The following is a 144,179-nucleotide window of genomic DNA, read 5'->3' as shown; positions in this document are numbered from 1 at the left end:
AGTAATTGAAACAGAGAAGTAGGGAAAGTATACTTTGTACCAGAGAGGTTGACAAAATTATTTCCAAATAAAACATCTTTCATATCTTTTTAAAGAAGGAACAGAGGATCTTAAGGCAATGATTGCATATGGAGATGGGAGCTTTTCTAGACTCTTCCTGTACAACATAATGTGTTTAGATATTTGTACAAAATTTATGTTATGCAGTGACTAATCCAAAACTCATTGAAATCATTGATTTTGGTAGTCTTGGGATCAAGCCCTTGTTTAAGTAATTTTTGAACCTGCTGTCAAGCAATCATTCAGATTTTACATCTTTTGAAAGAGAACAATTCAAATGCAAACAAAATAATTAGATTTAAATCTGCCGTTGTGATGAGGAACAGGAAATTAAAGATTAAGGATTGTGTTTGACTGTGGAATTTATTCAGAAGTCCTATAAACTCACCGAGGAACAGATTTCTTTTCCACCCTGAATAATCAGGCTTTAATAATTTAAAGAACTTATTCCTAGAGCCCACAAATCCAAAGTCTTGTATACTTTCTTTAGAGATGAGGAAGGAAGAGCTAACCAGGATTGGATTTTTACATGTAAATCTCAGGGATTACAAGAGCCCTTCCTGACTCTGTGCCATCACTCTCCCAAGTAAAGCACACAGAAGTGGGGCAGGAGGCCTAGGAAACATTTCAACATTCACCTTGATATGTTTTTTCCTAGTTAAGACTTGATTGTGGGTTTGAAGTGGGGAATGAAAGTCTTCTGGGGCCCACAGAAAACATGAAATTCTTGAGAACACAAACATGCCAGAAAGGCTAAGATAAATCTGCCCCTCAGCTTGGAGGCCTTGCCTGCTCAAGAAGGCTGCTGCTCTCGTGCAGACCTCTCTCCCTTGAGGTCCTCAGCAGTTTTTCTTGGCAGCAATAGGGCAAAACCTGTGAGACTACTGATAGTACACTAACATGTGCACATGATGTGAAAGACTTACTCTGCCTCACATTGTGGAGTCACCACTGGCAGGGCTGTGCTAGTGCTGAGATCCATAACAGTTCTGTGGTGAGTGTTATGGGTTTGGCCAGATGGGCCTAAATTTAGGTTTTAAAGTTCAGCTAGGCCTAGGATTGTCAGCTGATTTAAGCTGGGCTGAGCTAGCTCACAGCTGACTTCTTCCAGCCAATAATATTGTATTCCATACCATACTACATCATCTCAAAGGGTGTAAAATCCAGTGTGTGGGAGTGGCTTAGTTCAGTTGCTTCACAGCTGTGGTGCCAGAAAGACACTCTGCTGTCCCAGGAGGGATGGGGAGGCCCAAGCCCAGAGCACCGGCTTAACATCAGGTTATCTGAGGGAAGTAAAATGTTTGTTCTTAGCTTTTCTCTCTGCTTAAGTCTGTCTCTGAAGAACCAACTTCTCTAGAATGATTTGTAGATAAAATGGTAGAATTTGTGTTTACTGGGAAGTGGGAAGTTATTTCTTGTTATACATAACTTGTGTGTGTTATATTGTAGTATCCTCTTAATTTTCTCTTTTCTCTATAAATACACATTGTTAGTTTCAGCATAAACCTGGTTTTGAGGGTTTTTCTTTCCTCTCCCTCTTCTTTTCCCCTTAGCTGTTTGGGGGGAGGAGGAACCCTCTTCACTCTGTCCTGGACAGTTGGCGTTTTGCCAGCTCAACCCAGGACAGTGAGACAGATTAAAAAACCCCCAACAAAACAAAAAAAATCCCCAAACCCAAAACAAACAAACATCACCACCAGAAAATCTCCACAGTTGAACCTGTGATATTTGTTGTATTGTAGCAATAAATACACGCATATGTGACTCAGGCAATAGGATCTCACGCCCCATATGGAAAAGCTTCTTCTCATAGTGCACCTCAGAAAATCTTGTGGATCTCTTGATGTCATGACAAGGTCAAAGACTCAACTGAGGGACAGCATGTGGCTTCTTCTCAATGCTGCTGCTTTAACACATAGGAGAGGGAACCAGTCCAGAAACTAGGCTGCCAGCCTTGAACTTGGAAAATTAGATTGTTTTCTCTTCTGCAGTTGATTACTTGTAAGACCTCAGGGAAGTAATTTTGTGCCAGATTCTTCAAGATATAACACCTATTTGTTTTCCATGGCAATTGGTTAAGGTTAGATGCTAAGTATCTTGACATTCTCTGAGGTGCATTTGAGTTTGTACCTAAAAAATGGAGATGAGATGATTCATTCACTTGATAAATGCACTAACAATTGTGAAGCTGTTATACCTAATAGGTATGGAAGTCATAAACTTACTGCATAGTTCCACATGCTAATTTGACCTTTCCATCTTGATTGAAAGGATATTTTTGCCTATAAAGATGAACTTCTTGTAATATTGAGATCAGTGGAAAATTCTATTATTAACTTCTGTTGATCCACTAACTCTTTAAGGGATTTTATTCTTATTTATATTTCTTTTCCTGAAATAATTGAAATAATCCCTACATCACTAGGGCTGTAAATTAGCCATACAAAAGAAACATTCAGCATCAATCAAGGCAATGATAAGTTTGTCTAGATGGAAAAATACTATACCTTGCAGGTGGCACACAAGAACCTGAAGGCTACATTTTTCTCTGGAGCTTGAGAGATGTACATTCAATCATCCTCTCAGGACTAGGCACAGACTAGCCAGGATAAAGTGATGTTCCTAATACACTTCTCAGAAGGGCTTTAGTTGCTTTAGCTCTTCGAGCAAGTTCATTCAGGGTCTCTGTGCAGCCTGATATGCTGTGAAGATGTATCCTGAGACACTGGACAGAGTTCAGAGGTGCACATGGTCACAAGCTAATCACTTTCCACTTAGAGCTTTACTGATGGAGGGCTTCTGCCTCTGAAGCACCTCAGAAGTTGTTGGCTGTTTTGTATTCTTTTCTTTTGATCTCTGCTATTTACTGCCTTCTCCTTCTGTGGTTATTCTCTTCTACCTGTCAGATGTTAATTTTCTGGCACAAACATGCATTGTTTCCTTTTTATTTCATTGTGCACAAGTACTACAGGGAACATTAGTAGCAGAATTTACAACCCTGCACAAAACATTTCTTATTCTTTACTTGCTGCCAGAGAATCAGTAGAGGAAAAGTGGTTGAAGATTTTTTTCCCCCTGAACTTTTTTTGGTATTTTCCTACTGAGCATTGAAACAAACAAAAAACCCCAACAACCAAAGCCAAAAACCAAACAAAAATTTTTTGATTCATACCTCTTCCACCCAAAATGCATTGACTTAAATTAATGCACTTGTCAGGATAGAATTAAATGCCCTAGTCATGATGAACCAAGAGAATCCTCAACCTCGCCTTTGGGTGAATTTTAAGGAAAGAATATTTATTTCAATTGTGTCCCTTCAGTCTAGGAAAGGACTGGAATTGTTCCATTGTATTGTGCTGAATCAATCACAGGAAATAAATAGTGCTGTCAAACTGCCTCTTAAAGGACCTTTGGTACTTTATCTCACCTTACAGATATGAGCAGTTTTTGGGCAAGTGACAGATTGCTATGGACTGGTCAGCACAGGATCCAGATAACCTAACAGCAGTGCAATCTGTGGCAGCAAATAAACAAGTCAACTCCCAGTGTTCATTTTCCGTAAGCATTTTCAGTATCAAGAAAGTAGGCTGTTGTTGTAATGAAGGAATCCTGATTTCACCATTCTGCTCATACTAACCTTAATGCTCTTAGCGTTCAGTTGGTCAGATTCTGACTTACAAGGGCTGCTGAGGGAGGCGGATGCTTAGTTACTCCTTTGTCTACAAGACTGTGAGGAGAGAGGGAATTGAGCAGACCAGAACTAAAAGTGATAAAAATCATACAAAAAAGAAAAATGCATGAGTTCAGACTTTCCCAGACTGCCTTAACATGATACATATTCAATATTCAGAATTATTCCGTGAATAATTTATGCAAACATATTCCAGTGGTACAACTGTTTCACTGGGTATTTGCTATTTTGGGACTTGTGGTTGGTCAGCTATTTCCATGTGTCAGTTACCAGTTTCTGCATGTGTGATTCTTACATGTGGCTCTTTAGGGTGAATATATTTAACTATTTGCTGAGCTTTCCCTATGTGGAAATAAATTTTGCTTTCCACAGTGTGCACACAAAAACTAAACAGAGATAAGGGGTTGCAAATATTGTCAGGAGGAATGTCAGTACCAATGAAATGCATCTCTACAGCAATTTCTGGCGTTATGATGTTTCAGTTGTAAAAACTACGTTTCAAAGAGGATAGGAAGCTACCCCAAAAAGCTACTCCCCAAGTCAATTTGGGGATTGCCTGGAGGGGTGCCTGGAGCCCTCCTGGTGGCTCTGAATCATAGACTCATAGAACAGTTGGGGTGCAAGGGGCCTTTAAAGGTCATTTAGTACAATGCGCTGCAATAAGTAGGGACACCTTCAACTAGATCAGATGGCTCAGAGCTCTCTTCAATCTGACCGTGAATGTTTCCTGGGAAAAGGCCAAGAGCACTGGGCCAGTGCTCTAGCCCTCACCAGCCCAGGAAGAAAAAGCCATGCTGTGAAGCCCAGACTCTGGTTTTCTGCACTGCATCGCAGATCCCAACTGACTGCAGGGATGAAAATAGTCAGGGATGGTGGGTTTTCATGATCTATGAAAACATGTGAAAAATGCATTGATTTTTTTTTCCCTGCTTCCTTCCTCTCTATGTATTCTATCCTTGCTCTAGGTTAGATGCATCCGTTTTTTTGAGGGGGAAACAAAACAAAAGAGTAAAAAACCAAAGCACCAACACAACATGTGGGCATGGCTTCTTATTTCTATGCTCTGTCATGTTCACTTGCCATTCCCACAGCTTGGAGAATTCTCTGGTGCAATTCTTTGCCATGCAGGACTGGGCAATAAAGCTCCCTGTTACGGCTGTGCAGTGCTGCCCAGAGCCCAGGAAACAGCGTGCAGGGCTGCAGATGAAGGGGACATTAATAAACCCAGTGAATTTTCAGTTTTCTCTGGGTGTGAATGTAGCTGTGTTCTCTCCCGCTGTGTGAAATGATAATAAGGCAATCGATCGTAAACAGGTGCAGCGAGGAGCTGCCTGGTGCACAGCAAACCTTCGCACTCCATTGCCGTGCTTAGCATCTGAATCTTAATGTCATCCAGGAGGAGTGACAGAATAATAACTCTCCTCTCATGTTAAGGTAGAAACTTGTTAAATTCAGAACCTTCCAGAGTTAATGCCATTCTTTTCATAGGCTCTTTGCATTTGCCAAGCTTCATTTCAGGAATTCCTCGAGCAAGGAAATGCACCCTTAGGAAGTATTTCTGTAATGAATTATTTGTTCAATGTCTGAAGTTGTCCAACATTTTATAAACCTTTAAGTACTTAGAAGTTTTATAGGTTGGGTTTGGCGGTTTTTCTTGTTTGTTTTTTTTTTTTTTGTTACTATTCCTTGTTTGTTTTTAATTAATTTAAAAAACCCAACAGGCTTGTGTTCACCTTTAATCTCACTTGGTGCTGTGGTTTTAACCAACTTGCATTAGAAAGTCAGCTCTTGCAGCTGTAATCCCACACATAACAATATCCGATCAAATTGAAGGAATAGGAGCCCAGGTAAAAAGATCTATCAACCCTCTTGCGGGCTCCACAACCTTCTGTAGCATACTCAGGGTTCTTATTCCTGCTTTTGGGGTATTTGAGCTAGAGAAAGCAATCATTAACATTTCGGCCGTTGTAGAATCTATTGAAAATAGAACCATGGATGCGATTAAGGCCGTAACAAGAAGAAGTCAGCAGTTTGTGTCATGTGGTTTTACAGAACCGAATGGCCCTTGTTTTATTACTAGCCTCACAAGGAGGTGTGTGCAAAGTCATTAATATCAGCTGCTGCTCTTACATAGACCAGAGTGGAAGGATCAATACTGACCTAAAAGAGATTGCAAAACAAACTGAAATCATACATCAGGTGACTCTCGATGATAAATTCTGGGATCTTGAGAACATTTTGAATGCACTTACCTCCTGGTTGCCAAATTGGGCCTGGCTAAAATGGCTGTTTGTTCTGATTCTAATCATGACTTGTATGAGTTTGATATCCCACTGTACCACTCAAGGTTGCCGTCGCTATGCACCTCTATGGTGTTGGGCTTAAGGCATATTTCAAAGACTGGACAAGAAATGAGATTTGAGTTCCAAAAATTTTGAGATCAATATTGTTACGTAATAGTATGTATGTGTGAATGGATTAGTACATATTTTGTTAGAGATGTATAGTGAAATAGTTTAGATTGTAGAGACTGGACGAAATAGAAAATTTGTCAAGTCTCTAAAGGGGGGAAATGATGCCTAAGGATGTGATTTAATGCAGTTTTAGAAAGGTTTTAGAATCATAGAGTCTTTGCTGAGTTGCCCTGATCTTAAGTCTGAATATTAAAGTGTCTTTCCCACCAGCTAGCAGGCTTTGTCAAGGCCAAGTTGTTTTTCAGTGGACACCTGCAAGATAACAGAAGACAAACAACAGAAGAAGGCCTAACAGCCCCCCCCATCACGAAGGGGGTAGATTGGCAGGACATTTGGGTGGGCTTTAGAGAGAAACAGAAACTTCAGATTGGATGTCCGTGAGGGGTATTTGACCCTGAGACTTCCTGACCGAGAGGTCAAACCCCCTTGGGTTTGATCGCGGAAGGTCCTTCTAATAAAACCCTATATCTTTCTCCATTAACTTGTCTGCAGTGTGTCTCTGTTCACAGGGGTACGCAATCTACAGGCATCACTTGACTATTCATATTTGTGCTTTTACCTCTGGAGTCATTCTGTGCCTGTGCTTTCAAGGCCTCTGTTGTCACTCCCTGAGCATATTCTTGGGGGCTCCTGTGACAACCTGCTTAAGAACCCCTAAAAGAAAAAAAAACACGAAGCTTCACAAGTTCATTTATGTCTTAATCCAGGAAACTTCTATGCAGCTGAAGCAACTTTTCCAGTATTTTATTAATTTATTTTAAGTTGTCAGTAGAATAACATCTTTTCCTCTTGGTCTTTGAAAGGATTTTATCTGATCTTTTCTGTGTTCTTTGTGCCTAGAAGCTTCCACAGGAACCTCTTCTGCTGAGAAACACATGTACACATGACTCAAAAACCATCTGTGTCTTTGTCACCTGAAAGACTTTGCAGAGAAAGCTAATGCATAATTTATCATAGACAGTTTTTGTCGTGTTTGGAAGTTGTAGTTTTTTTACCTCAGCTCTACAGAGGAGAAGATGATTTTCCTGGACCAATATGCTTAAAATCCAGTCTTGATGCTGCAGACAGTGATTTGCATGCCTGGCTTGGGCAACATCTGCTCCATACATGGCAAGTTGACCATGCAGTGCCATGAAGGCCATGTCACTCTGTAATTCCAGTAATGCATGCTTGACTTCTTGCCTACCCACGTAAGCCCAAACCCACAAGTTTCATCTACCTTTATGGAATGCAATGAGAAGACCCTTCAGCAGTTTGCTCTGCTTGATGTAAGTAACCAGTGACATGAATGGGAAGATAAATTACTGTAATGCCTATTTTCAAGGCATCTGTAAGCAGCAGTTTAAATGCAGCCCATGACCATAACACTTGGGCTCCTAATAACAGGCAGAGTCAGATGAAGAGTCCCTGGGGTGAAGGTGCATCTTCTGTGCATAACAGTGGCACTTCCCTTGCAGTTGTGCTGGTTTAAAGGTAAACTGGTGGGAGAAATTGACCCAGCTCAAGAGAGATTACAAGTCAGAGTTACAATTTACTAAAAAGATTACAATAAATAAATGATACAGATGTGATAAGTATAGATATGATTCGTGCCAGTAAAGAAGCAAATGGGCCATTGCAGCCCCATAAAGAAAGAAAAACAAACGGATTGTTGGTAAGTCATTAGTTCAACCATACCCCCATAAAGAAATAAACAGATTGCTGTTAAATCACTAGTTTCCCTACAACCTTGTCAGGAAATACGTGAATTATAGTGAGACAGCTGTTAGGTTACAAGTGTCCCTAAACCTTTTGTCAAGAAATACATGAATTGTAGTGAAACCATTGCTAAGGGTGTAAAGATAACGAACAGAACTGAAATAATAACTTAGCTATAGCCATATAAGGAAATATATGTTAGAAACTGCTTTGCATAGTACCGTGAAATGTATATGTATATGACATAATGAATATGTATGCAGTAACTGGATAAACGCCAGGCACACACTGTACCTGGTGTGGGGGTTGGTGGAGCAGAGACTCCCTCCCGCACCCAGTGCTGCTTGCTTTTACCATATCATAAACGCTTATTCAAAAACCCATCCAGGCTTGAGACTCTGTTTCTCACACAGAGAAAAAATTGGTTTTAACCCACAAAAGAACAGATGTATAACCAAGGACCCTGGGGCACAAACAGAATTGTGTTCATTAGCCCCTGTGCTGAGTGGTCCCCCTTGAGTGCAAAGTAAAAGGAAAGGAAACCTGTTGGATGATGGTCAGAGTTCTATTGAGAATGGCAGTCGCAGTCCTGCTGAGGTTCTAGTCCTTCTCTGGATTCAAGAAGCGGTACCAAGAGTCCCAAAACAAGAACATTAGATATGCTCAGGTGGGAAAGCCCAGTACCTCCCCCAGGGTGGGAAGTTTCACAATGGGTGATTTACTCTGTGAGTCATGGGATATTTCTGGAATCTTTGATGGCCCATTAGCAGACATGACCACCCCTCAGGCTGGGTATGAAGGTACTAATGCTTCCCTGGAGGGTAGTTATCACAGCTGAGTCACTGGTGTGAAGACAGAAAGATTCCTGTGCCTCACAGGGTTCTGTAACACCCAGCTTATAGCCTGAGGTGTCAGGTGTACCCTGGGCAGCTGCTACAAATGATCCATTATTAACAGTTAATCAGAAATTACATAGATGGTGTAGAATACACAATTTTGGTTACACTCACATAGCAATAAACTAGTCCTGGCCCCTGTAACTAGGACAGAAGGAAAAAGTACACCCAGCAGACCAAAAACTTTGTTTCCAAACTGAAGGTTGCAGAGGTAATCTAGTCCTGACGAGCCCACTTTCTGAAGAGAGGGTCTCCAAACTCAGTGCTCCTGCTGTTTCACTCATGACAACACTGGGAATCCATGTCAGTTCTGGTGAGAAGGTCCTTAAGACTTCAACCTGTGCTGATTACCAAAGAATACAAGTGTCTTCAAAAGTAGATATTCAGATATTATATTCTCTGGACAAGTGCAATTGTCTTCCTCTTTCAATACCATATCAAGTATGCTATCTGTGACTCCTCAGTTTCAAAAGAGAAAAGTTCAGTAGATACAACAATAATTTTATATCCCTTATTTAGGGTTTGTTGAGTAGCAGCTGCCTAGTGTACCATACCCACAGTGAATGAGTCTCAGGTCCAGCTTGTCTATAGAGTTTTGACTTGTGCTTTCATTATAAACCTGAAATGCATGAAGTGAAATCCTCACCTGTTGTTTGTGCCATGTGTTGAATAATTACTTGACATGCATCGTGTTTCTGAATCTGAGCTTATTCTTTTGGGAACTGCTTACAACAGAGTGGAAATAAGGGTAAGGATGCCAATATGAGCACATTACTTAGCTTCATGTAAAATCATCTTTCTAGAAATTTGTTTTAGCTAATAGCTGCAGTGCCTTTGCCTTTTGACAGTAGTATCTCTGCTTTAATACTGTCTTACTATGTACCATATAGAATATTTTTATAAAATAAGACTAAACATAGAGTTACAGAATGTACCTTTATGTATTTGGAAGTTATTCTGTTACTATCCTAAGTATGAAAAAGCAGATGTTTCCCTCTTAGGTTCTGTTTCTTCCTGCTGTGTCTTTGGACCTTTCTAGTAAACTGTAGCACACTAATTTGAGCTTCACCAGACTATCAAATGTTGTTGTAAACAACTTTATCCTGTCCCAGGTGGTCTTAAGCAAGACTTTATACTGTTGTCAAAGTGCTTGTCTGTCACATGTGCTGTTGATGCAAAGGGATAGACTACACAGTACATGCTGTGTAGTGAAGCACACCTTTATTTGACACTGGGAGCACGCAGGGGCTGCACCACCATGTACATGTCCAATGAAAAATAAATTTTACAGGGTTTTTATAGGCACAAGTAAACAGCTTGCACATTCTTATCAAAATGCCCATACATCCTACTGTGGTTACACAGGTATGTTTGTGGTTAGGTTATGTAACTTTTCAGTTCTGTATTTCTTGCTACAAGCAACTCTTAATCAATCCTTAGCTGCTTCTATGTACTCAGTCCCCACCTAACAGTTACCATACTGATAAGTCAGTCTACGTGTAAGGTTCTGTGTTCTATTTGATATTTCACCCTACCAGGAGGGTAGGGGCCTATTTGCAAGTGCTTACATGTTGGCACTTTGCCTAGTTACGTTAAGTACAGAGTTCAGTTAGTAGCCCTACTCCATTTTTGTCTCTTTCACTGTCAAATGTGATAACCACTGACAATATTACACCTTATTGCATTATTCTACTTAGAGTTTTCATGACAGTACAAACATAATGTTCTTTAGTTCTTGCATGAGTATCAAAATGATGCACTGCCTGTCATTAATTTGTCACTTCTGTTGTTCTTCTATTACTCCTCCTGTTTACAGTTCTGTTAGGTAGACTCTTTCTGTTTCGGGTGTAGTACACACTGTATCTTACTTGTGTGTTCATGAAACACTTAACCAGCAGGTTTGAGGGGATACTTCCTAAAAGGATTTCTTTCATTGATGCTTATATTATTTATTCATTTATTTCTAGATAAGATAGAGACATTCTCTGTTGGAACCGTAGCAGAAAGTGTAAAGGGGGCATGAAGCAACTCTTTACCTGGCAGGAAATGCTGCTCTCAGGCCTGCAAGCCCCAGACAGGGACCATCATCAGGATAGGGACAGATCACTGCTGCTGGAAGTGAAGTGCTGTGAGGACTCCTCCTGCATTAACTCTTCTCTTAGCTGCCATTTGTTATTCTTTATCTGTGCTCTGCGTACACACATTTTCTGGTGAAGACAATATGGGTTTTCTTTTTTAACCCTGAGAAATGAGCTCTTAACCCATAGTTTTGCCAAATATACATGAAAGGGATTGAAACATGTCACTTTTCCTGAGGCTGGCAGCAGTTTGGTGATCCCAGCGGTGGCCTCGATGGTGGCAGGAATGGCCACAGAATCTGCAGGAATGCGAGCACAGGGAGGAGCAGGAGACTGTGCCTGTCTCATGAACTATCACATCTTGCCTACCAGAGAACATTTGGCATTACAAGTGAGGGCACACAAAAATTTAAAGAACTTTACTGCTAAATTGTCTTATGTCTTTTGAAATGAAGTGTGTTGCAGCACAGCACCAATAAATAACTTGTGAAGGCCAAGATAATACTTGTGTTAGCAAAAGGCAACCACTGTTGGTCAGTGAAGTCCATTTTTAAAAATTTTGGGGCGTATCTGTCTGCCTCACTGCCAGTATATCACTGGTATGTGTGGCCAGAAGCCTGAAGAGAAAAGAGAAAAAGCAAAGGACAGAGGGGGAGAAAACCTCCACCAGCTTTGAGTTCTAAACACATAAGCTCATATTCCGAAATTCATTATATGTAGCATTGCATCATCACTTTTGTATTTCCTTCAGCCATCAGCAAGCATAAAAAGCGCACAGCTGCTTTGGATTAATCTGATGCTTTAGCATCTTCATTTTTTAATGTTAAAATGATGTTACCTTGGCATAATTTCATTCAATGACTTTAATAGATCCAGGCAAATACTGCTTTGGGGTTTTTTGTTCAGAAGCCAAACCAAAAAAAGGAGGAAGAAATGTATTGGATCAGAATTTTCTAAAGTTTTCTTTGGCAAAATGAAACCAAAAAACTTATCATGCCAAAACCTTGAATGAACCAAAGTGTTTCATTCCACCAAAATCTAATTGTTTCTGTTCTGATTACTTGTCTTCTTTAAATTGAATGGCACTTCAAACAAGTTATAAAATTTTAATTGCAAATTATTGGAGTGGAAATATTTGCCATCTTTGGGAACCTATAACATTACTCTTCTTTCAGCCAAGAATTAGCTGAATTCAACCTGAGTTTACTCATTGTTTCAAATTTCTTTTTTCAAGTGCTTGTGGAAAAATATCCCCTGGAAATTTTCTTCATGTTATTGAACTGATTCTTGGATTTTCTTCCTGCCCTGTCAGGAAGATATTCTCCTACTTTTACAGCTTTTCTTTTGATTTCATTTTTTTTCTGAAGAACATTTTAGTTTTGTTCCTTGATCTAAAAGTTCCTGTCATTTGCTGGGGAGTAAGGCAAGAGCAGATGTTGCTGTCAATACACTTTCCTTCTAGGTTTGTTTTGATTTTTCTTTTCATTTTTTTCCCCCAAACCTTTTCCCTTTCTCTAAGGAACATTCAGTTTAAGCACAAGTGTGAAACTGTGCAAGGAGATTCATATTTAGATTGGCACGTTGCATGCTCTTGAAACACCTCTTGCCTTGAGGATGCTTGGCTGTGCCAAGGAAGCCCACAGCCCTTTAGGCGAGTCCATCTCTGCCCAGCAACATTTCTGTAGCTGTTTGTATGTTCCTTGGCCCAGAGGCCTATTAATGTACTTTTCCCAAAGTGGGCGTAGGTCACTATAGTGCATTCAGGGCACTTGGAAGATGTCTGCTGTCTGGTTTTGTTATGGAAATAAGACTTCTCAACAAGAATTTCCAGTGAAATTCTCTACAAAGCTGGAATTTGAGTTTATTTCCCAAGCTCTACACAACAGATACCCTTTCATGCATTCACCTTTGATCTTCTGCATGGGCATTGTAAGGGTCCAGTAAACAATGTGATTAAAATGAAAATATTTTTGGAAGGTGAATGTTGTTTCAAGGGCTCATAATTAGCCCCTTCCAACCTCGAAAAAAATCACGCTTTTGAAAAATGTTTTCTAAGTCTGCTTTGTCTGCAAAAGTGAGTCTTAAATATTCTTATAAAAACTCTTCAATTCCTGTGCAATGTGCATGAAAACATACTGTTTAGTTTGTTGGGGCAAGAAAATTGGATATTTGAAAATAATGCTGCATTTTTATAGGGTTAAATAGCCTTGAAAATAATCCTTGTAAGGATTTTATTTACATGACCAAATATAATCAAGATCTGATTGTTTGAAAACTACATTATGGAATGTTAGTAATACTTTAACAAGCAAACTAATCAACTGTTTCTCCTGCTGCATAGAACTGATGAAGTAAAGAGATTCTTATTAATTCTGCTTTTCAAATGCTTGGGAGCCATGCAAATTCTCACTGGTGAGAGCCAGATGGGTCCTTTAATAGAGAAATTCTTTTATAGGTCCATTCCTCATTTCTGTAGCTAATGCTTTCTTCCTAGGGAAGAGATTGTCCCCATTGATCCTATTTCTGGTAGCTCTGTTACTCTCAGAGGCAATAGGAATGCAAATCATGGCTGGCATGTCATTATGGTGGCCGCACTGGGCACTGAGACTTGAGCCCATCTCCAAAACCTTGTTGCTGCTGGGAATGAAACCTCATGCTGGACTGGGGATCTCCACTTGTTCCTGGTGTCTGGGCCTCTTTCTGGCAGCTCAGCTCTTAGAAGAGAAAGGGAGCTGGGTTGGGTTGTTCTATGTGGCTGGCCTGGGCCAGTCTGCTAGACCTCTCTGAAGGTGGTCACTGGGCTTTTTGGTTGGATGGAATCTTCCTCTATAGCTTAACAAACCTAAAAGTCTCTAACATGTTTTAGGTTGTTACATCTTTTATGACTTTTCATTTTGGGGGGAGGTTTATGGCAATCTCCTTTCATCTGTGTTTATGTCCAGGATAAACTTCCAGGATAAACTTGTCAGCAAAGCAAAGCTCAGCTTGGTCTCTCAGCATGGATTGGTAGATTCACTTCTTGCAGATCCTCTAAAAAAAACCTATTGCAAGTTTTTCAGACATCTTTAAGCCCCAAATTTCCAAAGAATTTTTGAACTTTTGATTCAAAGTGTTTGTAATAATGTTGCAAGGGAGCAAGAAAGAGTGAGCCAGACATGAAGTTGTCTCCTGGGACCTTAGGTCATCAAAATTCTTACTTTCTTCTTTTCTTTAGAAGAATTATCTGCCCCTGACTGCTTCTGATTTGACAGACAGGGGTTCCCACAGCCAGAGAGAGCTCAGTCTTGAACTCTTTACCAGAGATTGTAACTCAGTCTTGGCTGGGGCCTGGGAAAATGCTTCGTAGCCAGAGAAAGCCAGTGTCTCCGGAAATTGCCTTCCTTGGCTGCCTTTGCTTGCACTTCCAGCAGCACCAAATACATCCTGGACTGAACATGGGCCTGTGTCTGTGTGCCAACCTGCTACAAGGCCCAGGGATAGGGAAGCTGCAGAAATCTCTGCTTGCTTTCTACAGCTGAAATGCTTTTAGTGGCTAAGGAATTAAAATCTCCTAAAAAATGCCCCATTATTAAGCTGCAAGGAGGAGCCTGTTGGAAGGACAGAAGGCAGATTTTTACCTATTGCCGTCTCTTCAAAGGGAGGAATTTCTAGTCTGTGTGTGTCTGTGTGCTCCAATGTACTAGAGTATCCCAAAAGATGCACTGGAGCCACAGTGTGAGCTCTCCCAGCTTGGCAATTTGCCTTAGGCAGAAACCCCACTGCAGAAGCAGAGATTATGGGAATCAGGTCAGCCTGATTAGCAGCAAAAGCCTGTCCAGGGATATAAACAGCCATACGGGACAGGCTGGCTGAGCCCCCCTGGCTACAGAGACCTGATTGCGTATCAGCAGTGAAGAGTCTTGTACTGGACTTCAACCAGAACTGGATGTCAACCAGAACAAATCTGTAGCTGAAAAATGTCAGATGCTGAGCTGGGTGTGGCAGTGGAAAGAGGGAAGGATGAGTGAAATTCAAAGGCTGCAGAAGACAGGGAAAGTGCCAGATGGATGTTGGGAGGCTTTCAAGGGAAAAACAGTGGGTCCTCCTCTCTACAACCAGGGATGCTGAGATGAATTGTGTATCTTTTTCAGTCAGAAGGATCAGAGCAGTGCTGTGACTGAGGTTTGACATGAATTACTGAGGATTACACGAAATTTGAAAATGCTTTTGGCAGTGGGAAATTTTGGAAGCTGATGTTCTGATAAGGACTGCATGCAGATTAGAGCTTAAATCATGTAGAGCCACATCATGGGCTTTTGCTGGTAAGTAAATTCCAGCCCCTAAGGTGCCAGAAGTCCACTGCAGAGTAATGGGTCCCAGCTGAGTCTGTGGCAGAGGTTTTGTGTTCCCTAGAGCATGTGGAAATAGTCTTCCTACAACACATTTCAGAAACCTCCTCCTTTGAGGATTGCAAGACTGCCAGTAGTACATGCTGGATGTGGCAGACCATTGTTAGGCAAATTGCCTTGAGATTTTACGGTGATGTGAGATTTTTTTCAAAGAATATAAATTAGGACTAACTTTCTCTAGTGAGGAATGGAGTCGGCTCAACAAGTGCACAAGACCTGACACCTATTTGAGAAATGCATCACTTGATTTTTAGCTGCTGGGGGTATGTAAGGTACCTACAGTGGAGAATATAATATTAAATGCTGCAACAGGGAAAAGAATATTACAGCCTAAGTGAAAACACAGTAGCAACAGAGAGATAGAGGTGCCTAGTGAGTGACTTTATTTTATTGAGAAGGCAACATTGGCTGTTGACTTGCTGTTTTGGAAATACAGAAATAGCCATACCTTCCCAGACAGGATATTTAGTAACAGAACCTCTATAAAAGTGCTGCTAAATCAGAGGAGATCTTACGTTATTCTTCAGTGCAGGAAATACTGCATGAGGAGTGTAAGAAGATAAGTGTTGGCCAGTCTATCCCATAGTAGTGCTGAGAAACCTGTAGGTCCCATGTCTTTGTGCTGCTCTGGGCAAGTTGCATAGCACATCCTATCTAACCAGGAGCGTGCATACTTGATCAGCAGGCTGTGTTGGGGTTGTCCCTCCTACTTGTTTTAAACAGAAGTCAGCACACCAACAAAGTTGCTTTCAGAGGTGGAGCAATTTAGGAGCGTGGGCACAGCATTCAGGGGTGTGTGTGTGACTTGCACAATCTGCTTCTTGGCCATCCAGGGAAAAGGTCATTAATAGCTATAGACAAGGAACTGACTCTGTGTGGTGTGTCTGTGTTCATGTCTGCCTTACCCTGCCAGTGACTTTTTGCTTCTTTTGCCCACAAGAAGGAGACCTGGGATGAGGTTACAAAACCAGATATTTATTATTGCAAGTCATGTGACAAAGCACCTTCTTAAGTTTTCTCTTGCCACGTTTCTTCCTCTCCATTTGTGTGCAACCAGGCAGCGTGTCTGCAAACAGTGTGGTTTCTGTGTAAACGGCTGCATCTGTGCCACAGCTCCATCCCTTGGCTAGGGCAGAAGGGCAGTCCCTGTGCCATACAGTACCACATTAGCTGCCACTTCCTTAGCTGTCTTACTTCACAGTGTTGCCTGACAACACTCTTCTTCCACCCCAAGGTAGAGTGGGTGTGCAGCAGACCACCAGTGTTTATCCATGGCTTTGGCTATTCACACTCCTGTGTCTGGCCAGGGTTTCTGTCTTCCCCTGACTGCATTGATTTGCAGAAAGAAGACTCTATATGCAGTAAGGTTATAGAGAGGTACGTTTATTCCAGGCCCAGGTGCATAGGGGAATAGCTCCTCCAAAAACATGCATACCTGGCTGAGTTAACAACTGGTTTATATACAAGTAAGTTATGCATACTCATTATTTCTTTGTGCATAAACATTATGTTTTAGAAAAGGCAGGGTTATTATAATAAGTTTCAAGAACTGATTTCCATTTTCTCTGCCCCATGCCACTCTTTCTTGCGCCTGTGCTTTTCCTCCTGGTAATTCGGGGTGGGGGTCTCTGGTGGTCTTTGGGGATGAAGTTAGTAGTCTTCCTCCCATGAACTTTTTACCTTTTGCTCAAAACTGCTTCAAACCGGGTCTGCTGGCAACTGTAACTGGTCTAATTGGCGAATTTCTCCACTTATCTTGTTCTTTTGACATATCTTCTGATTTATCTTCATTTCATAGGGTATCTGAGCTGTTTTAACTATTACAAGAGGCTCTGGGGCCTCTTGGTATGGCATCTTCAAGGACAGGTCTGTACCTTGTGATTTTTGCCATATGCTATACAGTGATTTTTATAATAACTACTAAGCAAATTCTATGATAGGTATATCAATTAATAACATTATCAATTAATAAACATAAGTCCCCCCCAATCAGCATTGCCTCAGGATACACGAAACTTTGAGGGTCAGGATCTTTTTCTCCTCTGACAACACCTACTGTCTTGATCCACTGCTGAGAACTGTCACAAGGTATGTCATAAACAACTAGAGATATTGACACAGCATTAAAAACAAAAGCATTCTAACTCAGCATATGCATGCTCTCTGGTGGCTCCCAAGGACTATTTGGTGTAAAAGCCATCTATTCCATGACAGAAATAACAGTGGGGCAGGTCCCAGTTCTGTTTCCTCCCTTTTCTTTACTACATCAGAAAAGTTCACAGAACTGTCTGAAACTCAGAGTTTTTCTTCTTAAGCATTTTGCAGGGAATTAGTAATAGAGCCTGTAGGCCTAAATAAAGACCATACAGTTATCTACAAATTCTTGGCCTAAGACCATGCTTGTAAATAAATCACAGAAGAGGAAGTGAATCTCCTTAAAAAAAGCACTCCTGAGGTCTTCCAATGATAATTATTGTGAGCATAAGTGAAGCTGTTTCAGAGAAATGAAGCACTCTATAAAGGCTGGAAAAGAGGTTAATCGAGATGGTTCACCCTACCCTAATTGTATAAAGCACAAAGTGGTATAATTAGATTCAGAGTCTCTACAAGCAGCAGTTCTGTGTTGTATGAAGTTTTCACATCTCTAAAAATATGAAATAGAAATTTGCTAATGTCTTGTAGGAAACTCTATAGTGAAACTTAGACCAGAAATGATTAGATTACAAAAATCTAGGGCAGATGTATAGTAGATTGGAAGAAAACAGAATACCTAGTCCAATCTGGTTTTAAAAAAGTTTGAGGTCTCTTATTCCTTGGTTTCAAGGGTATCTTATGTAATCAAAATAATGAATATATGCATCTCTATGGTTTCATAGGCATCTTAGGTGATCAAAATAGTGAATATGATTTCATAGGCTCACTTGCCTGTCTAGCTGTGGGCAAACTTACATATGTATCAGACTTCAGCTGTTGGGATTGCTGAAATTATTTGCTTTTTCACAACGTGTTGAAGTCAATTAATTCAACTTTTCATTCACTCTCCTGTGATGAAATAGGCCAAGTCACGTTGAAACAAACAACTTTTGAGGACTGCTGTTTTGGTCTGCCTGGATCTTTCAGATTTACAGGACAATATACTCTGTAAATTAAACTGTTTTATCAGCTCATTGAAAAACAAAGGAACACAACAAACAAGGGCTCAATCCCCTTTGCACAGACTAATCTACCCTGTGAATTCACTAATTAATCACATAAGTCATGTGGTTTCTTTCTAATTGACAACTTGAACTGATAACTTGTAACTCAACTCCTGCTCTGATGTGCAAAATAGTTACCCAACTTGTGGTAAAATGCTCATCCCTCCTGTTATGGTGCTGGTATCCCTGATAACACAGCTGCCCCAGCAGCACAACTGTGGTTGGATCAGCTTCCAAAGCTTTTTGCTTAAACTGATGTTTTACACCTTCCAGCGTGGAAGTTTAGTCTCTGCCATTTCCATGAGTCAGCTGATTCAGACAAAACCACCAGACAATCAACATGCAAAGACAGTGGCCGCAGGACACAGCAATCTCCAGGTGGTAACAGCACTTTACCTCTTCCATCCTGCCTATTAGGTGTTATTCCTTTGAACTAATGACACAGATCCCAATATACACCAGACATGAGCTGTGCTAACCAAAAAAATGTGACTTTTTCTCTCTCTTCAGATACCTGAAAGGAGGTTGTAGTGCTTTGGGAGTTGGCCTTTTCTCCCATGTAGCAAGTGAAGAGAGGAAAAGGCCTTAAGCTGCACCAGGGGAGTTTGGATATTAGGAAAAAGTTCTTCACCAAAAGGGTTGTAAAGCACTGGAACAGGTTGCCCAGGGAAGTGGTGAGTCACCATTCCTGGAGGTATTTAAAAGATGTGTAGACATGGCACTTAGGGATATGGTTTAGTGGTGGACTTGGCATTTTTGTGTTAAGGTTGCCATTGGTGATCTTAGAAGTATTTTCAACCTAAACAATTCTAAGAGTGTATTAAGCTTTGCCAGGAATCATTAGGTTGGTGAGTCCCAAGGTCTGAAAAAACCATCAACTAAATTTCAATTATTTCCTCTCTGTCACCAGACACCAATTCTGTTCAAGGAAAATGATAGCCACCATTTTGCCATACCTGGTCAGACAAAAGTCCATTTTGAAATCAGTGTTACTATAACCCATCCAGGATTAGAAAAAACACCTCTGTTTTTTCACTTCAAGTCTGAATATCAGGAGCAGTGTCAAGGCTTGGTATGCGTTTATTATACATCTGCAAAAGATACTGGATGGCTGTGGCTATATATTGCTCTAAAGCTGTTCCTGTATTATTTTGTCACATTTCAGATAGATAAATTGCTGCTGGATTTGTGTAGAGTCATTATTTAATCAGCTGTCATCTAGTGTTTACATTTTGTTGACCATTTCATACGATCGAACTTTCTCCTGCACGTAATGCCACAGGCCTCTCACTGCTTAGTTCTAAAATACTGCATCCCAATGACCTTGAGGAAGGACACCACAAACTGCCATGGAAAGATCACAAAGTCACAGAATGATTTATGATGGAAAAGACTTTTAAGATTATCAAGTCCAACCATAAACCTAACACTGTCAAATCCACCATTAAACCATATTCTTTAAAGACATGATGAACTCCATGCGAGTGTTTGCATTGTGTTGCTTGGAGTATCTTCATTTGCCAGTGGTGAGGATTTAAAGTAGCATTTTGTGACACAATTTTTCACCACTCCTTTCTGCCCTCTGTGCCAGCATATTTATTTGTGCAATGAACCAGATCAGGGAGTTGATTGGGCTGGAAAATAACTATTTAAGGAGTCCTGTACCTAATGGGTGATTGTTGCCTCAGACTGTTAGAATAATTTTACAGCTGTACTGTGTAATGTCTTTAATCATGATTATCATTCTCATCGCCATCCCCTTGCACTGCTGAAGTGAAGCAGAGGAAACAGAGTAGTCTTTTGTTATTTATGGTTATTTTCTCTTTGCTTATGATAGTGTGGACCTGTTTTACAATAAAGAATTAGCTTCTAGATTTAGGAAGTAACATATATCTCTGTGACCATTGATTGTGAGCAAGTATGATGTTTGTAGGTAACCATGAACTGAAGCAGTTTATTTTGCCTGGCAATAATCAGGCTGCTGTGTCTGAATGCAGCCTGTTCTGCAGTAATTTAATGAAGCCCAAACTAGAAGTTCACCTGTAAGGAGGGAAGAGTACAGTATACAGTTAAATCCAACTACAGTATGTAAGTATGTAAGCAGTGTTCAGCCTTGATGGCATAAGGCTGTAACCCAGCTTTCTATTCCCAGTGCAGTGTGGAAATTAAATAGTTTGAAGGTTTTTTCCAGTGCCTGACTCTGTCACAATGATCCTATATAGATTTATTCTTGTTAAAAGTTTTTTGAAAATTAAAATGCTAATTATGCTGGTAACAAGTTTCTTATAACATACAAGAAATTCTCACTATTTAAATAATATTTATTAACTCTTTCTAGAATTACAATTGCATAGAAAATATTTTAGTGCTTGACCATAAATGATGAATGGGTGACTACCACAAACTCAAAGATCATTTAAAGGAGTGTACTATATTACATGCTACAGGAGTTTGTAAAGCCATTAATAGGCAAGGGAGGAGTTACTTGCTGGTAAAGATTGTACAGTCCTTGGTATTTAAGAACCCTTCCTCAGCCTGTGAAATTTAGTGGGTGCCTCAGTAGGCTGAAGGTCTAGAACTTGTAAGAGGTGGGCAGCTGGGAGTAAAGATGGATGTCATCTTTCTGCAGACAGCAGAGACAACAGGCACAATTGTTAGTGTTACATAGAACCCAATGAAAGGCCAGGGAGTGATGGTGGTTGGTGAGATCCTCTTCTGAAATCTGTGTAGCATTCCCCGTGCAACACTCAGATGATGGTTTGCAGGAAGCCAAGTATGCTGTGTCCCTGCACGAGAGCTAGAGACTTATGGCCATGGCCACTCAAAGCTCTTCACCATGTGCTGATTCTTCAGCATCTGACCTGAGGCTTAAATCAAATCTGATTTCTGCTGGGAAATCACACCTTGTGAGCATGTGCTGCTGCTTAGGCAGCACAGCCGATTTGCATATTGAGGCTGAGTCCTGCCCAGAGAGGCTTCACTTTCCTGGTGAGAGGTGAGCCATGGAGAGGCCTCCAGCACCCAGAACTGTTCTGCAAAGCTAACTAACGGAGCAACCTTCAAGAGACAGCATGACAAGAAAAATTTATTTGGCTTTGTGCAAACCACGTGTCACTTGTGCAGTCTTCTCATAGTTTTTCTTAGTCATTCTTTTATGCAAGGAAGCTTGAGGGTGTGTCTGCACGTGGTCTGTCCAAGAATATTTGTGGTGACAAAGGATTAGGGAAGCTAACTATTCAGAGCTATTTAGTTCTAGTAGTGTCTTCTGGATTGTTATTAATGGCAGCAATGTGTCTTTTACACCTCTCAAAAGTTGACAGTGACTGAATCGTTTGTCTCTCCCTCTGTCCCACCTCTGTGAGTCATTTGACAAAACTGCTGATTAACTCATTGTTCTTTTGCCTCTCTTTCTGGGTGTAGGCTGTTGTATTTAGGTTGCCCATTGTACTTTTTTTTTTCTCAATTTGGATATTTATAGACACTGCAGATAGTTGTGCTGGAGACTTTACGACCTACTAATTTAGGTGCCATTAACACGTGCTTTTCTATCATCCCTTTTTCTTTCACTCCTTCCTGTTCTCCCACATTCTCACATTTTCTACTTGTGTTCCCTCTATACCAAGGCTAACATTTCTATTACAGCTCTTCACAGAACTTCATGCAGCATTTCTGCTGGACTTGAGATCTAATGGGTCTGTGAACACAGAGGACTGAGGAATGTGCATGATGCCATTCTCTACTGAAAAATTTTCCTACTCCTTATGGCAACAACTCAGGTTACACAGTGGGCAACGCAAATATGAATCCTAAAATTAAAGGTAGCTCACATGAATGTGCAGGATCATGATAAAAGATGCTCAGCATACCCGTGTCCTTTAGGATAATTCCCTGAGGTTTGTACCAAGGAGCCCACTAAAGGAACTTTAGACATGTACATTTCTGTAAGATTCAGGGCAGCTTTATAACTTCCATGAGCTGGTGTCTCCAGGCACTGGGGTGGCCATGGGTGTCAAGCAGGGAGCCATGGATGAAGTACAGTTTTGCCTGCTGTACAGCTGAGAATCTTTCTAGAAGTATGGGAGAATCAGCTGAACCACCTGTATCTCCCCAAGACCAACAGCAGTGTCCCAGTGAGTGTATCCATGTGGGAATTCAGGAAATAAGTGATGGCCCATGAGCCCAGGCAAGCTACAGCAAACAGGCTCTTCTGCTCAAATGACACATTTTGGCTGGCATAGAGGGTCTCTTCCTACCAGAAAGGAGGCAGGGGCCAATGGAATATTATAGTTGTGGCTATGGGAGAAGCAAGAATACCAGGTTGACTGGATGCGATGGCCATATGCTCCGTGCAGGGAAGACCACAGCAAGGCAGGGTGGATGTAATGGCTGTACATTTCACAGTGCAAGGTAGGAAGTCAGGCATCTTCTGGTGGCAGCTGCCAGCTGTGGCCAGTGGCATTGCTCCCCTGTTGTGTACTGCAGCCAAGTGGAGGAGCTACTCAAACCCTCGCTGAACACCCCGTGCACTAACATGTAAGGAGCAGTGGGAGCAGCATCATCTGCAGGGCAGTCCAGTTACTTTGAAGGAACACTTCCCTGATTCTGATTATCCAGTGTTCTTCTCTCCTTCAATAAGTAGGTTTGGACAGGTGATTATTTGCTTTTTCACAGGGGAAATGCCTGGTCAGAGCTAAGGCTGTGGATGGCCCAGTGAGATGGACTTTCTCCAAAATAATGAAGATAGATTCACTGGCTTGGTCTGGCATGGTATTCCTGCAGGAGAAGGGGAAGAGGCTCCAGCTTCACACCAGGATGGAGAAAGGAAATGGTGATCTGTCACTTCTTCAAGAGAAGACACACATAGGAATTTAGCCCACAGGAATGAGGGCTTTCCTGAAAAAACAAATCAGTCCTTTGTCATCTCACACTGCTCCAAACCATAAAAATAAGAAAAATGACATGCCCTTACAAGGAGGTTGAAGGCATCAATTAATGCTTGTGAAGCACTAAGTAGTATGGCAATAAAATACATGGGTGATCCTATGAGGATATTACTAATTGTGTATTTAGGGCAGAGTTTGAATAGGATATAGTAAATGAGGCATGAGACTATTCACTTAACAATGAGGATAAAACAAGCCAATGAATAGTTGTTCATTAAATGTATGCTCTCCTTGTGCAAAGAAAGGTCAAAGGTGCCATGTAAAAAGATATATGTTATCCTGTAATTGAAGATTTTACAGTGCATATAAGAGTTGCAAATTTAATTTGTCTGGGAAACTTTTAATCAGGCATTTCCTATCCTCCAAGTATCTAACTTTGCAACCCTAACACCCCTTTGAACACAGGCTTTTAAAGGATTTCAATAGAAATTGCTTGAATATTGTGTTTCCCCTGCTTGTTTCACCACACCTAGCTGTGAGCTCCCTCTGTTATGCCACCTTTGCCAACTGGAACAGAGTAAATGGTTTTTTGAGTGGCCTTAAATCCCATCCCCAAATCTCATCTTCTGGACCTATAATTCCTGTCCATCTTTCTCATAAAAGAACTCAGTTCCATTTCTTGACTAAACTTGGCTCCATTGAACTTGTGTCTCTGTCAGGTCTTGTTTCTCCTTCTCTACTGTGTTTTTATACCATAAAGATATGAATCTATAAGATGTCGATTTATCTGTCTACACTTATTAATATAAAATGATACCATTAGTGATTTATTATTCTGAAGTTTTCCATATCAGATTAATTAGTTCAGAGAAGTGTTTAGTTCAGTCTACATTAGATTGTAATTAAATAGCAGCAAACTGACCGAGTATTTATGGAAGCTCAGACTGACTGTTCTCTTTTTAAAGAAATTTGAATTCCAGTACCCTGCTGAAAATAGTAAAAGTAAATAAAAAATAAATAATCAGATTGCTTCCAGAGCTGGATATCATCCAATATGTTTCAGTTTTCTATTGTAGATATATTGTAAATACAGTTAACAGGAAATGAATATGGAACAGTAAAATGGATATAGGGCAAATGCAGGAGTGATACAGAAAGCACACTGATTTCAGTGCCTTTACTGTTGTTTAACCTGTACCAGCTGGATTTGGCCCAATATATTCAGGTTTTGCAACAAAAAGCAGAAGGATTTGGAATACATCTGTAGCACAATGATCTCTCTGATCAGCACTTTGAATAATTGCTTTTTAATATTGGGTAGAAATAACAAGTAGTGCATGAGATGTTTTGACACAAGCATCAGCAGAAAGTGGTGATGTTACTTGGCGTCCTTTGTGTCGTGCTTTTGTTTCTAATATGTCTTTAATTGTTCTAGTGGTTTATTGCTTTACAGGTTTTCTTGACTCCCTCAAGGGCAGGGAAGCCATGCAGAGAGACCTTGACAAATTAGAGGCCTGGGCAATCACCAACCATATGAAATTCAACAACGGGAAGTGCTGGATTCTGCTCCTGGGATGGGGCAACCCCAGCTGTTAGTACAGGCTGGGGAATGAGATACTGGAAAGCAGTGCCATGGAAAGGGACCCGGGGGTCCTGGCCAATGGCAAGTTGAATATGAGTAAGCAGTGCCCTGGCAGCCAGGAGGGCCAACCATGTCCTCAGGGACATCAGGCAAAGCATCCCCAGCTGGTTGAGGAAGAGGATTATCCTGCTCTGCTCTGCACTGGGGCAGCCTCACCTTGAATATTGTGTGCAGTTTTGGGCACCATGATATAGGAAAGTTACTAAGTTATTAAAGAGAGTCCAAAGGAGGGCAATGAAGATGGTGAAGGGCCTTGAGGGGAAGCCATATGAGGAGTGGCTGAGGTCATTTGGTCTGTTCAGTCCAGAGAAGAGGAGACTGAGGGGGAGACCTCATTGCAGTCTACAACTTCCTTATGAGGGGAAGAGGAGGGGCAGGCACAAATCTCTTCTCTATGGTGACCAGTGACAGTACCCAAGGGAATGGCCTGAATGTGTCAGGGGATTTAGACTGGATATCAGGCAAAGGTTCTTCACCCAGAGGGTGGTTAGGCACTGGAACAGGCTCCCCAGGGAAGTGGTCACAGCACCAAGCCTGGCAGAGTTCAAGAAGTGTCTGGATGATACTTTCAGGCACCGAGTGTGACTCTCAGAAATGGTGCTGTGCAAGGCTAAGGGTTGGACACTTGTAGGTCACTTCCAACTCAGCATATTCTGTGATTCTGTGCCTATTTTGAGATAATATTAGGTTTTGTTTTCTACAAAATTTAAATATATCAAGCATGTTGGTTCTTCTTGTGTCTCTGATTTTTCAAATTGGCACCATGTGATTTCTCTTTGCTTTGGATAAGGCTGGTACAGTCATGCTATTATCTCTGCCCTCCTGAGCCTCCACATCTTTGCAGACATGACAGATCAAATGATCACATCCCAGCTCTTTTCCTGGGACCACAGAACCAGTGATTCTTCAGACGTTATAAACTCTCCTAATTGTGAGATTCTCAACCTAAAAAAAGACAGTCATTCATGTACCATGTTGTCCTAGTTCAGCTGGAGGGACCAGCTAACCCTGTGTGGTGGTGATCAAACCTGTGTATTCCACCCCCTCTATTCATTCCCCAAGGACAATGGGCCATTAGCAGCAGCTGCCCAGGGAGCCATTATCACTTCACACCCAGCCTGAGGGGGGCGGAGCTGCTAATGGGCCATCAACAGCTCAACAACCCCTGGCTCCCAGAGTTAATCACCCATTGTGTGAGTCCCCGCCCAGGGGGAGGGACTGAGTGCTCCCTGAGGGTACATGAGTGGTGGGTAAGAAGACCTCGGGAACCTTCTCGTCGGATCCAGAGCAGCAGCAGGACCTCGACAGCAGGAGATCACCACTCTCGCCCAGACCACAGCCCTCGCCTGCACCAACAGGTTTTTCTTTTCCTTTTGCTCTGGACTTGGGGGAGCCACAGGGGTCTCAGCACAAGGGCAAACAAACCCCCCTTGGGTTTGTGCCCCAGGACACTGGGTTATACTGCTGGGGTATTGTGAGTTGAAAGCAATTTCCCTTGTGTATCAGTGTTGTTATTGTAATATTATTATTAAATTTTAGCTCTGACTTATAATCTCTCTCGTGGTGAGTTCCTTTTCCCTTGCTGGTTCACCTTCAAACCAGCACACATGTGAATTCAAAATCCATTTGTACAGTGTTCTCTGTGTTCTTTTAAAAAGAAAATAACATTAAGGCAGCACACACAGATGAAATTTAAAGAAAGGAAACCAACCCTTCCCTGCTGACAAGCGGATTTGCTGTGCTTTAAGAATTACAGAATGAAGTATAATTATTTTATTGCTTTCTTTCATCATTATGCCACAGTACTAACTGTGCTCCTGGTATTCTAAAGTCTGTAATGCTATTTCCTGTCACTAAATTCCTATTTCTTTATTAAATTAATTTTTTAAACAATGCTTTATGGTAAGAACCTGGTAGCAGACTATCATCTTGCAATGACACCAGTGGATGAGACTGTGAAGATAGAAACGACAGAACAATGATTGTATAGAATAGAAACCATAGAAAAATGATTGATATTTTCCAGGATGATCAGCATATGCTGCCACAGAATGAATATTAAATCATCACATTTTAATATGGCAAACTGATGAAGTCTAGAGCATAAATAATACAAGTTATGCAAACATATCTCTGTATGCATGTAAGAGACTGGTGTACAGAAGGCACTGAACATTCTGAAGGATACTTGCTTTGCTGCAATCACTGCTTTGCATAGACTTCAGTAAGAGTGACCTTTTATTTCAGATACTATTCCCAGACGACTTCAGAAAGATCTGAGGAATTTCAACCAAGGAATGGCCACGTCTCTGATAAAGATGGGACCCACTCCCACAGCTCTGATAAGCTCAAGACTTAACATGGAACAAAGGGTTATTGCTGTCTGGTCTGGGAAGTCTTAGCAAACTGCATGCAAACATAGGCAAACCTAACAATAATAACCACCATCAAGGTGCTTCCCAATCACTGTTAGAAAGAGATGCATGAAATATAACTCAATTCTTGTTAAGAGTGTAATGCAGTCATTGAGAGAGAGAAAACACAGTCAAAGGATTAACCACCAAGGAGAAACTGTATCTCTTGGGAATAAAGCTTGCTCCACTAAAGGGAGTGCCTTATGGCTATTTAGTCTGGTGGCCAACTGCAATAAGACTTAAAAAATGTTTTAATGCAGTTCCTAAAGTAATATTGTACCTTTTCCTATGGCTTCTAGGTGGATTTTGGCGGCTGGGGATTTCTGCACAGAAGCCATTCCTGTGACACCCCTGGGACTAAAGCTGCAAAAGGTGATGGCAAAGGGTTTGGCACTGCACTGGCTGTAATGCTTCTGGAGATGTGCTGGAGAGAAGCCCTTGGTCAGGGAGGAATGCTGAGTTACTGCAGCTCCTTTCCTCTGTTTGAGCAAAGGAAGGCAAGCTAGGGACCAGGGTCAGAGGTTAACAAATGCTGAGCCCATAGGAAACTTCAGCATTAAGACTATTAAGACTATTTATGCCCAAATGAGGTCTCCAATTATAGGATGCCTGTCATTAGTACAGTTGTCTGGGAAAATTTAGTGGTGTGGGTTCCAACCATACTTCCAGCAATTGTCACAGGCTTGTTTAGAGACCTTGTCAGACATGACTGGAATCTTTATTTTCTTGTCCATATTTTTCTGTCCATTCACTGGTTACAAGTCCAGTTCTGATAAAACCATTGAAAATCACACCCAAATATTTGTCAATGGAAACTTGGCCTGTTCACTTGAAACCAATGAAGCATTTTCCCAATATCTTTCAATTAGCTGTAATTAGGGATTGTTTATGTTTTTAATAAGTTGATGGTAGAGAGTTGTATTTTTAAGATAAAACCTTTTTTTCCCTTAGTAAGGTACAAGATTTCTGGTATTGACTGAAGTATTGCATAAGTGAGGCAGATCATGGCAAGATTTTGTTTGAAGAGCTTTGTCACTGTCTTTTCTCTCCTAATCAGCACCCTGTTTAAACATTCAACCTTCTCTGCACAAAACCACTAAGACAAATTATTACAGTGATTTTGTCATACAACCAAGTGCTTTAGGCAAATTAGGTCATGAGAATAATTTCTCATTTTTCCTACATTTAAAGATATTTTGTGTCTTACATTCTGTCTTGTTGCTAATTATTTTAAGAAGGACTTTGTAATAGAAAAGGAGATCTGTCATCAAACCAGTCATTTTTCTGGCACACTGCACTGCGAGTAATGCAATTACTTAAATAAAAATGGTGCAGCTTTAACGTCGGAATCTAATCATTCATTTCTTTGCCTTTCATTCCAATAATGTAAGACATAATGAACTCTTGGTAGATATAGTAATATCCCACAAGTATTTCTATAGGATTTATGTTGTCATTTAATGTTATTTCAAAGGACAAAACATAATTCTTGCCATTTTGCTCTGCTACTCATTTTGTGATTTTTATGTTCTCCCACTATCTCTGAAAAGAAATGATCAAATTAACCATTTTAACAAGCATTTGCTAGTTATGCCTACGTACAATTCATTTAAATGACTTGTGAAATCAATCAAATAATGGGGCTTACTCTCTTTTCCCTGAATAATGACTTCAAGGAAGATCCACCTCCCCCTCAGGGAAAGAATGGATAGCTGGGAATGCTCAGGGGAATAAAAGGGTTTAAAGCACCACATATAAAAGGCTGAGTAGAGGAGTCTTTGAAAATAAATGCAGGCTTCAACAAAGGATGAGAAAGAAAAGGTTACAGAGGGAGCCCTTGGTGTAGATATGGATGGCGCATACAGAAGAGGTTGCTGAGGCAATACATAATACCCCAGTGGAAGGGTGGATGGGCTGTAGGTGAGGGGTTGTAGGCTGAGGAAAATGCATTTTGATGAGGGGCACAGGATGTGCAAAGGCTGGCTGTGGCTAACAGGGTGATGAAGAGACCTGAAAAAAAAGCCAGTCTGGAAAATTAAATGAATTATCTCAAAATGAAGTGTTTATATTTCTGTTAGTATACAGTGAGCAGTTCTTCACAATCAAAAAAATTATGGTGAGAAAAAGAGAGATGAGGCCCATATTAATAATTTTAAATTACAGAGATTATAACAGTTCTTTGTTTTCTCATATCTCATTTTTAGATTTAATTGAAAATAAAAGACACCTGATCTCTCATCAACCCAGAATGGTGAAAAAAACTGTAATATTGCTTCACAGTTACACATCTTCTGTCTGGATTCTTTGCATTTGTTGCAAAGTCACGCTGGAAGATTCTCTTAGAGGACTGAAGTGGGCAGTAGCACTTCTAGTGTCTGTTTGCATCCACTTCTCCAGACAACAAGCAAACAGAAATGATCCAAGAAGTTGGTAGGTAACCTGCTGGCTGCTGTCTTCTTAGGTTAGCACCCTCTGAGTTCTAAAGACTAAAAAAACCCTATAGTTATTTTAAGCCATTTTCTCAGTTTTTGTTATCAGTAAGCAGTTAATAGGTTAAACATGTAATTAAAAAGGAATTCAGCAGGATTTCAGTGAAGTGACACTTTTGAGCTCCTGCAGGTGAAAGAAGGATTTGACATAACATGGTGTCATGGTTTAACCCTGGCTAGCAAGGAAGTACCGCACAGCTGCTCTCTCACTCCCCCACCAGCGGCACTGGGGAGACAATCAAAAGGGTAAAAGCTGGAAAACTCATGGGCTGAGATAAAGACAGTCTAATAGGGAAAGCAAAAGCTGCACACATACGCAAAACCAAGAATAAATTCACTGATTCCCATGGGCAGACAGTGTTCAGCCACCCCCAGGAGAACAAGGCCTGCCTCATCACAGCTTAGTGGTTATTCGGGAAGACAATCACCACCACTCCAAACATCCCTTGCTTGCTGCTTCTTCCCCCCACTCTACATACTGTGCATGATGCCATATGATATGGAATATCTATTTGTTCAGTTTGGGTCACCTGTCCTGGCTGTGTCGCCTGCCAGCTTTTCGTGCATCCTCAACTTCCTCACCAGCATGGCAGTATGGAAAGCAGAAAAGGCCTTGGCTCTGTGTAAGCACTGCTCAGCAATAACAAAAACATCTCTGTGTTATCAAGCCTGTGTTCAGCACAAACCCAAAACACAGCCCCGTATTAGCCATTGTGAAGAAAATTAACTCTACCCCAGACAAAATGAGGACACATAGTTTGCATTTTTGATTTTGTTAGAGCTAACAACTTTGTGGAGATACACTAAAAGATCATCGCTGCCTGACAAAATTAAAAAAATGTAGGTTCAGCTACCTCCAATTACTGAAGTAGCAGTTGAGTCACAAGACTTACTCATGGATTGGCATTACTCTCCGCCTGAGCTTACCTACTGAATTAGAGCAGCCAAGGGGCTGACCCAGTATTGTAATGGTAAAATTTTAAGCTCTGATGTTCTAGGAGGGTTTGCAGTGCTCTGAGAAGATCTTGTTTGAGCAGTTTGATGCCACCAAAGAGCATAAAAATGCCACTGTCCTTCCATAATACTTGGAGCTCAAATTCTGCAGTGTTTTTTGAACATAGGATACAAATTTCAAAATAAAATAGGATACAAATTTTAAAATCAATGTTAACTGTTGGGACTATGTCAACAAATAGATAGGATAACTAGTGGTGGGTGCAAGACTTTTGGATGATGAATGGCATCATCAAGGCCCTCTTCTGTGAGTTGATGCCATACTTTCACCATCCTCATATGAGATTTCAGAACCCACAGCCATGTCCAAATAAATGACTGCCATCTTTTAGAATCTTGCCACCTCCAGCCATTACTCCTTGGTCACTAATTCCTTTGAAGTGGTTAGGTACACTATGGGCAAAGAGGTGATAGAGATTTTGTCTTCAGTAGTGCTTTGGGTGACATCTGAAAAGGTCTTCAGGACTTCCTAAATTGAGAGAGAGGCTTTGACAAGAATCATATTCTTCTGTTGCTTCCAACCTACTGCAGCTACAACTGCATACATTGTAAGGCTATGCTCAACCTCTGAGATTGCCACTGAATTATCTTGCCCCTTGAGAAACTCCTCTTTCTCTCATGGTACAAGTTTGTGGGAAATGTCATATCCTTGGGAGCTTTTTGGCAGGTGTCAGAGGGAGCTTCCAGAGCAGACAGAAGTGTGGGGAAAAGGTAATATAAAAAGGACAGGTTCCACAACAGAAGGCAGAAGAAATGAGAAGGGAAATGTTTCAGCTCTGAAATCTGGGTGGATGAGGATAAAGCAGCAGGATAGACACTGCTAAAGCAGTTTAAGATGGGCAGCTAGCAGCAAAAGCATTCAATACCTGACCGTGCAACCTCCTTCAGGCTTTGAGGCCACTCTTCAGGGTCCGAGAGCCTTATGGGAATGAACGTACCTTAGCTACGTGCTGGAGGTCCTTGTGATGCAAAGGCCACACTAGGATTTAGGACTAATTATTTCTCTGAGTGTTGAAGTGCTGTGGAGCAAAGCTTCTTGTCTGGTTTCATCCAACAGGAATCTGATTTGTTCACACCACCACCACTTTGAGAAACCAGCTAACATATGACAAATGGTGAGAATCTGGGTATTTGCTTCAAAACTACCCTATTGCTATGAACCAAAAGACTAAGGTAGACAGAATGGCTGTGACTTCAGAGTATGTGAATATGTCTGCTCATGACCATGATCAAGAATTATTGCTATTATTTTTTCCTTAAGCATTCTATTTAAAAGTATATGATTAAAAAGAAATAATATAATTACTGCTTATTGTTTCTGGCTTCCTGCAAAACAGCAAAAACTAAAAAGAATATTTTGTAAACAGTAGAGCTTTGCAATAACATAAATTCCTTCTATGCACTCATACTTTGCCTTACTGCCATGTTGTAAATATTTCAAACCCAAATATGTTTGTGTAGTAGCTGACAAATGTATTGATTTTCCAAGTATAAATCTTTGAACAATGTCATCTGCATTTTTTTAAAAAGATCAAAGAAGTTGAAAGCTCTGCAGTCTTCAGGAAGGGAGGAAATAGTAACCATCTGTGAAACTTAATTTCTCTATTTGCACCACAATAGTGAATTATTTGCATATCCATTGTTTAAAGTTAACTTTTGTTTTCCTAAACCCTGAAGAGTAGAGTCTGAGCATTCAACTTTGCTGGTGTCTGAAGCTCTGCAGAACTGACTTTGATAAGCTCTATCATCCTGAAAAGAAGCTCTTGTAGTTTTCATGTAGGTAATTTTCTTTCATGTTCTACCTTTACTAAGTTTAGCTGCGGTTGAGTATCTCAAACCATAACCACGTGGGCAGTTATGGCTTGAAACAAACCTCTGTGCCCTTGCTCTGCACCTGTGTCCTGTGCACCAGCTGTGATCAGGAAGCTGTGGAGCTGGTTTAGAAGAGGGACAGGGGTGTTCAGCAACAGTGGAGATCCACACTTGTGCCTCTCTAGCTCCCAGACTGGTCTGAATCCCATCATCCCCCAGCATACACAGTTCATTTTGTTTCTGTTGGGCCTCTATCCATGTAGCTGTGTCTTTTGTTAATGAAACTCCACCTTCATGAATCCTTCAGACATAATCTACAGTAGATCTCCTACTTATCATGTGTGCTACTGTTACTCAGGCAGTTGAAACAAGCAGGGCAGACTTGGTTTAGTTTAATGTGTGATGCAGCTTTCAGGAAACCTCAAAATGTAGCAACATCATCCTCTCCTGATAATAATCGTGAAGTCAGTCTTTAAGTGTAGGATTTGGATTGCCTGGTGATGATTGCACCTGTTTGTCATGTTGTTTGTGAAAAGTCCAGATCAGAAAGATGCATTAACATCTTTTGCTCCATCACTGCAGAACCCTTCTATTTGATTTTTCCTTTAGCATAGCTTATCAAAAAGTTCATAAAAATGGCTCCAGCCAGGAGAGTTCACTGTTAATGAACATTCTTTGGTGCAATATTGCACTACATTTTTGTGAGTGAATCTACAGCTGAACACACTTTGTTTCCTAATGAAGATAGGTTATAAAGTCGTGCCTGGCAAAAGGGGTTTTCTTGTAACTTCTTACTTTTATGTATGACGGTTCTCTTGTTTTGCAGAATAAAACCCCATAATCCAGTGAGGTTATAGAGAGGCACATTTATTCCAGGCCCAGGATGCAAGGGGGATAAATCCTCCAAAAACATGCACACCTGGTTGAGCTAACAATGGGTTTATATGCAAGTAAGTTATACATATTTATTTTTCTTTCATGCATAAACATTATTTTCTTAGAGAAGGCAGGGTTATTATAATGATCTCAGGAACTAATTTCCATTTTCTCCGCCCCGTGTTGCTCCTTCTTGTGTCGGCGTTGTTCTTCTTGGTAATTCAGGGCAGGGGTCCTAGGTGGTCTTTTGGGATGAAGTAAGTCGTCTTCCTCCTGTGAACTTTTTACCTTTTGCTCAGAACTGGTTCAAACCAGTCTTGTTGGCAACTGTGGCTGGTCTAATTGGACTTATCTTGTTCTTTTGACATGTTTTCTGATATATCATGGGGTATCCTGGCTGTTTTAATTGGACCAAGAAGCTCTGGACCACTCGGTATCACACCTTCAAGGACAGTGAGTGAGTTTTGCTACATGTACAGTGAATTTTCACACTACTAAGCAAATTCTATGATAAGTATAAAAGTATAAGTAAAATAAGAAAATAAGCATCATCATAAGTCCTAGGTAAATAAGCATAAATAAAATAGGCATAAACAAAATGAGCATAAGTAGAATAAGCATTAAACAAAATAAGCATCATAAACTCTAAGTAAAATAAACATAGGCTCCCCTTTGCACTCCCCCCCATCACTCTGCACCTTTTTCTGAGAACTCGGAGTTGAACAAGACTAGCCAGTAGACATAACCAGAGATCAGGACTGCAGAGCAACACCCCCAGAATAAGAAACTGATAGGAGCTGTCGCAGCAAGATGAGATATGTTTTGAGGAACCTTTGAACCTCAGCTGTGTTTATCACACAAGCTATCACCAAGCGGACCATGCTGTGAAGAAGAGCAATCCCTGAGCTGGGCTAGTAGAGAACTTTAGTGTAATTCCACCGAAACAAAAAATTTTCAGAATATATGTATATAGATATTCACGTGTCTGTGTCACTCTACTCTGTTATTGAACTAAAGTCTTGGTCCTTCAGCTTCTCTCAGCAATCCTTTAAGTGGAAAATGAGAGCCAAGATCAATTCTTGCACCTAAGAAAGAGCTAGAAATGAAGGCTTATTGAATTGCAGTGTGTGATGTGTGGAATGGCAGAAAAAAAAGATTCTTATTGGTACAGTTTGTCAATTCTCTTCCTCTGTGAGTCAATGCCTTTTTCTGTTCATGCTTCAATGACTTCTCTCTCCCAGTAGGCTCAATTTCTGCATCTCAGCAGCCAAGAGATATGGACAATAAATCCTGAATGCAGACAAAGGGTGCTTAAAATCAGAAATCTCAGCTCAAAGGATGCACCAAGGAGCTGAAGTTGGAGACAATGGCTGGAGTCTGCCAAGATTCAGAGGAGCACAGCAGCAGCGTGCCAGACCTTTGCTGGATTTGAGTGTATCAGGCTGGTAATTGTCCAGTAAGGGGGCCCAGACTGTGGTGCTGGTTTTGTGGTACAGTATCATGATTAAAGTGGTTTTACTACAGAACTCATCTCAAAACCTGGCCAGTTTTCCAAGCTAATGCAGAACAAGGCCCTGAAGACAAATAACAATGTACTTATATAGTCAATTTTCTTTTTTACCAGCAAACATGAAAAAAAGCACATTGATTCTAGATTACAATGTCAGAGATACATGAAGAACATCTGTCACTATGACAGCATCATAAATCATTGTGCTGAAATCTGACATGCCTTTTTTCATTGGCAAAGTAATTTTTTAAAATGGGATATAATTAAGTTGCTTAGCACCACACATCTATTTTAAACCTGTTACTTTACTCATGTGAAAAATGTCAGATGAAACACACCAGTTTTGTTTTTAAATGAAGATAGTAAAAATAATGACTGCTATATACCATTGCAATTCAGGGTGCTGATAGGAATTGTCCCATATGAAGACAGTATACGGAAAACAAACCTGTGAGTAAAGGAAATGGGGCTGTAGGTGTACCAACAAACCATCCTGATGTGGAAGACAGGTAAGTAGTAAGAGACCAGTGTATTGCTGCATCAGGAATTCTCCAGTGACTAGAATATTGAAAAGGAAATTCTACAAAGAGTGAAATCAGGAGCATATAAGTAAGATGAGTAATAAATCAGTGACATAAAGATCTAGAGATAAAACTAGGAAGAATCAGTCACAAAATTAGTTACAAATTTCCTGGAGTATAAAATGAAAGAGGTTCTATAAATACCAAGAAATTAAAGGAAGACAGGGGCACAAATAATAGATACCCAGAGTAGAGAGAAATATTTTATTATTTATTTTCCTACATTCTTCACAGGCACATAAACAGTAATGACAGGTACTCAATAACACTGTTTTTAACAAGGGAAGGACCTTAGCCAGAATATGGGAAAAAACAAGTAAATGTAAGTTGATTATAGACTCTGAGATTAGCTCAGTGGCTTAAAACTTGGTTGTAATAATGCCAAGGTCATGAGTTCAATCCCCTGTATAGGCCATTGACTTAAGGGTTGGACTCAATCATCCTTGTGTGTCCTTTCCAACTCAGAATAGTCTGTGATTCAGTGAAAAACTTATACATAGGCAAGTCTCTAGAGCTTGTTGAAATTCACATAACACCTACTGGGCTCTTGACTTATCTCTGAGAGCTCCTGGAAGACCGGGTAAGTCACCAGGGCCTACAGCAACTATGTAGCCTAAGATGGAAATATAGTCAGCAGCATACTTCTAATTTTTGGTAATGAGCAGAGACCTGATATTACAATGTACATTTTGCAAACTAGTTTAAACCAAACATCCAGCTGGTTTAAAGGCTTGCTTTTCCTTAATTTTGTCATCATGGCAACTGGTTTTAAAAAAGGAAACAAAAATTTGCTAAGTTCTTAAATGTGATGTTCACAGCAGGCTCAGGTTTCAACACAATTACGAAGTTGTTGGCTGCAGCCCTGTTTGCAGGATTATATCCATTTCTGCTTTTAAAAATGGGAAATGAAGAACCTGGAGAATTAGAGAGTACTCAGCCTAACTTCAATACTAAAAAAGATAATGGGACAAATTCTTGAGAAGTAAATTCATACACGCCTTGAGACTAAGGGGATAAGAAGTACCCAACATGAATTTGTCAAACTAATCTAATTTCATTCTTGAATAAGGCAACTGGTCCCATAGATAAGGAAAAGCAGCAGAAATTATTGTATGTTAGCCCAAGAAGTATCTTGACCTAAGGCTTTTGGCGCTGTCCTGTATGCACATAAATGAACAGGGGAAAGCTGTTCCATTTGAAATCACATCTAATTCAACCCACTGTTAAAAGTAAATCTAATACATGATTGTTGGTAGCTGCACTAGGGGGATGTTGAAGGCATATTGCACAGCCCATAAGAGATAGGCTTCTGTTCAATGTTTCAATAAAAGCTTAGATGACAGAATTAGAAGTAATTATATACTTCTAAGCTTGGTAGGTGGCACTATGTAAAGATTTGTAAAATGTGCTCAAGGACAGAATTAGAATTCAAAAATGTCTTGAGAGGTTCTGAAATCCAACACCAAATTTTGCATAAAGATAATCACACAGGACTACATTTGGGAGGATGAAATCAAAAGCATAACCACAGAATGGCACTGCAGATAAAGATCTAATGACTAATGAGGGTCATGAATGAGTCAACAGTGTGATGCGGATGAGCAAAAGAGATAAATGTAATTCTAGATTCTCTTGAATTGTCTGCTAGAAACAGTATACAAACAGTATATGTAAGATGAGATAATTAGCAGGCTCTTCTTGGCACTCTGAGGCACAATAATTTAAGAAATATGTAGATCAGCTGGAAGCAATCCAGAGATCAACAAGGATGAAATTAGGAAAATTGGGTCCATAAACAATATTACATTTTTTAGTTTTGCTTTCATCTAAAAAAAAAGGTTATATGTGGTTCAACAGTCTTTGAGTACATAAAAGGCTATTATGAAGAGAGTAGTTCTGTGCTTTTTCATGCCCACTAATGATATGGGCAGAATGTGAAGGAAACCTTTTTTAGGTATACTATAATAGGTTTTACAGTAAGATATTCTAACTAGAAGAAAAGATTATTGCTGGAATAAATTACACAAGAAGTCCCTGCCATTATTGTTTTTAGATACAGAGGGACTGCCATCTACAATTATCAAGACAACTGTGTACTGTCTTCAAGGTTAGGAGACGGACCAGATGAATGTATCATAGGAGGTGTCTGAGACTCCTGGAACTGTGATGGACTATACAAGTTATTACAGGGTAATCCCTAACAGGTTTTAACTGAGAAGGAATTTGAAAATTCCATGTGTGGTTCTGGGCACATTCATTTGCTGTTATGGAATATTGCACAGGTTGTTCTCTGGTTACTTTCTTTCCTTTGATTTTGTGTTGTGGGATTTTTGGTTTGGTTTTATTTTACCTCAGGAAGTTTAGACACAGCTTTGATTAAAAGTATTGAGGAGTAACAGACTATATAACCCCTAGAGATCCCATCCAAATCTACATTTCTATGATTTATGTGCAATCTACAGTACTTTTTCTGACCTGTTGAAGAGCTTTGCAAGCACAAGTTAATTATTAAACTAGTTCTTTTCCCAGGGCAGTAATGACCTAATCATTTATGATAGTGCTCAAATGAGGAATTAAACAAACATATCCAGAATAAACACAGATCAAATAATCTTTACCAATGGAAAAGTACAAAATCTTGTTTTCATGCCAGTAAGTCTACAAACCAACAGGACAGATACAGAATTCAGCAAAACTAACAACTCAGGATTTTTAAATCTGTGATTAATTCTGTATTTTAATAATTATTTGTATTCAAAATTTTACAATGTTTTTCTGTTTCAGAAAATCATAAAAATGGGAATGGAAATGAGAGGAAAAAGATGGAATTATTTTGGAAAGATTGAAAAGTTATATATATATATATATGTTAGGTAGGGGAGCACAGAACCTGAGGATACACAAGAAAATGCCAACCAAAATTGCTGTGCAGAGAGAGTAGCATTCTGCAAAATTATATTTTTTCTGTTACCTCAAAATAAATATCTTTAAAATCATACTCCCAAGGAAACCTGAGCAAAACTATTTGGTTTTCCATTATTTTTTTATTATTTAAAACTAAATTTTTCATAACATAATATAATATAATATAATATAATATAATATAATATAATATAATATAATATAATATAATATATAATACTTCTGACAAATTCTAGTCACTACTCAATATAAAAATATCTGGCTCAAAAATATATAGAGAAATCTGTGCTCATCACAGTGTACTGTGGTGTTGAACACTGGAAGTGTTTGCAGTCACCTTTGTTATTTTAGTCTAATAAAAGAGGATCATAAAACTCAAAGATAAGGTCAGGATTATGACTTTCTAGAAATTCAGAAATATTTAGGTTTGATGTTTATTGATAGGCTTTGTTTCAGTGAATATCCACTGGTCCTTTTGTGCTTTTAAAAATATACATGATATTTAGGCACCAGAATAATGATTTCACACTGCATGAGAACTTTCTTATAAGCAAACACTGGACCTTGTGAATTTTGCTGTGCAAATGGATAAATACTGACCTAATGAATCTGGCTAGCTTCAGATATACCACTAGACACCCCAACCCTTGGATGAACAAGGTAAAAAACCTGCAAAATTTCAAAGATTCCTGGACAAATCTATGAGGTGTCAAGGACAGCCTTAATACCAAAACCTAGAGGGACAATCAAACAATGGAAGTTGGAATAGATGGCCTTTAAAAGTCTCTTTCAACCCAAGCTCTTCAATGATTGTATGACCCACAAGAAGAAAACTCAGCTCAGCTGACCTTGCTTGGGGCAGCCCCAGTGAGGCAATTTCGTTGCTAGGACCTGTAAATCTGAAGGTGGACTGTTTGACTTGCAGGCCAGGACACTGTGTACAGCCCCATTCCACATGCCAACAACCCAAAGTGTCTTAAGCAGCTTAAATAGCTTTAAGCAGCTTTGAAGACTTAGATACTTTAAGCTTATAAAGCAGTTTAAGCTGCTTAAACTGCTCTAGGACTTTAACAAAGGCCCCAGGATGCTGCTCCTCACCAGGGAAGTGAAACGAAGCTGCTGCAGCTCCATCACCATCAGCTGGAAGGATGGAGCTTCAGGGTTGCCGCAGATCCAGCCAGGAATCTGCTGATATTGACATATTTTGTCAATGACAATATATAAAATACTGCAATATATTCTTTCTCCCCTTGGTTAACTCATTGTTTCTTTCTGTTTTGTAGCTTCCCCAGCCACCTGTCTCTTTTTTTCTATTTTTACCCATTTAGCTCAGGCTCTTTCAGTATCTCTTTCGTCTCTAATTAATTCTCAAAGAGATCAGTGGACTGCTCTTGCTGCAGTGATACACTTTTATGAAGAAAACATGTCTTAATTCAGCCTATTCAATCCACAGAACCATGCTAGGAGTAACTGTTCACTTGGATCGTTGTGGTTTAACCTAAATCTAGAACATTTTTCTCAGAAGAAGGGCATGACTAGATAAAAGCTTTGTGGAAAACCCAGCTGTGTAATCCCAGGAAGCACTGATGAAAGCCATTATGTTATCACCTACAAAAGCAGGTAACCAGATGGGATAACATTGTTCAGAAAAAGGGATACAATGCACTGAATCTGCATTGCATTTTCTGTCATTTTGAAGGTTTCAATAAGGACGTAGGAGGAGGAAAAATGGGCGAATGTGTCTTTCTACACTGACAAGATCTTAGGGCTGAAAGGACTTTGTTTTCAGTTTTTACTTCATCTGTCTGAATTTGGGGTATGCTGCACAAATCACAAGTTGTTCTGTTCTTACCAAAGGATATAATGCTCCCTCCCCTTTACATACGAGACAGCAACTGAGTGTTTGGTTTAGTGACAAATCACTTTGAACTGCTGTGTTAATAACTATGACAGTGAGGATGACGTACTGGAGCACTTGAGCTGGATGTGATATCTTTGCTGCTGAGGATCCACTCAGGCCCACTTTTCTCATATTTGAATTCCCTTTTCAGTTCCTTTAGAGGTAACCTTCTCCTCTTCTCTTTCATATCCTTTATGCATTTCCTGGGCTCATATCCTTACTTCTCAGGTGTTCTCTCTCTGTAGTCCTCAGTTTAACTGGACCCATATTTTTCACAGGCTTATGGAGTCCATCACATGCAACTGTGTATATGTCACACACTCTAATAACAATTTAGCTATGAAATGAAACTATAAAGCTTATCATACTCCCACAATGTGTTCTAAAGACTTGAGGGTATAAGCAGGAACAGGGACAATGGTCAGCATTACTCACTGATCTATTTTTTGCTGATTATCTCCTTTATACATTCCTAAATGCTGTTGCATATCACCATAGTGTGCGTTGAATGCACGCCATGGCCAATGGTATTTACACAAGCAGCGCTTGACTCTTTCATTGAGACTTGAGTTATACCAAATGCTATTTTTTTCCCAGTAGCCTGAAAGCATGTTTGTCTCAATTTTCATTGAAGAAAATGATTTCTAGTATGATATATTCTTTTTAAGTCATGAATGCATTTTAATCCCTTTTCCCATTTATTCAGCTATCAATTTTTACTTCCTTCAAAATGTGTTCTAAAACCCTATGTACAATGCCAAACAGATTCACTAGCTTGTGAGTGATTGAATTATTGGTTTCTTAAATATCTATTTGATATTCTACCATCAGGTGATGCCACTAGTAATTAACAGTTATGTTTGTAGGGGAGTACTGGAACCATTGGAGCATGGTATCCTCGGGTTCATGCCTTGTGTATACATCATCCTCCTAGTGGCCCCTACTCCTTCTCAAGTTTCAACCAGTTTTTTAGGAGAAAGGGTAGGTTGCCTGGACTGCCTGTGGGCTTTGTGATCAGTGGGACAGTGTTAGTTGCTTGGTGTCCATGTAGCTCTCAGGCTGCAGAAGATGAGCTGCCCCTGCCATTCCCTCAGGTCCAACAGTAATTTGGGTCCTGTTCTCCTCTAGGAAGCTGCTCATTTACATCAATGATTAATGATGTGGATTAATGAGGTTAATTAAAGTTAATTATAAGCTTGGAAAAGTCATCTTTTTTGAATTCCAAAAGGCTGTATGTGGTCACCTATTCATAACTTATGCATTTGCTTTGAAATACTTTTATTTCATCTAAGAAGAAAAAGATCACATTCATGTTGCAAGACAGTTTGGGTAGGTTCAGATCCAAAGGATTTTTAAAATATTTTTAAACCATAAAGCATAGAACACCAGACATCAGGTCATGTATACAGGCCACAGTTCGGCGGACATTTACACTTATGCCCAAATTTCAGTTTGAACTTGACTTTCGTTGGCCTCCTGAGAACTTCAGCGTATGTTAAAATTAACTCTGCTGATTTGAGATTATAACAGCAATGCATGTTTGTATGCCTTAGTAAACAACTGTATGTGCGCCAAAAGTATTCCATTTACTGCGTTGAGCCTGATGAGGTCACACGTCTGAGCTGATCCATTCACCAATGGAGAAAGAATTTTGCAACACTGCTTGCTGGACTAAATCACCAAATGCTGGCAGGCTGCCAGGGTCATGTTGCTAGGCAGATTGTCAGGTGTTGGCCAGTCATCAAGGACTACTCACACAACAAAAATGTACAGGAAAGCAGGCTCACCCTTCCTTCCTTCCTTCCTTCCTTCCTCCCTCCCTCCCTCCCTCCCTCCCTCCCTTCCTTCCTCCCTTCCTCCCTTCCTCCCTTCCTCCCTTCCTCCCTTCCTCCCTTCCTCCCTTCCTCCCTTCCTCCCTTCCTCCCTTCCTTCCTTCCTTCCTTCCTTCCTTCCTTCCTTCCTTCCTTCCTTCCTTCCTTCCTTCCTTCCTTCCTTCCTTCCTTCCTTCCTTCCTTCCTTCCTTCCTTCCTTCCTTCCTTCCTTCCTTCCTTCCTTCCTTCCTTCCTTCCTTCCTTCCTTCCTTCCTTCCTTCCTTCCTTCCTTCCTTCCTTCCTTCCTTCCTTCCTTCCTTCCTTCCTTCCCTCCTTCCTTCCCTCCTTCCTTCCCTCCTTCCTTCCCTCCTTCCTTCCCTCCTTCCTTCCCTCCTTCCTTCCCTCCTTCCTTCCCTCCTTCCTTCCCTCCTTCCTTCCCTCCTTCCTTCCCTCCTTCCTTCCCTCCTTCCTTCCCTCCTTCCTTCCCTCCTTCCTTCCCTCCCTCCTTCCTTCCCTCCTTCCTTCCCTCCTTCCCTCCCTCCTTCCCTCCTTCCCTCCTTCCCTCCTTCCTTCCTTTCTATTACAATTGACCTTGCCAAAGGACAGCATGGGGCTTCATAAGCCAAGTTGCCACTTTTTCTCATCCCCCTATCTTCTTCAGCCTTTTCCCACAACCCTAGACATTTCCATCACTGTTTATTTTTTAATAATCTTGTTTAGCTGAAATAAACTGATAGCTTATTTAAACTTCAAAAAAATAACTTTCCTTTACACTTCTTCCTAGCTACTTTTTTTCTCTTCTTCTTTTTTCCAGCTTTGGTGGCTAGCGGATTATACAGTGATATGCTTCAGTCTATTACATGTCTAGATTGCAACACCAGCCCAATTCTTTGCTCTGCTGGAAGTCATCCTGAGAGGTGGGTAAACTTTAGGATCTTAGGAAGAGAGCCAGAGTGTGCACTCTACCAATACTATTTTCATGTATTCCCTCTTGCATTCTTGATTCTGTAATTGGGCTGTGCTTCCATCTCCACCCATATCCTGCCTTGACATACATCCATGTGTGGATGACAGGAGCAATGACAGATGAGCCAGCCAACTTGCAGGCTGAGTCACCCCAGGAAGGCAGAGTGTCATCTGGCAATTAGGATGGAGAAGGAAGTGTGCCAGCAAAACAGGTGATCTGAGCAATGCACTGCACCCTACAAGCCAAAATGGACATTGCACAATATTGGCAAAGACAGAGAAATGTGGAGAAGAACAAAAGCATGCATTTCCAAATGGCCTTCATAGTAGGAATTTAAAAATAACAAAGCTCAGCCTATTTCTTTTTATGGACAATTTTAATACTAAAGATGAATGTAACAATCAAGAAATGGGTAGAGCAGTAGTGTAGTATACCTCTCTTAGTGTATTTGGCCACTTTTATGTGGGTGTCTTTTTCTGTGCATGGAGGCTTGAAAGCAGGATCACAAACACAATTTATGAGTATGGAACAATTATGCTATTTGTTGGATTGTACACACAATAAATGGCTGGGAATAATGTGCTATTAGCTTTGGCACTAATGCCCTCACTGGCTCTGATGCACGTAACCCCTGGGCTTCTGCTAGTCATGGAGATGTTAATCACATGGGGAAGTGCTGGACTCCATTGCTCCTTGCAATACGATGATCCTTGGTTTCCTTGAGTTGCTATTTTCTATTTTGATTTTTTTTTCAGTGATTTAGGGCTTTTTCAATTCTTAATTTTACCTTCAGTCCTCAAGTGACTGCTACAGGCTCAACAATTTCACTTGTGTCCTCATTTCAGCTTTTTAAATATATTTTGCTTGGCTTAAGTTTATATGCTGTCATTCGTAGGTTAGCAACCTTTTTTTAGTAAAGCTGAGTTGGGGTCATACAGCCTACCTAGGCCTTGTGATAAAATTGTAAGACTGTGAAAGATTTACCAAAATGGTGGGAGACAAACTGATCTGCGCTTGTTGTTTGATGTATTTTTAAGCACCTTGCTGACTTAAACATACGAATCTTGCCAGATGGCAAAAAGACTCAGAAATAGATACTGACATGAACACTACACAAGGTCAGATGTGCTTTATAACTGATGGTCTATATAATGCAAAGCAGAAAAGTTTGGGAAGGATAGACTTCTAAGTATAGAAATGAGTGTTTTGAAGCTGAAAACAAAACGGTGCTGCATGATATTCTGACTTTGACCATGTTCAGATTTATAAGAAGGAAAAAAAATCACTGTGAGACTAATTAATCATTGGCACAGTTTGCTCAGAGAGGTTTGATGCTCTGTGTCCTTGGAGGTTTTCCAGATATGACTGGATAAAACCCTGAGAACCTGGTCTAAGCTCAGCACTGCCCCTGCAAGGGGGCAGGTGAACGTACCAGGGACCTCTGGAATTCCCTTCCAGCACAGATGATTCTGTGAGTTAAGTTACTGTTGGAACCAAGGGTGGGTGAGGTGGAGAAACAGTGTTACAGAGGGAAAACACTCAGTGAGACATTCCCCAGTATGCCCAAGTCTCTGTAGAGCTCCGCTGCTGCCAGCTGTGGAAGGTGATCCCATCTCTGCCCGGGTCCTGTGCTGGTGTTCTTAGTCTCTCTGTTGAGCTAGTACTTGCCCTTGTTCAACATTTCTGTGAGCTGTTTCAGCTCAGCTACCTGACAAAAGCTGATTAGTTTTTTCAAACTGGTTGGCTTTCTGCTGGTTTAGTTAGCTGAACTACTTCACTTAGAGACAGATGAGTACCACAGCATGAGGAGGAGGTGGGAACATGTGGTTAAGATTGGAAGGAGTTAAGGGTGGTTAGGGCCCTCTCAGTGGGAGTGAGGCATTACATTTGCCTTGTTGCTTCATTAAAATAATGTGATATATCTGCAGCAACTTCAATACTGGCAGAAGAGCAAATTGGTTTAGACCAAACAGGATGCATCATAAAGAAAATAAAACCTCAGAAACAATAATTTTATAATGTTAAGACCAATGAAAAATGTGGAATTACAGAAAAGAACGTGAAAGCAAACAAATCAGTGACAAATAACGTCCAAGGAAAGATGAACAGAGATATATCAAATATGTAACACTTGAAACTAAAACTCCTGCCATAGTAGGAAACCACAGATCTTGTTTACCAAGTTACAAAAATCCTGTGTGGGTAGTTTAAACAGGAAATGGGCTGATCAAAAGCAAAGATAGGGAAATATGTACAACAGAGATAAAATGGATAAGGAAAGCATTTTAAAGAAGTCAGTAGCTAAAAGTTAGCCCTACTTTGACATGAGACTCTGTGACATGAAATGATTTGACCTTAAAAAGAGATTGCCATTGGTGCAGCAGTGATACCAGAAAAGCAAATTGCAGTCCAGTAGGTAGCAGCAACAATACAGTGAGAGACATTTTGGTTGTAGTAGAAATGCTAATGGCCCATGATGCCACTGCAGAAGCAAAATTTTAAAAGTCATTGAAGAAAAAACTGGGAAAACCCCAAAATTTTGATGAGGAGAAAATGGAGGTTTTAAAATATTAAAATGTGAGACTGGGAAAGTGCCTCTCTGCCCTACACTATAGGGGTGGTCATTTGCAGTGAAAGATGCAAATTGCATACAGGATGACACAGATGATGGATGCAGAATTTGAGCAGAACAGCCCCTGGACTTAGACCCAGAAAACAGGATATTCATACAAAAAAAGCAACTGGAAAGAACATGTGCAATGACATGCTTTGCTCATCACTGTTTCAATGATTTTTTTTAAGGTTACTTGACATTGGCCTCAGGAATATCTTGTGGAACTTCAGCATTCAGCTGTTACTCCATCATCACAGCCTTGCAGAGAGGGGTGGATGGCTGCATGTGGGAGTCCATCTAAGTAAGAGACTGGTTCACTTTGAGCACTGGTGTGGAACCAGGGTACACTTGTTTTCTGGGGCTCTTCAGCATTATCATGCATAACTGCTGTGTAGGCAGCACAAGTAGCATCATACCATGGGGTGGATTCCATGTATCTCAGAGGTGTACACTGTGCCAGTAGCACTGTGCTACTGAGCCACAGACCTGAAAAAACCTGTGAAGATACATAACCTAGCAAAAAAAGTAAGCCAAACAGGATTCAAAATCATCTATCAAAGCTAATATCTCTGAAAACTTAATACCGAGAATCAAAGTGATATTAGAAAACACAAATTTTGGGAAAGTAGAGCAGCTTGCTTGTCCTGTCCATATCCCACTTTTGTGTAATTAGGAAGGAACAAGAAGGAATTAGGATAGGTGAGTCTTCCGCTACTCATACTCATTTCAGCATGTGGGATAGTTCCAGAATGCAAACAAGATTTTTAAAAATTATTATTTACATGTATTTACAATGCTAAAATAGACCCTGGAAAATAGAGACACCAAAGATGATAGAAAACTAGATGCCTTGAGAAAAAAAGAAGTGCTTATGAAAAAGTCTGACTGTTGGTCTCTGTCTCAGCATAGAGTCGAACAGCCCACCACCTCATCTTTTCCCAGAGTCAGCAGAGAGAACAAGATGTAATTGTTGTGCCTTCTCTGAATGGCAGACTCCGAGAATTTCCCCCAAGATGATCCAGTGGAGATTAATGTGTGTGAAGAAGAGAATATTTACTGGATATCTTAAGAAGACCCAGCTGACAGGAATGACGGTGATCGGTCTCAACTGCATCCACTAGAAACAACAAACAATGAAAAAGAATGGAAGACATGAGCTTACACAGTAAGAACAATAGAAAGGCGACTAAGAGGATCCAATATGTTTTCCATAATTCCTTTGTTTTCTCTGTGAAACAAAACTCGTGTTAGCTAGCTTGTTTTATGAGCTGCCACTGGAGGAAATGGTTGTGAATCTTACTGAAGGAGAGGAAAATAACGTTCTCACTCCAGAAATGCAAAGAGTAGCTGATGTCCAGTAAAGTGCTGCACCAAGCCAGGGACCTGTTGTCAAGGCACCATCATGTAATTGCTGCAGTCATGATAGACTGGGGAGAAAGTCCGTGCCAAGAAGAGTTGGCAGGTGTGGGACTCAGGTAGTCATGCCACAGTGGAAACTATTCCTGATTCAAGGGGCTTTGCCTTTCATGTGTCTTCAATGGTATCTGCAGCCTACTGGTGTCATAAGCAACGATGGTTTATTTTCATTACCTAGACTGAATGAGAGATCTTCAATCAAACTGTGTTGCATTAGAGACAGTTCTGCTGTTTAACCATAAATATTTGGGTGTGCAATCTGGTGTTGATCTGCAAGGTTACTAATATCTATAAAATAAGTAGTTCTTTTTTATTTACTTTTTAAGTTTAAGCTTAGATCTGAGCGTACTTTTTGATGCCCTTGATATAAGAGGACACACAGGCTCCTGTTACATTGAATATATTCAGAATATATTGTTTCTGCTACAGTTCCCAGACGTTTTCTTAGCCAAGTTTTAACACAAGCCCACTAAATCTATGCTTCTTTTAAAAAAAGTAAATCTCTGCAGTCTGTTCTCAGTTTTCTTTTACTTTTCTCATAATATCAAGCCCACACATAGCCCAGATTCCTCAATGGTAGCTGGTGAAATTTTTCCACCTTCTTGTGCTATATATATTCCTATGTCCTGAGCAGCAGCCTGTGTCTGTGTTTTGAGTACAGACTGCTGTTATTTTAAATATCTGCCTCCATAAAGGAGCATCAGTGTTTCCTACATGTCTTCTTAATGAGAATTTTTTCACTATTTTCACAGAGGTTTAACCTCATTTCCAAAATGAGGTTGCTCTTTTTCTTCAAGTTAAATAACTCTATCTATCTATCTATCTATCTATCTATCTATCTATCTATCTATCTATCTATCATCTATCTATCTATCTATCTATCTATCTATCTATCTATCTATCTATCTATCTATTTATCAAAAGTTGGGGGTCTGTCCACTGGGGTCCATATGTATTTCTATGCATATAACAGTTCAAGTAAAAAGCTTTATTTAGCAGGGGCTCTTAAATGTGTGCCTTCTTTTTAAGCACCTACTGCAGATAAGTTTTGTATGCAATTGCACACTTTCCTGAATGAGTGTGCATCAAAGAAAAGGCTTATTTTCTGGAATCAAAAACCTTGACTGAAATGTCATTGCCTGGATCACTTGCTGCTTGCAAGTCTGACAGCAGCAAGGGGATATAAACCAGCCTCACCAGTAGCATAAAGACATGTATGTAATCATACAACATGTTTCCTTGGGCGAGGTCATGTGGTTAAGTATCCTGCCTTTATGCAGTGGAAGCATCATGCTGAAGGTCATGGGTCCCAGAACAGAGCTGTGATGAAGCAAATCTACATTGTGACATTCAGTTTTGTTATATAATTAGAACATTCAATTATAGACTGGAAGACATACTTAGACTGTATTAGAATATTCTCTGATGTAAATGGGGCTGAGTTAATTTGCTAACAGGCCGGGCAGTGACAAGAGGTGGAGATAAGCTCCCAGCGCTAACTGGGGACAAAATGAAGCAAGTGGCATGTTTGCCTGCCCTGCCCAGCCTCGCCTCCTCCCACACTGTGGTCCCATGGCCACAACAGTCAGCTCCAGACTGAGAGCCCCCGCCACAGAGCACAACTGTGATGCACACCTTTTGTTGTAATTCGCTAATAAATGATTTCTCCTTAAGATTCCAGCTGCAACTCTGCTCGTGTGCAGACTATCAGTTGTGTGGAGCAGCTGCAAGGCTTAGGAACTGCTAAGACTCTTCAACAATTTCAGTATTTTTCTTGGATTAATACTGGATTAATTTAACCTCTGAAAACAGTAAGTTTTGATACGAGACCTTGTCTCTCTAGTGTGATCTGTCAGGTTCAGCCATAGCTTACATAAGCTGGAACATTGAGACTTGTTTCAAAAAGAGAGGGAATGTGAGCCAAGATGCAAATATGGGCCACCATTTTCCTCTGAAAAGTATGATTAGCTTTTCATTTTCTTCTTAGGCAGCCTTAAGCTACTCCTCTGAATGAGCAAAGGGTCCTTTATATTTTCTAGATATTTGAGGAAATTACCATGGCATTATTGTTCTGTAAGTCACTTTCAAAATATTCTATATACCACACAGAGATGGAAAGAGTGTGTGACCAGAGTGCACAGCCTAAAAACTAACTGAGAATAAATGCAAGGGCAGCAGGCAGAATGTCCAAAACAGATAAATCAGGGTGACTGCATAGTTGTATTCTTGTTTTTCCACTGTACTAACTCAGAGAGCACAAAATAACCCTGTGTAGTGAAGACATGAAAAAAGACACACTGGAAGAAATATTTATGTTGTATTAGTATATCCTTTGCTCTAAATGGGTTTGGGCTAATTACTTATTAGACCACAATGGGATAAGCAGGGGAGACAAGCTCCTAATATCACATTAGGAAAAATTAATTTAACAGAATAAGCATAATCTATTTGATCTTGCTATTTCCTATTTCAATTGCTTTACTTAGCAACCTCAGTAATGTTCTTTAACAAATTCTTTATTTATTTTCTCAAACAGAAAAAAGATAGAAAAAGGAAAACAAGCTGGAAAGAGATGAATTTTATCATGGTACCTCATTTTCCTTGGCAGACTAACAACTGCAGTATCAGCACAGATTTTTGCTACTTGAGTTAATGGAGTGCCACTACTAGTCATGGGTTGTCATCCTCTGAGTAAAGCACTCCCAGAAGAGGATTGCTGATGAGTACTGGTGAGAAGCACAAACAGGATTTGTTTGATGGCTGAAGTGACAAGTAGTTGGATAAATTTCAGATATAAGGTAACCCACTGTGTCTTCTCCAGCCTCTTTGTCCTTTGCTTTCCCCACTTTATCTCAGGACTTCACCTTCTCCTACAGTAAGTCACAGTGAATCCCAGATCCTGATCTTCCAATCTGATTAGCTCTTTGCTCACTCCCCAGTAGGACATTCTTTGTTTCCAATCTACGTGACTGGACCACCTTAACTCCCCAATTCCTCCTCGTGATCATTTCTGATCTAATACAGGTTTGGGATCCAGTACATGTGTCTGAGAATTTCTTCACAGTGCATTTGAACTGTCTTCTGTATTCTTGATTTGGACATCTAGGCTGCTGGGATTAGAGGAAGGCAACCCCCTGATTCTTATAGCAGACACCCATTCATAGCAAATTAGACCTTTCAGAAAACTTTGCTGTTGAAACCAAATCCATCTTTATTAAATATGCACCATGACATTTCACATACCTATTTAATGAGGATAAAATCAACATGTCACTGACACAGAAGCTGTTTTCTAACAGATTTTAAGTCCTTGCACCAAACTTGCAAGATTTAGGCTTTGTCACAGAAGACACCAGAATTTTTAACTGCAGTGCATTTTCTCCTACAGCCTGACAGACACATCAGACATGTCTGAATTGTTTTATGCTCATTTCCCCTGAGAATGTGTGTCAAGTAAAGAGTCCTGAATTATAGAATTTCATATTGTTTAAAAAGGACAATGGCATTAATAAAATTAATCTTAGGAAAAGCATTCTAATACCTTTAGCGCCCAGTATACAGACTTTCATTCCTTAGAGAAGATAAGGAATGTCCTTGTAAGCAGAAAAAATTAGATTCTGTTGTGCCAAGGCCTATGCTCTAAGTTGTTCAAGGTGATCAGTGTACAGGCCAGATTGTTACATAAAACAATTTGGAGAGATGAGTAAAAATTAAATGCAAAATGACAGCTTTTTCAAGAACGCAAGACCCAGTGATAAGCCCCAAGGACTATGCTGAAATCATGTCCAGTAAAGAAGAAAAATGTGAGAGTAGACTCAGTGAGGCTGTGGCAGAGTAGTAGAGAGAACACTCTCAGTCAGGTGGAAGAAGTATGACACTGATTATGTGGATGATTGTGACTAGATTTATTGTTAATACAGTATGTAAATATTGCAAATGCAGTGTATAATATAATCGGGTCTAAAGGGTTATAACATGACCAGATTCAACTGGAAATGGGCAGATTTATGGCCTTTGGCCTTGCAGAAAGCATGATTGCAAAGCAGCAAAGCACCTATGGAGCTACTGTAGGATTTTATCTCCGTATGTGGCTGGATCCTATCACTTTTACTCTACCATCCAAAAGCGAGTGTTCCCATTTTAGGGCTGTATGTACCCTGTAGGCATCCCTGCTGGGGTGGGATCCACCTGGAAGATGTCTGCAACCTTGGGAGATCGGTTTGCCCAGCTGGCCCAGTCTCCAGCAGCATCTTGTACTCTTTTCAAGCCACTGTGTAACAAGAACAATCACAATCATCACAGCTACCCCATCTCTGGAACACATTAATTACATGAGCATCCAGACAGTTCCTCCTGCAATTCTCACCTGGTGTTCTTAGGACAAATCACATTACCAGTCAGGGACTTCAAGGGAAAGGGAGTATTTGAGGGGAGGACATGCTCTAAGACCCAACTATCTTTGCTGTTACAGGGAAAAAAGAGATATACTGTAGAGTAAGCCTCACTGAGGAGCTAAATCATGAGCAAATGGGCTTTTCAGCCTCTCTGATGCCCCTAATCTTGACCTGCAATTTTATCCAAACTGCAGAAAGATAGGTGGGCAGCAGAAGCACAGCAGCCTGGTTTGTGTTTTTCCTTTCCTCCCTTGTTCTTTCCTCTTTCACTTGTGTTTCCCTTTGTTTTCTGTTGTAAAAAAGCCTGCTTGAGATATTAAAGCTGTGTCTTTTGGAGAGCTGCTGTGACTCTGTTATTAAACAGCTTCCAAAAAGCTGTGTTAGAGACAGCAGGGAATTGCTGCAATTTCCATGTATCCATGTGACCAACAGACAATATGCTGTCCTGGAGTTTTTCTAGCAATGAATTTGCTATTCAGTGCCAACACCAGAGAGAGAGGCTGGGTGCCCTTCCCCTGCAGCTCTTGTGCCATCTTTGTCCCTTGCGCATACTGCCCGCCTCCCACGGAAGGACTGGACTCTAACAACAGCTCCAGTAGAAGTTTCACCCCATCACATTGAACTGAGTAACTCTCTTTTCCAAAATAAAAAAAAAAAAACACAATACTTTGCCTTTTTTTCCTATGCCTTTAAGCCTCTTAAACAAAGGTGTTTTTCTCACATGGACTAAACAGCAAATGAAAATTGGATTTTTTTTTAAATGAAAGCCTTATTGTTCTTCATTCTGAATATTCTTATTCTTCCCCCCTGCCCCCCTGCCCCCTTATTTTTTTTCTATCTTTCATAAAGGGTTTTAAAGATTAGTGTGGCTCATGTTGTCACAGGAATAAACAAGCACTTAAAAATGCAAACCTTGTGCAGCAATATAGTTTTGTTAGTGACACAGTACCTTTAATTCATTTGACCTTCCGTATCTGTTTATTTTACTGAAATTTGACTGAGCAAAGTTAAATCCCCTTTATATCATTCTGCAAGACATCTCATTTTATGTTTGGATACAAACCACCAAAGCTGCATAATCAACTCCCGTCCTAACGTGCCAGTTAGCGCTAGTGTGGCTGAATGGAAAAATAAATTGTAATAATTATAATTATTCTTACTTTAGCTTATTTTTACTTGATATTTGGGAAACTGTTCTGCAATAGCAAGCCCTGGAACAAAATCTAAAAGACAGGGCATTTTCTGTGTTTGTAATGATTTTCTATATGATTCCAAATAAGAAAATTATGGAAATACCTTGTTGTCCAGTTTCTCTATATTGTCCAATTAACATGGTTTACTCTTCCCCCTTGCTGTATGCTTTTGTGTGCAGACTTTATAATGTCTCTGTTTTATTTTTAATATTTATATACATTTATTAACAAGTAAAACAGAGCAATCAGTTGTTTAATAATGTGCTAGAGTGAACCACTGTAGGCAAGCTAAATTTGTTTCCATGTTTAGTCTATGGTAGACTACCCAGGGATACCTCTTTGCATCTAAACATTTTAAATCCACTGGGAAAGAATTACAGATTGGTCAAATAAGGTTTTTCTTATATTTTTTTTCCTCCCCTCCTTCTCATTTTGTGTTGAGTATTAGAATCTGTTGAAATCAGCCCATTTCCTTAAGCAGTCCTTTCCTTCTTGCAGAGCAATCTACTTGAAATGTGTCCAGCCTTTTTGATCCCCAGGCTCTAGTCTGGCCAAACAGAGAGAGTGTTTCTACCTCGGCTATTACTTTCTTTTCCCCTTCTCCACACTGAGCTAAACCATGCTCCCTATGCAAGCTGAGAGGAAGGACTTTTACCCTGACATACAGCAACAACCTTGGCTGAGCAGGTTACAGAGGGAGCCCAAAGTTGTCTGTATTCTTCACTTCCAATACACCACTTCTTATGGAACCCAAAGCATAGATGTACATCTGCCTCTTTCCATCCTCTGCCAAGATGGTGATGGCCACAGGACTGCAGCCTGAACCGGGAAGGATGGAAATCTTGCTTTTATCAAGATTAATATATATATATGATAGGTAATGGTTGCTTACTTGTAAGTCTGAATCACTCAAATTTCAGTGGCTTGAAATATCACTAACATAGTTTCTTTTTTCTGTCTACCTTATTGAAGTGGAAGAGACCCTTTTATTTGAAATATTGGTTTTCTTCAACTCCCCCTATTTCCTCTAAAAGTCCTTAGGCATTTTTCTTAATATAACCCTGTGCTTCAGCTACTGTGCATCATAGGCAATCAAACAGGAAGAGTGTGGTATATCTGATATGACTCCTGCATGACTCTGATGTCACACAAGTCTGTAGTGCTGTTGGGATGTGATTGCTGTAGAGAAGTCAGCACAGAGCTAGCACAACACTGGTGGGAAATCTTAAAGGCTGCAACAGGAATACAGCAATATTAGGAAGAAATGTGGCAAAATGTGAGTAAAGGAATGAAAAGACTGAAATGGAATATTAACAATAAATACATTCGCAAAAAAAGTATTGGAGAGTGAAGGCTCCTGCTGTTTGCAGGTACTGGAAACACATACTGATAATAGATGATTTTTTTTATGATAGAAAATAATGTATGTAACAGAAATTAGGTAGGAAAAGGAAATAAAAACATTAGCAAATGCACTCAAAACTGTCAACAGATGTTGGCCTTATATCATTCCAGTGGGAAGAGCAGGAATCATTAACTTGAACTATTTAGCATTCATATGTGGGCAAAACTGTAGAAAATTACGGAATGGAAAAACTCTGTACTGGCCTATTGGATAACTATAAATAATTTAAAGCAACTTCTGTCTTGTCTTCTACAAATTTTACAAATCAGTGGGCAACTGCAGAATTGCTGTTATGCAGTTTCATCATAACTATCTGATTTTACCAGAAAATGGTGGGGTTTTTTTAAGCTAACAAATATTTTTGACTGCTCCTATTTTTGTTGTTGATTTTTTTCAAGGGAAAAGGAATAGTGTTCATTGCTTGATATTGGTACTATTCAGGTATGGTTTTATATTAATTCTTCTCATTTTGTCACTCACCTGTAATTAATAAAGAAGAAAATAAGAAATAAAATGATGTATTTTGTATATGTGAACCAAGCTTTCAGTAACTGAAACTGTGAGTAGGGACACTAGGGCAGACTGTCAGGAATTCTAGTCTGGTCTAGTTTAGCTGCTATGATGGAGTTATCCTGAGCCATATTTGTCGATAATCTGACTTGTAAGTATCCTTGCTATGTTTTTCATAATAGAGTATAATATCTGTAAGAGTAACAACTTGGGGAAACTTTGTTTTGGTCAAAATCTGAAGTGAAAATGATGTAATTAGCTGTGAGTTGCCTCTCAGGATAAAAATACACTGAGTTATTACTTGAGACCAGGAAAAAAATTGCAACATTCCATGATTTTAATCTTTTACTGGATGACAATAATGGCAAATTAGAAATTACTTTTGAGTTCCAGCTTCATTTTAACATTTAGGATATCTGTCTTCTGCATATTCTATATGAGTTCCATTACAACAGTATGTGAGATGTCTCAGTCTTTGAGGTCCCTCACAACAACCCATGGGACAAGAAAATGCAATTTCTGTGAAAATGCAAACAGAGTTATATATTCACTATTTTTCCCAGGAAAATATGTGATATCTATATAGCTATATCTGTATATCTATATTGAGAGATATATGTGCGTTAAAGTTAATCCAGTTGTCTTTACTTCCAGAGTATGTCTCTGATGCATGAACCATAATCCTTGACCCTATGCTGAAATATTGAATGATACCTTCAAAAAACACATTAAAATTCATTATTCTGTAGATTACTGAAATATTACTGTGGGGTATGACTTTTTTGAATAGAAGCACAAGAAATAAATTAGGTATTAGTTAGTTACATATTGCCCACAGTTCTACAGAGTTGTGAAGAAAATAAATCTGGAGTGTTGCATTGCACAGCTTCATAACACCACAGTTAGATTTTCCCCTGTGTTTACAGACTGGTTTATTTTAAAATTTATTCAAGAACTGGAAAATCATAGATATGCAGCTCCACAGATCTGGAGGTCAGGTTTTTGTGACTGTAATACATGGCTTCTTTTGACACAGCTCTCCAATGTAGGGGCAAACTCTGCTTGCTATACGTTTGATTTAGGATGGAAATACACATGTGAGTTAAGAAGCATGTTTTGGCACAGTATTGTATGGCTGCACAGTACTCACACTGTTCCAAACATAGGGCAAAATAGGTACTAAGGTTCTAATCAGAGAGGGGCAGAATACAGCAGTGTTTGGTAGAAACGTTTCTAAGAGGTGTTACAGCACATTAATGATTTCATAGGAAATACAACTAAAATATGCCTGATATATAACTGTTTTCCTCTCCTTACCAGAATGTCCAAGGGTTCATACCAACACAGTTGAAGCCTCATTTTGACTCCTCTATTAATATACAAATTTAAAATAAAAGATGTCAACAGATACAAAAGCTGGTATCAGTCTTAACACTTGTAGTTTTTCCAGTGTGTCAGTATGCAACATTTTGGATTCTGTAAATCTCAAGCCTTACCGATTGCCACATCAGTGTAAAGGAGCAGGAAGTAAAAATTTTAGCATGTACACTTTTCTCTCAAATCTGTCAGAGGGACACAGAGAATGGACTGCCCCAGCCATGTAACATCCTAAATCAATAGACATCCATTGATACATGTGAACCACAGCCTCTGATCTTACAGCTAAACCTTCTTCAGCCCATTGTACTGAAGGAGTTGGCTATGATACTTCAGGGTCTGTCCAGCAATGGCCACTGGGTTGAGATATTTTGAGGGAGAGATGGCATGGAACCAAAAACCACAGGCATGCATCTCAGCTTCTAATAATTAGAGGAATATTCATCACCTTATGTACTTTTTTTTAGATTGTAAAATACGGTTTCTGGTCATAGATGTAATTAAGAATCATCCTTTTATTTTAAATCAAGAGGAGAGTATGATTAAAAAGCTAAGAAGTGTGCATCATGTTATCATCAATACTATATACCTCTATAGTGATTGGGCAGTAGAGTTGCCAGTGGCATAGTCATTGACTTTTGAAGATTTTCTTTCCAGCAGTCAGCAAAAGAATGATAACCCCCTGTCCCATCAAAAATCCTGGAACATGCAGCAGGGCTACACTCAGGCCATGACTGAACATTTGAGCAGCTAAAGTGGCACGACTTAATCAGGGGTGCTGTTGCCAAAAGAGGTGTAGGTCACATTGTAACCCCAGGAAGGAATTTCTGTGCAGCTGGAAACTGCATGTGGAAAAGCAAAGGCAAAGCAAACTTTGCCTGTCTCCCATCCTTCTCCCCCAGACACTAACCAAACACAAAGACTTTGAGAAGGAAATGCTCTTAGATGTTCACTATTTGCCTAAATTCGTAAATGTCTTGAGGTAACTGAGAGCAAAGTGTGTGGGGTTTAGATATTATCTATCCAAAGTTCCTATATATGTAATTTATTCCCTTTAATTTCATTACTATATAATACCCGAAGAATTAATACCATGAATAGTTTCATTATTATATAATCCTCTAAGAATTAATACCAAAAATAGTGACAGCAGAATGAAAAAATTGGAGGGAAGCTTGGAATATCTCATCCCTTAAGGCTGAGACTTAAATGAGTCATATTACTATGTCTTCTATGCCAAAAAAGGCTTTAACAGCTGAGAGGGGAGGCAAGAGCCTTGAAATTTATGTGCAACAGTCTTGATGTCTGTCCAGGCACAGATGGATGAAGGGCTCAGAAGGTGTTATTCCAAATAACACAGCCCTGTATCTATCCACTGTCACTTTTAGATGGGGTCTTCTTTATCCTCTATTTAATTGTTCTACCCTCTATACAGGGCTGTTCAGAGAAGTTACACAAGAGAACAGAAGAGTTGATTTGGCCCCAGATGGTCCTGGTGCCTGTTGTCCACTGTGGGTCTAGTTTAGTTGTGGAGACAACACTTGGTACACCATGAGAGAGAAACTCGAAATATCTCAGAGGCTGTTGAAGAGATGAACATTTAATTTACTCACTAGTTGCTACTGCAAAAAATTTTTTAGTATCCATGATAAAGTTGATTTTATTTTTTTGAGTGGAAATTTGTAGTATGCTTCTTTGGCTCAAATAGACAGACTCTGAATTTTCTAACAAGCTTTGCTTCATTGAAAATCAACTTGGTAAAAGAAGCAATATATAAAAGCAACAAACTCGTATTTTCCCTGTATGTATAGTCAGAATCCTATTTCCAAATAACCTTAAAGAAAGTTTTCGATGCTACTTTTTTATTCTTGTTAGTTCAGCACAGCCAACAGTAAAGGCCTTGTTGACATTAAGCAAATATGCAATGATGCAGCAAAATCAATTTAGTCACACTAATGCAAATCCCTCACACAGATGTAATGCCTGTGTGCAAAGTAGGGCATTTCTGAATATACACAATATTTAAAATGAAGAGAGAGAGAGATTCTATTCTTCCCAACTCATTCCTTAATGTGATTCACATAGATGCCCCTGAAAGCCTAAGCAAAAAGAAAGGGTCAAAAATAAGGGTACATTAGGAGTACAGTTGATTGGGAAGGAGTATCATGACCTTTAAACTGCAAGTTGTGTTAGCTTAACAGAATAATACTTTTTAAAACACCTTTTACATTTAAACTGAGCATATTTAACCTTAAAATCACTAGGAAAATAATGTGATTGCATAACTCCATTCTACGTTTACTTTTCAGAGCAGAAGTGAAAATGAATACACTTTTGGTCCTGACTGTTCTTTGTAATTTAATGTGATCTGCTGTCAACAAGAGGGAAAATAAACCTCTGACACTCCATAAGAATAAGGAGCAAACAAAATGTACCTTACTGTGGTCAAAAACTGGTACAGTTTGTGAAGGCATAACTGAAAAACAGGTGGGGTCAGCAAGAGAGGTAATACTACAAATACTGGTAATGAGTTAATGACCATCTTCCTTTGTAATCTGAAGAGGTTTGGGGAATTTTTTTTTAATAAAAATTCTTCAGAAAACTGTGAAGTAAAATTTCCGGTAATTTGGTAAATGTCTTTTAGACATTTTTAGGACAAAAAAAATTCTAAGTACTTCATGTTGCAGTATAATTTTTATTTACCATAGTAATAAATGAAATATCAAAATCCAAATAAAATATTTGTCTTGAAAGCATAGTTTTTAATCAAATCAGATTATGCCACAAAACTTTTCTTTACAAACTATTTTAAAATTGGGGAAACATTTTCCCTAATCTGAATGTGTCCTAGTTCAGCGGGTAGGACCAGTTTATCACTGTGTGTGGGAGAACAAAGCTATGTTTTCTACCCCCTCTATTCATTTCCCAAGAACAATGAACCATTTGCAGCAGACCAGGGCACACCCAACTCCTCAGGCTCTGAGCTGGGTGTGAAAGAAGCCTGTGAGATAAGAGCTGTGATAACTCCCCTCCAGGGAGTCGTTAGCACCTTCACACCCAGCCTGAGGTATCATGTCTGCTAATGGGCCATCAACGATTCCAAAATACCCCATGACTCACAGAGTCAGATCACCCATTGTGTAACTCCCCACCCTGGGGGAGGTACTGGATGCTCCCAGCTGGACCTGGGGGTACATAATCTGGGGGTTTGAAGACCTGGAGGAACCACTCATCAGATCCAGAGGAGCAGAACCTTGACAGGAGGAGCCCAGCACTCTCGACCAGACTGGGACCATCAACGGCACCAACAGGTTTCTCGCTTCTTTTCACTTTGGACTTGGGGGAGCCATGTGGGGTTTGTACCCCAGGGTGCTGGGTCATACTTCTGGGTTTTGTGGGTTAAAACCAATTTCACTTTGTGCCATTGCATTTATTGTAATATTGTTATTAAATTGTAACTCTGACTTACAATCTCTTTTGTGTTGGGTTCATTTCTCTTGCCAGTTTACCTTTAAACCAGCACAGAATGGAAGTCCGTTCTGAAACCTGGGAATGTTTTGTTAAAATCAAACTTTGATTCTCCTTGCAGCTAAAGTTTCACTCTAGGGAAATGAAAAGATATCATCTGGGGCTTCTTTTCCACCTACCACCATTGATACTGATGCAGTAAGCAACTGTTAAGGAAACATTTTTTCCTCTTCCATCCTCCTTCAAATAGAAGTTTAGGAAGTCCCTCTTCAGGAATGAAGTAAAGACACAATCTCATTCTGGAGGGCTGCAGTTCCCCAGTGGAGCTGGGTGACTTGAGAAACACTGTTCTGTACATGCATTAACAGGACTTTGCAGTGCTTCACTTTGTTCTACCAACAGCATTCATGCTAACGAGAACCTGAACAGGAAACACTCATCAGATAAAGAGACAGGGGCAAGGGAAATTACAAATTTCAAATCCATAGGCAACACAACTATTACCCCCAACCTTATAATTTCTGAGATCATTGAGATTCATCAATGGAAACTGTGGCCCCCATTGGATAATTCCCGAGTTCCTTGAAATTAGTCTAATACCCAATGAGGTTACTTGTGCTGCTGCAGAAAGATATTTCTGGCCTTTTATATGTCTGAAAAGAAACTGAATGTGACAGATTTGGAGCTGCACTGTGATAATTTAGGAATATGGTCTGTTGGCCTGATTATTTGGTTGAATGTCTGGGTTTAACTCATCAACTGCACACTTAAATTACAGGAACTGGACTAGGCTAGGCTGCGCTGGCCTCTACTTGTTACACTGGGATGCCCCACTTCCATTGAGGCTTCACAGCCATGGAGCATAGGGACTTAATTTTGAATAACATCATCTCTGCATTGGCAGTCCTAGCATCCTATTCATCTGTAGGATTCCAAAGATCCACTGGAAATCAGAGATAGGACCTGTAACTGATAAAACTACTGAAGAGAGCATTATTAGACAACATTAACTGGGATGTGTTCATGTTTATCTATGCTGTTTCCATGTGTTTGTGGAATTTTCTATGAAAGTGAAGGCTAGCTCTAAAAAATACATTTTGGAAGAAAAAGAGTTTGTGAATAGCGCAGTCATTTCCAGCAGTTTGTATCTAGCACTGGGCATTCAGAACTGGTGTTGCCTCACTCCTTAGGCAAGCTACTTCTCCGTGAAAGCGAATGTAGTGGCATGAACCCAGGGTGAATTTAAAAAGCACAGAGTCTTCTCTGAATAAGAAACCAATGGTCAACTGTGCAGAGGTGATGCTGTTCCATAGTTTACAGTGGAGGCATGTTGGGTGGAGAACTGGAAATGTCACATGGCAGCTGGCCCACTCCAGCCTGCTGGACCCAGCCTCATCGATGGGGAGCTTCCAGCTGAGATCAAGCTGGTCAAAGGAATCTCTTCTCAACTGTGAAAGAAGAGTGGCCAGTGGTTATTTGCCAGGAGCTGAAGAAATATTTTACTTGGGTAAAGAGCATTTATAATAGGACGTAAAAAAGGTTTCTAAGAAACCATTCCTCAGTTTGGAAGAAAGGTTTTTTTCATGTGTGTGTCTGCATATGTTGGGTGAGCAAAGTATAAAAACCAGAAAGTTGAAAGTCCTAAGAAAATTATCTGAACCAGGTCTCTCTCACTCTCTCAGAAGTGAGAGGATAAGTAGGTAGTTCTAGGGGTTCTTCATTGTAGAGTTCCCAAGACAGCCTACAGGCCTGAGCTGTATTCTAGATTAATTCCTAATTCATCAGGGAGGCATTATGTTCATTCACAGATGTTTTGGTATGTAAAGTTCTCCTTCACTGTTGCTGGAAAGGTTAATATATTGCATCTCCCTAACAGTGAATTCCTAATGCAGTCATCTTTTCTCCAGTGAACATCTTTTATATTTTATGGATTTTACTCAACAGGAAAACTAACCATATATTAAGAGATCCATTTGTCAAAAGAAGCCAGACTAGTAAATGCTGAATGTTTTGGTACAGATCCTCCCAATGATTGCTTCATGTTTTTGGCAGTAGAGTCTGGCCAAAAAGCTGCAACATCTACCTCTTGGATGACCATAGTGGCAAAAGCATTTTTTAATGATACACATGGAGTGCTGAGTCTCCTTGCCACTTCCTATGGTGTTGCCACATAAAGGTTAAACTGAGCTGTTCAGATCACACTGCAAAGCCCCATGGTTTCATTCTGATCTAAAAAAAAACCTTTGGAAAGAGACTGTTGAGTGTCACATTGTTGTTTTAGGAGGAGGAAATGCATATGCTGATGTTTAGGGGTAATTTGGGAAGGGTTGCATTCTGTAGAAATGAATGAATGACTGTTACAAAATCTAGAAATACGGAGAGGAGACAAACTGAACCAGGGACAAAAGTAAGAAAGCAGAGCCAGGAAATAAATTGTAAGTGCAAGGAGCTCCTACATAGAGCTCTTCACTGAGACATTCTGCTGCATAGTCAGCAACCATTTCTTTCTGCAGTTGAAGTTTCTGAATCACAACTTCTTGAGGAGTATGCTGCAGGAATCTAGGTTACAAATGGCAAAGATGTAGATTGCAGTCACAAATCTATCTTGAATCAGAAGGCAAAATCTTGCTTTAATTGGGATGTCCAGAAGAAGCAGAGAGTGTAGTAAAACTCACACATTGTGAACAGAAGTAACAAGCAGCATAGCAAGCTTTGAAGTTCTTCTGTGAGTGTGGAAGAGGGAAGCAACCTCAGCTTTTGGAGGTTTCCTGCAGCTAGTAATCTTGATTTCCATGCTTTCTGAGCTGACTATCAGCTTGTCACCGTTCTCACTCTTTCTTTATTGGTTTGACTTATCTCAGGGAAACACTGGAGAATACAGCAAGTCATCTTCTTTTAGAAACTAGGTAAAGCCATCAGCTGTTTTCAGACTAAAAATTGCCCCATGGCAGGTTTGTCTACATGACCTTTTACAAACAGAAGTCAGCTCTGCCTGGGGTCCTTGATGGCCAGATGAGGTGTAGCTGTGGTCTCAAAGCTGTGCACCCACGTGAGTTATAACAGGGTGCAGCTTCTTTCTCTGTTGTCTACTCAATGCAGTTACATTTAAGAGGTTTTTCCCTGACTCCCTTGTCTTCATGTACTGAACAGCTGGTTATCTCAGGGTGGTTATTTCTGTTCCCCGTACTCCTAATATATGCCACTACTAACAGGAAAGCTCTACAGTCAGATTTCAAATTATGCAAGTTCAAACATTTATTTTAAATCAGATGCTGTTCAGATGCTATGCAACTACAGATTTTACAGCACAGTTTGAGTGAGCTTTGCAAACATCCCAAGCAAACAAACTTTGCAAGAAACATAATCCTATTGTTTTACTAATCTTTGGGATACTGGCTTACTGGGAACATCACTTGCAACAAAACATCTGCCTGGTTTCTTCTCAGGTGATCTTTGTACTGTTACACAATAATACTATTTTCCTGTGTTATCACTTATTGGAGAAACAGTTTTTACTAGTTTCAGAAACCATCTTGTTTGATGATCTTATGACTTAATATTATCCCTCACAAATGTTTTACTTACTGTGTTTCTGCAGTTTCAATGAATTACAACTAATCAAACATTTTTCAGTTACTGCCCATTTCTACGCATACCCTTTCTAATGGGGTTTTAGACACTTTTTTACCTTACAGAACCTGCAGCATCCTCCTTAGCTTTAATTCTGGAACCCATTTCATCATTCACACCTTCATGTTCTCAACATGTTAGTCACAAGGAATCGTTAGCACATGATCATACGTGGTGGGTCACCCAACCAGTGGAGGGGGGATGAGAGAAAGAGCAGGACACTATTCCACCACTTGGTGAGTCAGCAAAGAGAGAGAGGCAGCCGGGCTGGGACGAAGAAGGTGTGCTTCAGGAGACTGTTTCTCGTGGCATTTTTTTCTCCACATGTTGGCAGGTCAAGGGTTAGGCATGTATGGCTTGTCCTCTCCATTGATATTGTTAAGAGGGGAATGACGTTTATCTCTTTGCAATTCCATGTTATAAAGCTAAATCTGCTCCACCACCTCGAAACAACCTGTACTATTGTTCTCTGGTTATCATGATAAATTATGGGTGTGAGACACGCTGAATCATGACAATGCTCCTGTACACAGTTGTTCTTACACTGAAGAAATCCGTCTTTTGTCATGTATGGCTCTTTTATTGTCCTAGTTATTGTGGGACCATTGTTAGGTTCTTGATGGGATTGCTGAAGAAATTCGTCTTTTGTCATGTATGGATTTTTTATGGTCCTATTTATTGTGGGACCGTTGTTAGGGTCTTGACAGGATTGCAAGGAAGTGGCAAGAGAGAAACTCTGGGATTTTGAGCACAGACATCTGGAATATTCTGAGCAGCCTGGATTTCTTTATGATTGTCCAGCGACCACTGTGTAAGCAGTGCTTTGTGTCTGCACGTGTACTTCATGAATCACAGAATCGTAGAACGGCTTGGGTTGTAAGGGACCTTAAAGATGATCGGCTTCCACTCTGCGCTGCCATGGGCAGGGACACCTTCCACTAGACCAGTCTACTCAGGGCCCCATCCAGTTTGGGCTGGAACACTTTCAGGGATGGGGCATCCACAACTTTGGGGCAGGGGCTGAGCGGGCTCGGACGGGACCGTTCGGGCGAAGCGTGCGGACTGTTGGGCAGCCCCGTGCGGGCTGTGCGGGAGCCCCGTGCAGGGCGGGCGGGGCTGTGCGGGCTCCCCGTGCGGGACGGAGCCGGTGCCCGGCGGGGCTGTGCGGGCTCCCCGTGCGGGACGGAGCCGGTGCCCGGCGGGGCTGTGCGGGATCCCCGTGCGGAGCAGGGGCTGTGCCTGGCGGGGCGGGGGGCCTGTGCGGGCTCCCCGTGCGGAACGGAGCCGGTGCCCGGCGGGGCTGTGCGGGATCCCCGTGCGGAGCAGGGGGCGGTGCCTGGCGGGGCGGGGGGGCTGTGCGGGCTTCCCGTGCGGGACGGAGCCGGTGCCCGGCGGGGCTGGGCGGGCTCCCCGTGCGGGACGGAGCCGGTGCCCGGCGGGGCTGTGCGGGATCCCCGTGCGGAGCGGGGGCGGTGCCTGGCGGGGCGGGGGGGCTGTGCGGACGCCCCGTGCGGGACGGAGCCGGTGCCCGGCGGGGCTGGGCGGGCTCCCCGTGCGGGACGGAGCCGGTGCCCGGCGGGGCTGTGCGGGATCCCCGTGCGGAGCGGGGGCGGTGCCTGGCGGGGCGGGGGGGCTGTGCGGACGCCCCGTGCGGGACGGAGCCGGTGCCCGGCGGGGCTGGGCGGGCTCCCCGTGCGGGACGGAGCCGGTGCCCGGCGGGGCTGTGCGGGATCCCCGTGCGGAGCGGGGGCGGTGCCTGGCGGGGCGGGGGGGCTGTGCGGACGCCCCGTGCGGGCTGTGCCAGATCCCGGTGCGGGACGGGGGCGGTGCCCGGCGGGGCGGGCGGGACCGGTCCCCGCTGTGCCCACGTGAGGCGGCGGGCGGGGCGGGGTTGGCCGGGCCGGGCGTGGCCGCGGGCCCGGGGGCGGGGCTGCCGCTGGCGGGGCGGGCACTGGCGGGGCGGGCACACAAACACGGGGCGGGGGCTGAACGGGCAGCGTCGGCGGGGCGGGCAGGCGGGCAACGGACGGGGCAGCGGGGCTGCCACGCCTCCCTTCGGTGCTCCGGTGACGGCCGACGCAGGACAATGGAAGAGACGACAGCGGCGGTAGCGGCGGCGGTGGTGGGGGAGCCCTGCCCGGTGGATCGACCGGGCGCAGCGGCGGCGCTGAGCGGGGAGAACGAGGCCGAGAGCCGGCAGGCCCCGGCGGAGCGCGGCGGGGACGCGGCCCCGCTCAACCTGTTGGACACTTGCGGCGTGTGCGGGCAGCCCATCCAGAGCCGGCGGCCCAAGCTGCTGCCCTGCCTGCACTCGGTGTGCCAGCGCTGCCTGCCGCAGCCCGAGCGGTACCTCATGCTGCCGCCCGTCCTGGCCACCGCCGCCGCCCCCAAAGAGCCGTTCCCGGCGGCGGCCCCTTCGTCGCCCGTCCCTTCGCCGGCCTCCCCCCTGCACTGCACGCCCGGTAAGTGGCCGTTGTGCCGCCCGCCCTTTCCCCGCCCGCTTCACCCCGCCCCCCGGAGGCCCGTGTGTCGCGATAGGCGCGGGGGGGCTGGGAGCTGTCGCGACCGCGTGCCGTGGGTGGGGTGCAGGTGCCCGGCTGCCGGGGCACGGAGCTGCCGGGACGGGCTGTGCTCGCTGCTCGCCAGCGCCAAGGCTGGCGGCGGCGTTGTGCTTCGGCTTGGCTTGTCTTAATCGTTATTTTTTAAATTTCCCACCTCGGAGGGAAGGCAGCACTGATGTACTTTCCCAGGACCTCTCTGTGTGGATGGAGAGGCGCGGCGAGAGCCGCTCGCCGCGCCGGGCCGGGGTGCGGGGCTGGGGCTGGGCAGCCCCTCTCGGGCGAGCCGGGGGGATTTGGCCCCTTGCCGGTGGAAAACAGAACGCGGACTGATACCAAGGCAGATAAACGTAGCGAGAGAACAGACTTTTTTTGAGTGATGTTTGCAGTGAGGAGCGTGGCCGGAGGGGAGTCCTGCGGGTGTCAAAGCCGCGCTCAGCCGGGAGCGCCTGGGCGGGGACCGGGGCGGGCGGGCGAGCGATAACAACTTGTCCGCGTGATAGGCAGCCCGGGTGCGTCTGCTGATGCATTAGGGTACAGCTTAGCTGATAATTGTTGCGCTGAAGGGAGAATGCCGCCCGGAAGTTTTTGGTAGAGTAGCTTCTGTTAATGTGTTTGCAAAGTACATCTTGCTGTAGAATATGTGGAATAAACTCCTGCAGTCTGAAAGTACTTTCCTAGTGCTTTGTGGGGTTTTGTTTGTTTTTGTTTGGGTTTTGTTTCGGTTTTGCTTTTGTTTGGCTTGGTTTGTTTTTGTTTGTTTGGTTTGGTTTTCTTTTCTAGGCCTCTTAGGTCTAGTGGATCACTTAGTTTTGTTAGAGGCAACTTCATCTTAGAAAAAGGTGCAAACAAGCATCCTTTCGTGCAAACAGGTTAAGATCTTGTTATGATCTGGTTAATGAGATGTGCCTCTGCCCAAGTTACAATGCGAAGGAGACCGCATGCTGAGTCAGTAATACGGCTTTTATTTAACAGTAAATATGAGGTAGAGAGATAGAAAAAATAGAAAAGAGGGGGTGGGGAGAGAGGGAATGAGAGAGAGAGGGATCAAGCCAAAGATAGTCACTACCTGTGGATCCAGTGGCATTCCATTGGTCTTTCTTCACCCTGGACTTCTTGGTGGTGAGGGTCCCAGAGTTGTTCTTCTGAAGGTACCACCTTTATACAATCCAAGTTCTGAGCATCCACAGGGTGGTTGCAGATGCCATTCCCGTAATTTGGTGTGGTGAGTGTATGCTTCCTTTCCCACGGTTTCCCACAGTGGGAATTTTTGTCTGGATATGTTAACCAGGATGTGCTAACCAGCTCTCTCCTCCCCTAGGCTTAAAATGAGTGCCCTCCTGTCATTATTTCTCCCTTCTGTGCTTGTTTCAAATTCCTGCATTCATCTTCTCTTGTGGCAAGTCTCTTCTGGGGCCTTGACAGTGTTTGAGACAGTCAGCTGTACTCTCTTAAGTTCTTAAAGAACTTAAAGAGGAAGAACTTGGGGAAACTTGGATATAAAAGAGGAAGTGTGATGGAAATTGAGCTGCTCTATGGGTATTGGCAGAGGTTGTGCTTATTAGGATGGGTAGTGGGGGCTCAAGTGAAAAGCGCTAACTTTAGGTTGACCATTCTTAAGCTCTTTCAGTGCATTTAGGAAAACTTCACCATCCTGCCAGCAGTTCTAACCAAAAGATTACAGCTTAAATATGCAAAGTGTTTGCAGCGATTTGTATAGGAACAACTTCTTGAGAGACAGGAATATCTGGGACAATTGGAGAGACTTGCTTCAGAATATCCAGGAAACTCCTGAATGTGTAATTAACAGGATGTGCTGAGCCTCTTCGTGTATGTGAATGTGTGTTAGTATATTTGTTCAGTCTTTCATTTTAGCATGTAATGTATGTAGTAGTCAGACTGCCTAGCCAGAATTTACAGGATGGGAAAATCTGTGAGACCCAAAACATGTGTACTTAAGCTTGGTTCATCCAGGAGATATTACTGCTTATACATCTACGAGTAGAACTGTGAAGTTCTGCATGGGCAGAACATAAAAAGCACAAGCTCTGTCATATAATGAGATACTTCAAGACAAGATACTTGGAAATAGAAAAGAGGGCAGTGATACAGCAAGCCTGATACAGAGGCTGCAGAATAGAGCAATATCTTAGACAATATCCTCATCATCATCTCAGTTTTGAGGTCATGAGCAGCACAGTTCCATTCCCAGATGTTTTGTTTAAATATAGCAGAAATTGAAGTCTGTAGTTGAGTGAGAAATGAGATGCATCCTAAGAATTAAAAGATTAGTGCTGTTCAAACATCTGCCTGAGAGGACAAATGATAGATGAAATAATGAATCACAGCAACAGTAAACTTGTAGGTCTGTGTCCCTCCTTTTCATTGTGAGTTGGTTCTGTGTGAATGAATTTTACCGTATGTATTCCTCCTCATTCTACACATCTGCAGACACACTAGATTTTTGGTGACAATTATTTTTACCCTCTTAACTTTTCTCCCAATCTACTTCCATGCTTCCACACTACCCTTCATTGTCAAATAGGAAGAAGAAACTTGTATAGATCTCACACTCTCCTTGAGGCATTTTATGATACATCTTTTTTTGCCAGGATTTTGGCCTGGCTTAAATGACAGGAGCTGTAAATTAGCTAGCTATGGCCAAACCTGATGATGTGTATTTTCTGTTTTCCAGCTGGTACAAAATAACTGAACTTGAAGTTAGAACTGAAAAAAATGATCCTGTCAGTGTCCAAAACTGATTTTAATGAGGAAATTTGTTACAATTGGAGGAGTTCTTAAATTCTCAGAAGAAGGAAGGAGGAAAGGACAAAACAGTGCAAAGCTGTCACCTCTTATGGTAATCTGTTGTGCAAAATGCTTATGAGGAATAACATGAAGAAATAAACTGAAGAGTATAAGCTTAGACAGCTGGATAATAAATGCCTCTCATGATGTAAATTATGAAATTACTGTGACTAAACTGAAGAAATAAAGAGCGAGGAAGATGTTTGTGCTGGAAGGAATGTCCTAAGTAAGGAACACAATAGAATTGCAAACTATGAAAAGCTCCTGAAAGATAAGCAGACTGCTTATGCCTGTGTGCTGAGCACTAAGGTGTTGCACAAAAAGAAGCCTGAAGAAAGATTGGTAGGAATGGAGTTTGTCTTGAACAAAGGAGAGGCTGTGATTTGGAAAGAGCTTCATTGAACCAGCCTTAAGACAGTGTTGTACTAGTATCCCAATTAGTTGAGGAGCAGATAGCTAAAGAGGTACAGAGTTTCAATTAAAATCTACACATAGTTTTTGTTGTCAGTAAACTTGTTTCCAAGCAGAAATTTATTTCCTTTGCCTTACTAGAATAAAGTGTATCTTCAACTTAGAACATATAGACAAGTTTACTTGGGAGAATGTTGGCTCTAATTCTATAAAGGTTCTAGCAACTAATTAAGGGGTTGTGGAAAAAAATTCAAATTTGAAGATCTAGTCTGAATTAAGAATTCAAGAGTTACTCACTTGAATTCAAGATTCAGTATGGACAACAGCAGAAAATTGGCAAGACATGCAAAGGAGTTTAGTGTGGTGGATGTTAATCCTGCAGAGGTAGGCTGGTGGCAAGACAGTTAGTATGGATATACTCTATACTGCCACATGCATTCAGTTTTGAAATAAATTTCTATAGAATAGAAGACCTGGAGTTTCAGATTTCTGTACTGTTCCTGACGTTTCAGGTGTTGCAGAGTCATCTGTGTGTCAGATACTATTGGTCTTAGCACTGGAGAACTCACTGCTTGCTTGCTGAATGTCCAGTGACAGCTTATTTGATGTAGCTACTATTTTTGTGGTTGCATTGCTGAAAAATGTGTTGCCTGACACATGTTATGAACTGCAGGGAGTGTGCAAGAGTGAGTCTGTAAATGTGACACTTGCCTATGAGCAAGTGTCTACAGACACTATTACTAAACACCTCGGTTAACTTCATATGAGTTTTCCTTTTGTTTCTCAGTGGTCATTCTTTACTATTCGATTGTGTGAGTTATAACAAAAAGGCTGTTAATAGAAATCTGCCACTTGCCCAGAGTTTGTGCTGGATGGTGTTTCAGTGACTAGTTGAGTAGTAACCTGTTCTTAAAGGACAGTGTTTGTAATGTGAAGAACCTCACAGTACTCGTCTGGAATTTTTAAATGTGAAACCAATACATGAAAACCGAAAAGTTACAGAGTGAGATACTATTGCTTTTCAAAACTGTTTAAGTTACAAGTATCCTTGTTCTTTACCATCAATCTGTCTATGAAATAGATTGGGAACTGGTGTCAAGAAAAACTTGGGAATGGAAATGCATAGCAAAGTTTTATTCAGGTGTCATGATGAGATCTTAACTGGTGTCAGTGCCAAAATTAGTTGAGGGAAACTTTTTTCTGTAATTTATCTGTAGACAAACCTGCTAGCAAACAAATCTGTATGAAGCTGTTAGAAGCATGTAATGTTTGTACAATGCCAGGATAAAAATTGTGGGATGTCCAGACTAACAACTTAAATATGTTTGATACTCGCTGCTAAGGAATAAATATGTCAGAGTTACTAAACAAGGATTTCTGGGATGTTCATGTTTCATATTTCAAGTTATTAATGCCCAGAAATATTTGTTTAGCAATACAGTGAAGTTGTCTGGGGCCTGGAATGAAGACCTTTACCCTTGATATCCCATCATGTATGCAGATGGCATCTGCTGTTTTATTGTGTCCCACAGTCAGTCCTGACACAGATAGTTTTAATTTCTTTCTGATTCTTATCTGAGCTTGATATCTGGGCTTCTCAATGTCATCACTTCATTTGACCTTGAAAATACAGCTACTGGCATCAACTTAAATTTTGTTATTTGTCTGAATGTAACATGTTCTTTTCCTCTTTTAGTTTGGTAATAATTAGGATCCTTCTTAATTTGAAGGGTATTATAGCTTCATTTGAGATTTCTTATGGTGAAGTTCAATTTTTCTTCCATGTCTTGGTAGATTAAGAAGAATTAAGATTCTCTTTCTAAATCTACCTGCAATGCGTGATTATTTCCATTTCATCTTTTATATTGTCACTTGCTTAAAGTGAATTCTCTCCATCTTTGTCATTATGAAGGGTCCATATTTTAGTGGTGTGGCTGACACTCTTTCACAAACATTGTTGCATTTATGCATCCTTTTAAAAGTCTTACGTGTGTGGTGGTGCATCAAGAACTGAACTGTTTAACCTCCAGTTTAAGGAGATTTGGGAGTGCTAATGCTTGGAATTAGTGTATGTTATGGGAATATGTATGGAAAGACATGTCTAATTTTCATACTGTTTTTGATTTTGAATGGGAAACTCCCAGAGCCCCAGAGACTGCATATGTGAAAAGCATTTAGCATTGGTGCAGGTGAAATACAATATTATTGTTTTGATGGCCTGTAATGGACAAATGTCTTGGTTAAAAAGTAAGGAAACTAGTAAAAGCTTAAAATATGAATCAATAAACTATCTAGAGAAGGTTCTTATATTTCTAGTGATGATACCCTTCGTTTAGAAAAAGGTATGCTTTCAATATATATGTGATGGGATATGATACTTACTATATAAGTATAATTTAAAGTAAGGATAAATTTGCCAAAATTACTGCATTCTTTTCTACCAGGAATTCCACAAAAATTTGGAGACATTCCTATGCAGCCTTTATTAAGGTGGACCATCACATGATGCAGAGAGAAGCTTTAATCATGCTTGTTCCAATATATGATCAATATAAGTATGTAATAGATCTTTATTTTCTTATGTATATATGCAGAATAGTATTTCTAGGATAGGTTGGATGCATTTATATTCTTGCTTCTTTCACCCATAGAAAGTGGGAAACTGAAAGGCTGAAACTGTCAGGAATGTCAGATGAGTGTTAAAACAACTGCAGTGATGTAGTGCGATTCATTCCAATTGGAAGTCTTACAGTGGTTAAGCTGTAGAAGCCATCAAAATAACTGTATTGTTACGTGAAGCTTTTTTTCAAACCAAGATTTATATCCTCATAGGCCAACCTAGCTCTGTTTGGAAAAAAAATCCACTTATAATGTCTTTGGTAAGCAATTAGTATTTTTAACAGTGGAACAGAAGCCTAGATCCTAAGGTGACAGGAGAGAAAATACATAGTAATTATTAAAAGTTCTCAGATGTGTGTCTAGTTGAAAGTGCATTAGGTTGTTTTAACACTTACAGAGATTTCTGCCTTGGAAGAGCAAGGGAGAAGAGCTGTGGATGTTCATGAAGAGGCAACTGAAAGAGCAAGTGTGCTCTTTGTGGACTAGTTTATTCCTAGGAGAAATGTGCTGAGGAGCCAGTAGGTTATTCAGCAGGCTTTTAGATTGGCCTGCTAACTTCCATGAGGACTACAAAGTGACCGATCTCTCAACTCTACCCAGGTAGTTAAATTTGAGAAAAATTTTGTTGAAACTCTTGATTCTAAATGTAGTGGGTTTAAAAAAACTGGTCTTTTGTACAGGAAAAGCTTTATACCAGTGTAGTCTGTGTTTATTCGGATGCTGTAGGAGGAGTTTCCATATTATTTAGTGGAATTTCCCAGTAACAGTAAACTTGTAAAACTGGTATTTTGCTTGTTATAGCTAATCTAAAAACAAAACAGGGGAAAACCAGGAAGAACCTAAAGTGATTTTAAATGTGACTGTACTTCAGGGTGAATAACTGACTTTATCTTTGAAATTAGAAATTCATACTTTTAAAAGATTTTTGAAATAAAATTAAATACTTTAATACATTAGCATGATGGTTTGACTATAGATGGATGCCAGATGTCCACCAAGGCTGCTCTGTCAGTCCACTCCATGGCTGGGTAAGGGAGAGAAAATAAAACAAAAGGGTCATGGGTCAAGATAAGGACAGGAAGACATCACTCAGGAATTACCATCACAGGCAAAACAAACTCAGCTTGGGTTAATTAACTGAATTTATGACCAATCATATCAGAGTATGATAACGAGAAGTAAAAGCAAACTTGAAAAAAAAACTTTCCTTGCATCCCTCCCTCATTTCCAGGCTTAACTTTGTGCCCAATTCTCCATGTCCTCCCTTGTGGCAGCACAGGAGGAGGGGAGTGGGTGCTGTGGTCAGTTCATCACATGATGTTTCTGCTGCTCCTTCCTCCTCAGGGGAAGGACTGCTTCCTCTGCTCTAGTGTTTGGTCTCTCCTATGGAAGACAGTCCTTCACAAATGTTTCCAATGTGAATCCTTCCCATGGGCTGCAGTTCTTCATGAGCTGCTTCCAGCATGGGTCCCTTCCATGGGGTGCAGTCCTTCAGGAACAGACTGCTCCAACGTGGGTCCCCACTGAGGTCACAAGTCCTGCCTGTAAACCTGGACAGGCTCATCTCTGCACAGACCCACAGGTTCTGCCAGGAGCCTGCCCCAGGGCACAGGTCACAGCCTCCTCTGGGCATCCACCTGCTGTAGCTCAAGGCCCTCCATGCGCTGCGGGTGGGGATCTGCTCTGCGTGGGCCTCCATGATATGGTGGTCAGGCAGGTTTCTTCAGGTGAACATGGCCCTGAGTGTGCATTGTGGGCCTATGCAGATGATCTGGCTGAACTGTGAATAGTGTCAAAGTCTTCTCTTGGTCTTACTATTTGTTATTTAGCTTTTATATGCTGTAACAGTTTAATGATGCATTGTTTTTCTTTGGCTAAATTAAAGACCACATAAAAATTGTTTTCATAGAAAAATTCGTGATGTTTTTGAAGTTTACCTCAGCAATGAGGTAGCTATGGACTTATGTACTGTTTAAACTCTGTACTTGCAGCTCAAATGTGCTTTGAAGACATCAGTGTCATACTTGGATTGACTAAATTATCTACTTTTTTACCTACTGGCCAGAGAGTATGTGTAAAAACATAAATGGTTACCATCAAAGAAAGTATGAAACAGCTGTGTGAAGTAACTAAGAAAATGACATTATTTTTAACAAGAAACAGTCTTGTAAAGTCAGCTATGAAACTAAAGATTGAGCTAAAAAGTGTTCCTAATCTCTTGATACCATCTCCAGTGCTTCAATTAAATGCTTATTTGAAGCTTTTATGTGGGAGAAAATTGTGTATTACCTTGCATACATTTCAAACTTATGATAGATGACTGATGTTAAACAAGCTTTCTAGTTATTTTTGAAGTTTATCAGTGGGCTATGGGGAAAAGGATGACAGTAAGCAAAGCTCAGCTCTTTGAACTGTACTCAGGGGTTTTGAGGGTCCTTGTTTGTAATGTGGATTTGGGTCATGGCGACATCCTCATTTCAAAAAAGAGAACTGCAAATCTAGTGCTAAACCCTCTGTAATTGGGAGTACATGGACAGGAGACCTGAGCCATTTGCTTTCTGATTGTAGAAAGATTTCTGCTTCTGATTAATAACTAAGTTGCCACAGGCAACTTTTATTAAAATGGAGAGTTCCCCTTTCAACTGCAGTCCCTCAAGTGAATATAGTGCAATTTGAATAAAACACGACTGTAGCACATACCCTTTAAACTAAAATGGTTGCCTAATTTGAAAAGTAAGTGTATAATTTTCCCAGTGAGCTGATACATCTGTCTGTGCTGTAAATCGCTAAAAAGACACAGGACTATTTCTACCTAAGTGTTGACTTGGAAAATCCCCATGTATTTTCTAGGATGTCTCCTTGAGTTCAGAAAGCATTTAATAAAATGTACTCCATCTGCTTCATTCATTCCTAGGCATGTCCTTTGGAATCTGAGCATGGTTAAGGATGTGCGGAGCTGTTGAACTAAATGCCATAATTCAGCCTAGCCCAAGTTCCTGCTCCCTTAGGCTGCTGCTGAACCTGCTGTGTCAGGGTGCTTGTAACACTGATGCACTTTAGTGAGGGAATGGTGGCAATTGCACCGGTGGGAAGAAAAGATATGGAGAGCTGTGGTGCTCTGCTGGGGCTGGAGAAAGAGACAAGGTGTTAACTTTAAATGCAAGTCACAGTGCCTTGATAAAACAGCCCAGCAACAGGTCTGTTACTAGAAATAAGCAGTATGCAAAATTATCCTGGACAGCAAAAGTGTGAATTGAAATACATATAGAGAGATGTATTTTCTAACATGGACTCTGCTTTAAAATGAGTAAACTACTTGCTGAAATAATGTAGGAGTGTAAATTTCATGCCCTTGGAGACAGTTGGTTTAAAGAGGAGTGGTGGTAGCTTTGAATCATCTTTGCCTTTGGAAAAACTTCTGTGACTTGTAACTATTCTTTCAACAATTTTCAAGTAAAAGCTGAAATTCATAGCATTGCCCAGTCCCAAAGTGATAAATTAGGACAGCAGTGAGTTAGAAACTGAGATAAAGACATTTCTATTTAGCAGACAATCTGCTTTGAATGACTGTAGAGCTATATAATGATAGTGTCCGATAGGACCTATGGCTGGATACCTGGGAACTTTGAAAGCAAGGGGGTAGTATATTTCTGGGTTAGATTTATCTCTTTTGAGTGTTTACAGACTTCTACCTATTCTTGTCTAAAAGTTGCTTTCCAGCACTCAGTACTTTTGTTCCTTATTTGCTTTTATCTTGTTTGGGGGCCTTTCATCACACATTAGCAGCTGTTGTTCTCAGTTGTTTCAGCTTATGGACTGTTTGTCAAGTTGGCAAACTACAGACTGCTTGGCCTTCAGTAGTTCAGTTTTCTCTTCTGTTTTTAGTAGTGAGAGAGGACTATTGAGGTATAACACACTGGCTACCATATCTTGGAAATCTCCAGATTTAGAGTGCTCAAATTGTTGAGTTTAATCAATAGTTAAAAGAACTTAATCTTCTGTGAGAAGGTCTAAACTTTTCCTCAGTTCCTTCTCTGTGCTAGAAACTCAAATGTGGTTTCAGAGTTCATGTGTTAAATGTTTCCTGAATAAGTATTATTTCAGACACATAGAATATTTTCCTGGAATAAACATAGGTGTTGTTTGCCTCCCATGGTCATATCTGAATGTGAGCCCAGAGATGCTAGTAGCCTTTCTTCAAATATTGCACTCCAAGTTGTTAGATAGAATGTTTATTTTCTGCTTGGTAGCAAAGGCAGAGTCCAGTGTTGTGAAAGAATGTTAGAAGTGAACTCCATTCCTGGGGTGGAACATGTGGGAGGGCCTGTGAAGTTAAAAAAACTCCAAGAACAAACCCTAGCTTTATTTTACATTTGTCTTAACTTTTATCTGTATCATAAGAACAACCTGCAAGTATTGCTTTTATCCCTCAATAAATAAATATTTCTTGTATCGCCTGTTGACACTGGCACCATCAGTAAAATTGTGTGCATCTTGATGGATTGAATACGTTCACCTGCAGATTGGGAGATGGTCCTTTGTTGTCTTTTTCTTTTTAGAAATGGCCTCATAACTGGACCAGGTATGAGTTAGAAGCAAAGCCACAATTTATGGTAGCTCATGTGTCTTCTCGATTATCATCACAGCTGTTGAAACTCAACAGAGACAAAGATCTCTCCTCAAAATAACGATTCTAGTAGCTGTTTTGGCAAAATGAAGATGACTTTATCCATGGGTTTCCCAAATGGATTTAACCAACAGTCCTGTTTGCTGCACTCCACCCTTTGTGCAAGTGCTGATTGCAGTCTGGATTCTTTAAGAAGCTGCATGTTCATCTTGCATCCGTTAAAAGTCCATTTAACAGCAGTGTTATTGTATTGTGTTCCAATCTGATTGTTTTTATTGTGTGGTTTTTTCCTTTTTTCCCTGTTTCCAGTTCCACTGAGATGAGATCAGATTTTATGTGGTTTCTTTGGCTGCATTTGGGCTGATTTAAATTTTTGAGAATACTGTGTAGGTGCTGTGAGCTGCAGGATGTCTGACTTCGAACTTTTGCCAGAATAGCTGTTGTTCTGCCTGCAAGTTGTGGTTGGTTGTTTTTGCTTTTTCATTTGTCATTATGCCAGCCAAGCAGACCAAGAACCACAATGCCATGGTGAAACCCTTGGGAATATTCCTTAAAAATGAAGTAGGAATAGAAGTATAATCCTAATTCGTTCCTGAACTGGTATTGGTTGCCAAGTGTAATGTTTGCAGAACTTCATGAAGCAGTATGGTATAGGAAGGTGGAAATAGATCACATGGTTCTAAAGGACAGGTAAATAAATGGCACTTTTGAAGATCATTTTGGCAGAAGATTCATTTTCTTAAACTTCATTCTTAGTACCAAAAGTGTCATGCAGGGAAAGCACCCTTGAAGGAGCTCTTTGGTTTAGGGAAAGCGGAGGAGACTGTAGGAAGATTACATGTTCACTAGATGTGAATGTCAATGTTCACATCAGCCAACAGGGTCTGGCTCATGCTTCAGTTACCTACTGCAGATTATTGCAAGAGAAGGAGATATGCCATGGGAACATAAGTAGTATCACTGCTGCATCTGTAACCTGCTGTTTTCTGAAAGCTGTAGGGCAGCTGTTAGAAATCCCTATTATTCTTACTTGATCAGTCAGTGCATCTCTTCAGCCCAGAAGGAATGTGTTTTATTAGTTACATTCAGTAATTTTCATACTAATGCAATGTCAGGGCGGTCCCGTGGTGTAAAGGAGAGCACTCTGGACTCTGAATCCCAAGGTCCTGAGTTCGAGTCTCGGTGGGAACCGTCCCCTGGCAGTTCAATGCCTCCCTGCCATCCCATCCCGTCACATCTCGGATGCTCAGCAGGGTCAGCCCCGGTTAGCACCGGGTGCTGTGACAGTCCCGAGGACTTCACTGTCACTGTCCAAGCTCGCTCGGCCGTGGCAGATGGACCTCAGGACTTAAACGGTGGGGCCAGTTCCGTGCACGCTGTGCCTCACCTAAAAAATCCACTGTGCAGGCTGGAAGGGCACACCCACGTGGGGAGAGCCCTGCCCAAATCTGTGTTCATGAAGTTTGGCCATACCTACAATGTAATGTCAGAGGAGAAGATAACACTGCTTCTTGGTGCTGGTTCTTAGAGGCTGTATAGTCTGTGTGGATCTCACAAGCATCTATTGCTCCAGTTTGGTAGACTTTAAGCTATGTGCAAACTGGAAACATCACGCTGCTTTTTGAACACTTACAGTAGTGCTGAGGGATACTGGGCACATGTAAGAGAGGAATGTGAAGTGGAGGAATGTGGCTTTTTATACCTGTATATCTACACCCAAAAGTGCAATGCCTTACCTTGCAGGTAAGTTGTAGATAACTTGGAGGATATTCTTCTCTAATTGTTGAGTTTAGAATATTGGAGGGATTCTTGCAATTGAACTGGATGTCCAATAGTGGATAAAAGTATTAGTATAGTTACTTGAAAAAAGTGGATTTTTTTAAGAAGGTATGATTCTTCTACCCAAGTATAGACAACTGTTCAGCAATGAGACCACTCATGACTTAAATGTATTACCTAGGTCTTGAATGATTGTAAAGGAAACTTCTTGTAATGTTTAGATGAATTCCACTGAAGGAATTAAAACCTGAAAACACTGCAAAGAAACTTCATCCATCTTTCAGGTGCAAAGTTTAACTCTATGGAGTCACTTCAGAATAATAAATCAAAATCAGTTTTGTGCTGCCATTAAGAGTTACTTTTTCATAGATGCAGAAATTCTGCATGTGACAAGCTTTACTGTTAAACAGCTTTTAAATAAAAATTTGTTAGAGTGGGAGTTTTCATCAAATATTTTTTGCACATTTCATTGTTTCTGTGAACAGCAAGCTTTAAAAAACTTAAATCTGGAAATCCTTAAAGTATTGCCAGACTAAAGTATTTGTTATATAATATTTAATTGCAGCACAGATTAAAAATGTATTCAGAGTTTATTGATAAATGTATATTAAATTCCCATTTCTCACTGTTGGGGATCTAAGTCCTGGGCATTTTATTTGTGTGGGAAATGCGGTATTGCTGTATTGTCACTGAAGAATATTTTGAAGAGACACTAATTAGTAAAAAAAAATCTAATTTTTAGTAACAACCCTTTCTTTTTCTTCTCTCCGCCCTCTCACTAAACAAAATGACCTAAACAAAGGCAGAACTTATTATTCTAAATCAGCATATTTTTTCTAGGTATTTTTGAACATCTTTTCCTTGTGCATACATTTTACAGGGAAAGTTGATGGAGTATTCCATCATATGTTGCATCACTGTGATCTATATTTTGAAACAGTTTGAAGGAAACATAATAGAGGTATTGGTGACTTTGGAACTCTAAGTCTATCTTCCAGAAGGCCTTCAAAAATAGATGTCCATATAGCTGAATACAGACAGATGCAGTAAGCACTGCAGGTAACAAGTTGATGGCTCTAAATATTGACGCTTCCATGATTTTTAACCAGTTTTTCCTTTGGAGCTGAAGACCACAGTTTGTTTGGGTGCAGAGGTCCTCTGTGTGCTTCTGTGTTTTCCATCAGAAATTTAAACAATAACAAAGATACATGGCATATAATAGGCAGGTAAGTTGAGATTCAGCTGTCCAAATTAGAGTATTTTCTGCTAGTTCTGAATTTCTGGGATGCCTGTGATACTTAAAAAAGGGCTGGTAGCTGTACTGCACAATCCACAGGAGCACTGTTTCCTTTTGGAATAGTAGCTGGAAGCCAGGCAGGATACCACCCTCAAATTAGGTGTATCTGGTTAGACAACTACATTGCTGCCCTGAGGCTAGTGACATGAAAAATGAGGACCAAGGGGCTAGTTTGCCAAGTCTAGTAAGTAGTTTCCAGTTACTGAGCAGTGATCATATTGAGAATGAGAGGAGACTGGTGGAAGAATAGATTGCAAAGGTGCATCTGAGCACTTGAAGAAGAGAGAGAGTAGTAACATGAGCTAGGCAAAGGCCTTGAATTGCGTTATCATTCCTGTTTTGGGTGACATTTATACTGAAATACTCTAATACCTATTTTGCTTCCACTACTGCTTCTAACTTGGTTCCCTTATGTGCTGGTTTAAAGGTCTGGCAGGAGTAATGAACCCATCTCAGGAGAGATTATAAGTCAGAGATACAATTTAATAAAAATATTACAATAAATACAATGACACAAAGAGAAAATGCTTTGAACCCACAAAACCCTGTAGTATAACCCAGTGCCCTGGGGCACAAACACAAAGGGGTTTGTTAGCCCCTGTGCTGAACCCCACATGGTTCCCCTGAGTCCAATGCAAAAGGAGGTAAAAAAGCTGTTAGTGCAGATGATGGTTGCAGTCTGATCGAGGTTCTGGTCCTCCTTTGGGTCCAATGAGTTGATCCCCGAGGTCTTCAGACCCCAAGATACGTACCCTCAGGTCCAGGTGGGAGCTCCCAGCACCTGCCCCAGGGCAGGGAGTTACACAATGGGTGATCTGACTCTGTGAGTCATGGGGTATTTTGGAATCATTGCTGGCCCATTAGCAGACATGGCACCTCAGGCTGGGTGTGGAGGTGCTAACGACTTCCTGGAGGGGAGTTATCACAGCTCTTATCTCACAGATGTCTTTCACACCCAGCTCAGAGCCTGAAGAGTTGGGTGTGCCCTGGGCAGTTGCTGTAAATGATCCATTGTTAACAGTTCTTGGGAAATGAATTGAGGGTGTAGAATACATAGCTTTGATCACACACACACCCCCCCCCTCCCAGTGATAAACTGGTCCCACTTGCTGAACTAGGGCACCTTAGTATGATCCAGATACTTAGAAGTTATTTTTTGAGACTCTTTTTACTTTTGCATCTGGTCAGTGTTGATGGGAACATTATGGTAGCTGGGACTAAACAGAGGAAGTGGGTGAAACAGTTAAGAGTGCCACATGTTGGGGTATAGTTCCTCCTTTCAACACAGGATTAAAAGGAACCAACTCTTTCAGTGCCTTCCAGAAAGGATTGATTCTTTCGGTTGTGACTGGCTCAAACTGCCCAAATGATATTCCTGCCTCCCTGCATTTTTTATAATTAGCCTTTCTGTTAATAGATGCTTTGTACTGCTACTACTGAATTGTCAGCTGGTGATAGATGAGAACCCAAAAAGATGAAGACTGGAGTATGAAATTTCTTGGTACAAAGAAATTGCTAGTAGCTGTGTTGTGCTTGTAACTCTAAGGTGGGGGTCTGTCTCCTTACCAGAAATTCTGGCATTTTTTTAATCCCCATTGTATTTTTTTTTAATTAATAATAACATGTTAATGTGCTGCTATTCAGGAAGAAAGGTACTAATTTCCTTGTTCCAGAAGCACTTGGATACAATGGACCTGAGCACTGTTGGCAAGATCCTAGAGCATCTGCAAAATGGTATTTCAGTAGAGTGTATAAATCTAGACAGCATTAAATTCAATTTCAAAATGTTATTCAAAATTTATTATGTGGCTGCTCAGAAAAAACGATGGAAGAATATTACAGAATCTTAAAAATCCTTGCATGTTGTATGCCTGAATTCATTACATACCATTTGGAAATACTTGGCAATTTCAGGACTTGAAAGAATGTATTTAAATTTTGGTGAAGGAAATGCTCATGACAGTCGCAGTGACAATTGGCTTAATTGTTGGCAGCTTCTGCATCATCATTCAAGTACGTTCATTGCAAGACAGTGAGGCTTTGTGTTCATCATCTTGTAGTTAAACACCGTCCATCCCACAATAGCAGTGTTTCCCTTTGTTACCATTATGACACTTCTTATAATTGTGCTGTTGAAGCAAATGCATTGGACAGCTCTGGATGTGAACATGAACTCTCCTTTCAGAATTGTTTTAGGTGTTCAGAAGTGGCTGGAGGGTCAGCTCTTGCAAAATTTAGAATTTATGAAGTCTAATATGCATTATCTGAAATGTTTGAAGATTGGGCACGTAGAGAAAAAACAACCATTTCACAGAGCAGCTGAAATATTTTAATTCAGCTCTGCAGTGCTTTCCAAGAAAGTCAATGCACTGCAGCATAAAAAACTGGCCTGCAACACTTCCAGAGGGGGGATTACGAATAATAGTCTTTGTATTTGGCTTTCATTTATTTGCATTTTAAAGGATTTAAAATAATTTTAATTAACAATTAATGAATTATAATTTTAATAAACTTTTTGCTGGATTGGTGGTTGGCTTGAATGTTTATATCTTGGCAGTAGGTGCAAGTGTTCCCTTGAGGTGTGCCTGCCTGTTGGTTTAACCTATCTCCCCTCCACTAGCAGCAGGCAGGCTGTCACAACTAGATAGGAGCAGCTTTTTCTGGAACAAACTGGTTTGAAGAAGTTGCCAATTTTGCAGCACCAGTAGTGGCTTAATGAGGAACAAGAGGAAAGCAGTAATTATTTTAAAAATTGATTCAGACATTATTGTACGTTATCGTCTCTCAAATTAAGTTTTCTAAGTGTTTCTTTTTAACTGGAAAACATGACCTGTGTAAATATAACCAGTTTAGCCTGAACCCCACGCATGTTAATGAAAAGCCTTGCAAGTATTAATGGTGTCTATAGACACAGCGAGAAGAGAAAAGATTCTGCAGGTCACATGGAAATGCCCTATTTTTTCTGTAGTTACATTAAAAATCTTAGAGCTGTCACTGCCTTCAGTCTCTGATGTTCCTTTTATTAATGTTAACTGGTCTGTCCATTTTAAAAAAATATTTTAACTGCATGTGTGACTTAATATATTTTTGGTCTGAAATCTGTATAGTTAGATTCAAACAAAACATCTGTAAAAGAAAAAAAATGTACAAACCCCTAATTATTTATTCTGTAATGACTGTGTCGTTACAGGTAAAATTGCCAGTTCCTTCCAAGCACTCAATTTAATTAAGAGCTCTCTTTTTCAGAAAACTAGTGGGTTTTTTAACTGATTTGTACTGAAGAAAGGGAATCATTAAGTCCTCCTCTTTTAATAAGCACTTTGCATCTACAAACAAAAATACCCTCTTGGATCTATAGATGATCGTCCAGTGGCTTTATTAAATTGGCTCTGAAAACTCTTCGCTACAGTGAAGACACAAATGAACCAAAACTGGGGCAAAGCAGAGCAGCCTCCTCCTGTTGTCTCAAGATGCTTCAGTAGTCTGGAATGTACTCCCAAGAAACTGAGAGCTGAGATGGAATTAATGCAGCATATACCATAAATCTCTTCTGCTGAATGGCTTGTGATCCCCTTGCTGTGGATGCAGCATGTAACTTGTGAAAACTAAGAATGGGCCCTGATTTTCCCTACCTGCCTAAAATGCAGGCTGGCATTCCCTGAAAGAGGCACACGTCACATGAGCCTGAAGCCAGTGGGAGCTGTTATGGTGGAAACTCTTCTCCTCCTGGCACAGTCCCATTTAATCCGCATCGCAGTCCCTAATCCAGCTACTTGCATGGCAGCATAATGCTTTGTGTTGGCATGGGGTAGAAATGAGCAGGCAAGGGAGCCAGCAGTGTTACTTTTGTTAGCAATGTGGTGTCCTGGCCTGGTTCAAACAATGTCTGAATATAAGATTTCACAGTGTATTATTTTGTGTTGGATACATGTCTGGAATAAAGACAAGTAAAGCAGTTATACAATACTACAATCAGCCTTTAGTACAATACTAGCCAGCAAAAGAGAATAAAAAAGATGCAATACTAAATACAAAGATACAAAAAGGATACAAATCAGTTGCTTCTTCTGTGGTTGCTTCATGTGGTCGAACAATGTTTATCCAAGCAGACAGGCCAGGACTACCAGGATCAGCAGCACCCGTTGGCTCCCACGCTTAGTGGGCGTCCCCGCAGAGCCAACACAGTCTAGGTGGAAGGATGAGTGTCGCTCATCCCACCAGTCCTGGTTTCCCCATTTTATTGGCTCTTCCTTATGCTATGTAGGGCCAGTACACAGTGTGAGGTGATTCCTGTGTGGCAGCCAAACACCACTATTCATTACATAAATGGCAACAGTCTGTGCATGCCCTGCTGCGGGGTAGGGGGTGTATGACCACTGCCCACATAATCTTCCTCCCACCATCAGCTTCCTCATCCCCCTGTACATCCTCTACCATTGTTTTACAAGGGTGTTTCTATCTTTCTTACGGTGTCAAGCCATGCTAAAGAGGAACTTGGCCCTGATAATAGGGAACATCCAGTGTCTTGCTGGTGTTACAAGAGACCATGTAGTTACTTTCTGCAATATTCTGACTGGTTTCCCATCTTCACATCTCTATGCTCCACTCGTCATCTAAATTAAACATAGCCCCCTTACATACAGCTGCTTGTGTTTTATGTGAATAGGTGCTGCCAAGAAGGGTGGAGGTCTTCCCCCTCTACTGCTTCTACTCAAGACCAACGTGCTGTACAGCTACATAAACAGCTCTCCTGATGTTAAGATCTTATTGTTAAGAGATGCTTCTGTCCAAATTAAGGTGCAAACAAGACCATATGCTGAAGTCAATAATAAGTATTTCATTTAACAATAAATATAAGGCACAGAGGTAGAAAGAAACAGAAAAGAGAGGTGGGGAGAGATCAAACAGAAGATAGTTGCCACCCATGGATCTAGGTGGCATCCCATTGGTCCTTCTTTATCCTGGGCTTCTTGGTGGCAGAAGTCCCAAGGTCATTCAAAAATTTTCAGTATTTATACATTTTAGCAAACAAAGCAATTAATGCTCATTGGCTGCACAATTCCCTTATTCTATTGGTTAAATGATTCCCTGACTTCTAATGCTAATTAGTCTGCATGCTCAGTCTCACTTTTGAGTTGGTGTGTTTCTTGGGTCGGTGGCTGAGTTGGTGGTTGCAATCTCCCTGTAAATTCTGCATTCTTTGTGTTCCTTATCAATGATACATTCTGCTCCCTAGGCTTTGTTTACCTCCCCTAGGTCTGAGGTGACACCTGGATATATCATCTCAGGTTCCGCTGTGGTGTCTTGTCTTACAGTCCAAGTTCTGGGTATCCATGTAGGCATATTGGGGGTGCTTCTGTGGTCATTTGTGGTTGCAGATGCCATCTGTCCCATAACTTGGGGAGATCTTTTTTTGTCTCCTGACATGTGTATGAGGAGTTGTTTCTTTACACACTTTGCCACAATGGGAATTTTTGTCCAGATATGTTAACCAGGATCTTGCCTCCAACAGTCCTGGACTTGGTGCCATCCTGTCACTCCGTTCTGCGCTTATCTCATCACAAAGACCTTCTGTGGCCTTAACAATGTTTGAGATAGGCAATTGTGCTCTTAAACTCCTTACACCTGGCACAGAGGAGTGAAGAAAATCTTCGATCTGATCACTTACTAGTCTCACAATTATCATAATAGTGATGATGAAACTCCTTCTGTAGTTAAGTAATATGTTTTCACCTTCTTGTTGGAGCCCTCTGGAAATGCTTGCTACGTTTAAAAGAAGTAGGAATCTTACAGAATTACTGTGACAAAAACATACCCTGACACTCAAGATGTTTCACTTAAATTCACTATCCTGAGGCTGACTAAACCTGGTTTAAAACAGATTTGTGTATGTGCTGGTTTAAAGGTAAGCTGGCAGGAAAAGTGAACCCAGCTCAGGAGAGATTATAAGTCAGTTACAATTTAATAAAAATATTACAATAAATACAATGACACAAAGAGAAATTGCTTCTAACCCACAAACCCCAGTAGTATAACCCAGTGCCCTGGGGCACAAACACAAAGGGGTTTGTTAGCTCTGTGCTTAACCCCTTTTGATTCCCCTGAGTCCAATGCAAAAGGAGGTAAAAAAACCTGTTAGTGCAGGTGATGGTTGCAGTCTGGTGAAGAGTGGTGTTCGCAGTCTGATTGAGAGTGGTGGTCTCCTGTCGAGGTTCTGGTCCTCCTTTGGGTCCAACGAGTGGTTGCTCAAGTTACCAAACCCTCAAGATTATACCCCCTCATGTTCAGGTGGGAGCATCCAGTACCTCCCCCAGGATGGGGAGTTACACAATGGGTGATCTGACTCTGTGAGTCATGGGGTATTTGGAATCATTGCTGGCCCATTAGCAGACATGACACTTCAGGCTGGGTGTGGAGGTGCTAATGACTTCCTGGAGGGGAGTTATCACAGCTCTTATCTCACAGATGTCTTTCATACCCAGCTCAGAGCCTGAGGAGTTGGGTGTGCCCTGGGCAGCTGCTGTAAATGGTCCATTATTAACAGTTCATGGGAAATGAATAGGGGGTGTAGAATACACAGCTTTGATCACAACTCCCCCCCCCCAGTGATAAACTGGTCCCACTTGCTGAACTAGGACGGTATAGCAGTCTCCAATCCAGGATTATAATAAAAACAAGTTTTCCCTCACACAGTGGCAGAAGAAAACCCTGACTTAAGGCTAAGCAGCATAAGGAATTGTAGAAAAAAAATCATGAGGATTTTGAGAGTTGTAGGTAGTTTTCCTTTTTCCTTTTCCCATCTCAGTCTAGAACTTTTAAGTGATCTCTTGAATAGGTAGTTGGCAATATTCTGTTGATGAAAATGGAAATGAAACATTTTGTTTATGTTAATACATTTCCTAATTTCTCCCCTTCCTTGCCCTCTGTGTTTTCAATTCAAGGTGATTTATAAAATCCCTTTAATGCTGCTGCTCTGTTTCAGTGGTTCCATGTTTGCTCTTTGGTGGTGGTATTGTCCTCTTTCCATCCTCGTACTGCTTCTCAGCGTGTTTCAGCGTAGGCAGTAGTGCATTTGGTCAGTGAAGCAGAACAGGGGATGAAGGTAAAGCTTGGCAGAGCAGGAGACATCCATCCATATCTGAATTGGTTTGCCAGTCTCATTCTGTGTCTATACCTAAGTCCCCAACACGTGCAAAGACCAACTCAGTCAACTGTGTTGACCCAGAACATTTTGTCAGGGTCAAGAGTGAGCAGCAAGGGAACGGGAAGAAGGTGTTTAGTATCTGGGACTCTTAAAAAATGTAGGAAAAATAGTCTTTTTTGGCAAATGTGTATCTTGACTATTAGGAGATGTGTTCAGTTTTGACTGTAGTAACTTGATTTGCTTAATAAAAGGAGAAATTCTGTACTTTGAGTTCTGTTAACTACCTGATATACCAGAGTTGGATTTTTTAATTAACCTTCCAGATGATGGTATAAAAAAATGTTACTTAAAATTGTAGCCAAAATACAGATTTTGTATCTCAAAGGAAGCTGCACAAATACGTGATGAAATGCAGATGGGTGAAATGGCAGTTACAGTAAAACCGGGCTTTGTATCAGAGCTGTTGGGATGAAAGTGAAATGCCTTGATAGCAAGAAGAAAACTGATTGCTGAATTTCCAGAGTGAAGAATGGCTTTAGTAAAACTGGTGGACTTTTAGTGCGCTGCTTTGTAGTGCTTTGCCAGTTAAGTCTTGAGCATCTATTGGAAGAATGTTAATGAAAAAGTTGTCTAAATCTTGTATGAAGCACTTACAGTAAGGAATTAAGTCCTGTTGCAGAAAGTGAAATATTTTTCTGTACTTCTACAGGAACAGAATTAAGCCCATGCTGAATTAGTTAAATATGCAAGTGGTGAATTATATATTGGTGTTAAATTCATTGGGGTTACATTGTGCCGGTGATTGTCTTTAAGGCCCTGAATCCATTCCTCCTCTCAAATGGCAGCTGAAGTTCTACAATCTCTCTCAGTGTGAACTTGCGTGACTATTCTACTGTAGATTTTTTACATGAGAACTTCATGTTCTAAGTGATTATTTCAACCTTAGTTTCAATTCCTTTCTTTTTTTGGTTGTAATGATTGTGGTAATTTTCTTAAAGCAAGATATTAGTTCCCAGCATTTTAGAAATTTTTCTTGGATGATAAAAACAAGCCTCAGTGCTAGTAAAGACATTAATTTTCTGCAGCTAGGAAAGGTGTCTCCTTTAAATTGCTTATATAGATCTTTTCCATTTCTACCTAGTCTACTCACAGCTGAACTACAAGTTTTGAACTTGACTTTGTCCTTTTAATTCTCTTGAAAACTAATTGTTTAACCCTTTGTCTTCCTGGTTCTCAGCTCTTTCTTCAACCTGCAGCCTAACTATGTTATTGTCTTAGGATTGTACCCCAGTATGTCCTGCAGAGAGGAGGCAGAGGACCTTGCTTATTTATTCCTGTGTCTTTCTTGCTTGCCTTCCTTTGCTTAGTGTGAAGGTAGTCACAATGTTAATACAGGTTTGTTCTTCCTCTCTACAACACGCCTTGTTAATTTTGAATGTATTATATTTCTGTTTCTGATATAACATGATTGAAGGTCAGTCATGTCACACTCTTGGCTCGTATGTGTGTGGGTGTAATACCAATCAGTGTGACTAATTATCATTCCACACTAATAAGTGTTTACTTTATGCATTCTATAACAAGTCATCAATGGGAATACATTCCCTTTTGAGTAAAGGAGTTAATTTTTTAAAAGATTAAGGCAGATTCTTTATGGGATTGAAACAAAAAGGTGTTTGACCTTGGCTGAAAAAATATGTCATTGGGGAAGAACAGGTAAAGGTTACTGCAGTGATGAATGAGAATTAGCTTCCTTTTGCTCACACCTTATTGACAGGAAAGTATTAAAACATCCTCTCAGAAGTATTTATCCTTGTCAGTTGTCTTTGAAGTTGTTTGTGCAAGCATAATCAGATTTTTTTTTTCCCCCCCCAGTCGGTGTTATCCGCTGTCCAATTTGTGGTCAGGAATGTGCAGAGAGACACATCATAGATAACTTTTTTGTGAAGGATACCACAGAGGTTCCCAGTAGCACAGTAGAGAAATCAAATCAGGTAAGTGCATTAACATGTAATCAAGTTAACACCTTTTGGATGTGTTTGCATATCCTTGGCTTCTTGCTGTGTGGCCTCTTTGCTGTTCTTATGCAGACAGAAGGTCAAGTACTTAAACATCACATGGGCCAGCTACTCTACAAAATCGGTTCAGATCTATCAAAATGCATGTGAAGAAGGTGATTATCTTATTGTAAACTTTTAATTGTTGATATAAAATTGCATCATGATAACAAAAGATGAAAGTAAGGAATAGGCATTAGAATGGGAATTTTTGTACTTTGGAGGGGATACTTGATGTAGTCTTTTAAACAGAGACTCAAACAACACTATACCAGGAGATCTCAATGTAAAATGGAATCCTCTAGTGACATCAGTGTTACTTTTCTTATGTCTGAACTGACAAAACATGGCACTAAATAGCTGGAGTCAAGTTGCCAAGGAAGAGGCTCAATATCCTGGTTTGGGGAAGATGGTATGTTCTAGAGGTTTCTTGGTTTTTTTTAGTGCAGACTGCCTCTTCTTTTTGCAGTCATGTAAGAGCTGACTCATAAAAGCTGCTTATATGGAAGAATAGTAATATTGGTGTGGGTTTTTTCCTCATGATCAGGAGGCAAACACCAGTGTGGAAGCTGTACCAAATGAATAATTTTGTCTGTGTAGGACCATAGTTTAGTAATCTCTGTTATCAAAACATTGCATGTCTTCATTTTTAGCTAGTAAGAGAATACCTCATGTATCTTTCTATTAATAAACTTTTTATTAAACTCCAGGAACGTACTGTAAATAATTCAGCCTGTCCGTATGTTGCTGCCTTCTTTGTAATAATAGTACAAAAAGGTTGCTATGTCAGTGTGGCTTGCATTTCAACTCATGCCCTAATATTTGGATGATGGTCTCCTATTGTTTTGAAAATACCTCTTTTTTTGCTTTCCTGTTTTAGTGTCTGTATTATTGGCTCTTGATTTGTTTGTTTCGGGGACAGTATTTTAGTAGTTCCCTTATTGTGTATTCTGCTGGTTTCAAAACTTAGCTGAAGTTTGTGGTGGTGTATGTGAGCAGGCCTGTCTCTTGGGAACAGGTGAGATTCCCCAGTCAGGGTCATGATACCAGCTCACTGACTGCTGAAGCTGTAAGTGCTGTCATCGTCTCTGAGGAAGAGAACTTATGTTTTGAAAATGTTAAACTGTGTTCAGCTTAAGGAATTTTGAAACTGGATTTCTGAGAAATGGTAGACCTTACCAGAAACTGAAATTGAGTTGTGATTCTCTGGAAGTACAAACAGTGTTCTTGCAATGGAGGACTGGTTGACCTTCGCTTTTTTTGTGTTTGGGAAGAGGGAGATATTAGTTTGGTTTTTTGTTTTGCAGGAAAATACCCGATTTTTTCAGATGTCTATGAGATTTACACTAACTCTCTCAATACCATACTGTTGAGATTGACAAAATGCATAGTCCCTATTGAAAGTTTGATCATAACTTTTATAGGGACTTTAAAAATAGAAAGAGAACCAAAACAACAAATAACTTTCGTATGCAGAAGCAGTCCTGAATTATTTGGGGGGCCCTGTACCATATCCTCACTTTAGTTACCCAGGAGGTCTTCTAAGATGCTGCTTTGTGGAGTGGTGATAGAACTGGAATTTTTTTTTTCTTGGAGGTGGGGACATATGTTGTTGTCTCTTTGTTCCCTACCCTCCTTTCCTTTTACTCTCCCAGTTTTTCTTCCCTTTCTGTGAAAGTGGAGAATTCCATCCATTCAGTGATGTGAGCAGACCTCTGGGAGTTTCTTGAAGTCCTTTGAGTTTCCTTAGGATCCCTTCTCCTTTTCTCTTACTCTTCTGTTACATACTTGTTTCTTCCTCTCCCTAACATAAACCAGCAGCCTTGCATGTAGGAAGCAAGCCTGTTCTTTAGCCAAGTTCCCTGGCTGGACTCAGCACACTTTCTGCAGCACTTGAAGGCAAACCAGCAGATTTTTGCTGAATCAGCAGAATAGGACATTCATGTGCTTTTCTGCTGACTTTTTTTTAAGAAAAGTGAAGCTAGATGTTCTGTTAGATGCCTGCTAAGTGGGCATGTACCTTACCACTTGGAAATTAATAATGTGCAGTTCTCTTTGTTTGAATAGATTTATTTTGGTATGATAATGACATTTTTTTCATTCCTTTGTATGTTGACATAAGAAAAGCTACACTGTTCTATAAACTTCTCTGCTTAGGAACACCAAAGTTAAATCAATAGTAGTTAAAGAGATTAGTGCCCTGTTCAAGGGGGAATATCATGAGGTTTAAGGATGACACAGGCTTCTAATCAGCCTGTCTTGTTTTGCCTTAGAAGGAGCAAAGAGGAAAAGAAAATTTGCCATTAGCAAGATAGGCAACAGATCAAAGGAATTAAAGTGGAAAAGATACTGACACTTGCAGGAAATACTGGATCAGAGACTCTGTCAAAAACTTTGGCTATTCTATTGATTTTTTCTACTGAGATGGTCAGTTTGCCTTTGATAGTTTTGCAGCTTTATCAGGATGCTTAAGAAATTAAAATTGGAGGCAGGCCACGGGTCCTATGCAAATAATGTCGCTTAGACCCCCTCATCTGCATCTATGACTAGGCTGTATATGTGTGTTGTCAGGAAGGACTACTTTGTTGCAATTCAAGAGAGACTGCAAAAGACCTCTGAAATTAAATGTTTGGTTGTTTCAGAAGTGAAATTGTACTAATTCTAAAATAATTTTTAGCATACTGACTTAAAACTATAGGAGTGAATGGCATATCAGGGAGCCTGGCATTGTGAGATGAGAAAAATAACTGGAATCCGTTAATAAAGTGCTGTTGTTATATCTAAAATGAAGTTTATCTTATGTGAACCTGATTTGGGCAGTTCAGTACCCTACTTACAAAGCTGTGCTTTATAACAATTAGCACTGGAAACTTCAGGAGAAAAAGAAGTGAGCATAAAGAAAGTAAAGCTACCCATTCTATATTCCACAGGGGCTTTCCTGGCTAACACTAAAGATTTTGTGCTGACTATTAGCATAGGAAGCTTTCCAGGAGGAAAGAAACAAACAGGAAATGCAGTTGCAACACTTCTGAAAGTAATCATTGTAGGATGTGGGCAACTAGGACATAAATACTTTGTAAGAGCAGGTACTTTTTAACTTTTTTCAAATTGTGATGTTTTGAAAGACGGGAAAATTACCAGCTTCTAAAGAGAAGTTTGAAAATTAAAACTAACTACACTTCATTTGTAAGGGTGAGTGGAAAGGAGCAGACCCAAGAGATGTTACTGAAGCAAGTGCTGGATTTGGGTAAGACTAAAGGGTAGACAAGTGAGGGAAATTGATGAACTTTAACAGAAGAAAATAGTTTAATGTGTGTGCTAAGTTATGAAAGCAAAAATGAGAAGTGTGAGACTGATGCAGCAGAGGAGATCATGGTGGTAACATGAGGTTTGGTGCAGCATCCTGAGCCTTTAGTTCACTTTAGTCTAGCTCCTAGTTCTCATAGCTTATGTGTCCAAAAGAGAACGTGTGTAAAAATATTTTTTATTTTAACTTTCTGTATCGTTACCAGTTACTGACCTGAGAGTTTTAAATATTGTAGTAGGACTGGGGTTTATGGGAGATCCTGGAAATGTAGGAACAAAACAAGGTAAGGTACGAGCTTAGATCTGATGCTGCGTCTGGATACTGGTACAGCAAGTCTGACTGGCATAATGAGGTGATTAATGAGGACAATTTAGAGCAATGTTTTTCTAGATTTGTGTGGTGCCAGAGGAGCCACTGTGTTTTTTTCTCAACAAAAACTACTGTGCTTAATCAGCTTAAAAAAGCTGTACCCTTGCCCAAAATATCTTTGAAAGCCAGTGGTTTAGTGCAGTGGGTAATAGACTCCAGAAGAGTCACAATGTGGTGGTGTGTGCTGTGGAGAGATGTGGTTGTTGATGGGATGGTGGGATAAGAAGGATATATTGATCAGTATTCATGCATTTTGAGATATCAGCACATAGCTCAAACAGGCAGGAATGCCCCAAGACAGTCACTATCTTTGGTGATTTTGTGTGTGCCAAGAGATAGTTATAAATCTATTACCAGAGATGGTTTTTGGATCCAGCAGGCGAAAGCATTGCATCTAATTTACACGGGTGAAGTTTGGAGAGTTAGTTCACTGAATATTCATCTGGACTTAATTTGCTCTCTTCCTTTGAAACCTTTGTTTGATTATTTAATCTCTTTAATACTTGAAGGATATTTAATTGGAAGAGTGGTTGGTTACTGAAGTAGCTGAGAAGACAGGTCTATTACCTACACTTCTGCATGTAAATCTGTTTTTTTCTGTTGCAAAAGCTTGTATGCTTACTTAAAATAGTACTTACCTGCAACATGCTGAGTAATTTCTACTTTCATTAAATTTGACTGAAGGATGAGTGAACACTTCCTGGAGTTATAAATACTACAACTAGTAAGTGAATGAAATGTAATTACAAGGAAAACTCAATTTAAAATAAATGTCCATCTAACCAGAATAAAAGCTTACAGATTAACTAGGAAGAGTTTTCTTTGAAATCACTGAAATGCTGATTGTATGACTCACAAAAATAAGAACGAAGTAAGTTTTAGGTTTTGTAAGAACATAACAAATATTTGCAGTAATTGTAATTCCACATATTTTAGCTGTATGTCTTAGTCTAGTAACTAGGAGTTATAGCAAAATCCAACCTATGTCTGAAAATGCATATTTCAAATTAGAAGTGGATAGAGGCAAATCTAGTTTCTACATAGAAGGTATAGCTATTTTGACAGCCTGTGTGATGATGTCTTTGAAAAGCTTTAGAAATCTCTTTTGCATCAACTTGGTGACTTTGAAGGGTATAAAGTTGGAATATTTTTGGGCCTGCAAAGGAGGAGTTTTGATTCATTTGGCAGCAGCTGATTATTGGTTATTGAATCATAATCTTCATCTTATTCTGCATATAGCAGGTCAAACCAGTTGGAACAAAGCAATAAAGTGTATTGAAAAACAAAAAAAAAGGCAAAGCTCTTGGAATCTAGGAGGAATGAATATCTAAAGAAATTCTTAGAACTTACTTAAATGCCATGGCACATAGCAAGTTCATCTGCCTAATTTTGCCAAAGGTGACCTGGAAAGGCTGTTGTGGGGAGTTTATTTATTTTTTTACTCGAGTTTCTGCCTTTTTCCTTTTTATTTTCATTCTCTGTTTTGCTTCTTTGGCTTAAAGAATGCCTAAAAGATTTTTCTTTTTTTTTTTTAAATTCTTATTTTGTTTTCACTGTTGGTTTTTTTTTTTTTTACACTAGAAAACCAAATATTCAGTCTGTTATTCTCCACTCTGACTTGCACCTCTGGTTATCTGTGGGCATTGCACAATCACACCTCTCTGGCAACAAGAGTGATTTGAAAACTTGAAAACAGTTCAGTGCCCAGTCAGCAGTGCTGATGTAACCAAGCCTGGGGCTCCAGTGATGTCATCAATCTGGTTTTACACCACACAGTCTTGCAGAGGGTTGCACTGGCACACCTAAGGCAGAAGGACAGAATTTCTTTTATGGGAATTTCTGCCAAACAGAATGTAATATTGAAGTAATGCCTCAGTGGTACTTGGTGTTCTAAGGTTTTTTCCCCAAGTAGCTGTGCTGAGTCCTTAAGAATACTCCTCTTTTTTTTTTTTTTCCAAAATGTCATTGAATTTATGGGTTAATAGCAAGTGTTATGGTTTAACCCCAGCTGGGAACCAAGTAATGTGCAGCCTCTCACTTTACTTCCCACCCCCTGTCTCCAGTGGGATGGGTAGCAGAATTGGGGGAAAAAAAGGTAAAACTGTGGGTTGAGGTAAGAACAGTTTAATAATTGAAGTAAAGTAATATTATATAATTACAATAATAGTAGTAGTAATGAAAAGGGCAAAGAGAGAGAGGAATAAAGCCCAAGACAAACAAGTGATGCCCAGTAAAATTGCTCACCACCCACTGACTGATGCTCAGCCCAGTCCCTCCCAGCCAACTCCCCACAGTTTATATACTGATCATGATGTTATATGGTATGGAATATCCCTTTGGCAACTTCAGGCCAGCTGTCCTGGCCATGCTCCCTCCTTGTGCATGTCCTGACTGGCAGAACATGAGAAGCTGAAAAGCCTTTGACTTTGGATAAGCACTACTTAACACACTGATGTTACAGTTGTTGCTATCAACATTACTCTCATAATAAATCCAAAACCACAGGACTGTGCCAGCTACTGAGAAAAAAGGAAAGCATTATATCCCACCTGAATTCAGGACAGCAAGTAAAAATTTTTAATTTTCTGATCACATTTCACTTCCTTTAATTGCTTTATTTCCATTTTCTAGACCTTTTTTTGTGATGTCCTGACCTTGGTATTTCTCCCTAGTCTAGTAGTCTGGATAGGACTAGAAATTTTTATTGCTAAGAGAAGACAGGGATTTAAAACCATGGAGAAGACAAAAAATGAGATTATTTTGAAAAATAAAACTTTCAGACCTCATTTTTGTAAAGAAACAGAAAAAGGGGCACAAGCCCAATTTTTTTCACCTTTGCAGGTCACTTTTAATGAAAAGAAACTGCTTCAAACTCCAAGTGACAACAGGAGGGGTTAATAACCCTTGTGTTGTAACTTCAATTCTCAGAAGATACATGCTTTGAGAGGCAGCATGATCCAGGGGAATAAACACAGCATTGGGAATCTGGAACTTCTATGTTCAAATTCCAGTTCTGTCAGTAACTTGCTATGTGGCCTAAGGCAAGTTCTGTGCTAATTTTCCTCTTTTTTGTGAAGGGGAAACTGGGACATAGTTCTACGTGTGTATTTTCTGTTTGCATAGGATGTAAATATTGGCTTCCTCTTTAACTTAATCTATATTTACCTTGTGTGGGTGCAGAAATTGTTTCGCTGTCTTTTTTTAAACAAACTGAAAACAAAACTAAAATCTGAAGATTTCTCCTGGTTGCACCAGCAAGCAGAATTCTGTCCCTGTGATCTGTAGGATATAGCGGGTTTCAGACGCCTTGAGGCTTTGGTTTGCAGCCTTGCTAAATGTTGACAGAAATGGAAGGTAGTTACTGACCAAGTATCTGCATAAGAATGTTCACTATTTTTACTACTAAAACCCCCTTGAAGGTAGGACTGCTACAGAGGTATTGTCAAGGAGGAGTAAAAAATGAAATAATGTTATGAGCATGTGAAATGTTGTTGTCTATCATGCAAAATTATCATTGTGTTGTTCAAATTGTGGTTCCATAGCAATTTTGTCTTGTATGTGTATTGACTCTGGACAGAGAGGTCTTGGTCCGCTATCAAGTTTGTTTTCCTTGATTAATTTTTTTCTAGATCTCTTGGGATGGTCCCCAGGAATTAACGGGCCACAGTTTGAAAATTATTATGGTTTGGCTGCAAGTCTGTTCTAGGGTAGCTTTTCAGATAGACTTAACCGGAATCCTGTCTTTACATGGCAATGCAGAGATTCTTGAGAGGAACCCTGCTGTGTTTGCTTCCTGAAACTCTTAAGCCGGGGACCAGAAACTAAAATGAAAGCTGCTGTGGGAACTGAGAGAGGCTTCTAAAATCAGAGCAGTGCTGATCATGTTCTGTCATTAGGAAATATTTCACAACAGCATCTTGTATAGCATCATTGTATGGCTTCTAGGGGTGCAGTGACTGGCAGAAAGTAGTGGTTTGACTTTTATCATGTCAGGTAAAGATTTTAGAGTGACACTGACAAAGTGACCTCTTTGAAAAGTCACATTCAATTACTTTTGTGCAGTTATTTATAGGGTTCCTGTACCTCGGGCAGTTTTCCATTCTCATTTCACTGTTCTCAGAAAACTGTAGCAGTGCACAGACGATGTATGAACAATGGCTTGTATGTATATTCCAAACTTATTTTAACAGCTGTCTTGTCTTCCTCTTGTCAAGGTCTGCACAAGCTGTGAAGACAATGCAGAAGCTCACGGGTTTTGTGTGGAATGTGTAGAATGGTTGTGCAAGACCTGCATCAGAGCTCACCAGAGGGTTAAATTCACGAAGGATCATACTGTGAGGCAGAAAGAGGAAGTATCTCCAGGTAACACTCTTGATTTATAATTTCCTGAAGAATGTGTGTCTCCACCAGAAAACTGTTGGACCACCACATTTTTATTTTTTTAAGTGATACACGTCAAAACATGTATTCCTGAATCCTAGCAAACACAAAAGGAAAGATTCATTGGGATATAACCCTTTGGTGCATATGAGTTAGTGGAAGTATGTTGTTTTTCTGGCTGGTAGTGGATTTGTTTTCATAGTTTCCTGCCTTCCAGGCACTTCCTTCAATTTTCATTGGTAAAGGCTGCAATCATTTGAACAAATTTTGGTGTTTCTTTGGATCTCCAGTTAAGTGGATCTCTTAATTGAAGCAGCTAACAAAAGGGAAACTTTATTTTAAACATTAGATGGATTAGAACAGCATTACTGAATGAGACTTCACCATGGCTGGGGCTATGAAAGCTGTTTTTCTGTAATTTTTTTTCTGTCAGATGGGCTGTATAGTGGTAAGAAAACCCTGCAGGTTGGTTATTTCTTATGTTTTTTTTTTTATGAAAAGTGTTTTAAAACAAAAAATACACACAGGTTTTATCTCTCACCTGGAATGATTGCAAATTATTGTCTAGACTTCAGAGATCAGCTGCAGAAAATACTTCTTTAGGAATTTGGCTTCCCTAGGTTTGTCTGGGGGTCTACCAGATGGTTTGTATGAGCTTTATTGTTGTATTCCACAGCAAAAGGAGCCCTAATATATTGTAATTTTTCAGCATTCTGATAATAAGCATACCCAGTTAGCAAAAAAGTCTGCTGGAATTCATGTTTTAGCTAAGTATCTTTTAAGTTTGAAATGTTTTGCCTTAGAAATGGAAGAGAAGTATGTTATGAACTGAGGTGTTTTTCCTCAGTAGAATCTAGGATAATTCAGGCTGGAAAGGACCTCAGGAGATTCCTAGTCCAGCCTCCTGCTTAAAGCATTCAGATCCAATTGCTCTGACCTTTATCCGTTTGGGCCTTGGGAACCAACAGTGGTGAATGTGGTGTACAGTACAGCCTCCCTGAGAAATCTTGGCTATTCTGTGGTACAAAATGTTGTGCTTCTATTCATTGAGAACCTGTTTTGTTTCAGTTTTTCCCCATTGTTTCTTGCCTTTCACTGACATTGTAGAACAATAATAAACATAATAAGGTGCTGACAAACATTTTACTGGTTCTAATGCATCCATTGGACTTGCATAATTTTTCTTGGAAATACACAATTTTTATATGATATTTATAAATTACTATATATTATTTTAAATACATGCATTATAATAGAGATGTATTGTCATCCCACCCTGTCTACTCCTTTGCATTTTATGTGTAATGTGGGATTTACCTTTTATAATCTGTTGCCCAAAGAGTATCTTCCACCATGATACTTTGAAGATACACACTGTATTCTGTAGCCCATTTTCACATATGGTCATAGTCAAAAGTGTACACTGAGTGTACTTTCAGAAAAGGATAAAATTTAGTGAGTAAAAGTGGCTGAGGACTGTTAGGCAGAATATGACTTGGTGGTAGGAAAGGTCTCAGTTCATTCAGGCCTTCTTCAAGGATGCAGATCTAAAAATAACTTCTTCCAGATTTCTTGAAAATAAGTAGAGGAATGGGTACAGAAAAGAGACCTTATTGATCTGCAGTGAAGGATGGGCTGCAGTGTGAAGCCAGTAAAATCCACATGAACTCATTGTCCAGCCTAACTCCCAGGAAAGAAGCCTTTGTCGGTTAAATTGTTTAGAGAACAGATTTCATGTGTTTCCTATGCTCTTTAATATTTACTCACTAGAAACCGAAGTGAGACCTCTCACCCATTTAGAATGGGATCCTGAAGGGAAGTTAGTAACTTCTGGTTATTACATTCTGTGTATTTTACACTTTTGAATGCCTGTGTCTTGATATCCTCAGTGGCCCTTTCACCAGTTCAGCTGAGGAAGAAGACGGAGCACAAATTAAGTCACCCACCTCCTTGTCTCTGTTTAAGAAAGGAACTTGCTGGTTGTGCAGTGTTTTGCAGCTACAGCAGTACTGGCAATTCCTTTGGTAAACAGTTTTGTGAAGCCATAATAGATTATAATAGTGAAATAGGTTCTAGACATTTTCCATGAGAAAGCATGATAGCTCCATGCTTGAGCAAGAGTGAGACAATTGCAGTTTAATTTAAGCTTATGGCTGTTTAGGTGGCCTGATAACACACTTGTAGCATCTAGGGGACGATTATGGTAAGGAAAAAACAGGAGGATGCAAATCTCTATTTAAAGTTCAGGAGACTGACTAACATCTCCCTTTATTCACCAGAGGCAGTTGGTGTGACCAGTCAGCGACCTGTGTTTTGCCCTTATCACAAAAAGGAGCAGCTGAAGTTGTATTGTGAAACCTGTGACAAGTTGACCTGCCGAGACTGTCAGTTACTAGAGCACAAAGAGCACAGGTATCAAAGCAAAGTGCATGTTTTGTGCATCTCCCTTGTAGGAAGATCATAGAGTCATAGAATTAACCAGGTTGGAAAAGACTTCCAAAGACTTCCAAGACCATCAAGTGCAACACTAAGTGCCACATTCCAGATAGCTTGAAGTAGTTTGTAGTTCTAACGGTATGGAATAGAGTCAGGCGAAAAAAGGGGAAAATAAATTTTCTGCTCAGAAATGAAGCTCAAAAATAAACAGATTGTACCTAAAAGAATGTGAGTGCTGACTGTGTGTTAGTTAAGAAGAAAACCTAATTCTTCCAGTTGTTAATCTGGTGACCTAAACACGAGACTTTTCTTATGCTGTCAAGTTATTTGGATAGAATTTGTTGCTATGCAGCATTTCAGAGAGTCCTTAGAAAGCGCAGGGGCTGTGTTATGCAACTATACACTTATGTGTAATTTCTTCATTTGTCCTTCAACGAGATGATTATATAACAGAACATTACCAAACAGTCAGAATGGAGCAAATGAGGATTTTTTTCTGTGAAAAGCCCTTCCAAAGGAAGAGTAAATCTGTAGTTTGGCTATACTGTACTTTGACAGCACTATTTGTAAAACTTAAATCTTTTTTTTGCTGTTTTTTGGTCATCTCTTACTGGCCCCAGAAGCTGAAAAGCAGAATTATATACAACTTCTGAGTAAAAGATAAAAATCCTGCTGGTTAACACATACAGGAGTGATATGGGACAGATGCACTCTGGTTAAATGTTTATATGCCCCCTATACCTGATGTAACCACCCAAAAAGCTTGTTTGCCTGACTAGGTGAACATCAGTAGGTGGAGAAGTGTTGCCATTGTTACTCCTTGGAACAGGCTTAATGTTGCTCTTGCAGAGAGTTGCAGTCTTCCTTTTGAATTCTCCTTTTCTTAGGATTTATATCGCTCTTAGAATGTACCACCTCTTTTTCTCCTCAAATTGTTGATTATTTCAGTTTCTTGATTGAAAATGTTTGATTTGAAATTAAAACTTTCACTTTACTCAACACTCTCTCTTCTATTTCTGTATCCTTGTTTTGCACAAAGAAATAGCTTCCATGCTTTTTCATATTCAAAGTGATAGCAACATCAAAACATTAATTTTTCTTTTACTAAAATTAGGCTATGGTTACACAATATCCTTTCATATTTATGTAAATCATAATTTCTTCCCCCAATATTACACAAAATAGCCTATACAATCAAATACACTATAAATAAAACACATCAGCATTTGCTGACATGCTTCCATGATAACTTGAGCAGCACCTTCCTTCAATTAAAGAAGTATTTTGTAAGGCACTCTGCTTTTTAGTAAGTGTACCATGCCCTTTGCATATGTGAATACTCAATGCTTTTTACTACAGGTACCAGTTTATAGAAGAAGCTTTTCAGAACCAGAAAGTGATCATTGAGACACTAATCAACAAATTGATGGAGAAGACGAAATACATAAAATATACAGGGAAGCAGATCCAAAACAGGTATGTGTCAGATTTCAAGGTTAAAACTGACAGAGGGCCACTTTACATATATAGTAATTTCTTAGTGTCTTTTTTACCTCTGTCCTTTTATTCTTCTAGAAAGAGAAACTAAAGTCTTCAGTTCACTGTAGTGACTGTTTCCTGTTCAGTGTGCTTGGTTGTGTTAGGTAACTTTTGCTCAGCCTGTGAACTTAATGGGCAGTAGCTGCTTGGGTACAACAAAGCAACTTATGCAATAAAGACTGTAGAAGGCAATCTCAAATGCCTCCCCACCATCATTACACTTAGTTTCTTAGTGTAGATCCCTCTTGGAAAGTGAAAGGTTATGACTCATGCTTTCATAATGCTTGTGACATGTATTTGAAGATTTATGTAATACTTTTATGCTTGGGGCTTTATTCATTCGGTACTACAAACCTAGGAGAAAAATAAATCTGTAAATTCAGTCTGCAGTGGGCCTTTGTGACTGCTCCTTCAGCAGAGTTCAGAGGCAGCAGTACCCAGGGAGATTCAACACAGTACACGATGCCGAGTGCAACTTGAGCTCTTCCTTCATCTTAGCAGTAGAGATTTTCACAATATAAGATTCAGCTTTGCTGTTATGAGTTTGAGCACTGTTGTTGAAATAGCTAAATTAGAAAGTGTACTGGGTTTGTTTCTGGAGTGCTATTCTACATTAGATGGAAATTAGACTTAAACAGTTTTGATTGCCATAGACGCAACCATTCCAGAAATGTGCTGGACAAGTGAAAATTGAGAATTTCAACTACAATGAGCACTAATTTTTTATCAGTGACAGATGTCAGTAACTTTACAGATTTACGGCATTAGAATTTGCCACCAGGTAATTAATTTTATCATAGGTCATTCTTATTTGCTCAATTTCTCCCAGTAATTTTCTTGACTATAAGTATCTGATGATATGTGTATTAATTGGTGTGTATGACCAAGAAATGTTGTAGTCTCAGCAACAGATTTTTTTCAATACTGTGTAGAGGGTGGGTTTGTGAACTAAAGAGTATTATTTTCTATTCTGTTTACTTACAGAATTCTTGAAGTGAATCAGAATCAAAAGCAGGTGGAACAGGATATTAAAGTTGCCATATTTACACTGATGGTGGAAATAAATAAAAAGGGAAAAGCTCTACTACATCAACTGGAGGTAATTTAATTTCTAAGAAACAAAAATATCAGTCTTAATATTTTTTCCTATGTATTCACATTAAAGTAAAAAACATTTCTAGCACTAGTCCCCTGTGCATGTCCTATCACAGTTGCAAAGTGGAGACATGTCCAGTACAAGCAACTTGAGCAAGTGGTGTTTTAGTGGAAGAGAGTTTGATTTTTGAGGGGTGGTAGCTGTTTTGTTTGTAATTATCATCTGCGTTGCCTGCTTTGGGAATCAGGGCTGTTTCTGAGCCCAGTTTCTTTCTCCCTGCTTTTGCAAGTCATAGTTCTATGCATCGTACATGAAAAGTGTTCCCATCAGAAATTTAGCAGTTCGATGGCAAATCACAGGATAGAATTGTCTAGAATGGATACCTGGAAAAATATTACCTCCAATTTTAAAATGTATGTATAAAGAGGCACACACACACACACGGACACGGACACAGACACATATATATATTTGTATAAATATGTAGTAAGAGAAAATGAGAATTAGCCTACAAAATCCTGGTATCTTAAGTGAATGTATACTGACTTTTCTGGTTGACAGCTGCATGGGGGATCAGAAGTGTTTTTGAGAAGAGCTAAATGAAACCACTACAAATATCGAAGCTAATGCCTATTAGCTGTAAGTTGAACCATTTGATTGGAACTGCCTTTCTACTTCCAGACTCTGGCAAAAGAGCATCAGAAGAAACTTCTGCAGCAGCAGCAGGAAGTGGCAGGTCTCTCTAAACAGCTGGAGCATGTCATGAATTTTTCCAAATGGGCAGTTTCCAGTGGGAGCAGCACGGCCCTCTTGTACAGCAAACGCTTGGTAAGGTTAGGAAGACAGGTCTCTCCATTTATTTAGAGACTGTAGTTTAAGCAGATACACACACACACTTGTCAGTATAACTAGTATATTAGAATACTTTCTACTAATTGGAATATTTATATGTAGTTTTTCATGGTGTTCTCTTAAATATAAACACAGAATATTTCTAATAAATTATCTCTGTGTTAGACTCTGTTAAACTGCCACAGAATTGTTGTAGGTCTGCAGAAGTAGGAGCAGCTCCTTCTCACTGAGTTGAAACCTATGAAGCCCTGAAACACTGGGAGAAAAGGTTGTGTGTCCTGCATCATCACTGCACTTCTTTTCAATAATTGCTACAGCTTCTGAGTTAATGAAAGATGGTATATATCACAGTGTCTGATATTTAGCATTTTAATGTGAAAATTACTATATTTCTTTGTTCTCAGACTTGTCTCCCACTAAAAGTCTTCCAAAGTTGATAAAAATGAAGCAGAGGCTTTTGTTTGTCCATGCAAACAGTTGCAAAGCTAAATATTTTATTGCTATAATGACTCTTGGAATCTGAGTGATGTGCTCTCACTAAGCTGACTCCTCATGGTGAACAGATATTCTAGAAGATTTGAAATAAAAAACAAACCAAAAGTTGACCATGATTTGTCCAAAGGTTACTAAATTGTACTAGCCTGATAATAGAAATCTGTGTCTATGAGGAAAGATGCTAAATCTTTTTTTGAAATTCCTATTACGAGTTCACAAAGTTTTTTATTTTCTCGTTGCATAGTTTTGAACCTACCAGGGGATTCTGTGGGTTTTGTTTGTTGGTTTTGAATTTGTTGTTCAGTTTTGGGGATGGTTTATTCTTTTCTTTTTTAATATCCATTAAAAATACTGCAGGCTGTAGCAGATCGTGGAATATCAACTCCAAGTAGTTAAATTTATTTGGCATGCCTTATATTGCCTCAGCAAGTCATATTTTTTTAATTGAATAGCGAAAACGGACATAAAACATATAATTGCATAGTGTTGCCACAAAGACTCTGCTAAGTGAGTAAGAAAACAAGTTGCACTGCAGGCATCTTAATCACACAAACAGTATGCAGTTGAAGAAAAGAACCATCTCACCCATAAAGCCTCACCACATGAGAAATATTTTTCAAAGGAACAGATTGAGCTTTGGGAAGCTGGTGTTACTTGGGAGTTGAGTAACTAACCTGTCTGGGCATCTGGAAAGACCTATTCCTGAACAGTGTTGCATGATGGAGCATGTGAGACTTCTGCTATAGCATATCCAACCACTTCAAACCAGGAGACAGGAATCCCCATTGGACATAAGTGTTACAGCTCAGAGGCTGCCCCGCAGGGAAAGAGCACACTATTTGCAGCAAGACTGTTTCCCAGCCTAGTTCTCTAGCACAAACTAAATGTTGTTAGCTACCACTACTACTAACAGGAGGTAACTAGTCAGGATTTTATCTACAGTATATGTGTGTGCACAGTAACAGCAAAATAATGGAGCAAACTATGACAAGAACTATCTGTGACCCGTATTGGTAACAGGACAAAAGAGTAGAATTTCTGTAGTGCCATATACTTGATTCTGGGAGTATACACAGAAATCCAAAGAAATCTTACTTTCAATACTTAAAATTTTCCATGGTCATTAATAAGACTGAAATCCCGTTTGTTTCTTTTGTTTTGGTTTGGTTTGGTTTGGTTTTTTTTAATCTAGTCTTACACTGTCCTGCCTAAAATGAAAAGAAAAACTTGTAAACTGGAAGCTCTTATAAAATTCTGCTGGTACAAAAAGCCCAACAGACTACTATAATTTGAAACAGTTAAGATGATTTTGACAAGTATGTCTCTTGAACTTTTGCAGGAAGTGATCTATCATTCAAGACAAACAAGTGTTAACCTCCTCAATTTTTTTCTGTATCTGCTGTTTGTGATTTCCAAATTAGTGCCCTGTGTATCAGTGCCTGATATTTCTAGTTAAACAACTACAAGAAAACATTTTCTGTCTAGGAACTAGATAAATACAGAGTGTTTGAGAGAGTATTCTCTTCTGTAACCATAGTCCAGTCCTTTGGAACCAAGGCAATGCAATAATCTGAAAATATCTGTGAATCTGAGAGTTTTCAAAGACAGACTTCATAAAAATCTGTTCTTTGGCTGTCTGAAGAAAACTTAAATTGAGTACAAAGGAAAATTCCCTGTCATGATACTTGTTGCCAAATGGATGGCAAACTTTTCTTGGAAAGAAAAATGGATGGGCTAACATAGATTTTGGGGGGGGGGGGCACAACAATGATTATGTGAATCTGTATTTCACTTGCAAGTAGTTAAAGACACTGAATGTTAACCAAGTTTGTGGAGGGATATGTATTTCTACAGGGAAGATTTTTTTTTTTTTAGTTTTTTAGGCTGTAATTGATTTCTTTTTAAAACTACAATGGGAATAAGGGAAAGATACTAAAAATATCTCTTTATCTGTAGCTTGGACAAGTGTCTCCATCTTTAATCTCAATTCTCTAGTGGCTTGTTCAGGGTTTTTGTTTGGTTCGTTGGTTGGTTTGTTCTGTGCGTGTGTGTGTGTTTGAGTTTTTTATGGTGTTCAGACATGGCTCTGGCCCCAGAGGGAAAAAAAAGTCTTGTTTTTGTTCCTGTTCTAGATTACATATCGACTGCGATATCTTCTCCGGGCAAGATGTGACCCTTCGCCAGTGACCAACAATACCATCCAGTTTCACTGTGATCCCAGCTTCTGGGCTCAAAATATTTTCAATCTAGGTAGGATAAATTTTTATTAGCCCTTTGATGTCGTGATCCTATTTTGAAAGCAGCTTTGTTTTTTTGAAGATAGGCTCTGCACTATTCATTTCTTGATGTACTATATTAAATTTATTTCCATACTTGTAGAAAATATATAAATGCATTGCATGGCAAAAATTATTATTTATGAATGCTAATGATAAAGTATTAGCAAACTTATCTTGCTTTAGTGGTACATGTGATGGTGAAAATAGCAGCTTTCAGTTTTTTGGCCAATACACATGATTTCTGGCTTCTGAAACAAGGAACACTATTTCACATCCTAAGAAAGGCTTCCAGGTCAGTATTGTTCATCTTTCAGCCCTTTCTTTTCTGCTTGAATCCCATCTTCCCAAGCTGAAACCCATAGCAGCAGCATAATATAGAATCACAGAATATCTCAAGTTGGAAGGGATCCATAAGGATCATCGAGTCCAACTGCCTGCTCCTCACAGGACTACCTAAAAATAAACCATACGACTAAGAGGATCATCCAGACACTGCATGGACTCTGGCAGGCTTGGTCCCATGACTGCATCCCTGGGGAGCTTGTTATAGTGGCCACACCCTCAGTGAAGAACCTTTTCCTAATGTCCAGTGTTCAAGAATCCCCATTTACTCCCTTGTTATGCTGAACAATAAGCCTTGGAAAACAGATGAAGAGAAGGAGAAAATGCCAAACTCAAAAAGAAGGACAGAGAACACTACGTTTTGATAGTTGTTTGGCTTTTATGTTGTCTTTCCTGAAGTTGTGGGGTAGAATTCAGAAGGAAGCATTTTTTTAATCAGTGTTACAAATGTATTTAGTCCTTATTAACCTAATAGATTTTAATCTTGTCTCCAAACTGGTCTTTACATTTTTTTCTTACAGCTGTAAGTTGCTGCTAGGGTGTTATGATACCGGTGAATCCCAGAACCTGGAAGCTTTGCAGTTAGCCTGCTTGTGTGATTGCCTGAAAGGCAGAGTTCAAAGAATCATAGAACTGTTAAGGTTGGAAAAAAGACCAGCTGTGAACCTGGCACCACTACCATGTTCACCATTAATCCTTGTCCTCAAGTGCCATATCCATCATACATTTTTTGAAATCTTCCAGGGATTGTGACTCCACCACTTCTCTGGGTGGTCTGTTTCAATGCTTGACAACCCTTTCCATGAAGAATTTTTTTCCTAAGATCTAATCTAAACCTCCCCTGGTGCAACTTGAGGCCATTTCCTCTTTTCCTGTCACTTGTTACCTGGGAGAAAAGACCCACCCCCACTTCACTGCAACCACTTTTCAGGTAGTTGTGGAGAGCAATAAGGTCACCCCTGAGCCTCCTTTTCTGCAGGCTAAACACCCCCAGCTCCCTCAGCTGCTCCTATTAAAATTTGTGCTCCAGGCTCTTCACTAGCTTTGCTGCCCTTCTCTGTATGTGCTCCATGTCTTTCTTGTAGTGAGGGGCCCAAAACTGAATACAGGATTCAAGATGTGGCCTCACCAGTGCTGAGTACAGAGGGGGATGATCACTTCCCTAATCCTGCTGGCCACACTATTCCTGATACAGGCCGGGATGCCACTGGCCTTGGCCACCTGGTCACACTGCTGGCTCACATTCAGCTGCTGTCTACCAGCACCCCCAGGCCACCATGGGGCAGCTTTCCAGCCAAGAAGATAAAGCACCATAGGAACTCAACAGCTTAGGAGCAGGAATTAAAGGTCTTAGAGCTCCTTCAAAATTTTGATTGCTGTCATGGTTCTTTTCTCTCTCTGCTGTTAGCTTGATGGGCATTTTTGTTTTTCTGTCATGTGCAGAAGGCTTTGCAAGATACCTGTGGGACCTTTTCTGCCTTTCATCAGACAGTGCTCTACTAATGTACAGAGGTGCAAATGTATGTTTCTCTACAAAGTCAGAGAAAGTGTTAAATCAGTTCTTTAAGGCAAACAAGCTCCTTTTCCCAGACATGAGGACATTGGATGGCAGCTAGGAAAGTTTCCAAGTTTCTTCTTCATAAATAATTATCTTTGAGAAAGGAATTGAAAGTGAAACTTTTTTCCAGAAATGAATTGTCATGTTGAGTGGTGATAACTGTGAACTGCTCCTTAGCTGGAATGATATTTGTCATGATTTGACTTTTTCTTGTGTTTGGTTTGGGGGCTCTTTTTTTGTGTATGTTTACTTAATGAACTGCTGAAATATGGTCACTTACATTTTGAAAAGTGCTACAATAGAAATGACACTTGTGTAGATCAGAATCAGAGTTTAAGTGATAAATAAAACCAGATCATGTTTATCTGTCTAGTTTCAGAAATTACAAACTTTAGGCCATTTTGTTTATGATCAGACACATTCAAGTTCTGCAGATACACCTGCTTTAAAAACCACTGAAGGAAAAATAAAAAAAGTCTGAGTAAAGAAGCAAGTTACTTTAGAAATGTTTGAGTTCTAGTCTGGCTGCACATTGCTAATGGTATGATAACATCTGTACACTAATAGGATAGCTCTCTTACAAATTTCAGAGTGTATTTAGGAAAAAAACCCAACCAAACAACATTTAAAGTGTTTTACTTTTACAAATTGTATGGTGAACTATGGTTTTCTAGAGTAATGAAAGGGAATCGTTCTCTGTAGTACCTTTGAGTAAGTAGTTATAACCACAGACATTAAGTCTGGAAGGCCTTTTGAGGTTGTAATTAGTCTTGGAGAGAAGAGACTTAAAGTGTGGTCTGGTTTTGACTGTTGATTGTAATACAGTCAATACCATTCTTTACCAAGGTATATCTTTTTCCAGAGAAAGAAAATAAAACAGTTCTCTTTTGATTGGAGTGAAATATTTCATACAGTCATATATGGGAAAAAGGATTATTAATTTGCATTTTTCCCTGCTCAGTTTAACATTGACTGGAAACATTGACTGGACTTGTCACAGACTTAATAAAGGGTACTAGGCAATAGGTTGGTGGGTTTTTTCCATTTTGTTTAATGTATTTAATATTTTTGTTAATGACTGAGGTGGTAGAATCATAATTAAAATGCAGGCAACACGGAAATTGCCAAGTTTCAATATGATAATAGTGTTATTGACGTTGGTTTGCTGCCCTGCTCTGCACTATGGTATGTTGTCTAGCCTAGAGTCCTTCTATAGCTACATGAGGGACTAGAATGATGCTACATGCATAGCTTTTCTGCTCTTGAGATGAAAAGAGGAATATAAAATGCAAGAATTTTCTTCCTCCTTTAGATAATCTATCCCAAAATGAGTCAGGCTAGGCTGCAGTTATCCAGAGATGAGGACTCGTGGAGATGAGGAGTGGTAAAGAATGATTTCAAGTCGTTATGTAACAGGGATTGTCCAACTGTTATGTGGTACACCCACCTCATGAGATGAACTCTCCTGGAAAGCCGCCTCAGATCTCTGGGAGAGAAAGGAGTATGAAATATCTATCTTCCTCTTGTATTGAAAAGCTGTTATGCAGCCTTCTACAGGTCACTGGAATTTTTTAACTCTCAGTCTGGGACCATAATTTTGCCTACTTCACTCTGTTTTAAAGAAAGAAAGCGTCACTGTCTTTTCTCTACAAGCAGTGGGCTATTTCCTTGAATCAAACAAACTCTTCTAGTTGGAATCCATGTTTCTTAGATGAGGTAGCCAGAATTTTGCATGAGTTTCATGTACTCACACTATATATATCTTCAGATAACATCTCTCACCCGTCATTAATCTATAAAAGTTACTTGTCTAGTCAAATTTCCTTCTAAGTCAGTGGAGACAGATAAAACATCTCCTGGAGGGTGCCCATCACATCCTAGAATTGGTGCTGTGTACCAATTGAGAATGTCCTTTGAGTATCTGAACATTCTTTCAATATCCATTACATTGACTCAGAAGCCAGAAAAGGTTCACAATAGCTTTTATGATAAAGTTGAATGTTTTTATCAGATGATTAAATCAGGATGCCCTTTCACATTGAATCTTTGCTCCCTTGCTCTTCTGGACAGGCCAGGGCACTTTCCCAGGAGAAACCACTGTACAGAGGAGGCTGCAACAGATGGCAGTTTGCTATAAAATGCCACCTTTTCTTTCAGGGGAGCAAACAAAATCAATGGAGTGCCTTATCTCATGTTTATGTATTCTTTACATTACCATAACAAACAGTGACTGCATGGTATAGAAGGAACTAATTATGAAAAATAGCATTTCTGCTAACTGCCAAATTTTGTTATTGATTTTATTTCTTTTGTTTAAAATAGGTTCCTTGGTAATTGAAGATAAAGAAGCCCCTCCACATCTGCCTAAGAGCCCTGTGATGGAACCCAACTTGCAGCCACCAGGCAGCTTACCTTCAAACCAGCTATCTAAGTTCCCAACACAGATAAGCTTAGCTCAGCTCCGACTCCAGCACATGCAGCAACAGGTCATGGCTCAGAGACAGCAAGCTCAGCGCAGAGCAGGTCCAGTAGTTTTACCACATCCAAGAATGCCAGGAGCCATGCAGCAACCTCCTGCTTCTCATCAGGTAAATTGTGACTATTTCCAGAGAAGGGTCTCTTTTTTGTATGTCACTGAAGGAGAAAGTAAAGTAAGATAGGAAAAAAAAGAAGAAGGAAATTAAATCTAGGTACACAACTTCAGAGAGCTTCATCTTCAGCACTTGCCAGTTTTGATGGGTTAGGAAATATTTCCTTTAGTCAGAATTGAATGTGCATTTTAAACTTGCCTGGAAAAATGCATGGTGTAGCACTCAGCATGTATTTATTAACTAAAAAAATAAAATCATAATGTATCCAGCCATATATAGTGCTGAGCTACCTTTTTGCATTTTGGTGAAATGATCAAAAAGTGAATCTGTCAATAATTTTTTCCACATCTATTTTGCATAATTCTTAGGGATTCTCCCATATGACTTTCACAGCTGGAAACACTGTCACTGGCTCTTGTGATGTATCTTCCTTTATTATGTCAGAATAATTCAAAACTATCTGTGAGGTTTTGGTTTTAACATTGAAAATCAATGTATTCTGTGATCATTCAGATAAATGGTGTGGTACTATTTGCATATAATTTGTGAAGAGTTTCAGAAGTTCTGAAGGACCACTTAGTAAAAAATCTCTGGAACACTGAATAGCTTGGAGCTAACTTGCAGAACTGGTTTCTTGTTTTTGTGCAGGCACCTCCACGCTTGATTCATTTTCAGAATCAAAGCCCCAAGCCCAATGGTTCAGTTCTTCCTGCACAACAGATGAGACTTCCACAAAATCAGAACGTACCAAGGCAACCAATAAAGCCCAACCCATTGCAAATGGCACTCTTGGCTCAGCAAGCTATAAAACAGGTAGAGTTTCCTTCCCTTTTCACTTACCATGTAGAAATAAAACATCAAATGTGCTTTATATCATCTTTTATAGTACGCTTCTAGAGTGCTTTTCAGTTAGAATAGAGACTGCATTTTTTCTCTGTAACAGGATACCTGCAGTTTTCTTAGTGAGGTAACTGTCAAGTTTCTTTCATTTTGACAGTTCTAAGCAGCTGAAGCATTATGGAAGTGATCCACTGTGTGTGCTGTGTAGGTGTTTCATTCTCTTGTTTGCGATTACTGTGGTTTCTGACCACTTAAGCAGAACTTAGTATGGCTGTGGGGTGCACACTATAGTCAATAGACAAAATCCCAGTTGAGCTTGATGTTGGTGACTTTACCAGAAACCAGGCAAAACCCTTGACTGAAAATCTAAAGCTGCCACAAGTACGGCAAATCTGAACTTTCACAGGTGAGGAGATAAAAGAAAGACCACAGTTGTGTAACCTCTGCTGAGGTGGGCTGATCAATGCCCAACTAATCAGCAGCTGAACTGGGGCAGAAGGAAAAAACACATCATATGTTTTCTGGATGTTCAGGAAGGCTCATCTTTATTAAAAGGCATATTAACACAAGAGTTTTTGGTGCATGGAAGGAAAGAGAAGATCATGTCACTAGGGGTAAGTAGGGAAGGATCAAACAAATCTCTGAGCTGAAAAATGATGTAATACCATTCATGTTTGCAATGCTATGATGTCAGAGAACTAATTCCAATTAAATTGAAAAAAGCTGTACAATATCTAAGAGAACCTATAGGAACAAAAACTAAGTCACTTCTATTCTGTGCCTCTGAAAAGATCAGCCTGTCTGCAAGCATTTAAAGAATTCTCATTATCTAGTAATGCCTTTGTGAAGCTAGAGACCAGTAAATTGAATGACTGACTAAAAAGGAATTGAGGGGAATCAAATTTTGCCTACAGTTGCCATGAAATTCCATTAAAGTCATTGAAAACTGCATACATCCAAATGAGAAAGAGATTTAGTCTGACTTGACTGTGCACTTCACATCATGGTGTTAAATGTATATGTAGTAGAGATCCAGGCAGCATTTCAAATTCTTAATCACTAACACTGTAGCGATTTACTTAGTAAAGCACTGGAGCAGTTGTGCATTCAGCCTACTACCTGTAATGCTTTTATTTCACAAAAACTGTTACATTTTCCCCACAACAGTCAATGCAGCATGAAATATTAATAGATACTTAGCATTGAGTAGCTTTGAATTTAAGAATTTGCATTCATTTCTTCTAGTCATAGTTTTCAACTACTTGTCATCTTCCCTTGTCTTGTAAGATTGGTTTTTGAAAGGAGGTAACTTCAGAGTACATCAGGATTTTCTGTTTGAATTCAGCTTCCCAAACTAAACTGCTTGTGTTATCAATAGATGTGACCTGTTGCAAAGAAAATAATGCTGAATTGTGGATTACTGCCTTTTCTTTTTAGTGGCAGATCAGTAGTGGACAAACTGCCCTTTCAACTGCAAGCAGCACAACATCGACTCCATCCAGCCCCACAGTCAGCAGTGCTGTTGGATATGATGGGAAGACACACGGCCCCCCTGTGATAGATTTGAGTTCCCCAGTGGGTAGCTCCTATAATCTACCATCTCTCCCTGATGTAAGTGCAACACAGAAGCAATGTTTTATGGACTCTACAAAGCAGGTCTCAAGGTTTGTGAGTAGAAACCTCACAGACTGAAATTCTAGCTCTGTTTGTCAAAATGAGACAGGTTCAGTGGAGGGTTGTCTCCATGTTGCTTGAAATATTCAGAGCTGTTCTGGGAGACAGCTAAGAAAAATAACATTACAGTTTGTAATTCTAATTGGACTTGCTTATTTGGATGCTGCATAATTTTTCCCACCCCTTGTAATAATAGTAACAAAAATGTGTTAGCTTAGCTTTCATTTATCAGTGTCCATAGAAAGCATCAGTTTGCTGATGGTATTGCTGGTAAATCTTCAACTTTTTTTAAAATATTGAAAGGACTGTCTTGGGTAAGTATTAATGGTTGACACACTGGATGTATTCCTTATATCTTTTCTTTTTGATACTTCTTTTCTTCATATATCCTCTAATATGCCTGTGATCTGGTGATAGAAGGAGCATTGTAAGATCATCTTTTCTTAAACTTCTCTGTCTTGTTTTTTTTCTGAATGGTACATATCTGTCAGAGTTCCATGTTGGAATTGTTGCGCTTTAGTCAGTTGACTTAGCCATTCAAATTATTGCCAAACCTGCTTTTTGTGATCTAAGGTTTGTAGATATCTGAAATGGTGGTTTTCCAGTCACAACTTGCTGTTACTTCCTTTTTCTCCCCCCTATGTTTTGTCCTCACCAGTAGATTGTGTGTTCTGTTTATTAAAATGGCAGTATCTCTATCACAGTAACTTATCAGTCTTCAAGGTGAACTACACAACATGGTCATAAAACTACTGAGTCTGTGAGACATTTTAGCTTACTTACTTTTGTGCAGAGTATTAAATATGAACTCTTCTGCTTCTCTATGGTTGTGTTTATGCTCATAAGATACATTGCCCAAATCAAGTAAATACTCTGACCTTACCAAGGCCTCTGCATCCACTTTGGATACTATAGCTCAGAAATAGAAATCTCATTGGTTATTGTGTTTGATAGTAGTAGATTTGTGAGGTGTCCACTGAGACTACCTCACCAAGGTGAGGTGTTTTCTTAACAAACATTATCTGACGTGTTGGAGAAAACCACATTTCAGAAAGTCATTTCTCTTTATCAAACTAGAATATGTAATTTTACAGAAAGTTAAAATGGCAAATTGGGAACCCCTAAAATAAAATTCAGTTAGCTGGCCTGAGCCATGGGTGGAATGAACAAGTGTTGGTTTGCTGTTTGGATTTTGAGTCAGTATGCATGGCTCCTGTCCAGAAGGTATGTGGGACAGATGGGATTGAGTAACCTTTGAGATTCTTCCAATCCTGTTAAACACTAGTGGATTAATGGGTAGTTTGTGTACAGCTTATTATCTTTTTTAGAGTATGTAATGTGAGTGTGTCCAAAGAGGGTGTGGATATAAAAATTCATCTCCTACTTCACTGTGTAAAAGCTGCCTGTCTGATGTGAACCTTCTCTGAAGCTGATGGAGAAAAATTGGGACTTACAGAATCATCTGATCTTAAAATGAAGCACTCTCTGGATTTGGCTATTTCATGGGGGTTTTTTAGAGAAAGCAAGATCACCTATTTTAAAGTAACCATCTCACTTTTGGGTGGTTAGATGAAATACATTTTGCTCTTCACCTTCAAAATAACACTATGACAGAGACAGGGCTTTTTGTTGTTCTGGAGAGGATTTTTTGCCCCACCCAACACTAACTTCTTCCCTTCATTTCTCCACCATTTAGATTGATTGTTCAGGGAACATCACACTGGACAATGCTGTAAGGAAGGATGGCACTGCGGAGCAGAATCAGCCAAAACCCCCTTCAAACAGGACTGTGCAGTCACCAAATTCCTCTGTGCCATCACCAGGCCTCTCAGGTAATTGAAATGCGGTGCAATTTTCTGTTTAAGTGGTGTAATTGAAAAAATCTAATGTGGCAATGTTAACACTGATATCAGAATTAATTACTTCTATTTTATATCAAAGATTAGAAATAAGAAAATGAGGCAAAGTTGTAGAAACCCTAGTAGGGGGTAAGGTTGAGACAATAATTTAGCATTGTGAACAAAAGTTAAGTGGTCAGATCTTAAAAACATGGAAGGAAAAAACCAATATATTTTAGCAAATGGAATAGAAATGGAGTAGAACAGTGACACTCTCAGGTGTACACCAAATTAAAACCTAGAAGCTCTGGTAAGGGTTGAGTATTTGAAAAAGCAAGATAGGATGTAACAGGAGGCTAGAAATGATGATTTGGGAAGTTTGATTTGAATATTATAACGTGTTTCACAGAAGGGTAGTGCAGCACTGACACAAGTTGACCATGGAGCTTACTGTGTTGGTTGGCTAACTGTGGGACACCTGAAGCACCCGGGGGATTCCTGTCACAATGCCTGCTGGCCATCACCAGCTATTTCAGTTTCCTGGTCTGACCTGTAGCGAGGCTGTGTGAGCGTGAATTCCCAGTGAGCACTCGTGCAACATTCATTCACTCACCTGGCATTCACACACCCAGGCAGGTTACCTGAGACAGAGGGGTAATGCATTCACAGACAGCACAAACAGTCCACTCAGGTTTCTCAGGACTGATACCCAGCAAAAATCTCCTTCACAAGTCTTTCAGCTCTCTGGTCCCCAGACCTTTGGTGTCTCTCATATCTGTCCCCTAGACTTTTTCCTACTCACCAGCTCAAAATTTCCTGGCAGTTCTCCAGAGAATGTGCTAGAATTTAATAAGGTAAGACAAGACAAAACCAACCACAGTGATCAGGTAGAGGTGTCAGCCAGGCAAAGGTACTGACCTATCAGCCTGCTTACATGCAAGGGGCCCCTTTTTGGTCCTTTCCTTCCCTCTGTTATCCCATGCCTCTCATCCTCTCATGGATATATATTAAAGGAGGTATGGGTTAAATAATGACACCGCAGGAGAAATTTTCCCCCAAAACCTGTGTACTTCTCTGACTCATATCTCAGACTTGGCACAGACCTGTGTTTTTTTCTAATCTGATCCTTCTATCCTAGGAGGAATTAGTGTGACAAACATACACCCTCCAATTCGTTCACCCAGTGCCTCCAGTGTTGGGAGCAGAGAGAGGTAAGGAAAGAGTGGGAGAGAAGAAGATGTAACTTCCACCTCCACAGATGGTGCCTCAGTCTCTACTCTTTAATGCATATACAGATGTCAATTTGCCTCACCTTCTCTGTTAACAGGTCAGGCCTCATTGTTATTGCAGCACTCTTTGCATTCTAAAAGTAGTAATTTCATTTGTAATGTATTAATAGCACATCTAAAAATGTCTTAACTCTGTAAATGATGACTAGGTTGGCGTTATTAAAAGAATGCCAGTTCTAAGTTAGGTTTTAAATTCAGAAAAATCAGCTAAAGGAAAAAGGTGAATATTGAAAATCCTGGTGGAACTATAAATTATTTCAGATGTAAGGAACTGATGTTACAAAGAGGATTATTAAGAATTTTCTGCTGCAATACAGTCAGTTAAGTGAGCACTAGATATCTAGTGACAGTCTACACAAATGTTTTTATCCATTACTGATGGAATATTAATAAACAAATATATTTACACAATGTTGTTTGAAGAGTGCAGATCCATTAATGTGTTGCAGTAAATTCAAGCATACATCTGACATGAGATTAATTTTTCATGCAGAGAAAAATCAGATGACATTCATTCTACTTGAGTTGGAAATGCAGTTGCTTTGAATATAGAGTATCTTTTGCTATACTCCATTTACATGTTAAATTCTGTGAAGGACTCTTAAGAACAGTTTAAATCTTTGTCTGAAGAGTCTTTCACTTGCATTTAAAAATGCTATCCTATCTGCTGCTGCTTGAATTAATTTTGTTAGATTTAAAATTCTTCATTTTTATTAAAAAAGTGATAAGCTGGTATTTTTGAGTTGGGTTGTCCGTTCCCATCCATGAAAAAGACAGATCTAGTTCTAAAAGTAGGGGCCCAATTTTGGCAGAGCTGCAAGGTGGTAAGAAACTCTTCCAAGAAAATGTAAATATGTGTTTTATCTGCCTTATTCGATTGTGTCATTTTCAATTATCAGTTCAGCTCTGGAGAAACACTGGTCCCCCCAAAATACAGCTACATCTCCTCCAAAGTGGTATGATGTTCAGTGGAAGTGCTTTTTTGGGTATGACATGAGAGAAACGGAGATTATTTGCAAATTTTGCACTAATGGGAAGTCAAACCATGAGTAATTCTCTAGTTCTGGAACTGCACCATTAAAATTTTCCCTTTTGGTAATGCTTTTTCAGTACACATCAAAGGAAATAAGCTTGGATGTTATATTCCATGAAAGGAATAGTGCATTGGTCAGGATTCAAGGAAGCAAAATAGATTAGCATCCTGAGCTCTTGGAAAGCACCACTGTACAAAATGCATCCAGTTCTGACTCTTAATTTCCCTTTTTTCCTGCCTTTTCTTGTTGTTTACAGTTCTGGCTCCTCCAGCAGGCCACCAGGAGCGGATTCTACTCACAAAGTCCCAGTTGTTATGTTGGAGCCCATCAGAATTAAACAGGAGACAAGTCCACCAAATGAGAGCTTTGATTTCCCAATTGTTGTAGTGAAGCAAGAAGCAGATGAGGAACCCCGGCCTCGGAATGTAATATTAACAGCTATAAAGATCTTCTTTCTCTTTGGAGGGTATTTTGTATTTATGGGGAGTAAAATAATTTCCTTGTGTCTGTTTGGAGATTTTCAGGGGAAAACTAAAAAGCTAAATAGATAAATAAAAGGAAAGGATGAAATTCAAAATCAGTCTAGCCCTACTGCCAACTAAATAACTTTACTACTTTTATCCATTGAAAATCTGGAAAGATGGGAAATAGCTTGCAGAGATCAAATTTTCAGATGCTGATAGGAAGTGTTTCTAATTGTAGTATAGTAATATACATAATTAAAGTTGCTAGATTTCTGAGCCATCAAAGATTAGGTTTTTATTAGTGGAGCAATAAATATCCTTTTATAGCTGATTTCTTGTGTTCAGTTGTCTGATGGTACAGTATGTTAGTAATTTTTGCATGCAAATTGCATGGCTGCTTGCATATAAATTTGTTATTCATATCAGTTTCCCTGTTGTTAGGGCTGTGTAAATTCACATAAATATTATAGTCTGGCTTCCTTTGTTTCTTCCTACAGTCCATACTGACTTCATTGCTGTTAGATGGCAATCATAATTCCACTTCTGATGAAGCTCTCTTAAGAACAGATGCACCAGACAGCACAGATGATCAGCCCAGGCTACTGCAGGAGAACATCTTCAGTGGGAAAACAGGATGGATCGGACCATCCCATGCTGGGGAGGGTAGAAAAGAGGATGATCCGAATGAGGATTGGTGTGCTGTATGTCAAAATGGAGGGGAGCTCCTTTGCTGTGAGAAGTGTCCTAAAGTATTTCATCTTTCTTGTCATGTCCCTACACTGATGAGCTTTCCAAGGTAATTATGACCCTTTCAATTCCATCTAAAATTGCACTAAAAGACATAAGCTTTGTATTGTGAAATCCAGTTAAGAAATTTCAGTCTCAAAGAAAGCAGTGTCTTTAAAGTCTTGAATCTGGAAATTTTATTAAGTGGTAAAAGTTGGAATTTACACTAAAGCATCAGTTTAATTGTATTTTTTTCCACAAAATCTGTAATAAAACTCTGCACTTGACAGTTAAGCAAGATCACTTACATCCAGGGCATGTAGTATTAAAACTGGGACACTGAATTACTGATCTATCATAGAATGTTTTAAGGGTGAGAGAAAATACTTACATTTCTCAATAAATAAAAAAAAACAAACTTAAGAAAACTCCAAAATTTAAGAAATGGCTACAGGAAGAATCTGAATAATGCAGTATTAAGTATATTTCTTTCTGTAGTGCTAAACATGGCTACACTCCAAGCATGGGATGTGTAATGACTGACGTGTTCATATCTTCTTGGTCAATGTTGAAACAAGCATTAAGATTTCTTGATGGGCTGTTACAAAACCATTATTCAGTTTCTTGACTTTGAAAATGCAGTCTTAACTAGGTTAATGTTATAAGCATTACCAGCACTTGCTTCTGGTATCTTTGTTTAAAATAAATGGCATTTTGCAATGTCCCAACTTGGAAATGTCATGCAATAAGCTTGTTTGTATTAAAGGATAAAAAACTTTGGTCATAACATGCACTCCGTTTAATGCTTTTATAAATATTAGTTTTTCTGAATAAATATCAGCATATAAATAAATACCATCAGTTTACTGGTGTAATACATTTGGATAGCAACTTAGATTTGCTCATCGATCACCTCTGTGCTACTCTGAACAGACATACACTCACAAGTGTATCTAAAATGTCACTTGAAATGGCACAAAAAATGTTTCTCATACTGGTGCCATGGGAGACTCCAACAAAACAGGACTCTGTGGGATAAGATAAAAACTGAAAGTCCTTTAATATCAGGCCTAGGGCCCACAGGAATACATATTGACACACGTGCAGGCAAGCTCTAATTTCTATGGCTTTTATAATATGGTCTATCCAATCCCCAGTTCACTCATCTCCAGTTCAACCTTTTCCCCACCCTGGTCCCACCCCTGTTCCACCCCCTAAGGATTTGAGTCTGGGTCGGTGAGACTTCCTCTTCATCAGTCCTCTTCTTCCTCAGCACATATAGGGCTCTTGGAGGTTTTCCAGTGTTCTTAGACCCAAGATTGTTGGCTCATGTTTATGTCTCATTCTGCAGGCCTTTCTGATAGTCTTCAGTTTTCTGCCTTGAAGAGAGTCTAAACAACTAAAAGAATTTGAGCTACTGATATGTGGCAGAGGTTGGCATGTATAAACATTGAACTTAAGCTGCCAGAAATATTAACACACTGAATTTGCTTTTTAGTACAGTTACAAGTATTTCTAAAATCTATAAAAATGAAAAAATCAAAAATCAAAAACCCCTCCTGCATCAATACATCAAATTGCAGGGTTTTTTATTAAAACAATGCTATGTTACAGCTTTCTGCCATAAGCAAAACCTAGCAAAGTTACACTAAACACATAAACTAATAGATATTTGTGCTTTTCTGACAAGAAAAAAAATCTTGAAGAAGGCAAATAACTATGTATTACAAGACTTTTGTTTCTATTAAAATTAAATATTTAAGAATAAGTCTTTAAAATGTTTCCTTCTTACTGGATCATTGAGTGGAAACTAAGGTGATGATGTCTAAGGGCAAGGGAGCCAAAACAGACTTTGATCAGGGTTCAGATCTCTAAAGGTGCATATTACTAGAAGTGTTCCTGGGCTTCAGGGCATGGCTGGCCAAAGGTTCTTCCTGACTTTAGATGTATCAGGTTTTTCTTCCCATCTTTGCAGGTTTACTAAACAAGCTTTAATCTCTTAGCATTAGTTCCTTCAAACACACCAAATAATTTCTTTATTATTTTGTCAGCAGTGTCTGTCAGCTTTTCTCATCATTGCTTTTTGTTCTTGCTTCAGGTGGATGGAGCAATCATAGGTTTGTACAGTCACTAAAGGTTCCTTCCAACCCGAACCATTCAAAGGTCACCTGCCGTGAGCAGGTTGCTCAGAGCCCTGCCTGACCTTTGTTTCCAGGGATTGTGCCTTTAACATCTCTCTCAGCGACCTGTGCCAGTGTTTCACAACCCTTACTGTGAAAATTTTTTTCCTTATGTCTAGTCTGAATCTACCCTCTTTTAGTTTAAAACAATGTTCCCATATAGTTTCACAAGGCCGCTGCATCTTTTTTCCTCCATTGCAACCTACCACACTCTTCATGATTCTTGTCTATTTTAATGCATCATTCCTCTATCCTTAATCTGTTTCTTGTTTTCTTGTGTCACAAGATCTTTAGGTCATGGCCTGTTTTAATTTTTGTCTATCTGCTACATCATTGCTATGATGCTGGTTCAGACATAGAGGTCACAGTGTCATAAATAACTCTGTGAAGTTAAGACAGTAGAAGGTAAAAATGTCCTGCTAGTAAAATGCCTATTATTCACCAGTTTATGCTAAAACTGGCAGATGGTGGAAATCTTTGGATCACTGTGAGTAAAAAACAGATTTGTGTTTTAATTTGGAAAGTCTTCTGCCTTACTATCAAAATGGAATAGAAGGTGCTGCAGAAACTATTTCCCATTTATGAAGGTATTATAACACACCTCTGAGTAAATACACACAGTTAGATCTCTTAACTGGTTATTGCTGTATTCTGTCTACTGTGTAACAATTCAGCCCTCTTGTGGTTATCTGCAAGCATGCAGGTTTCTTTGTTCGTGGAGAACTCTTATTAAAAACATAGATTCTTCATAGGATTTTCAAAATTTTGAGGTTCATAAATTGTGTCAGAGAATCAGTGAACATATATTGCAAAACTAATTATGTAGAAATCTTATGCTGTCCTTTAAATCTCCAGGATTTTCTTAGACCAACTGATAAAGTCATGAACATGAGAAGGTTTTAGGGAGTGAAATATCAGATTTACAAAAAAATCTTGATTACTAGATTAGCAATATGTTATAGATCAAGCTTGTAGAGGATATCTAATTCTCACCATATAACACTAAGGCATTTCCTTCTGTTCAGCCCATACAATTCCTTCAGTCTCTCTGAAGTTAGGAAATAGGTCTCTTAATAGTCCCTTGCTTGAATCCTATGAACTTAAGTGAAAAATTTCAGTACTGACGAAGGTAGACACAATTATCTATTCATACAAACCATCTTTCTGTTAGGACACCATTAGTGACACCAGTGCCACTGAAAAGGAAACCAACAGTGCATTTTTGCCAGCAGTCTCTGCTTTTTGTAGTATTTTAGAAACCTCCACCAACAAATCAACACATGACACAGAAGAAAACCACCCAGCAAATGAGGATCTTATGCAGAAGGCCTTTTGTCAAGGGTGTGTTACCTCACTAAGGTCAACGTGTCTGTTTATCTTCTTTAGTGGAGAATGGATTTGTACATTCTGCCGGGATTTGTCCAAGCCAGAAGTTGAATATGACTGTGATAAACCTGCTCACAGCTCTGAAAAAAGAAAATTGGAAGACACTGCAGGTTTGGCACCAATAGACCGTAGGGTAAGAATAAAATTATTATTTATGATGATTTTAAGTTGAAGCAATTTTGAGCTGTGTTAGAAACTGTCATCAGTATTTTATGTGGCAGTAAAAGGTGCCAACTTTCAGTTGGAAATTTGTGTAAATACAGTGAAATTAGTATTTTATCTGAGGTCTTAGTGTATATGTAGAATCATTTGTGGTAGAATAGCAGAGAAGACACTTGATCAGGTGCTTATGTGAATGATTATGATTAGATTTATTGCTAATACAGTATCTTTAGTATTGCTGGTGCAGTATAAAATATAAGCAGGTCTAAAGGGTTATAAGAGAAGGAGGCTTGGCTGGAGACATGCAGATTTACAGCCTTTGGCCTCACAGAAAGCACAATTACAAAGCACCAAAGCTCTTAAGTAGCTACTTTAGGATTTTATCTCTTCATGTGGTCCTAGTGCTTTTACTCAACTATCCAAAAATGAGTGTTCCCCATGTGAGGGCTGGATATACCCTGCAGGCATCCCTTCTGGGGTGGGATCCACCTGGAAGCTGCCTGCAGCCTTGAGAGATCAGTTTGCCCAGCTGGCCCAGTCTCCAGCAGCATTTTGTACCCTTTTGCAAGGTATAAATGCAATCACAATCATCACAGCTCCCTCATCTCTGGAATACATTAATTACATGAACATCTAGACAGCTCCTCCTGCAATTCCCACCCAGTGTTCTTATCTTAGGACACAAGAGAGGGTGTGTATATGGAGAACACTCTCCAAGACCAGACAATGTGCCACACCATTATTTACATGTCCTTGGTTTGTGTTTTGCATTAAATGTAAGTTATAAGTGCTGTAAATATTCTGATAAGGGATCAGCAAGCATAAGAGCAGACAAAACTGTTTTTTAGAATCTCTTTCAAGGCTCAAGATCCAGTTTCATATATTTGTCTAGACAAATTAAAAGGGGGAATACAGAACACCTGTTTCGTATTTTCTGCAGTTTATGATTTTAGTATAATAAACCATGTAGGAGTTTCACATTATTTGGGCATCTATTTTTCTTGACACAGAAGTGCGAAAAACTGCTGCTATACCTCTACTGTCATGAAATGAGTCTTGCCTTCCAAGATCCAGTTTCTCCCACAGTATGTACCTCACTTCTTTCCATTTTACATTATGAGCAAATTTGTCGTGTTTCTAATGGAATTTTTATGTCCTGTTACAGTCCATTATCAGAAGTCACGTTGCCCAGACACTGAGTGTATTAAATGTGTTTAATTTTATTAAAACTGTCTGAAGGGGGAAGTTAAAAGTCAAAGCATTGCATTGGAAGGGGATTTACAAGTAAAATTCCCCAATAACTGATTTTACTTAATGTTTCAAAAATAAATACAAAAAGTAAGTTCTAACACAGTCTGCTAATTTCATATGCTGAGTGATATCACTACAAAAATGAATTAGGATATATTTGGTTTTTTTAAATGCTACCTGATGTTGAGAATTAAGGTACTTCATAGTACTAATATGAAATAGAATTTATTATTATTAGCTTGAAATCAGTTTAAAATGGTAAACAATACCTGGGTGCATTAGAAGTCCAAGGATACACAAAAGAGTTAGCAGCATGATCAGTTGAAAAGATGTTCTTCAAGACAAGTCAATGGGGGAAGAGTTCAATAAGTAATATGCTTCTATGCAGCCTTTATTCCATTTGTATGAGAATTCTGAAGAACGTTCCAGAGAGTTTAATAAGAAAAAATGGCACAAGAGATTAATTGATGAATCACATGATGGTCATGTGATACTCAATTCAGTTATTACAGCATTTCTCTGAAATATGAATCTAGTTAGGAAAAAAGTATAAAAATGCTATAATTTGATTTCATATCTTATTTTCTAATATCTAATTATTTCTAAAGACAAAAGAAATCTTAGTCCTACAACCATGGTTTGAGTGTCAAAATCATTGATCTATCTGAAATTTTCCACCATTTCAAAGGATGTATTTCATGATCAAACCTCGTTTTAAGCAATGTATTTACCATCTCAATTTCAGTTATCATATGGTGGTCTTGAGAATGAATCCTAATAGGTAGTTTATTTGACTATGTCTGAAAAAAATGTCCAAAGCAAGTAATTTGCTCTATTATATGTAGTTAGTATAGGTGGAAGTTTTATTTGTTTCTCTTTGTTTTTAAAATAGGCATTGGAAGGAATCTATTTTAGCCAGCAAAATGCCATACTTCACTCTTACTCCAGAAACTGTCTGCATGTATGTTAAAAATACAATTCTTGTATGCCAGAGTTGTACTTTGAAGATGAGACTAAACCCTGGCACTCCCTCAGATCTAAAGGTTTATAAAACAATAAGTAATGAACATGACTCCATTTGGTAATTTTTTTCCTCCATTTAGGTTCCTGATTACTACAAAATAATCAAAAAGCCTATGGATTTGTCAACTATCAAGAGAAGACTTGAAATGACCAATTCATTCTACAGAAAGCCAGAGGATTTTGTTGCTGATTTCAGGCTGATTTTCCAAAACTGTGCTGAATTTAATGAGGTTAGAAAAGTAGATTTTTTTTCTTCAGGTTTTGTAGGCTTAATTGCTTTCAGGAAAACTGTAATGGGGGTAGCACTTGCAATGCAAAAATTTATGGTATTAAACTTATTTTGATGATGAGACTGCAGTGAAAATATAGATCACATTAAACACTGCTGTGGTGTTAGATGACTGTGGAGTGGGAATCTTTGCATAGAATGAAGGAGGATTGTAATGGACATGCTATGTGAATGGCAGGACAGCAGGTAAAGAAAAGGGCAACTGCCACAATGGTGGGCATTTGATTTAAGAATTGGTTTAATCCTCCTTACCTCAGATCTTAAATTCAGTGGGATTTTCATTCTGGGATGTCTTCACTCACTTTTAGGATTTAACATTGCATGTTGAGCAATTGTTATTATCCCTTATTGCACATAAGGGAACATGTGGTGAAGAAGGGATGCAGATAACTGAGTGGACCACAAAATAAGAGAGAATTACACTGGGAATAAAGGCTTCTCTAAGTGGCCTCACTGGGGTTCTCATCCTGTGCCCCTTGATAGCTGGGAATAATTCCTACTGTGATGATCTGCGCTTCAGGAAACTGATCAGCTGTGGTGGCTATGAATGACTTTAGCACTGCCTGGTCTTCCATGTTACCGTCATTGTCTACCAAGTAATATTTTCATCGCTATTAAAAAACATCTGTAAGTGAGAGAAATTCTAACACCCTGAGGGCACACCTGCTTATTTTACAGCATAACACACCTTCTTTTAACCACCACACTCCAGTCTGGTTTTAAGAGTTTTTAGAATCTATTTGTATAGCTTTCAGAACCCAGGCAGTGTGGCTTTTGTGACTGGCTTCTGTGGTAATCAATCAGAGAACAAAGGCCTTGAGGGTGTCAGCCAAAAGATTTACCCTTACCCTCTGTTTTGCAGGCTTTTGCTGTTTGGAACCATGTGTTCCACAGGTTCCATTCATGCAGCTGATCAATGTTTTCTGGAGTTTTTACCTAAAAGATCTAATGTGATCTAAGTATAAACCTATTTCATGATGCTTTGATGTTGTTAATTCACCCAACAGCCTGATTCAGAGGTGGCCGATGCGGGCATGAAACTCGAAGCATACTTTGAAGAACTTCTGATGAACCTTTATCCTGAGAGAAAGTTCCCTGTACAACTCAAGAGCCAGAATGAACAGGATAATACAGAACTTACTGATGACTCGGATGATGACATTATACAACCCCGGAAAAAACGCCTCAAAGAAGACCATCAGTTCCTTAAATGAGCCACGTGTTACTACAGAACGTTTTTTAAAAACTGAGAGTATTTATCACTGTTACCACTGGTTTGACTTGTAGATTTGTGAATATTTACTAGATTTTCTACCCCTTGTCTGAAGCAGAAATCTAATGGAGATCAAGGCATGTGAAGAGCTTCTCTGAAGTTCAAAACTCATCTCTTTTCTGGAGCAGTGCAGAAATTGCCATTTGCATGGCCTGACAGCTGTTTAACTTTGCTTCGAGAAAGTTTTTATAGAATTACACTTAAAAACATGATGTGGGTACAACATGTAGCTTTCTGAAGAAAGGGTGATCTCACCAGACTTTTAATTTTACCAGAGGCTTGTGGCTGGCCATATTTTGGTCTCTTTGTACTGTATTTAATACAAGCCATGGAAAAAAAGATGGTTTAATGTTATTGGCCTGCAGTACTGATTGGTACAATGAAAGTGTAGTTGCCCCCAAAGAACTTATTGAGAATTTTAAAATGTAAGTGGGTGGGTATTAAAAGTAACTTTTGAAAAAAGGAGGAAAAGGAACTTGTTTGCGAGTTTTTAATGGAGGAAGTAAAGGACAGAATACTTTTGTTTGTGCCATTTTTGTCACCACCAGCAAGAAACAATCGTATTGCTGTACTGTTTTGTTTAACAGGTGTCTCAAGTGCGATGTATCTCTGTTTAGTGAAGTTAATGGGAAAACCTTGAGAGGAAAAATGTTTGTTTGCAACTATCAGTCAGTCTTTGCATGTATTTAAAGAGGGGGAAAAAGCATCCTTTCTGTCTACAAGTTCTTTTTCCTAATTTCTAAGTATGTCGCTTGCAGAATGCAACCAGCATTGTTACTGTACATGGGAGTACACAAATTTGAAGAGGACACTGGTCTTCAGCCCTTCATCTGTCCCAGTTAAAATTACCAGATGAGGACAATTACCTTATTTTGTTCTGTCTACCTACCAGAAACTCTTGACAACATAGATGGTTGGTTTTGCCCTCAAAGATTGCAGAGTTAGAAAAGTACTTGTCTGCTATTGGCTTATAATCTTCATTTGTGTGAACTTAAATGAAAAGTGTTCAGGAACACAGTCTTTGGATTAATTGAGCCCTGATTGTGCCAGAATATTTCAGCTGGAATTGTGAAGACAAGCCATGTGTACACAAGTCTGCTTTGGACTCTCTTTGTAGGCCTGAAACAGTGCTGTGGATAGAAGGAAGAAACTGGATACAAGTGCAGCTTGTGCCTCCCTGCTGTGTACACATGCACCCATAAAAGGCCCTGAGTTTGCACCAGATGAGATGCTGCCCACCTGCCTTTGTGGCACTGCACACTAAAATTGTAGCAGACACCCCCAAACACTGCTGCGTTTGCAGCAGACTTTTCACACAGCTTTTGATTATGTGGTAGATTTTTAGTCCACCCCAAGCAACCATTTATTTTCCCTTCTTCCTTATTTTGTGTTTTTTTGTTTATTTGCAGGTTTTGATTTGGTAGGTTGTTATTTTTTTATTTATTGCTGTCATTGTTTGGTTTGGAGTTTTTATGGGAATTTTTTATTACCTTGAGAGAATTGCTTGTAGGTTTTGCTATCCTGGAGTACTAGAAAAAATAAAGTGAGCAGAACAAGATGGTGAGAGAGACCATTCCAGCTAAACAAGTATGATCATGGCACACTAAAGAAGCACAGCTATAGCAACATTTGAAGAATGCCCAGAAGTCCTAGATACCCCGGCACCTAATTTAACAGTGCTTCCAGAGGAAGGTTCTGTGTGTTTCCCTGGACCATAAATTGCAAATACAGATTTGTCAGGAGGCTTAGTGGATTTAGAAGTGAAGCTAGACACCTATTCAGCTTCACTCTTTGTCCCAGTGGAAAACACAGTGAGAGGAGAGTGGGTGTACTACAGTCCACTTACTTACCTGTCTGCTGTAAACTACTTGAAAGTCTCTCTCTTTAAATAATCCATTGGAAAAAAGCATGACTCACCTTTTATTTTGTGGTCTTGGACAGCACCCTAAGAATCCTCAGAAATAGTCACTGCAATGAGGTTTGAGATGTTAAATCTTTGCTACAGCTGCAGATGGTATATGAACGAAGAGTTGAGGGAAGTGCTATATTTTTCCAAGCTGCTATGGCAAAAACGGTATCATCTGTGTGTATTTCCCCCCTTTTACCTCAATTCATTGAATGGTTTTCCCCATTTTTTTCAATTTTTTTTGTGTGTATTCAGTGTCACGACTGACAGCACTTGTAGCAAAAAGTCTAATCTCACTTCACAAGAAGGGTAGAAAGCATCTATTTATTGAATGATAAGAAAAGGAACATCCTTGAGATATTTGCCATTTTTCTATACAAATCATAGCTCTTACACTGTTCAGCTGCAACTTTTTTATAATGGAAATGGTATGGAGAAGCAATCAACATCAAATGCAGTTTACAGGAAATGACAGATTCCAAAGGTTTGTTTTTCTTTCCTACCCAATCCAACATCAAACACTTGCTTTCATTTTACTTGCTAAAAAGGGGAAAGAAAAAAAACACACAAAATTAATAAAACGCACATGAAAACCAACAGAAATGGATACAGTGGAAAATAATAAGTATTTGGATATGTCCAGAAGATCTCCCTTCAAACAGGCAATCCCCTGATGGCTTTTAGAAGGGACTGATACTCTCCTAATAAGCTGAAACCTGAGTAGATACACCTTTTACATGTCACTGTGTAGATTTTGCAAAAAATTACTTATGTAGTTTTTATTTTGTGACCTAATTTTAAGGAACACAGCTATTGCCTGGAGCCTTAACACTAAATATGGCCATGTTAAAAGAGCTTTTATATCATGTATTTAAAGTTGTGTGGATTGGACGGCTTTACTGTGTGAGGCCCCTGGAGGACATTTAACAATCCCTGAATGGCTACACAACAGAAATGTAACCTCTTAAATGACCATGAGAAAAGAGTTCACTAGTTGAATTTAAGATCTAAAGGACACTTCTGGCTACACAACTAGGTCTACAGGTTTTTATTTTTCCTTCCTTTTGACTTGTGCCATGTAAAGGCCAGCAGCTGGAGTTTATAACTCTTCCTTGCAACAAGGAGGATAATAAATTATTTGAGGTAATGTCCCAGGAAAAGAGGGATCCCATTAAGGAATTATTGCACTTCTATTTTTCTCAACCAATATTAGTCAAAATTCCAACTGTAACTGAATCAAAGCTATTCTTTCAAGCAGTTTTAATGAAGTGTTTTCCTTAGTAATTATTGTAAATCCAACCCCATGAAGGCCTAAGTGGCTCTCTGGCCTTTGTGCATGGGGTTGAATTTCACCCACAAGGGAAGAACAGGTTGTTTTGTCCATTTCCTTATGTAAATTTTGATCACCCCCGTGCCCCAATCTATATGAAATACTATGCAGATATTTTAAAGTACATAAACCATGACATACATGTATTTTTAAAAGGCAGATGTTAAGGAAGTAGGCAACAACTTTTTTGTTAACCCTGAAAACTCCAATGTTAACTGTCTCATGCACCTTGGGGGGACCTTAAAAGATGTGCCCCAATGAAGTTACGTGTGTGTGTGTGTATATATGTAATACATGTGTGTTTATATATGTGGAGTTTTTTAAAGTCTGGTTCTGAAGCCCTCATAAACCAGTTTGATCAAACATCTGTCATGCTCTAGGCTGCTAAAGAATATGGATTATTTAGCGCAGGTGTTCTGGTGAATTGACTGGAATCACAGAAGTGCCACCACCTCCTCTAAACTAGTGCAGATGGAAGGCTGCCTGAATTTAAACTTTTCCCCTTAATCTTTGTGCTTTGTGTTTTGGGTGATTGCTTTTTAGAGAACACCAACTAAGGGCTTAGTTAATGGACTGATGAAGGTGGGGCTCTTGCCTTGAATTTGATGAAGAAACGGCTCTTGTACTTTAAAGTGTTCTATGTATGTGCTGTCTTCTCTCCTTGCAGCACAGACAGACCAGAGCATGTGCCTGTGAAGTAGCAACTTCAAGTCAGGAATGGAGATGGGGGTGAAGAGGGTCTTGCACAGGCTAAAGTTAACACTCTGGCATGAGGTGGCTGGGGTTTGCTCTTTTACAAGAAATAAGCTTTAGGCAACGGCATGTTCCTGTGCTTGCCTATCAGGCTTATGAAACCTCATGAGAATTCAGTTTGGATTCTGAATGATTCATCATCTACCCGTCTGTAAATAGCATTTAGATACACAGGAGTTCCTAGGTTGGGGATACACACCTGCAGGGCCCTGCCCTTGGTCTCGATGGGCAGTGTGACTGCAGAGATGGCACAGACAACACACACAGATGAGAAAAGACACAGGGCCCCAATGAAAGAAGCGCTCATAAGAACCTGCAGGCAAAAGAACATCAAACATGTGCTCAGTGGTATGGGAGGCTGGCACTAAATTAGCAATTAAGAGTGGACAAAGGGTCACAAACGGCTGAGAAACTCCATAATAGAAAAACAATGTCTTGGGAATCTTAAGAGTTTTCAGAAAGTAACAAATACCAGCAAGCTGAACTCTGATGAGAGTTATGCAGAGCTACATCTGTCAAAGACCACCCAAGTATTCTGTGTATGGGGTTGGGAGGGGGAATTGATTACACCCTCCCTTTTATTTGGATGAACTTCAGGGGCCTCTCTCTGTATGTTTGACAAAAACAATCAGCACAATGTTTACCAACATTATCAAGCATGCTCTTACTTGTGATATAAACGGAGCCACCATGGCACCAACACGGCACAGCGACCCACTTGTTCCCATCCCCAGCGCTCGCATTGTGGTGGGATAAACCTAAAACAGAACAAAAAGAAACCAGATCAGTGCAACAGCAGTCTGTGATAGCTACTATTTTCCCTCTCTTTTTTTCCTTTTTTGCTTCAGAGAGACCCATTGTGCTATCAAGGGCAGCCAGTAGGATAAGATATGAAAAGAAATAAAGGCTCCTTTGCGTCTCATTTAAGCCATTACAAATCTCTCAAATTTTGTCCCAAGTAAAGTTTTAGGGCAAGTCAGTCAAAGCTGGATGTGATTCCCTGCATTTGCTTAGCACCACTACCACCACCTCTCTCCCAGCTATGCTGGGCAGCTCACACCAAAGTCATGGAGTTGGGAGGTAAAGCAAGAATTCAATTTGTATTGCCAGGCCCTGTATCTGGAAAGCAGGTTTTAAGGATATTGTCTGCGGCCTTCAAGACTGCCTATTCACTTTTATCAAGAACGCTTTTGTTTTGAAGTAGGAAAAAGGAAAAACAGATCCCAGTAACAAACCTTCAGGCTTAGAAGAATGTGCTTTCTGTAGTTTATTTTTCACATCTCCCAAACACCTGTGCCAATAAAACACTAAGTATGAATTTTGCTTAGCTTTAATTAAGGCTTCGTAACAGCTTTTAGCAAGTATACTTACACGATCCTTTGTTTTAATACCTTACTGGGCCAAGCAAATGGAGTAAGTACTTCAAGAAGAGTCCAGGCACATGGCTTGAAAGGGAATTTTCAAGTTTGGTTTTGATTGATTAAATTGCGAGTAGAATTGTTTTAGGATATGGCTGTTGCAACAATGATCTTTAAATCAACGGCAACCAATTCAAAACTACTAAAATTTTGGTACCTATTCAAGCCTAGTGCAAGCTTAAATATTGTAGTGCACTATTAAAACAAGTATATCAGGCCAACACAGGGAGCTACTTCTGTTTGCTTTGTATCACTTTACTCGCTCTGCAAGGAAATACGTCTAACTCCGTACAATTGTTTTTGTAAGAAAAAGAATGCAAAAAACCCTAACAATGCATACTTAACTTGTAGAACTCATGGCTCCAAAGTTGTAAGAAGGACAAGCTCTCTGGAAGATTAAAACTTTGCAGGCAGAACACAGCAGTTTCCATTAAGTGAAAAGCATATATATAACCTCATATACTACCTCAATACTACTATACCAGTCCCTTAAGTGCTAGAAAAAGTTTGTTTTAGTAGTAGCCTATTTTCTAACTGCAGGGGTTGGAAAGAGGAAAGACTGGTTTTTGAAAGATAGTAGTATGCAATATCCTCAAAAATGAGGTTTTATAGCAGCTGGCTCAGTAGGACTTTCCTCTTCCACCTGCCCCTGTCATCTCCGGCTGGCTTTTTGATTCTTTATCTGATCTTGTGTATGAAAACAGTGTGGCCAGGAAGCTGGAGATACTCGGTTCAAGGAAGATGACTCCAACTGGTTGATAAAACTAGCAGACAGGATTCTGGGGTATATGCAAATGGTATTTCAAGCCTCTGAGCAGCTTAACATACTTTAAGGAGGACCCACCTCTGCTGTGTAAATGTAGATGGTGTTGAAGTTTGCTGAAACCAAGGCACGCAGCACGAAGAGAAATCCAACCATGCCTGCGCTAGAGGGAAAGTCGTGCAGAGCAGAGTTAGTATCACTGAGCAGCAAGGACAGAGATGCAACCTAATACATGCGCTGTGCTAAGGCTTTTACCAGCTTAATGAAAGGGAAACCACAAGGAAAAGCTGGTTGCTGGAAGTAGAATCTGTTCTTAGTACATTGTCAAAGCATGTTTGACAACAGGCTATTGCATGTAAGGTTTCCTTTAGGCCAGTGTTAGAGGCTGGAGGAATGATTTGAACAGGACCTGAGCGGCTCAGCTGGTGCCCTCAGCATTATAGTCAAGTCTTGACTTTGAGCCTGGCCATACCTCTTGGTTCCTGTATAAAATTTTTGCAAGGAGGTATTATGGTCAGGCTCAGGTTTAGGGAAAGGTGCAAATAGTAACAGCAGTACAGAAGCTTACTGAATGAAAGGAAGCTTCCTGACAGGGGCTTATTTAGCTTAGTAACTATTCGCTGCCTCCACTCCAGCTCCCAAGTATTCCTGTCAGCTTCCAGGACCAGTGTCCCACAGGCAGGCAGCAGAGATGTACACCTGTGGCAAGCAGCCTTCAGGCTACTGGGTGATTTAGAGGAAACTTGAGTGTGAAGGTATCCTGATTTTCAGTAACCATGAAGCTCTGCCAGCAAGAGAAGGATCATTCTTACACATCCCGACAAATTACAGCACTTGTGGCAGACTTGCCCTTGATGCCTTGAGTTCTTGTGAAGTGCCTGACTGTACAAGTTAGAGCAGACGTAGCATTGCCAAAAAAAAAGGAGGGGAAAGTGAATGAAAGATACCACTTTTTTTTTTCTAGACTGTGCTAGAAAGCAGCTTCTTGTATGTTTAGGTGAAGCCATGTGGGCTCAATAATACAAGTGAGCTCCTCCACACACCACTGCACCACAGCATCTGCTGCCACAGTTTTCCCAGGAAAGAGAAGGGAACCAGTCAGAGGCTTTTTTTCAGATCTAAAAGAATTACTGGTCTGACAGACTGGTGACCTGAGAATACCATAGGTCTATCCCTCAGCATTGCACATCCCCAAAGACAACCTGCAGTCTGAGCCAGAGTACCTCGAGGTGCAGATATTAAGGAGAAGGAAGAATAGGGCTGTACATCCCATGGTGATACACAGGCTCAGACGTCTTCCAAGAACATTGATGCCAAGAATGTTCAAAGGATTTACTGGAGATAAAAAGGAAAACCATAAAATATTAGATGACCAAACTGCAATGATTGTCTGTCTTGATAGACCTTACTCAGTGTGTATCAAAGATACCTGTCTGCATCCCTAGTGCCTAACAGATGCACAAACCCTATAATTATCTTTCTGTACCTAAACTGTGGAATTTGCCCCCATTCCCCTTTTGTTTGTCCTTCTCCTCAGATGATGGAGCCTGTGCTTCTCTGAAATTGCCCTGCTCTACTGAGGGAGGGCACCAATGCCTGTCCTGAGCCATGCAAGGACAGCACCAGCTGGGTGGTTTTTCTCCCTCTGGCCACAGCCCAGCCAAACACCGGGGCCTGGAGTGTGCCCCACAGATTCCACCACTGAGCCAGAAGCCCAGCAGGCAACTGAACACATCACTGGACTGATCTCAGCCTGTCTGCCCCTGCAGGGCTCAACACCCCATTGCTTTGTAGCTCAGCTGCTCAGACCTGAACCATGAGACGGGAATTTCTCAGGCATATTGTAACACTAGAGCCGCACACCATGCCAAGTTCTTTCGAGGGTGCCACATGGATGCTTTAGGCCATCCTGCCATCCATCCCCCAGTGCTCCCAGGCAGGCTGCACCAAGGAGCATTTTGGTTTGCTGTGGATTCCCTGGGTGCTTATCTGTCCTGTACTGTAGTGCTCAACACTGGATCTGCTCTCAAGGCCACCATCCCTTGGAAAGTAAGGCACCTGTGTGATGCATTCAATTACATCAATCTGACTATGTGCAATCCTTGCCTATTTATTACTTTCCAAAATCTGTGTATCTTGGAATTTTGGAAGCCAGGCTCAGTTCTGGTGAGTTTAGAGCAATTTCCCCTGGAGTTTAACCAAGGCTGTTGGTGTGTACTAACTGCAAAGGAGATCTTTGCCTCTGCTCTTGGAAGGACCTGTGATGTCAACCAGAAGCTGAATTATTCACCTGGGGATCAATGCCCTCCCTTGTCCCTTTGCCACAGGCTCATGGCCTGTGTCCCAGAAGTTGCCAGCAATGCTGAGTTCCTTTCAGCCCCTGGCACATCACTAAGTGCATGCACAGCTAAAGCCTTTGGAGTGAGCTCTGGCTGCGAGTAGGGAATGGGAGGGCAGGGAGGGGAGATGAGGTTACGTGCAATCTCTCCGACTGTGCTGATGATCATGGTCTGGTAGGCAGTGGGCCCAAACAAGTGGCAGTAGCAGGGGCTGTGGCTCTCCTTGAAATCATCGCTGGAGTCCTGCACTGGAGGAGCCACAGAGTGACAGACAAGGTCCCTCTCCAGTAACTCAGCGCTGGCCAAGATGACGCCGTAATAAGCAAAAGCTATGCCAAGCCTGTGAGTAGAAATGCTGCAGTGAGATGGAGCTATGATGGAGAAGGTGAGGAAACAGAAATGCAACAGGTTTTGGGTGACCTGGGACCCCCACTGCATGCACCAGCTCTTCATGATGGACCCCTTTACCCCAAGCATAGCAGTGGCTCTAATGCTCACCAGGCCACTGGCCACCCCACCCATGGCACACCTCTACCACCTGTGTCCTTGTACTGCTCTTCCTTGGGGGACTCCCCCCCCCCAGCTCATCTTTCTATTGGGTTTGCATGGCCAGGTTTTGGTAGTGGGTGGGGAGTACAAAGGTGGCTTCTGAGACAAACTTCTGGAAGCTTCTCTCATGGCTGACAGAGCCAATGCCAGCCATCTCCATAGATCCGCTGATGACCAAAGCTGAGTCCATCAACAACAGTGGTAGCACCTTGGGGATAAGTATGTAAGGGGAAAAAACTGTGCAAAAACAACTGCAGCCAGAGAAAGGAGTGAAAACGTGCAGGAAACATCTCTTGAGACAACCAGGTCAGTGAAAAAGAAGAGGGAAGATGTGCTTCAGGTACTGGAGCTGAGATGCCCCTGCAGCCCATGATGAATACTATGGTGAGGAAGGCTGTCCTCCTGCAGCCCATGAAGGTCCACAGGGGAGCAGATGTCCACTTGCAGCCTGTAGAGGACCTCATACTGGAGCAGGTGGATGCCTGAGGAAGGCTCTGACCCCGCGGGAAGCCTGCCCTGGAGCAGGCTCCTGAGAGGACCTGAGGATCTGTGGAGAGAGGAGCCCACACTGAAGCAGTTTTTCTGGCAAGACTTGTGACCCCAATGGGATTCCAGTCTGGAGCAGTCCATTCCTGAAGGACTACATGCCAGGGAAGGGACTCACACTGAAGCAGCTCGGGAGGAACTGCAATCCATGGGAAGGACTCACATTGGAGCAATTAATGGAAGACTGTTTCCCATAGGACAGACCTCATGTTGGAACAGGGGAAGAGTGTGAGAAGTCCTCCCCCTGAGGAGCAGTGAGCAGCAAAAATAACATGATGAATTAACACAGCCTTCATTCCCTGTCTCATGTGCCACTGGAGGGGAGGAGGGAGAGAAAATCAGGACTGAAACTGAGCCTGGGAAGAAGGGAGAGATGAGGAAAAAATGTTTTTAAAGTTTGATTTTCTTTCTCATTACTGTACCCTGATTTCATTGGCAATAAATTAAATTCATTCCCAGGGTGAGTCTGTTTGACCTATGGTGGTAATTGGCGAGCAATCCCTCCCTGTCCTTGTCTTGACCCATGAGCATTAAGTAATGTTTTCTCTGTCCAGCTGAAGACAGGAGAGAGAGTGGCTTTGATGGGCACCTGGTGTCTAGCCAGGGTCAACCCACCACAGTCATTTTGCTTGCCCCTTAGTGCTGTTTCTTGCTATGCAGGAGGTGACCTGTTGTGGCCACACAGAGGGATGCCAAACCATCCCTTCCTGGGGGGTCAGGGAGTCTCAACATCAGGCCTCAGTTCTTTAAGCTCACGTGAAGCAAATATCCAGGTTATTTTTCAGTCCCGATTCTTTCTGCCCAGGGATTTTCAAGAGGAGTTTTCATTAACTGGCTGGAGAGGCTCACATTGTACCCTGACTGGCTGTCAAGAATGCAGAATTGGTGATGGCAGCCTTGCTTTGTCATTATCAAGTAATTCAGCATACACGTAATCATAAGTAGGCTGAGAAGCAATTTTCACTTTTTTGTCGCACTCTGGCAGTTTCAGAAACAAGCAGCAGAATCTGGGCTGCCTGGGGACACAGGGAATGCTTGGGGCAGGCAAACCCAAGAACATCCAGAAACTCCTGAGAGGACTAGGAGAGAAAGGAAGATTAAAACACAAAATGATATTTCAGAACAGTCATACAAGTCAAGAGGAAAAAACCCATAAAAAATTCAAGGCCTGGCTTAGCAATGTTTTGGGTCAATGAGTTCCCACAGACCTATTATTTATACATTTCCATTCCAGACAGCAGTCAATGAAACATGTATTACCCTTGCACGTGGCTACTGGCGACATTACATATGATACCCATTTCTTCAATCTTAATTTTCCCCAGTGATGGCACAGATTGATGTGTTTCTGACAGAGCCCTGTTTCACTGGTACTTTGCCTGGCCTGCAAAGGTGGTGCATTTGTCCTCCTCTTGGGAAGAACAATGTTTACACTGAGAAGGGGAGTCGTGGGCATGGCTGGTGCATGATACAGTCAGGCATGGACTTCCTCCTGTGGCTCTCACCTGCTTCCCAACCAATGTTCCATGAGCTACTCTGTTCTCTGGAAAGACTGCATGGCACCCTGCACCATCCTGGATGCCCAGCCCTTTTCTGCCTATGTTAACAGCAACCAGTCAGGGTGTCTGAGGAGTGGCCTGAGATCAGGACAAACCTGTGGTGATCCATATCCACACACTCCCCTATAGCTGCCAAGGATCTGCAGCCTTGGAATAGCAAAACCAATGAGAGACTCCTGCTTCCCAAACACTTTCAACAGAGAATGAGTTGATAAGAAAGAGGAAAAAAATTTTACCATATGATCCATATCTGCAAAGTGGTTCTGAGATATTTGGGGTGCATAAGGTCCTTGAATCTTCCTCTCCTTTTCTGCAAATCATATGATAGAAATATAAGTTTTAAAAAGACATCTTTTATACAGGGGCAAGTGTTCTGTGGCAGCAGCTGGCACCCCAGGCCCCCCTGCCCTCTACCCAGGCTGCCACTGGCACAGACTGACAGATGGTGCAACACAGCATCCCACCAGATCTCCAAAGAGGAGAGCCCCATTTCCCAAAAGATGCCCATGGAAGGATGCACTGCAAAGGATGGAGTGGGGAGAAGTGAACATCCTGAGCACTCCCAGCAGGACCCACAGAAGCCAGCAGTCTGGCACCAGTGTGACCATGATGGAGCCAGATTGGGCCCTGGTTGCTGCTTGTGGGGCCAGCGCTGCTGAGGCTGCAGTCAGCTCCTGTTGCCCCATATGCTGTTCTGCCTGTGAAATGAGTTTTTGGCCACATCATCTTGCTGGGAGGCCTGAAATGTCAATGAGCACAGAAACAGGCAGGCACTGGGGGCCCTGACTGCCCTGCTGCTCCCCAGGAGCCAGGAGCTGCTCCCACCACCGAGGGAAGATGAGTTCACAGCAATGGTTTGGGTTGCCTGTATTTTCCTCATCATTGGTTAAGCCTGAGAGGGTGCTCAACTAACAGAAACCCTTCCCACAGCCAATAGAGGTCCATTACATAAATTCAATTAAACTACAGGGAAGATTTAATCCTAATTAATTCCAATACAATAGCACCATCTTGCATGAATTGCTAAGGACAATGCTTGCTGCCTGTGGGATTGAATAAGCAGTGAAGAGGTCCAGGAAAGGGACTTAAAAGAGCTGGATAATAATTTTGAGGCCCTGAACAATAGATTTGTCTAATCTTCCTCTCTTGGGGGTCACAGGAGGCACCTAAGTCCTCTCACCTACCAGACAGCAGGCTCCAGACTGGGAGTAAGGAGAAGCCTGGGGCAGATCCTGGCCCCCAGCTCCTCTCCTGCTTGCCCAGCAACACCCACACATGCTTTTGAGCATTTCAGTCCAGCAGTGATCAACTTCTGAGCTGCTCAACTGATTACAGGTGCAGATGGTGTTGCTGTGAAATGGTTTCTCCTGCTTTGACCCTCTTCTGCTGGTCTGTGGCTCCACACTCAGAGACCTGGGGTGGTGGGACACAGTGGACAAGCCAGGTCAGGGGCTGGGAGAACCCTCTGGGAGCATTGAATTGACCTCATGGAAGGGATCATTCCAGCCTGCCCAGCCACAGCCCTGAGAGGGACCCCAAGGGGCAGTTCCCAGATCTCATGACACAGGAAACACCCCTGTGGGATGAATGGGCAATAAGGAAGAATATGCTTTGCCAAGGAGCCCCTTTCCTGGTAAAGGAAGCATGTATTTTCTTAGCAAAATAGTTTTTTTGGAACAAACACAGATTGAGGAGAAAAAAAAGCAGAAAACTCCATTTACTTTTGAGGGCAAAGATTACTGTCTCTCCTAAAGAAAACTGACATCTTCATAATCACATCCAGCAGTTGTTTGGAAAGAAGCCAGATGAGGAGGACAAGAGAGGCAGAGCAAGATGTGCTTGGCAATACCACTCCCTCTCTGAAGCCCAGGGGCTGACAGCCCTGTCCAGGATGGATGGGCTGGGCAGCACAGCAGCCTCGACTTACCTTGGCAGGCTCCCTCAGCTCCCCCTCTGGCATTGCCACCCCATTCATCTTGGCTATCCTCTGCAGCGTGGCCCATGCAGCGCCCATGTTTCCTGTGGACACATTGTACCGTGCCGACTCTGGGATGAACTGAAAGCAGAGTGGCATTAGAAAGCCTTTCTGCACCTCTCTTGTTCTACTCAACTTCCCATCATCCTAGGAACCTGGTCAGTTAGCATGGATTACTCCATGAGGCAAAGCAGCCTTGTGCCTCTGCTCCTTCCCAGCCATGCCCTGGAGTACCCTTCTGTCCCCCAGGTCCCCACACCCCATGTTGAGTGGCTAACTCTGCCCAAAAAATTCATTTTTTGGACCAGCTCCCAGGGGTCTGCCATTGAGGCATCTGTGTGGCAGCCCAAAGGCACCACTTATAAAAGGTGGAAGCCAAAGACACAGATTTAACAAAAACAACCCTGAATTAATTGACATTCTAAAATGAGACGAGGCACATGTTACTTACTTAAGGAAAAGTCTTGGAAGACACAACAAGGCCATTTTCAGGAAAAGGAAAACATGGTTGAAATTTAGAAGCTAACTCACTCCTCACTAATATTTGTGATATCTACCCATTCTCAGTGCTCTTTCCAAAATAAAATGTCTTTTTATTAAGTGATGACTCTATTAAATTATAAGCAATTACATCTGTGTGACTGAAATATGAATTAAAGACTACATTTTTAAAAGTACATAGGTTGACTCTTTTTTTTTTTTTCTTCCAGACTATGAACTTTTGATATCCATTTCTTTCTGGCAAAAACAATCCAGGAAGCCAAACATCAAAGTTATACAAGTGGACAGCGACCCTGCATTTGCCTGCCCAGGTAGCAGCCCAGGTGGACTTGTGCTTTCATTGAGCTGCAGGAAGGGTTTTACTTCTATGTGGCTTCTGCCAGCCACGGCTCAGCACTGCAATGCCTATGGGCATAGTAAATAGGCATTTTGCATATTGCCCCCCACAAATAAGGGTGGTTCTCATGTCCAAGGCTGATATTTCTGAAGTAGAAGTAAACCTGGGGAAGTTGTGGTCGACCCTGACAGCCATTTGCTGTGTGAACACTTCACTGAGGCAGCTTTCCTCAGGCCTAGAAAATGCAGACTGAAGAGGGACTGCTGTGGCCAGCACTAGACTGAGGATATTAGTTGTGATTTTTTGCATACCCTGTCTAGCCTGTCTTCTTCTCTGTGCCTGGCCCATCAACCCAAGCTCTGGGTTCTGCTGGCAGCCTGGACACTGGAACCTGGGGTGCTGTAGGGCTATAGGGGAGCAGCAAAGCCAAGCCAATGCTGGCAAGGTGACATCTCCTCAGCAGCTGGTCTGTAGCCCCTCCAGGCCATCAGGACCTTACCAAGCCCCTGGGTGAGAGGGCAGAAGTGGTGAAAGGAGGACACAAGGACAGCCCCAGCCTTGCAGGGGATGGAGAGCAATGCCTCTTGGTGCCTGGGGAGACATCAAGTCAGTGGCAGTGCAGCAGGGAGTGGAGCTTTTCCTACCTTGAACACCAGGATAAGAAGGATGCCAGGGATGGAGGCAATTCTGATCAACCACCGCCAGCCGATGGTTGGGTTCACCACTGATGCCAGGCCAATGATTAATAAAGATCCTGCCAACCAAAACACCTTTCCAAGGGAAAGAAAGGAGTTAGAACATGAACACACAACAACGATTTGTTTGTTTTCTTCCCTTCAGGTCTGACTGTATGGAGAGATGGGGAACTGTGCTAGGGAATGCTGAGTTTCAACTGAGCAATCCCATTGTTTTCTGAGAAGCTGCTCTTGGGTGGCAGGAAAGAGGGAAAGACAAGGATTTGGGAAGGGACAGCTGAAGATAGTCTTAATAGCTCCAGATGAAAACCGATAACTTGCTGTGGACACCATTGTACTTAAAGGCACTTCTTTTGTCTTTCCAATCACTTCTCTGCTAATGCTCATGACTATGAATTTTCCTATTTTCTAAATCTCTGCAGGGAAGAAGGCAAAAACAGGCCAGATTTCCACTGCTCAAAGTTGATGGCTCTCCAGTAGACTCAATGCCAAGTTATATCAACAGAGAATCTGGCCTCTGATCTGCATGTACATTCCTCCCTGTAGTTCACTTGTTGCCATTAGGAGACATCCCTTTCCAGGGGGCCACCCAAAGGAGCTCAGCCAACACAAATCACAAAAGCATACATAAAAGCTGCAGCAAGTTCATGAGTAATCTCTGGGCAGAAATCACAAAGTTCTGGGGAGAAATACAAAATTGTTCTTTTATAAACCTCTGTGTTTCTGATGACTCTTTTGTAATGATGCCCTAGGATCAAAGAGACTGTAGGGAAGAGCAAATTATCCCTGCCACCAAACACTGTCAGTTCAAGAGTCAGATGAATTTGTGTGCTCAGTGGGGTCTCCACTGATCATCTGCACATGCAGCAATTGCCCACATTGCAGAAGTGTTCAGCACGCAGTAAACCCAGTCACTCTTGCTGTGGTCTTTGCCCAGCAAGTAGACACAACCCTCACAGCATGACTCAGGCCAAATTTGGGACTACCTGTGCTAGCCTTGTCCTGTGCAAAGCCCCTTGCCAACCCTGAGCAGGGATAGGGAGAGGTTCAGATGAACACCTTATCTGGGAATCACTACATAAACTGCTTGTTATGACTGGGAGTCCAAAGAAAAGAGGGGATGACCTTCAGGCTGGAAGGGACTGGGAATGCCACCAGTGCCTGTTCATCCATCAGCACTGGCCCCATTTGAGCAGGTAGACCCATTATCAATGGGAAAACCATGAGGCTGAATGTCAGCCATTCACTCAAATTCCCCATACAGTGCTTGAAGCACCGAATTATTTCAGAAGATACTGTCTCTTTTCTGTAGACAGCTGCCTGTGTATGTCTTTAATAACACAGATGCCACATTCCAGGACACAGGAGGCAGCAGACTTTTGCTCAGACCCAGATAGGTGTGAATAGTCTGGAAGAAATGCTGATGTGCTGGAGGTCTGGCTTCTAAACAGCATTGGGACAAATCTCCTGGGACCCAGAGCCAGAAGAAACAGTAACATGCTTGCTCTTACCTGAGATAAGGGCAACATGTATCCTCGGTATTTGGTGGGCAAAAATTCCGTTTTTATGATAAGTCTAGCAGAAAAAAACAAAAAAAAAAAGCAGAAATATAGCAACATTGAGAATTTCTATACAAATCAAGTAACACTTCAGCTCAGCTCAGCCAGTGCTGGACATTGCTGCCTACAGAGAGAGTACCATCTGTCTTCCAACACTGAGCACCCAGAGACGAAGAATCTCTGCTCATTCTGCCTTATACTCAGGCAGGCACCAAATTACATGCAAGGGAAACACAAGACATGTATCCTTTCTAGCCCACAGCTATGGGACAGAAGCAGATAAACACTGCAGCCTGGACTTTAAGAAATCTACAATAAGGTCCCGTGGGCTGATTGAAGTGTCAGGCACAGACAATGTTCATAGAAATGAACAGTTTTAGTGATTTTTAAAATTAAATAAAGAAAACACTGTTCCACTTTTTGAACTGCTAGATAGGCCTTGGCGCAGAGCGGTTCTGGCCCTGGCATCTCTCAAGCTCATAGATGTGAATTGTGCTTCCTTGGCTGGAGAGAGAGGGGGGTGGGGAGAGATCCACGCTGGCTCCTTCTGTCTCAGCTGGTGAAGCGTTTCGTAAAATGTGCAATTTCCTTCCATCCTCATAAGGCTCATTATCAGCTACCATGGCTAGGGAATGGGGTCTTTCCAACAGCACCTTTCTCCCCTGTTTACCTTCCTTTCCTTCACCAAAGGGCTCTTGGGTCAGTAAGACCAGTTTGGGGCTTTCCTATGTGGGGAGCAACCAGGCTTTGAGAAAACATGGAAGGTGCTGAAATGTTGCATTTGTTTCCCTGAGAGAGTCAAAACAAATAATTTATTTTGCCAGACTCCTAGAGAAGTGGTTGTAAATATTGTGAATTTCTCCTCTTCCCAGCACATCTCCCTTTCTGCCCCAACAGGACAGAAAGTTTCATTTAAGTGGGAAAATTTTACATCATTCAAAAAGAATTTGTTACTTACGCAGAGTTATCATGACTTTTTTTTACATGGATACAACCTTTACTCATCTGTTACCTGTTTAATTGGTATTATACATTCTTAATAATCCATCTGTCCCAGAGTCCTTTGGAATTGCAAATTAGATCCATCAACCAGGACTTAGTGAAATTACAGAACAACATTTTATTTTAAGGCAATGTAGGAATTTGCTCCCTCCCACAGTCACCTTCAGGACACAGCTCAGCCACAGGCCCTTGGGATCAGTGCAAGGGAACCAGGCACTCCAGCAGTGTCATCCAAAAGGAGCTGGAAACCCAGGAACTCAGAGCCCTTCAGTGCCTCCATTAATTTCACTAGGAAGGTGAGGTTGCCACTGTCCATGCAACATCTTACCCTTGTGCGTGACCTGCCACACCACCTCCAACCATGGCCCTCAGGAACACAAACCAGATATAGGATGGGGCAAACGAGGTCAGCAGGGAGAAATAGGCTGCCCAGAGGAATGAGAGCAGCAGAATCTGCAAAAGGGGAAGAATTAGGGTCACCAAACTACAGGCTCAGCCAGGTGCATGGTTCCCATGGACTCAGGAAAAGGACATGCAGACCCCGGTACTCACTCACCTTCCAGCGGCCATACCTGTCAGCCAGGAGCCCGAGCACTATGCTGAAGACCATGTATCCAAAAAACACCATCTAAGGGGAATTGAAACAGCCATGGATGGCCCACTCTCAGCACATGGGGAAGCCCTGCTCTTTGAACTACGGGTAGGCTGCATACTCCTGTTGCAGCAGGATGGACTGCAGTGCCCAGAGCCATGAGCAGGGCAGCTTTTAGGGGATGACACCCTCTGTGTAGGTACTTACTGCTTGTAAGTACCATCAAAGCTGGGGGGTGGATGGCAAGGACATCAAAATAAGAATATAGAAGTGGGGGCTTGCTTTGGCATTACAGCTCTGGGCATGGACATCTGCTCTCACCAGCTTGATTTCTGGTTTTCTACAGTTGTGGTACTGTTCCTGTCCCTGAAAGCAGACCCTAGGAATTTATTTAATCAACTGAGAAATGTACTTTAAAAAGCCTGTAGTGGTGCCCCTGACAATGACCACATGGTAGATAACCTGTCTGGGGGGAACACAAGTCACTCACCGTTGTCACTAAAGCCACCTGCCAGTCTTGAAGCTGCCACTCACATTGGATGAGAGGGGATATAACAGCTATTAGCATGATCTCCATGGCTTCAGTCACCTTTGGGAACAAGTGTGCATGTTAGCAAGAAGGGAAATCAGAAGGAGCCCATGGGAGAAAACCCCTCAGTCCTACCAAGCCTGCAGCCTTGGCAGTCCCACAATGTCAAAAGAGTCCTGTGAAGTCGTGGTGCCTCCATAACAGTCTGAGCCCTGTGCCTGATCTGGAAGATGTAAGCTCTTGGAAGTAGGGAGAGGTGGGGGAAAAGGTGCACCTAGGAAGCAGCTATTTAGGTACACTCTGCATCTAGGCAGTTTGGAAACAGTCAGTCCTTGGGAGACTGCACTTTCACCTTGCTGTGCTAGTGGAAGATCCTCAGCTATCTCTGGAAACCAAGCTGCTTGTTTAGGTACCTGGCTGTGAATTCAGGCTAATGCCTTATTTTTATATAGCTATACAGCTTCTCATATTTAATGTAGCAACTAGCAGTTTCTACCTCTGTGCTACATTTCTGAGTTTCTGTCTCAAGGGTGAGATAACAGC

At 40.6% G+C, this 144,179-nt stretch overlaps 2 protein-coding genes and 3 long non-coding RNA genes across 8 annotated transcripts; 4 read left to right on the top strand and 1 right to left on the bottom strand.

Moving 5' to 3' along the window:
* The first annotated feature begins 27,718 nt into the window (after positions 1–27,718).
* LOC139670026 (uncharacterized) lies at positions 27,719–33,669 on the top strand. Its single transcript, XR_011697384.1, has 5 exons — positions 27,719–27,793; positions 29,626–29,851; positions 31,982–32,039; positions 32,602–32,700; positions 33,563–33,669. It is a non-coding gene; the product is annotated as an uncharacterized lncRNA (long non-coding RNA).
* Positions 33,670–40,047: 6,378 nt separating this feature from the next.
* LOC139670025 (uncharacterized) lies at positions 40,048–48,178 on the top strand. Of its 4 annotated transcripts, none has more exons than XR_011697381.1 (4): positions 40,048–40,245; positions 43,151–43,253; positions 46,106–46,218; positions 46,822–48,178. It is a non-coding gene; the product is annotated as an uncharacterized lncRNA (long non-coding RNA). The 4 variants fall into 4 exon arrangements; XR_011697382.1 differs by lacking the exon at positions 40,048–40,245 and adding an exon at positions 41,450–41,506; XR_011697383.1 differs by lacking the exon at positions 40,048–40,245 and having other exon boundaries at positions 42,922–43,253; positions 46,827–48,178.
* An 861-nt stretch (positions 48,179–49,039) lies between these two features.
* Positions 49,040–54,895, top strand: LOC139670027 (uncharacterized). The gene is made up of 3 exons (XR_011697385.1): positions 49,040–49,144; positions 49,870–50,131; positions 53,419–54,895. It is a non-coding gene; the product is annotated as an uncharacterized lncRNA (long non-coding RNA).
* Positions 54,896–65,315: 10,420 nt separating this feature from the next.
* On the top strand, positions 65,316–128,953 carry TRIM24 (tripartite motif containing 24). Its single transcript, XM_071551105.1, has 19 exons — positions 65,316–65,772; positions 88,429–88,547; positions 96,501–96,648; positions 98,946–99,078; positions 100,462–100,578; positions 101,626–101,740; positions 102,419–102,565; positions 105,217–105,334; positions 109,586–109,851; positions 110,503–110,667; positions 112,132–112,305; positions 114,065–114,200; positions 115,345–115,417; positions 116,786–116,954; positions 117,491–117,789; positions 121,286–121,418; positions 122,458–122,532; positions 123,802–123,951; positions 125,018–128,953. The coding sequence occupies exons 1-19, from the start codon at positions 65,397–65,399 to the stop codon at positions 125,222–125,224; spliced, it is 3,120 nt and encodes a 1,039-aa protein (XP_071407206.1). The 5' UTR covers positions 65,316–65,396; the 3' UTR covers positions 125,225–128,953.
* Positions 128,954–129,375: 422 nt separating this feature from the next.
* Positions 129,376–143,695, bottom strand: SVOPL (SVOP like). Its single transcript, XM_071550056.1, has 12 exons — positions 143,598–143,695; positions 143,072–143,143; positions 142,844–142,968; positions 141,466–141,529; positions 139,904–140,029; positions 138,374–138,502; positions 136,683–136,756; positions 133,930–134,132; positions 132,677–132,788; positions 131,535–131,616; positions 129,941–130,030; positions 129,376–129,585 (listed from the first exon to the last, which is right to left on the bottom strand). Exons 1-12 carry the CDS (start codon positions 143,682–143,684, stop codon positions 129,376–129,378), a joined length of 1,374 nt encoding a protein of 457 aa, XP_071406157.1. The 5' UTR covers positions 143,685–143,695.
* Between the last annotated feature and the right edge of the window lie 484 nt (positions 143,696–144,179).

Source organism: Pithys albifrons, chromosome 3 (assembly GCF_047495875.1).
Source record: "Pithys albifrons albifrons isolate INPA30051 chromosome 3, PitAlb_v1, whole genome shotgun sequence".
Lineage (NCBI taxonomy): Eukaryota > Metazoa > Chordata > Aves > Passeriformes > Thamnophilidae > Pithys > Pithys albifrons.
This window is presented reverse-complemented; position numbering and strand designations above follow the sequence as displayed.

Excerpts from the sequence above, each read along its gene's own strand:
- TRIM24 (XM_071551105.1), top strand. The coding sequence starts at position 65,397 with ATGGAAGAGACGACAGCGGCGGTAGCGGCGGCGGTGGTGGGGGAGCCC. Across the intron at positions 99,079-100,461 it reads CTAGAGCACAAAGAGCACAG|GTACCAGTTTATAGAAGAAG; the intron begins GTATCAAAGCAA and ends TTTTTACTACAG. Across the intron at positions 100,579-101,625 it reads GGGAAGCAGATCCAAAACAG|AATTCTTGAAGTGAATCAGA; the intron begins GTATGTGTCAGA and ends GTTTACTTACAG.
- SVOPL (XM_071550056.1), bottom strand. The coding sequence starts at position 143,684 with ATGGAGATCATGCTAATAGCTGTTATATCCCCTCTCATCCAATGTGAG. Across the intron at positions 143,144-143,597 it reads AGGTGGCTTTAGTGACAACG|ATGGTGTTTTTTGGATACAT; the intron begins GTGAGTGACTTG and ends AATTCCCCTTAG. Across the intron at positions 129,586-129,940 it reads TGGCTCCGTTTATATCACAA|GTTCTTATGAGCGCTTCTTT; the intron begins GTAAGAGCATGC and ends TTTTGCCTGCAG.